A 144,179-nucleotide genomic window follows, 5' to 3' on the forward strand; every position below is an offset into this window, starting at 1 on the left:
GAATAGGAAGAACACCAGATTTGAGTTAAGAAAAAAACTGGAATTCTAGAATTCAAATTCTCCTAACTCTCAGGATTGTGACCCTGGGTTAGTCTCTTAGTTCCAGTTCTTTGTTTACTCAAAGATGCCACCTGTCAGCTGGTAGCTACTGATTTTCAGACTTTGTTGTATAGACTTAGTTGTGTGCAAGAGACACAGAGAGACAATTTTTCTGCTCCTTTTGGTGCTTACAATCACAATGACAAGAAAGACATTTCAGAAATATAATAACATGATCAAAGTGTAGCAATGTAAGAAATCCAGTGTAACATTTTTAGAAGGGAGGTAAACAGACCTGAATGAAGTAAAGATGGAGATATCTGGGGGAAGAATAATTTAGAATTTCCAGGAATAGAGAAGAGTAGAAATACATCAGGAGAAGGCAATGGCACCCCACTCCAATATTTTTGCCTGGAAAATCCCTTGGACGGAGGAGCCTGGTGGGCTGTAGTCCATGGGGTCCCTAGAGTTGGACACGACTGAGCGACTTCACTTTCACTTCACTTTCATGCATTGGAGAAGGAAATGGCAACCCACTCCAGTGTTCTTGCCTGGAGAATCCCAGGGATGGGGAAGCCTGGTGGGCTGCCGTCTCTGGGGTCTCACAGAGTCGGACACAACTGAAGCGACTTAGCAGCAGCAGCAGCAGCAGAAATACATCAAGGCTTCTCAGGTGCCGCTAGTGATAAAGAACCTGCCTGCCAATGCAGGAGACATAAGAGATGCGGCTTCCATCCCTGGCTGGGAAAGATCTCCTGGAGAAGGGCATGGCAACCCACTCCAGTATTCTTGCCTGGAGAATCCCATGGACAGAGAAAAGCCTGGCAGGCTGCAGTCCATAGGCTGCAAAGAGTTGGACACAACTGAAGTGACCTGAGTGCACACAGGGAGAAATGCCTCCATATTTAAGGAAAAATGGGAAGTTCCATGTAGCAAGGTAGAATGAAGAGGGGAGGTGTAGACAGGAGCTTGGAGGGCGGGTCTAGCATGAATCACATGGTGCCTGGAGACTAAGGGAGGGATTTGGGTTTCATTCCAAGTAGGATGAGTGCCACTGGAGAGACCTGAGTGAGTAGCATTCCTACTTTGGGCTGTGTGTGGAGAATGGTTCTCCATACAGAGTGTAGAGAATGGTTCTGGAGGATAAAGATTTGTTACAAAACATGAAAATCCCATGCACACTTTGTGTTGATCATGAAGTCTGTAAGCACTGATAGTGAATAAGCTGAAGCAAGGAATGGTTTCTTTGCCAATGAACTGGGCTGTCATCAAACACTTGTCTATTTTCTCCAGTGATGCTGTCCCAGGACCTTTCGATCCTTGGGTCTCAGCTGTTTATCCAAGGACAGTGTTAAATACCTTCTGAAGGTTGTTCTTATTATCTTGGTCATGCTCCACCCCATCCCTACCAGAAGATGACTCTAATTGACTTTCATAAGTTAGTATCATCCCTGGGAATTTCGCATTCTGCTGCTCACTGGGCTTTATCTTCTCACCCATCAGAACTCCCCTAACACTAAAGTGTGGCATATAGCAGAACCAGAAAGAATAGTTTTGTTAAGACACAACATCATAAAAGAAACTGCATGCTCAGCCATTAAAAAGAATATAGTTGAATCAGTTCTAATGAGGTGGATGAAACTGGAGCCTATTATACAGAGTGAAGTAAGCCAGAAAGAAAAACACCAATACAGTATACTAACGCATATATATGAAATTTAGACAGATGGTAACGTTAACCCTGTATGCGAGATAGCAAAAGAGACACAGATGTATAGAACAGTCTTTTGGACACTGTGGGCGAAGGAGAGGGTGGGATGATTTGGGAGAATGGCATTGAAACACGTACAATATCATATATGAAACGAATTGCCAGTCCAGGTTTGATGTAGGATACAGGATGCTTGGGGCTCGTGCACTGGGATGACCCAGAGGGATGGTACGGGGAGGGAGGAGGGAGGGGGGTTCAGGATGGGGAACACATGTACACCCGTGGAAGATTCATGTTGATATATAGCAAAACCAATACAATATTGTAAAGTAATTAGGCTCCAATTAAAATAAATAAATTTATATTAAATATATATATATATATCTTTAAGGACAGGGTAAACTAATCTGCAAATAGCCAAAACCATAGCTGGTTGCCTAGAAATTGTAATGTCCAGTAGTTGTTCTCCTTATTTGCCAGTATACATTTATTTGTTCTCATTTTGAGTAAAACACTAGTTTGTGATTTTTGTTTCATAAAAGAGGTTTATATCCTTTTTTCTTTTTCTGAAAAGAGACAACTGGTGTTTCAACTTTAATAGATAAAGAAATACATATGTACTAAAAATAATATTTTTACTTCTCTATTTATTTATTTCAGATAATCTGAATTTATATGATATAAAAGAAAATTTTGATATGCTAAGTGTTTTCCAATACATTTTTAATGATCTTTTATTTGATCATAATTTTTCTGCATAAGTTAAAAATATAAAATAGAAATTTATAATTCAGAATTTAAAAAAAAGAAACTGCATAATATTTTGTCTATCTGCAACAGGTTCCCAGTGCTATGTTCCAGTTTGAGTTCATGCTGTCCAAGCTTAGAAAACATCCCCAAAAGGATTCATTTCGAAATTAATTTTAATTCCACAGGAAATACAGAAATAGCTTTTTCTTAATTAAATAAGAAAATTAAAATATAACAGGTTATACTAAGTTCCTTCTGATTACCTCCTCTAGTCTTCGTCTTTCTTCTGGGTCGACTGCAGATAAGAATTTGGTGTGTATCCTTTCAGATCTCTTCCAACACATATATTTTTCTGGTATATATCATGTCATAGGTATAATTTCATGTTCGTTTTTCTTTTTATTTACATGTGTGACACCCTTTTGTGAATTCTCTTTCTTTTGCATATATATAAATATATACTACATTTAAAAATAGTACTCTGTGTCATGCTACAAATTGCACTGTGCTTCTAATACATCTGGTAGAAATTTCTAGGAGTAAATGTTTGTCTTATTCCTTTTAACTGCTGCAATGCATTCTACAATATGAATATACCATAAATTGTTCAGCCCTTTTCATTTTTACCAGATTTCTCTTATATTTTCTATTATGACTCAGGCTGCAATCCACATTCTCATAAATGATTACTTGTTCATGTGAAAACATCATGTGTATTATTCTAGAATAACTGCTGAAAGCAAAATGGCTAGTCATCTGCTATCTGCACTTAAATTGGATAGAATTGAATTGATCACAAAGTAGAACTAATTTATAATTTTATCAGTAGAGTATTTACCTATGCATTGGCCAAGACTCTGACTGATTGATTGATTGACTGAGTTAGTTAGTTATTGCCATTCTAGCAAGTGAAAAGGGCTAGCTCAGTTTTGGTTTAAATGGTTTCCCTTATTCCTAGAAAACATGACTACCTTTCCACATTCTTACTGAATTCCATGTTTGTCAGATATCTGTTTAATTCTTTAACACTTTGTTTTATCGTGTTTTTTCTTATATACTTGTGGAAGTTATTTATATGTTTTAAATATTAATTATTTGTCTATTATATATTCAGATAATATTTTCTCCTGGTTTATTTTTCTTTCAACAGTTTTAGCATGTCTTTTGTTAAATAAAAGCTTGTAATTCTGGTTTAAAGAAACAAATTTTTCTTTTTCATTTATGGTTCTTCCTTTACGGCTTCCCTCATAGCTCAGTTGGTAAAGAATCCTCCTGCAATGCAAGAGACCCTGGTTTGATTCCTGGGTTGGGAAGATCTGCTGGAGAAGGGATAGGCTACCCACTTCAATATTCTGGCTTGGAGAATTCCATGGACTGTATAGTCCATGGGGTTGCAAAAAGTTGGACACAACTGAGTTACTTTCACTTCATTTCATTATAAGTTTGTTTATAGTTTAAGCCATCCCTATCCCAATTAACATGTACATATTTCCATGTTTGTTTATGGGATATATCTGTCAGCTTAGTCATTTACTACTAATAATATTAATTCATTTATTAATCTATCTTGTATTTATATTCAGATATTAAGAAATTTTCAATGCATTTTTACTGAGTAAAAATCTAAAAATAATTTTCTAAATGGAAAACTGTCTCAAATTGCTTTTATAGAATTGTTCACCCTTTCTACTCAGATTTTAAAACTGTAACCTTGCCTATATACTAGATTTACACATGGATCTATTTTCATATTTAATTTGTCCATTGATGTAATTACCATATAGTCTTCCTTTCCCAGCTTTCTTGAGATTCATGTATACCACCCTGTTAATATGCTTTGGCTTGTGAGTAGCGGAAAACTCAATTGAAATAGATAAATTAGAGGAGTTATTGGGAAGTCCATTAAATTGAAAAATCACTGAAAAAGTCCAGAAGTAGACGTTAGAGTCATTCCACACCTAGCCTAGTGCCTCATGTGATGTGATAAGGAAGCAGTTTCTTAGCTGCAAAACAACTTCTCTTCTCTACAATTTGCAGCTTCACTTCGCTAGTGTTGACTCCAACCTTGGCAGCACCCTTGCCATGGTACAGAAAGCTGAGAATGAAAAATCTATATCCAGAACTTTTAGAAAAATTCTCTGAAGTATACTATTACTGAATCCTTGAATTAAACTCCACCATCAGGAAGGTAGGGCAAGTCTGAAGGAAGGCTACAAATGGGACAAGGCTAGGTATTCATCTCAACTCAGAGATTTTTCGCTGGTGCAGCTGGGTGGAATGATTGCACCATTTTCTGATATGAGGAAGACTGCAGGAAGAAAGTGTTGGAGTTGGGGGCAGTGAAAGATGGAGTTTATCTCTCAAATAAGATGGAGTTTATCTTATTTATTAAAGAGTTTATCTTAGATGAGTTCATGTGAAATGCTTGTGAGATATCTAAATGGATATTATTAAGTAGGCAGCTTGACATGTGAGTCAAGCTTGGGGGAAAGTTTTGGGCTAGAGATATAAATATGAGATTCACCCTGGATTTATATTTTACAGATGAAATATAAGCTATGGAAATAGATAAAATCTAGGAAGATAATTTAGAGAGAAATCAGAAGGCAGCCTAGGACTTACCTTTGGGGAACTAAAGACTTCAGAAATTAGAGAAAGAAAGGCATGCTATAAAAGAGCCTGAGAAGGACTTCTTGGTGGTCCAGTGGCTCAGACTCCACGGTCCCAAAGCAGATGACCCAGGTTTGATCCCTAATCGTGGAACTTTATTCCACATGCTGCAACTAAGACCCAGTGCAGTCATTTTGTTTTTTAAAGTCCTATTGGTATAACTTAAAGAAATAATTAAAAAAAAAAAAAGAGCCTGAGAACGTGTCTTCAGTGAATCAGAAGTTAAACTAAGAATGCGAGGCCAGAGTCTAGGAGTATCTCAATACATAAGGCAAGTAATCTAAAATATGGGCACAGAATCATGAGCCTCCAAACAAGAGGGGCAAATAATAATTAACTAATTCCTATGTGGCTATGGTTTTTCCAGTGGTCATGTATGGGTGTGAGAGTTGGACTGTGAAGAAAGCTGAGTGCCGAAGAATTGATGCTTTTGAACTGTGGTGTTGGAGAAGACTTTTGAGAGTCCCTTGGACCGCAAGGAGGTCCAACCAGTCCATCCTAAAGGAGATCAGTCCTGGGTGTTCATTGGAAGGACTGATGCTAAAGCTGAACTCCAGTACTTTGGCCACCTCATGCGAAGAGTTGACTTGTTGGAAAAGACACTGATGCTGGGAGGGATTGGGGGCAGGAGGAGAAGGGGATGACAGAGGATGAGATGGCTGGATGGCATCACCAACTCAATGGACATGAGTTTGAGTGAACTCTGGGAGTTGGTGATGGACAGGGAGGCCTGGCGTGCTGGGATTCATGGGGGTGCAAAAAGTCGGACACAACTGAGCGACTCAACTGAACTGAACTGATGTGGATATTGATATATATTCCTTTAAAGCTTATGATAAAAGTATGTTAGAGGGCACACAGATGCACTTAATGAAGGAGCATAGTTTTGGAAGCAGAGAGACCAGTGACTGTCTACCTTGGCTCAATATCTTGAAGTCCTCACTCTATAATGTGCTAAATGCAACCCATCTACTTCATAGGGTTCCTATGAGAATGGATTGTAAGACATATGTGAATCCCTCATAGGTGTTTTACTTTCTTCTCCTCATTAGGAAAAGGAAATAAAAGTGTGGGGATGCACTGGGGAAAGCAGCTCTACATATCAATGTCTAGATGTGGTTTGATGGAGAGATTGTGTGCGTGCATGCGTGCTAAGTCACTTCAGTCATGTCCAACTCTTTGTGACGCTATGAACCATAGCCCTCCAGGCTCCTCTGTCCATGGGATTCTTTAGGCAAGAACACTGGAATGAGTTGCTGTGTTCTGCATTCTCCTCCACTAATCTGGGACTTCCCTGGAGGTCCAGTAGTTAAGACTCAGTGCTTCCACTGCACGGGGTGTGGGTTTGATCCCTGGTCAGGGAACTTAGATCCTACATGTCTCATAGTGCAGCCAAAAAAATAAGTTCTCTAATCCCCACAGTAGGGCTTCATTGAGGACGGGACTTGTCAGATGCTGTTTACATGGCAGAAGGACATGACCTGGGAATTCCTCACACACACAAATAGCTATGGAAGTCACTTCACATTTCAGAGTGATTTCTCATCATTTTCATCACCTCTGAACGACTTAGCAGCAGCAGCAGCAGCTGAAGGAACTACAATGTCTATCCTTAGGGAATATCTTCTATATATTGAGTGCATATCTAAGTTGCTATTGACTCTGGGTCATTCATTTAGACATTCATTGCCTTGTCCCATTCCATACTCTGCTGCAGCAGTATTTTATATTTCTTATTCTAATAATGACTTTTCTCAGCGACTTACTCAGGCATTAGTAGACTTTGAGGGCATAGATGGTGCTTTGAGAAATAACCTAATCTCCCTTCACTTTGATTTACTTTCCAACTCCAGGGTAACAAGATATTTTTGCTTGGACTTAGTCTTTTAGAATATCTTGACATTGCAAAAGACTGAAGAGTATATTGTACCAAACAATGCTGTCCTCAGTGCAGAGATCAACCAAATGACCTAATGTGTCCTGCCAGTTTCTAACTTCTATGATATCTTACAGTATGGAATCTATTCATAGCATAATAGTCTTTTATATGAAGAAATGAATATATCATCCAATTCTTTATTTGCATTTTGAACCACAATGTAACTTCTGATTAAACCACACATTTAAGTTAGAAAACAGATGAATATTCTCCAGTATCTGCTACAGTACTTTGATTAAAAAGTAGAATCAAAATTGAGGAGGTTTATACATTTTATACTTATCTGAATTTTTCTTGTAGGGGGAAGTAAAAAGAGAACAGAACATAGCCTTCTCCCCTTCTAAGTCACATTTATCTTTCATCAAAACCTTTTGGCTGGTTTAAAATCAGATCTAAAATCAATGAATCATCTGATCTTGTTTCAGTACGTCGGTCCAGTAGTTGCACTAGATCTAGTATATGAATAATGTGCTGCTTTATCATTATTAAGATTTAATTATACCAAGCACTTTAGATCCTCAAAGATATTTATCACTGTCAATTACAGTGATATAATTAGAAACAACAGAATTTGACTGATCTGGAGGAACTTTCTCACCACACTACACTAAGTTAAACACTACACAGTTTAACTTTGTAGTGTTTTCTAAGCAGTTTAAGAAATTCTTCATTCATATTTTGAAGTAAAAATACATAGACTTACTTGGTTTGCTGTTCTACACATTAACAGCAAGAAAAAAATTAATTCCATTCATTGCTAAATGGTATAGCCGATCTACGAAGAGTGCCCATTTGTCTTTTATGTACCACATAAGACAAATGCTCATCTTAAAATCTGATTCCCAGGACAGCTCCTGACAGATGGTGATATGGTTATATATACCTCCTTGAACAGTAGTTATTTACTGGCTGGTTTCCATCAAAGTCATAAAAAGAAAATTATCACAGATGATTAAAATGCTATCATGGTATGTTAATAATTTTAATAGACTTTACTTTTTAAAGCAGTCTTAGGGTCACAGGAAAATTGAGTGGCAGGCATAGAGATTTCCCATTAATAACTTCTTACACCATCTGAGACTAGAATGTCAAAAGTGTAAAAGCAAGGCTGCCTTTCTAAGTGAATTACAATTAGTAAATTTATTCAAGGGCAAGGAAAGAAGTTCAAGTAGATATAATTCTTCTGCACCAGCTGGAGGCCCCCTTGTTTTCTTGCACAGCTGAGATGGGTTAACCCTGTTTAGCAGGTGGAATATATCCAGTGATCAGCCTAGTCCTTGGGCAGTGGCTGATTTACTGGGAGGAAGGGTGAGAAGGAAGGGTAGCCCAACAAAGTGAAGAGGAACAAAGGGAGGTCTTCAGGGGCTATGAGAACCCAATACAGAATCATAAGATCTCCAGACCATTCCAGCCAAGGATATTTTACATAAAGTTTTTATGAGTCATTCTGAAGTTTTGATCTATGCAGATGCTCCAACCACCTTGCAGATAGAGGGCTTCCTAGCCACCTGAATAAAGTACCTCAAGTCTTTACTTCTAACCTCCTTAGGACATTGAACTTGAGAGCAGATCCACTCAATATTGCTCAGTAAGACTCACGTGACCCAGGGATCCCTTCTCACTTCAACAGTATCAGATTTGCCCAAAGAGGAAAGTCAGTGGAAGTGCCCGTGGGATCATCATAACCTTCCTTGGGAAATCAGAGGAATTCAGTGTTTCAGTGACTACCACAGTAGGTGTTGGACTTCCCAGGTGGTGCTAGTACCCTAAAGAACCTACCTGCCAGTGCAGGAGACATGAGCAGCACATGTTTGATCCCTGGGTTGGGAAGATCCCCTGCAGGAGGGCATGGCAAGCCACTCCAGTATCCTTGCCCGGAGAATCCCAAGGACAGAGGAGCCTGCAGACTACAGTCCGTAGGGTTGCAAAGTATCGTATGCAAATGAAGCAGCTTAGCATGCATGCACAGTAGGTGTTTACATGAGTAAGATGTTTACATTTTATGACTTTTTTCTTTCATATTACCACAATTCAATGTCTAGTATTTTCTTATCTTTGACTTAAATTTTACTGAGAGTTGATTAGTAGTCTAATTTTTCTTGCTATTTTACCTATATAAGAGAAAACTTCTCCCCATTTCTCACTCAATTTCCAGGGCATGTGAAGATGCTCAAGAAAAAGGCAAATCTGAATGCCAAAAGCCCATCTTCACATGATCTTGATTCATACATGCTTCAGAAAAATGAACAACTTATCAAAGCAAGGAACTGCTCTTTAAGTTGTTCTCTCTTAAAACCACTTAAGCAGTAATCCAGAGATTAATTTCAAATCCCTTAATTTTTAAAAAAGCACAAGTTATGGATCACTATAAATAATTGTATGATACATCCTAGTAAATAAATTACATTAGCGTACCACCAAGGCCTGAATGTTCTTTGCATTTATACTGATTTAGCACACTTTCTCATGACTGCATCATATTACTACTCATAAATCATGGAGTATCTATCAAAATCTATCATGCGTATCTATCATGAGTTAGTCTGAATGTACCATCATCTTCCTAAAACACAAAAAGGTATTTCTAAGATGCAAGTTTCATTATGTTAATCTTCTGCATAAAAATCTTCTGTGACTTTTCTCAATGCCTAGAGTATTATACTAAATTTTAACATGATTTTTCCAGCTATAATTGAAACCCATTCTACCTCTCTGGCTTTTATAGTTGTCTTCCTACAGTCCACATGTCCTAGACAGCTGACAACTGTTTCTTTTTCAGACTTGTGCAGGCCTGTTCAAACTCGCTGGTTTGGCTCAAACTCTTCCTTCTGACTTATAATAATTTCTTTCCCATTGCTGTGCCTCCCATTATCAATATCCTTACTCACCATCAGTGTTTTTCAAAATCTACCAATGCTTTCAGGTTCAATTCAAGTATCATCTCTTTCAAAAACTCCCTTCCAGTGACTGTCCCATCAGAAGTAATGTTACTAAGTCCAAGTTCATACTACTCACTGCATGACAGGCCAATATATTGAAGAACGTGTTGTTGGGGCAAGGGAGAGCGACTTTATTCAGAAAGCCACTTAACTGAGAAGATGATGGAGTAGTGTCCCAAAGGAACATCTTGCCCGGCTTTGGATGCTAGTCTCTTTTATAGAACAAAGGTGGGGATGTGAGGAGATAAAGTTGAAAAAAGCAGTAAGTTATTGCAAACATTTTCTAGTTCCAGCCAGACTCTGCAGAGGTTGTGTTAATTTCTTCTTTCCTATAGCCATTCACAGGTGGGCCTGGTCAGGAATTTTCCTGTGAGTTAAACAAAAGTATTTTAGCTTAACATTCAGACATGGGTGGCATGTCTGGAAAGGGGTCATTATGTGTACTTTAAGCCATAGACAGCATCCCTTTAGTGATTAACTTGTAGCAAAGGCAATATAATACAGAGGCTAAAGTAAAAGACGGAGAAGGCAATGGCACCCCACTCCAGTACTCTTGCCTGGAAAATCCCATGGACAGAGGAGCCTGGAAGGCTGCAGTCCATGGGATTGCTGAGGGTCGGACACGACTGAGCAACTTCACTTTCACTTTTCACTTTCATGTATTGGAGAAGGAAATGGCAACCCACTCCAATGTTCTTGCCTGGAGAATCCCAGGGACAGGGGAGCCTGGTGGGCTGCCGTCTATGGGGTCGCACAGAGTTGGACACGACTGAAGCGACTTAGCAGTAGCAACGCAAAAGAAACAGATCCGATATGGAATCAGACTTCTTCCCAGTTACAGTAATACTGTCATCCTTTGGGTTGCTATTGCAGTTATTTCTGTATCTCTGATATCATGCATTACTATGTGAGTGCATGCGAAGTCACTTCCATTGTGTCCAACTCTTGGTGACCCCAAGGACTGTAGACCCCAGACTCCTCTGTCCATGGAATTCTTCTGGCAAGAATACTGGAGTGGGTTGCCATGCCCTCCTCCAGGGAATCTTCCCAACCGAAGGATCAAACCCGGGTCTCCTATGTCTCCTGCATTGCAGCAAGATTCTTTACTGCTGAGCCACCAGGGAAGCCCCTGATCACTCTGCAGAGTTTTTAGTTATTTGTGTGCATACTAATTCATCTTCACAGTATGTAGCCCCCATCTCATCGAGCATGGCATCCACAGTAGGCCTTAGCTAAACTTGTATTGAATTTAACAGACAGTATAATTAAGAATGAAAGCTCTCAGTCTGTATATTAACATTCTAAAAGACCTTGGTCCGATGTTAAACTATTATTTTTTATAAACATATTTGAATTTTGTCATACTTGGTAGTGACAAAGAGAATCTATCATTAGGGCCAAATTTGAAGACAAAGAAGCCTGAAAACAACAACAAAAAAGACTAATTACAGAGTTTAATAAGAAACACTCCCTGAAAATTAAAATAAAATTTTAATTTTATTTATTATTAAATTATTATTTAATTTTATTATTTATTTAATTTATTTAATTTTATTTAATGTAAAAAGCATTACAAAGTTTACAGTCAGTGAGTAAAGGGAAAATAAAATGTGTACAAGGACCCCTCAAGTGCCAGCAGTCTGTTAGGCTGGCTCTTCCCACTGTATCTGCCCTGGTTTCCTGAGGAAACACTTCCAATAGGAACCGCCCTAATGCTATCTGGCCGTATCAGAGGTTGGGAGGCATTGTGAAAATTTCAAATGCTCCTAATCAATATCTGGGTTGCAATTACACTGAAGCACACTGCTAGAACCTCTACATCTGGAATGTCTTTAAAAATTACACAGCACCTTCCACGTGGATGTTGATTCCTCCCTTTCATTTGGCTACACCAAAAGCAGTATGCCAGTTCTGCATACATGAATTGAACCAACTGCAGATATAAAAAGTTCAAAAACTCCAGAAAGCTCCAAAAGGCAAAAATCAAATCTTCCACATACTGAGAACTATTTACATAGCATTTACATTGTATTAGTTATTATAAGTAATCTAGAGGTGACTTAAAGGGCATGGGAGAAATTTAATAACACCTGCCACCTAGAAAGCTATGTAAAACAGTTGCTTTGGGGATTAATTTTTAGTTTTCATTGTTTCTCTTTTCTCAATGAAAAGGAACACTCCTTTTCTGTTTTCTGCCCTTATAAAAAAATTAATTAAAAAAAATAGAGTGTATGAGAGGATGTGTGTAGGTTATATATAAATACTACACCATTTTACATAAGGGACTTCAGCATCCATGGATTTTGGTACTGGCGGAGGAGACTGGAAAGAATCTCCCCTCAGTTCAGTCGCTCAGTCATGTCCGACTCTTTGTGACCCCATGGACTGCAGCTCCCCTCACCCCATACCAAAAGACAACTGTATTAAGTAGTACTAAGTAAGGCTGGAAGTATGGAGAAATCCCCACTGTCATTAAAAGCATTCTGACCTATACTTAAGCCTGGAGACATTTTACCTCCCAATAGTATTCTTGCCTGGAGAATCCCATGGACAGAGGAGCCTGGCCAGCTGCAGTCCACAGAGTAGCAAGGAGCTGGGCAGGACTAAGCGCCTTAGCACGCACACTAAGCTTGCCCTGCCCCTACATTTTCCTCCTCTACCTTTTTGGAAGTACAATGACTAGTGTTTATTTTTCCCAGCCTTGAAGCCCAGGATCCATCTCAGAAATATTAAGGAGATAAGAGTACCTATAAAAGCTCTAGAGATACTCTTAAAATTACAGCAAACAATGGACTATTTACTTGCCTTATCTGAGGATGGGTGTTCCCTTTAGTTCATTAGTAAGAAGCCTGGGGCAGAGGAAATTTACAAAAGGGGCTCTGGGCCTCCCAGATCTCCTAGGAAGTGGCCAGACATCCAGGGCATCACACCCTCTGACCTCTGCCAGTCCAGCCAGATTCTAAACATGACATATTGTTTCAGATAAACCCTCCTTTCTTTCTACTGAAATCACAAATACTGTTATAACTGAAACAAGACAGGGCTTCTTTGGTGGCTCAGATGGTAAAGAACCTGAAACAGGTAGATGCAATGACACTGTTGCACCATTCAGATGTGGAAATAAAGAGTACTCAGACCGAACAAGCAGAGGCTGTTTATTTGGAGGTTGTTATAGGGAGGGAGTCAGTCACCATCACTCCCATCAGGCAGACTCAGAGGTAGGCAGGCAGGGGAGAGGGAAAGTTTTCTCATAAAACAAGGAAGCCTTCAGGTATACTCTTTAAGTTTTTGAAATGGGGGTGCTGGAAATGGTCTCACTAGAAGTGGGGCATCCAATGTGGTGAGCATGGAGAACATATTTGGCTTTTTCTGATTGACCTTGAGATGGAAGCAGAGACAAAAATTAAGTAAGCTGGCCTTTATTGAGCACATCCTGGCTGTTGGGGACCAACTGATATAGAAGTTGTAATTTGGTTTCCCGAGATGGCTATTTTAGAGACTGTGGGTCAGAGCTCTGTTCCATACGTGGGGCCTGGCCATTGTCTGCTTGTATATTCAGTCTCTCATGGGACTTTTGCTATTGTTAACTTTTAAATCATTTAAAAATAAAATAGTATCTAAGAAATCATCAAAAACTGAAGAGTAGAAACAAACCATAAACTTGCATCTGGATATTAACTCTAGAACAAAGCATAGCCTCAGCCCTCAGGATGCTGTTCTCATTTATTCTCAATAAGATATTTGCCTTGATGGCCCAGTGGTTAGGACCCTGCACTTCCACTGCAGGGGGCATGGGTTCAATCCCTGGTCAGGGAACTAAGGTCCTGCATGGTGTGTGGCATGCCATAATAATCATCATAATAATCATAATAATTGGCTTTAAAGATGAAATAAATGCTTGCCCTAAAAAGAAATTTAAAAATCACTAGCAAGTTGTCATTAAAAACTAGAAGTTGCCAATGGTCTTAAAGTTAAAAGTAATCCATAGTAGTCATTATTGTATGTGTGCTTAGTCACTCGGTAGTGTTCAACTCTATGTGACCCTATGGACTGTAGCCCTCCAGGCTCCTCTGTCCATGAGGATTCTCCCAGCAAGAATACTGCAGTGGATTGCCATGCCCTCCTCCAGGGGATCTTCCAAACACAGGGATCAAACTCAGGTCTCCTATATTGCAGGCAGATGCTTTACTATCTGAGCCACCAGGGGAGTCCCATTGTTAGTATATTCCTCCTCTTTTACCATGAATTTGCTCTGTGGTCACTGGTAATTGGATAATTTTCTTTCTGTATAAACATTAATGAGTGAATGGAACAATTTTCTCCCTGAGTGTAGTATTAACCTATCTTGTCCATTGGCCCTGCCCTGTAAATTCCAGTTTATTATTCCAGTATCACCCCAGTAAAGATGTGCCCAGACAGCATTCCTTCTAATCCCAATAAGGCAAATTCATTAGGTTCAATCTCTATGTTACCAATTTCAATGTATATTTCTAACATTTTATATATATATAACTTTATAGATATAAGCTATTCTGTCTTAATTGCCTCCATATTATTGCCTATGTCCAAGTCATCTTTGTGCTCCTAATATTTGGCAGAGTACATGGAGCATGTTGAATAAATGATTAAGTGAATCCAGAAACTCAAGCACACTTTGTAGTTTGAATTCTGGTAGTCAACCTTGAGGTAGATTGCAATGAAGCTTTGGGGAACATATCTCAAGATACCAATACAATATCATGCAAAGTGTGAAGCAAGGATTTTGCATTATTTATTTATTTATTCACAAAATATTATTAAGATCAATTTCATGCTAGCTAGAACTGGGAAAATGTTAGTAAACAAAATACAGGTGAATTTTACCTGGAAAATCTCTTCTTGAAAAGGTGTACTTTCTATCTCCATCTACAGAGTTCCATTTCTATGAATTTGATCATGAACCAAGACCAGGTAGATGACAACAGGTTGAAATTCCCATATTCTATTTTTTCTCTTCTTTCACACTTATAGTGTGTAGACACGAACACAATGAACATTCAGTTAGTGTGGCCTGAACTGGATTTCTATCACTGTCAAGTGACTCCAAGGTCATGACTATTCAAGGCCTAAAAGATAGCCTGCTTCTCTCCTTCCTTAGCTCCCAACAGTTCAAGTGCAAGCAATTGTTGTAGTTTTCCTGGTATGCAATATTGTGAGTATAGGAAATGTGGTGTGAAATCTATTGGGTGAAATCAAGAGGGGAGACCCCAATCCTCTCAAAATGATAACACTAAAAAATTCTGCAGAAGTGAAGGCTGCATTTTCCACTTATGAAGCAGTCTGATATCAGAGATATGATGTCTAATTTTAAAAGCAGGGTTATAGTTCTTACCTCTCTTTATTACACAATAATGTGATCTTTTGACAAGACAGTTCTGCTTCCTGGGTCTTAATTTCCTCATATGTAGCAGGCAAGGATTATAAAGATTAATTCAAAGTCAGTGTTATTGTTCTAGGCAAAAATCTGACCAAAGTATTTAAACCATCTCAGTTTTGTAGGCCTGATAGTTATCCTAGTGTTATTGTCTTCTCAAGGCAGTCCTAATTTACACATGTTCCCAAAGCGGGTGCTAATGAGCAATAAGAGTATTTTTCCTGGGATCCACATGGTCAAGATGCTGTCCATATTGTTTTCTCCACCCTGGATAGTTCTCATAATTTACTTTCTTCCTCCACCTCCCATCCAGAAAGAAATGAGAAAAGAGAATGAGTATAAATATGTAGCAATATGGAACTTTGTCTGAAGTAGATGGTGTTCCTTTTTCACTCAAAGAAAAAGGCTCTCTTAATTCAGTCTTTCATGGTCCTCTACCTGTCACTAACTTATTTTCCCTAAATTTCAAGGGTAGTTTCACTTTTACATATGAAAGGTTTAGTCTCTAAATCCAAGACTATTGACTTAAATGAATGATAACCTAACTTCTACAGGCTTAAGGGCTTCCCTATGGCTCAGCTGGTAAAGAATCCACCTGCAATGTGGAAGACCAGGGTTTGATCCCTGGGTTGGGAAGATCCCCTGGAGAAGGGAATGGCCACCCACTCCAGCATTCTGGCCTGGAGAATTCCATGGACTGTATAGTCCATGGATTCACAAAGAGTAGGACACAAACAGGTTTAAGCATATGATCTGTCCAGATGCCCCAAAGTCTCAAATATACACATATATCTCCTAATTCTTTTCCCACTATTATGTGTGTGTATGTGTGTGTGTGTATATATATATATATATATATATATATATATATTCCCACTATTTTATATATATATATATATATATAGAGAGAGAGAGAGAGAGAGAGAGAGAGAGACTTCCCTGGTGGCTCAGATGGTAAAGAATCTGCCTTCTAATGCAGGAGATATGGGTTTGATCCCTGGGTTGGGAAGATCCCCTAGAGAAACAAATGGTAATAATACACTCCAGTATTCTTGCCTGGAGAATCCCACGGACAGAGGAGCCTGGTGGGCTACTGTCCATGGGGTTGCAAAGAGTTGAACACAACTGAGTGACTAATACACACACACACACACACACACACATATGGTCTTTAAAAAAATTTTTAAGAATTTAAATTTTGGATTTAAATGAATATTTAAGGATTTTTCCTTAAAATAAGAAAAGAAGGACTTTGCTGATGGTACAGTGGTTAAGAATCCACCTGCCAATGCAGGGAACATGGGTTCTATCCCAGGTCTGGGAAGACTCCACATGCTGCGGAGTTACTAAGCCACAACTATTGAGCCCATGTGTTGCAACTACTGGAGGCTGTGTGCCTAGAACCCATACTCAGCGACAAGGGAAGCCACTGCAATGAAAAGCCTGTTCACCACAACAACGAGTAGCCCCTGCTCACTGCAAGTAGAGAAAGCCCATGTGCAACAGCAAAGAGCTAGAGCAATGAAAAATAAATAAACAAATAAAAACAATCAATAAAGAAAGAAAGGAGGATCATTTCTTTACTTCTTATATGGCCCACACTTCTTCTTACCTCCATATTGTCTAGTAAAAATCCCTCTCATAGCACATGCCATAATGCCTAGCTCCCCTAACAGACTATAAGCTTTATAGGGTAGGCTCTGTGTCTTTGAGATGTTACATTCATCATCTATCATATAATTTGAGTTGTTGAATAAGCAACTGAATGGATGGATGAATATGTGAGTCTACCTAACAACTAGGGCTTATAAGAATATTTATATAATTGGTCTGCCACAGCAAACTCATATCCATCTATGAATGATGGGACCCTCTGGCAACTTGGAATTTAAAACAGAATTGTTGTGAAACTTTTCTTTGGATTCAACAGAAAGTGCTAGGAACTGAGAGAAAGCAACAGATATCTTTTCCCATCATCATCAGAGCAATACAAACCTCAGTTTAGTTCACTATAAAATGGCAGAAAGGTTGCCTTTAGTCATGACCTCAATTGCCTGGCTTTAGAATAATCTCAGAATGATAGAGAAATATGAATCTCAGTTAACATTCAGAGTCTCTAAAGAGAGTAATCAAAAGAAAGTTAACATTTATTCAATGTCTACTATAGGCATGCTACCAGATTTGTTGACCTTTCACATATGAACTTGTATTTAACTTAATCTTTACAGCAATACCCTGAGGGGCAAAATTAGTTAATATAATTATTTTACATGAAAAGCTAATGAAAGCTATATTTTAATATCTCTTCAAGAAGCTAATAATATTCTAATCCCATCCACAACTTTATACTTTGAACTGTGTAGGAGATGGGGACAACAGACAGCTATGATATTTTTCTTCCAACTTTGATACTAAAGCTACAGAAATAAAATTTATCTTTTTGTATAGGGAGTGATATGGCTTAGAATCTTTAAAGTAGTTTTAAATGTACCAAAAGGCTTTAGAGTTAATACAGTAAGAATTGTTATTTATGCTAGCTTTGTCCTTAATTTCATTATCTATCCACAAAAAATCTTTTAATAGTGTTTTTTTTCATCTATAAAATAAGAATGATAGAATAAATTGAAGGATTTCAAATAAACACTAAGTTTTCTTGCCATTGTTTTCAGCATTGGTTATAAGTAGAATCCAAACAATAAAGAAAAGAATCTCATGAAAAAGACTCAAAAGCAATCAGAAATCCTCCAAAATGGACAGCAGTAGGAAATCTGTGAACCCTCTCTCCAGTGAAACAAGCAAATGCAGTGAACAGTATTTTAAGATCAAAAACAAACAAACAACAAAACTCAGTTTCTGAAAATTGTCCTAATGGCATACAGCAAATTAAGAAATATTTGTTCGAGAAAAGCTACTAAAACTCAGAACACTGAGAGTCTACACATTAGAGCCATGGCCTGCTCTCTCCATCTCCACCCCCAGCTCAGCCTGACAGAAACTTCAAACCAGGTAAATGTAGCCAAGAAATGGGTTCTCCCTCCCTTCAGCTTCCAGTCAAGGGCTACCATATTTCACTGAGAGAGGCAAGTCAGAAGAATTTCTCGCGCCCCCCAACTCCAAGTAGAAGAGGATAAATTCCATGTATTCCTAGAGGTCAGTGTTGCTGAGAGGTTCACCCAGCTTCACTTAAATCCTGGAAGGTCTACTCCAGCCATGGATGGCAGGAATGTTGTTGTTGAGTCATTAAGTCATTCCAACTTTTTGCGACTCCATGGACTGCAGCTCACAAGGATCCTCTGTCCTCCACTGTCTCCTGGAGTTTGCTCAATGGGGTCCTACCACTCTGACATCAATTCAGGCACAGAACAGAAGTTCCACCCCAGGAGACTCAGGCAAAAAAACAGAGGTGCTAAGTCACTTCAGTCGTGTTCGACTTTTTGCCACCTTATGGACGGTAGCCCTCCAGGTTTCTCTGTCCATGGGTTTCTCCAGGCAAGAATACTAGCATGGGTTGCCGTGCCCTCCTCCAGGGGATCTTCTCAACCCAGGGATTGAACTCAGGTCTCTTATGTCTGCCTCCTGCATTGGCAGGCAGGTTCTTTACCACTAGAGCCACATGGGAAGCCCCAGAGGGCCAGAGGCTAACTGCTCCAGCTCCTCCTAGAATAGGACTCAGACATTTTACCCAGTTTGAGAGGCAGTTTATAAAGAGATCTCTGAAGCTTTTCCCAAAGGAAATAATGAAGTCATTATTCAAAATCAAGTTTGATGAAGTTCAAGCCTGTGTTCCTAAAAACAACAGCTCTTCTTAAATAGAAGTAAAAAGCTGAACTACAGACCAGCTAGTTCACCAGAGAGAAAAAGAGAAAGAGATAACTAAGAAGTACCCTCCTGAGTACAAAAGATAAAGACCATGCTCAAAAAGAAGTACTCCTGTCTGAATTTGATTAAATCAGACTACAGAGCTATTTATGCCTTGGGGCACTGTGCAAAACAATAGAGTAATCAGCTGGTAATTAGTGTGCCTAACAAGTCAGTATGATAGCAAATGAAGCCAAATCATCAGGAAAGGAGACATTCAAAGAGAACCCTGCTAAAGATGCTGTCATCCCAGATACCTGGGTACACGTTCATGGCTCTCTCAGATGGCCAAGGTTTCACACTTCAGGAGAGTTAAACTTCACTAAAATAAGCTAGCTTGCAAAAGAAGAAAGGAAAAGCCTCAGAGCCGGGGAAGGGAATCATTAGTGCTTGCCTAGAGCTGGGGTAAGAATATTGGAAGGTGATGGCTCAGGGATGAGGGGTTTCTTCTTAGGATGTTCTCAAGTTGATTGTGGTCATGGTTGCACAACTCTGAAAAAGCCATGGGGATTATATTGTATTTCAATATGGATGTTTTTTTAAAAGCCTTAACAGTATTTTTTAGGCATGGGAAGTGACAGCCCACCCTCAAACACTCTGAAGTTATTTAGACAGCCAAGTGAAAGAAATATTTTTCAGCCAAAGCAAAAATTATAAACTTGCCTGGATTCATCAAATTCTTTGGCAATTTGATGTTGCAGACTTCTGATTTTTTGCATATGCAGTTTGCTTTTCTTTCTCTCAACTAAAGGAAAAGAACGTGCCAAGTTTTTGTATTCAGAGGACCTGTGGGAATTGGGTTCCAGGCTGATGTTCAGCCAGCTTTTCCAGTAACCAGTAACGATAATATCAGGGTAGCTCTGATATTTGTCATGTTTGTTACAGGTTGACGTCAACACTCCTGCCTATGGGCCATGCACTGGACATATAACGTCTTCCCAAGTAGGCTGTATTACAAATTCTACAGCCCTGTGTATCTTATCATTCATCTCATGTTGATCTTATGCCTGTGAGCATCAGGCCACTACGGAAAGCGAAAGATTTTAGATAAGTGAATCTAATTAGAAATGTCTACTTCCCTGTCCTTCTATTTATTTTAAAAGCTTATGATTTTCAGATGAGGCTCAGTTTTTGGTGACAAGTTTTGAGCTTGTTACCTAGACATTTTCTTTAACTCTGAATTGATTTGCTTCCTCAAAATGGAAACCTCTTGTCTGACTCCTAACTTTGGCAAGGCTGAGTCAAATGACCTTGGTGACGTTCGTTCTAACTTGAATGGGAGTTTCTTTGTAGTTAGTTTCTGTTATTTATTTAGCATTGACTGAGAAAAGCCATTCCTCTGCAAAGAAGGTGATATTATGTGACTTTCAATGTGGCACGGGAAGAATACTTAGCAGGAGATGGTTCTCGACTTAGTCAAGTCAGTAACAGTCATTCATTCGATCATCCAATATCACTAATCCAACATGTACCAGGCACAGTGCTAGGAGTTAGGGGCATGGCAATGCCTGAAACAGACATAGGTGTACGCACTCTCAGGAAATGCGCCATCCATTGTCTTTGTCTCTGTATCCATTCAATGCTCACAGATGAGATGTCTGTGCTGCAGACTTTTCATTTTTTGCATGTGTAGTTTGCTTTTCTTTCTCTCAACTAAAGGGAAAGAACATCCCAAGTTTTTGTATTCAGAGGAATATTCACCCTCATTTCTCTGTATGTCTGCCCAAAAGAGACTAGGAAAATGAAGTAGTGGATTATAGGTATTTATGCAATCGTGACAAACAGCATACATTCTGATGCAAAATTACCAACATCTTTGCTGCCCTTAACTTTCTGTTCTCTGTGATATTGAAATATACTTACAAAACATTTTCCTTATATACCACTTACAAATACTCAAAATACTTGCACAGTTACTCATGAAAGAATAAATAAAATTGATTTATTTTAAAAATATTGACAAGACATTGCAATTATTAAAAGGATTTCAGGAAGACAAGTGTTTCAGATACATGTGTCAGTTCAGTTCAGTCGCTCAGTCGTGTCCGACTCTTTGAGACCCCATGAATTGCAGCATGTCAGGCCTCCCTGTCTGCCGGGGTCCAGCCCCGGCTGATCCAGGGTATTCGAAGCAGGGATGGCGTTGGCAACCTATTTATCTATTTATTCATCAAAGATATAAAGAATAATAGAATGAGGATAGCTCAGCAGGAAAATTCAGTGGAGAAAAGAGGCTGAGTAGCTTGGTTTACGCGGGAGACCAATAAAACTTCAAGACAAGAAGTTTGCACCACTTACATAGGCCGCAGGCGTCCTTCCGTTCTCCCGAAGGAGAGGAGGCACTGAGGTCTCCCTGGTCGGATCTTAGAAGCCCAGGCATAATTAGTAAGCATGGTAGGTTCCACGCTCCAGATGGAGACTCAGCCAGAGTGAGAGAGAGAGAGACATGGGGAGACCAGTCTTTCGAGGAACTGATCCCAATTCTTTATTTTCCAGAGTCTGTTTTTATACACTGAGATGTTATACAAAAGTCACGCGGGGACAGCAGTCCTGACTTTTATTAAAGTCAGGCACTTCATACAAATGTATACAGAGGTCTTAGGGGTGTTACATCATCTTCTGGCCAGGGGGGCCTGCTGACAATTTATGACCCTCTCCTTGTGACAGTGGTCAGTCAACCAGAACACTTATTTCTCCAGGGGTGATTATTCTTAAACAGACACCACCCAAATAAAGTTACATTCCTATAGGGTGAGGGTGTAGTGGGTTTTAATCAAGGAAAAAATTTGCTTAGCCTAAGGTCTAACATGATTAATATCAAAGGTTAATACTTATATCTTCTATATATTCATTAATGTGTATAAGGGCAGGGGATGTGGAGACTTAGCAGTAAACATTGGCTCAACAAATGAAAAACCCTTCACCAATACAATTTCTAATCAGCCCACTATACTTATACTAATGGTTTCTAACTTTTCTAAGGAACCTGTTTTTAGAAGGTTTAAAGCATCTCGTGCCTCTCACGGTTGGGAGGCTGTGAACAATCAATCACATGTGGCCGGACAAGCCTGTCAGGCAGGCTAGAGAAACTTCAGAGGAGTTTGTAGGTTGAAACACTCCTATCATGCCCAGGAATTATTATTAACTCGAGCTCTAAGTTAACTTCTTCTCCAAAAGAGGTGGTGGGGGACAGCCCCCTGTAAAGTCAGAGGTGTAGGTGAGAGCACAAGTAGTAAAGTAGGCAGGCTCTGGTTATGGGGGTAGATGCTCGAAAATTTCCAGGGGGACTTCTGAGGCTCAATCCCGCTTTTGCGTATGTCAAGCCTCCTTCCTCATTACCTTTGCCATGGGCGGACTGCCTTACGCAGGCCCCCAACATCTGTCCATCACCAACTTCCAGAGTTTACCCAAACTCATGTCCATCGACTCAGTGATGGAATCCAGCATCTCAACCTCGTTCATCCCCTTCTCCTCTTGCCCCCAATCCCTCCCAGCATCAGGATCTTTTCAAATGAGTCAGGTCTTTGCATCAGCTGGCCAAAGTACTGGAGTTTCAGCTTCAACATCAGTCCTTCCAATGAACAACCAGGACTGATCTCCTTTAGGATGGACTGGTTGGATCTCCTTGCAGTCCAAGGGACTCTCAAGAGTCTTCTCCAACACCACAGTTCAAAAGCATCAATTCTTTGGTGCTCAGCGTTCTTCACAGGCCAACCCTCACATCCATACATGACCACTGGAAAAAACATAGCCTTGACTAGATGGACCTTTGTTGGCAAAGTAATGTCTCTGCTTTTGAATATGCTACCTAGGTTGGTCATAACTTTCCTTCCAAGGAGTAAACGTCTTTTAATTTCATGGCTGCAATCACTATCTGCAGTGATTCTGGAGCCCCCCCCCCAAAAAAAATAAAGTCAGCCACTGTTTTCACTCTTTCCCCATCTATTTCCCATGAAATAATGGGACCAGATGCCATGATCTTCGTTTTCTGAATGTTGTTAGGCCAACTTTTTCACTCTCCTCTTTCACTTTCATCAAGAGGCTTTTTAGTTCCTCTTCACTTTCTGCCATAAGGGTGGTGTCATCTGCATATCTGAGGTAATTGATATTTCTCCCGGCAATCTTGATTCCATCTTGTGCTTCATCCAACCCAGCGTTTCTCATGATGTACTCTGCATAGAAGTTAAATAAGCAGGGTGACAATATACAGCCTTGATGTACTCCTTTTCCTATTTGGAACCAGTCTGTTGTTCCATGTCCAGTTCTAACTGTTGCTTCCTGACCTGCATACAGGTTTCTCAAGAGGCAGGTCAGGTGGTCTGGTATTCTCATGTCTTTCAGAATTTTCCACAGTTTCTTGTGATCCACACAGTCAAAGGCTTTGGCATAGTCAATAAAGCAGAAATAGATGTTTTTCTGGAACTCTCTTGCTTTTTCCATGATCCAGCAGATGTTGGCAATTTGATCTCTGGTCCTTTGCTTTTTCGAAAACCAGCTTGAACATCTGGAAGTTCACAGTTCACGTATTGCTGAAGCCTGGCTTGGAGAATTTTGAGCATTACTTTACTGGTGTGTGAGATGAGTGCAATTGTGTGGTAGTTTGAGCATTCTTTGGCATTGCCTTTCTTTGGGATTAGAATGAAAACTGACCTTGTCCGACTCTTTGCGACCCCATGAACCACAGCATGCCAGGCCTCCCTGTCCATCACCAACTCCCAGAGTTTACCCAAACTCATGTCCATTGAGTCGGTGATGCCATCTCATCCTGTGTCATCCCCTTCTCCTCCTGCCCTCAATCTTTCCCAGCATCAGGGGCTTTTCAAATGAGTCAGCTCTTCACATCAGGTGGCCCAAGTATTGGAATTTCAGGTTCAACATCAGTCCTTCCAATGAACACCCAGGACTGATCTCTTTTAGGAAGGACTGGTTGAATTTCCTTGCAGTCCAAGGGATTCTCAAGAGTCTTCTCCATCAACACAGTTCAAAAGCATCAATTCTTCAGTGCTCAGCTTTCTTTATAGTCCAACTCTCACATCCATACATGACCACTGGAAAAAACATAGCCTTGACTAGACAGACCTTTGTTGACAAAGTAATGTCTCTGCTTTTTAATATGCTGTCTAGGTTGGTCATAACTTTCTTTCCAAGGAGTAAGCGTCTTTTAATTTCATGCCTGCAATCACCATCTGCAGTGATTTTGGAGCCCAGAAAAATAAAGTCTGACACTGTTTCCACTGGTTCCCCATCTATTTCCCATGAAGTGCTGGGACCAGATGCCATGATCTTAGTTTTCTGAATGTTGAGCTTTAAGCCAACTTTTTCACTCTCCTCTTTCACTTTCATCAAGAGGTTCCTTATTTCTTCTTCACATTCCGCCATAAGGGTGGTGTCATCTGCATATCTGAAGTTATTGATATTTCTCCTGGCAATCTTGATTCCAGCTTGTGCTTCCAGTGTTTCTCATGATGTACTCTGCATATAAGTTAAATAAGCAGGGTGACAATATACAGCCTTGATGTACTCCTTTCCCTATTTGGAACCAGTCTGTTGTTCCATGTCCAGTTCTAACTGTTGCCTCCTGACCTGCATACAGGTTTCTCAAGAGGCAGGTCAGGTGGTCATGGCCATATTAAGGATTTATTCATCAATTCTAAGTTATTGTGTGCTTTAGGAAAAAAAAAAAAAAACATGATGCTGTTGTTCAGTCACTCAGTAGTGTCCAATTCTTCGTGATGCTGTGGCATGCCAGAGTTTCCTGACCTTCACTATCTCCCAGAGTTTGCTCAAATTCATGTCCATTGAGTAGATGATGTCCTCCAATATCTCATCTTCTGCCACCCCATCTCCTCCTGCCTTCAATCTTTTCAGCATCAAGGTTTTTTCCGATGAGTCAGCTCTTAGCATCAGGTGGCCGAAGTTTTGGAGCCTCAGCTTCAGCATCGGTCCTTCCAATGTACATTCAGTTCTGATTTCCTTTAGGACTGATAGATGTTGAATTTTGTCCAATGCCTTTCTTACCTCTATGAAAAACAGACATGCCCATAAGATATTTTTTTTTAAATCATCACTCTGTTAAGGTGTTAGATTTTATCCATGGATTTTCAAATATTTAACCAGTCTTTAATTCCTAAAATAACTCTTACTTGGTAAGAATTTTTAAACATTGATGAATTCTATTTGCTAGTAATTCATCTTAAGATTTTTACTTAACTATTAATAGGTAGAACTGGTCTGCAGTTTTCTCTTTTTGGTGAAATCTGTCAAGTTTTGGGGGAAAAGATCTCTTACTAACTTCAAAAATAAACTTAAAAGTTTTGCCTCTTTATCCCTGAATAGAATAATTATGGAACATTGAGATGATGTGATTTTTAAACTGTACTTCTGAAAATAAAGTAAGTATGCTGTAAAGCCATCAAGTTCTTGTGCTTTTTTAAATCTACTTTCCATTTTATTCTGTGGCAACTGGTGTCTTTAGCTTTTAATTTTACTGAGGTCAGTTTGAGTCAGAACTGTTTTTCTATAAAATGAAAAATCTGTTTTAAAAACAGAGACATAACTTTGCCAACAAAGGTCCATATAGTCAAAGCCATGGTTTTTCCAGTAGTCATGTATGGATGTGCGAGTTGGACCATACAGAAGGCTGAACACTAAAGAATTGATGCTTTAAAACTGTTGTGATGGAGAAGAGTCTTGAGAGTCCCTTAGACTGCAAGAAGATCAAACCAGTCAATACTAAAGGAGATCAATCCTGAATATTCATTGGAAGGACTGATGCTGAAGCTGAAACTCCAATAGTCTGGCCACCTGATGAGAAGAGCTGACTTATTGGAAAAAACTCTGGTGCTGGGAAAGATTGAAGGCAGGAGGAGAAGGGGACTACAGAGGACGAGATGGTTGGGTGGCATCACTGACTCAATGGACATGAGTTTGATAATCCCCAGGAGTTGGTAAAGGACAGGGCAGCCTGGCATGCTTGCAAGTCCATAGGGTGGCAAAGAGTCAGACATGACTGAGCAACTGAAAAACCACAACAAAGCTTTAAAAGAAATCTGCCTGGAGATTTTTTTATTTTAAATCATACTCTAAACAACACTGAGCATGACACAGCTTTTACTCTTGATAGTGTACCACCAGGGCTGTAATAATCTCAGCATAGCGTATTTTTTTTAACTATTGGTTTTCTAGTCTTAGCTATAATATATCACACTTTAAATTTTACTACTTTATGGATAGTTAAATTTGCTTAGAAACTTGCCATTATGCCAGCTTACAGATGAATTTGCTTTCTACTTCTGAACAATTTTTATTGTAAAGAGATACTAGAACACCTGCTAGAAATATTTTCTACCTTTTTCAATGAAGTGTACTTTTGCATATGAAGTGAGAGAAGACATGGTTGACAAACAAATTTCAGCATCTCTCTTTTTCAGTTCCAAGTTACATTGAAATATTGCCTTCCAGCCTTGATAAGTCTTTCTGACAATACTTACAGAATTTATACTCCTGGTGTTTCCTCCTTTATACCTTTGTCTGAACCTTCATACCTTCATCTCTTTTTGTCTTTCATATGAAAATGACCTGCCTTTATTGTCTACCTTCTAAGAAAAGATTCCCAGCATTTTCATTTTAAAGTCTCTTTATCTCTCTTCTATATATCTCAAGATGCTGTATTTATTGTGTATTAAAGTTACATTTTATCTATGGGTCTTTATGATTATAGATCTAAGGAAAGAATCTTTTAGGATTAATAATGACATATTATTAATACATTTCTATTTCATTTGTTAATATCTTTTAAATGTTCCTTTGTAATTTGAAGGCTGCAGATCCAGCAATTCTATGCTGGGAATCCCCATGGTAAAACATCCCCTTTCCAAGTCATCTCAACAGGAGTAAAACAGGAACTTGAAGAAGCACTTTCCAGAGAATGTGGAAATAGCATATTTCATTATGTAAATAGATTTTTCCTGCACTGGTCTGCATTATGACCCGACGTCTGCTAATTATACCAGAGGGCAAGACTACAAAGGCCAATTTACATTCTGTTTATGGTGTCCTTGTTTCTAAATCTGTTTCTATCTTGAGAACTAAAACAAGATAAGAGGTTACAAAGTATTTCATTACCAACAGTCGCTGCTTTGCCTTTGGCCAGTGGACGTCAGGGTCTGCGGCTCCCGCAGTACAGTACTGGCCACTCTGGGAAGGCCTTCTAGGATCCCCTTAGCATCGACACAGGATGCCTTGAGAACAGACGTGGGGCTTAGGTTTCTTCCTGAGCCATGGATGGGCACAGTACTCAATATACTGGGGAATCAAATGAAACCAGCTGGTGGACTCCTTTGGGTTAACAACTGCCTCCTCCTTGTCTTCTGTCCACAGCTTCCGTCATGTTTATATAACTACTTCTCTTCCCTGAAATTCATTCTTAGTGAGATTATTCTCGTTGCGTATCCAGAGTTCTCTCTCATTGTGTGTATTTGTGTGTGTGTGTGTGACTTATCTACAGACGTCATTAAAACTCAGTTTTCAAGGGACAGGAGGTTGCATCTTGGATCAAGACCCAGGGGACCTGAATTCTGCTTCTACATTTGGTTCTTATTATATGAGTGGCCTCAAACAACCTCTGTTCCTTTCTCCTCATAATTTAAAAAATCAGGTTAACAATGGATATTTTACAAGAATATTGTAATAAATAGTATACATAGAAATATTCATTAAAAATCTAAAATAACCCCGTGAAGATAAAATGCAAATATCTCCATAGCTCTTGCGTATTTAACACTTATATATGTGCCAGGAAACGTGTATATTTTAAGCATATTAAAATTTTTAATATTTACCAGTCCTTGAAAGAAGTATTATTATCCTCATTTTATATACAAGAAAATGAAGCACAGAGAGGTTAAATAACTTGCTGCGGGTCACAAGCAGGTCTGTCTACAGAGCTTTTAATCACAATACTGTACTCCCATATATACAGTGCCTTGGTCATAGCAGACCCTCAAAAAGGAGAAAAGGGTAATAATTAAACTTGGAAAATTATATTTAGTGAAAGACAGTTGTTTAAAAGATTTCAGTACTGTTCTTTGACAAATCCGCATCCTTGCCCATTAAAATAAGCCCATCAAATTTCCAGTTAACAGAGTCTAATCTTACTAGTTATTTCATATTCATTTTCAAATGTATTTACAAATGACGAAACTATGAGCTTTTGTGGATACTCATTTTGTAGCTGCACATTTGTCATGCTTTGTTTTTTGTTGTGAGGAGAGTTTGGACTTTATTTTTCATTGCAAATTTATTTGGCAATGTACAATAAATTTTGTAAAACTGCATCATTTAAAGAATTATTTCAGACAAAAATTTCATGCAAGCAGTCATGAGTGCTGATTTTTTAAAATCTATATTTATTAGAAAATTCACTGGTTATCTCAAAGTCATTTCATGTCTAATGTAAAAATCTTTATTTTTGAGTCATGAAATTTATTTTGAAATCTTTCCCATTTAGGGCAGGAGAACACTTCAATTTTCTTCTAATTCCAATTTAAACAATATAATCCCCTTCTTATCTCCAAAGAAAGTCTATTAATTGTTTCTCCTCTCATATTTTTGGTTGCTGTTGGTACATTTGAATATTTATGAAATCGATCTGTTGCTTTTCAGGCTAACCTTACCTAACAGCAGTTTAGGACTAGGACACCCTACATCTGCTCATTTGCACTCATGGTGACCCACATAGCCTGTGGCTTGATCTATTCTGATTTCATCTTCCAAAGAGTGTATTTCAGATGCCCCAAGTTGGGACATCTTTCTCTTCTCTTGTTTCATAGACTGAATGAAATGTTTAATCTGTCAATATAAGCTTTTGACATTTTCTTATCACTTAATGTATGAGATTGAAGGACAGCTTCTGAGGCAAAGCACACCAACTTTCTTTTTTGGGGGGGTGGTTAGATTGTGTTTAGACCTAGTAGCACCTTGTGGCATTAGCTGGGGGAAGAAAGTGAAGGATCTGCCTGTAATCTCCAACTGACTCCCTCCCCACAATCTTTTGGATAGGTAATTGATACTTTATATTGTATGAAAAAAGTGACATATAAAAACATTTTTGAGCCCTGCTTTTCAGAAATTGTGGAGCAGTCACTGTGTTTAGGAGGCCTGGATTCCCAGGCTCTCTTTTTCTGGTGCCTCTGTCCCCTGGTCTGACAACTCTCCCCTAACTAACAGTATAGGTGGGGAGCTGTGGGCATGTTTGGATTGTCCTCATCATCTTCTTTGGAGAAGGAAATGGCAACCCACTCCAGTATTCTTGTCTAGAGAATCCTGTGGACAGAGGAGCCTGGTGGGCTGCCATCTATGGGGTCACACAGAGTTGGACACGACTGAAGCGACTTAGCATGCATGCATGGAGAAGGAAATGGCACAGTATTCTTGCCTGAAGAATCCCAGGGACAGGGGAGCCTGGTGGGCTGCCATCTATGGGGTCACACAGAGTCGGACATCACTGCAGCGACTTAGTAGCAGCAGCAGCAGCACCTTTTTTCGTGAGCACCTAAAGTTTGGGCTTACTGAACCCCAAAAGTCTTCTAATCTAACTCAGTCACAGTTTTGGTACATCTTGCCTCTCCAAATATCTACTCATGAACTATTTTCCCCATGGTTTTGTTGCTAAAAATTCAGGACAATGATGAGAGCTGTTTTACAATTTGAATTTCTGTTTAAAGATGGCTTATATGCAGTGTAAAATGTAATTGTCAACTTGCGAGACACAGGGGATATTCTAAAATAAGTTGCTCTGGATGGAGTATGTTTGCAACCATTCTACTTCTCATCCCTCTTTGGAGAACAATCTAAACCATGGTCCTTAGTTTTCCATTAGAAACATGTCCTCAGTTATGCTGTTCTCACATTAGGAGCTGAAGGACAACTGCTCATATTGCATTTATATACTTCCAGCAGGGAGGTTGGGGGGAGCAAAGTAAACCTTAAAAATGTGTAAAACCTCTATTTCTGGGACCAACTTACTATAATAATCATCATCTGACAGTAATGAAAACTCTTTCTTCCTAAGGAAAGAACGCTCTGCATGTTATCCAAGGGTGGGGCATGGGAAATGGGTCTTGTGGTTAAGTTATCTCTGGTTCCCGGACATCTATAATTCCTTTTCTGACAAGTTCATTTGTAATGTACAATGCACATGGATAAGCTATCGGTCACGTGAACATTTGAAGGAAGACCAAAAAAAACCCTGTTGAATGAAAGATCATTAATCTTTTATAACAAGGTTCCAAAGCATACTCGAGGCATAGTTTGTCCTGCTCCCTGAATATTACATTGAGAACATCTAGTCTTTGCCGGGGAATGATGTATTAAGCCCAGTTCTCCAATAAATAAAATGAAATAGAATACTATTAAACTCAGTAGACAAATATTTGGATTGAGTATGATATATACAATGCACTTTATTTCAAAAAGTAACTAGTCTGTCCTATTTTTCTTTTGTAGAGAATTACACAAAACTCTATTTCATTGCCTATCCAAGGGCCACAGAACCGTTTGTCTAAATAAGACCATCTGTGATATTCAGGACAAAAAAAAAATTAATTTAAAATTTTTTTTAAGTTTTTTTAATTTAACTTCAAAAATTAAACTTTTAAAAATCACTTTATAAAAATTAAATAAATCTGCCATTTTCATCTTGTCATATCATCAGCAGTATTAAGTTCACAAATGTATACCCAACTCCTGTATGAATTTTAACTGAAAAAAGTAAAAAGAAGTTGGAAAGTTAAAACCACTCTCAAAGACAAGATGTACAATTTCTTGATCATATATGGAAAAGAAACAGAAAGCAGTAGGTGGAATTCACTGTTTCCAAAATTGAAAACAGATAGAGACTGCTGACAATTTGGGCTCCAGTAATAAAAACTAAAAGTGTTACATACAACATGAGACTGTGCCAGAATTCACAGCCTAAAACTTGGAGTTTTGGAGTGTTCGCCTTGCCATGAGCTGAAGCTCAGAACAGGGGTGCTCACCATTTATGTGAACCAATGGTTAGAGCTTTTATAAAACTGCATCACTAGAGAAACAAGAGGAAGTAAGTAGGGTCTAGAAATCAAGGCAAAGACTACACCACAAGTTTGGCGTCTGGTTTTGCACTATTTACAATATCACCATGTAACAGACATCCTAAGATACACTGCAGGACATGACAGACTTCCACTCAAGATGAGCCTGGAAATCAATATCTCAAAATTCATGATGAAAAACCAATGTAGGAACGACAGCCATGAGATGAATTCAATCTGATAAAATGAAAAAATAATCAAGCAATATGAAAATCCATTTAAAGTGTATATGCTGAGTATCTTCAAAGAGATATAAGAAGGCATTAGTCCATTGGACAAAAAGGAAGGATATACAATAAGAACAAATGAGAGAAATGAGAAAAAAATGAGAAATAGTGAAATAAAAATAGTACAATAATACAGTAATTGAAATTAAAAAAAAAAAAAGCAGAAAATCTCTACACTGGATCCAGAAATAGAGACAATTAGTGAATAAGGAAAAAACAGAGATGATCTGCCAAATCACTGTACAGGATAAAGAGATTGAAAGTATAAAAACGAAGTTAATAGTGATGGAAAATGTTTTGAGAGAACTCAAACATATACTAAACAGGCCTGTAAAACAAAAGAGGGAATGGCAGAAAAACAATGGAGAGCAAGTGAAAAGTGAAAGTGTTAGTCGCTTGGTCATGTCGGACTCTTTGCAAAGCCATAGACTATAGCCTGCCAGGCTCCTCTGTCCATGGAATTCTCCAGGCAAGAATACTGGAGTGTGTTACATCCCCTTCTCCAGGGAATCTTCCCTACCCAGGAACTGAACTGGGGTCTCCTGCACTGCAGGTGGATTAGCTAATAATTTTAACCATTTTTAGAAAGATTTCAGTATTCAGACCATGAACACGGAGTGCTAAGCAGGTCAAATAAAAATAAAGTCATGTTTAAATTCACCATGGCTAAAATGCAGGTTACCAAAGATGAAGAGAGAAATCTCTTCAAGTAATACAGATAAATTACATTCAAAAAATACACCAACCAGATGGAGGCAGATAGGGAACAGGAGGGAGATTCAATGTAGTACCTGTCTCATTGAAGAAGAAGCAAGAGATAGAGAAAGAATTTGAGTTAGCGAAAACTATAGTCAAATGAATATGTGAAAACAGAGTAGAAACAGAATCTATAGCTTCCAAACTAGCAAGAGGAATATATTACCAGTCCAACAGAAAGCAGAAAGAAGAGCGTGCGTGTGTGCTAAGTCACTTCAGTCGTGACCGACTCTTTGTGACCCTGCGAACTATAGCCAGCCAGGCTCCTCTGTCCCTGGGGTTCTCTAGGCAAGAATACTGGAATGGATTGCCATGCCCTCCTCCAGGGGATCTTCCTGATACAGGGACTGAACCTGAGTCTCTTGTGTCTCCTTCATTGGTAGTCAGGTTCTTTACCATTGAGCCACCTGGGAAGACCAGAAAGAAGAAAGGAAGCATCTAAAAAAAAAAAAAAAAAAATAGAGAAGTCAAAGAGAAAAGTGAAAAATTAGAAGGTAGCTAGGATTCCAAATAAATGAATAATCAAAATAAAAATTAGTGTATTATCTGATTAAAAGACATATGATCAGACTATTAAAAAATGAACACCCTTCTAAAATGAAATGACTCAAAAAGTTGAACATATAAAAGAACACATCTGACAAATACCAAGAAACAAAAATTGAATTATCAGTATTAATATCATAAACAGCATCTAAAATATTTCCTTCTAACAATGAGACACTAACTTTCCACATCCAATTACAGATGCTGATTTCATGGTGTTTTCTTCACTACCAACTGACATGTGTGGCTTTGAGTTCAGTTCAACATACTTTGACCTGTTTTTAAAAATCTTTTATTCTCCCAGAGCTTTTCACTGATGAGTGCTAATAAAAGGCTGTCAGTCTTTGGTTTCAACCATAATTTAACATAAAAATAATTTAACATCCAAATAGAATTTAAGAAAACCAAAACACAAATCAAGGAACATAAAATTTGTAATTTCTATATTAAATAAAATAGAATTTAAAATTTCCTCTTTTCATAGAATTCAACTCAGTACTAGAAAAATAACAATGGAATAAATCCAAATGAAGTAGAAATAAAAGAAATGGAAAGCACAAAAAATACGTCTTTTGAGATATTAACTAGAACTAAAAGTTAGTTATTTGAATAAATAATAAATTAATAAAAATAGATTATTACAATGCAGGTAAAATGATTCAGTTAGTGAGTTAAGCATTAAGATATAATATTTTCCACCTTCTTATCTTGATATATACACAATCCCTAAGTAATAGTTCTTATGTATCAATGACTATATATATTCTGATAGTTGTAAAATTTTTATTTCCAGAAAACACTCCTAAGATTTAGATCTATAATTTTGTTTGCCTCTTACTGGCCAACTATAACTGAGCAACAGTATCTTAAAACCCACATATTATTCCAACTCTACTCTTTTTTCCAGTGATCATTTCTTGAACTTTCAATTTGAGTTCCAGTCTGGGTTAGTGAAAAGGCCACCTGTCCAGATACCAATAGGTGAAGCCTTGACTGACTCGTCTCACTCCCACTCTACCAACTTGGCCATTTGGTTCTGTGGATTCTTCCATTAGCTATCATCAAGAAAAAATACTTAGTACTTAAAAAACCATATTACACAAAATATGTATTGACAAGATAAGAAATTTCTTAATGATGGCCTTAAATTTCTTTATGTTTTATTCAGCTCAGTTCAGTGCAGTCACTAAGTCATGCCTGACTCTTTGCGACTCCATGGACTGCAGCACACCAGGCTTCCCTGTCCGTCACCGTCTCCCGGAGCTTGCTCAAACTCATGTCCATCGAGTCAGTGATGCCATCCAACTTTTCCTCCTGTCATCCCCTTTTCCTCCTGCCTTCAATCTTTCCCAGCATCAGGGTCTTTTCCAATGAGTCACTTTTTTGTATTAGGTGGCCAAAGTATTAGAGTAGATATATAGATTTGATCCGATTTTCATTTTGCAAAAATGCATCATTTTGTTTTCAAAGACATGAATGGTATATTAAAAACTAAACAATGCCAAGTCTATGCTTTATTGACTTAAAAATTTGCAATTATCCTTGCATAGATTATTCATGACATTAAATATTCCTCCTATGTTGCCAGAATATGGCAACTGAAAAACAATATTGAACCACTTTAAATAAATTCAGAGGAGCAGTGAATTTATGAGAAAAGGATTTCTTATTTTCCATTTATTAATAGACTTTTTTTCCCCATTCAAAGTCAGTGAATATTATGTTTTAGGTATTAACTTAGTGGCGGTTACATCTGTGAGGTAATAAAACATATATATATATATATATACATACACACACACACACACATATCATCTCCCCACAGTTCTTGGCAGAGAGCTCTTAAAACTCTTGCAATTTCCTAAGTGATAAGAACAGTAGAAGCATCTTTTGTTTTAATATTTGGTCTTTGACCCTGGTTCCCAACACTGAGCTCCTGAATCCCTTGGAATTTCCTGGGTGATAGGAATGTCTTTTCTTCTAACGAGGTGACTCTTGCTGGGCCTGTCACCAAGAAGACCAAGCCATGATTAGAAGTTTGGGACATTCAACACCTGCCTTCTTCTCTGAAGTGGGCCTTGAAACTGAATTAATGATTGAGCATGCCTACATGATGGAGTCTCCATAAAAATCCCCAAAGCATTAGAGAAGGATTTAGAAAGCTTCCAAGTTGGTGAACCTATGGAGGAGGGGAGAGGAGCAAGCTTAGAGAGGGCATGGAAGCCCTGCGCCCCTGCCCACACAACATGTCCTATGAGTGAGTCTCGTCCATCTGGTTGTTTCTGAGTTGTATCCTTTATAATAAACTGCTAATCTAGTAATGAAACCATTTTCCTGACTTCTGTGAGCAGCTCCAAAAAACTAATCAAAACTGACAAAGGGGACTTCCCCGGTGGTCCAGTCTTAAGACTCCACCTTCCAATGCAGGGGGTGCAGGTTTGATCCCTGGTGGAGGAATTAAGATCCCACAGGAGGGTGGGGGTAGGGCTGAGGAGGGCGGGTCAGTGGGAACCTCCAAATCGTAGCCAGTTGTCAGAAGCCCAGGTGACAACCTCAACGTGCATTCAGTGTTTGATGTAGGAGGGGAGGAGGCAGCAGTCTTATAGATCTGAGCCCTTAACTCATGGGATCCAAACTTATCTCCAGGTAGATAGTGTCAGAATCAAATTAAATTCTAAGACACCTTTTAGGGTCAAAGAGAACTGCTTGGTGTGGGAAAAACTCCCCCTACATTTGGTGACCAGAAGTATCTGAAGTGTTCTATGTGAGCACTAAAGAAGAGACACACAGAAGTAAGCTTTTTTATCTATCCAGCATCTTAGTGCTAGGAGACAAATATATGAGCACATGTACAATATATCTGGTGAGGATAAGTGCAATGGACCAAAATGAAACAAGGTAAGAAGGCAAACTCTGACACAAGTACTATATATAAGATGGTTTGGGAAGTCTTTCTAATCAGGGACTATTTTAAGTCAAAGCTTGAAAGGAGTGAGGGAGCCAACTATGTGGATATTGGAGGAAACAGCAACTCAGATGGTGAGAATAGCAAGTGCAAGAGCCATCCAGGTTTGGCTTGTTTGAGAAAAAGAAAGGCAGTCATTGTAGCCAAGAAAAAGGAGGAAGGGGGCGAGGTAGAAGATAAGACTGGACAGACATTCTGAAAGCTGTCTTTTCACCTTGTTTATAGTTTCTTTTGTTGTGCAGAAGCTTTTAATTTTAATTAGATCTCATTTGTTTATTTTTGCTTTTTTTTTTCCTTTTTTAAATTTTATTTTATTTTAAAACTTTACAATATTGTATTAGTTTTGCCAAATATCGAAATGAATCTGCCACAGGTATACCTGTGTTCCCCATCCTGAACCCTCCTCCCTCCTCCCTCCCTATACCCTCCCTCTAGGTCATCCCAGTGCACCAGTCCCAAGCATCCAGTATCGAGCATCGAACCTGGACTGGCAACTCGTTTCATACATGATATTTTACATGTTTCAATGCCATTCTCCCAAATCTTCCCACCCTCTCCCTCTCCCACAGAGTCCATAAGACTGATCTATACATCAGTGTCTCTTTTGCTGTCTTGTACACAGGGTTATTGTTACCATCTTTCTAAATTCCATATATATGTGTTAGTATACTGTATTGGTGTTTTTCTTTCTGGCTTACTTCACTCTGTATAATAGGCTCCAGTTTCATCCACCTCATTAGAACTGATTCAAATGTATTCTTTTTAATGGCTGAATAATACTCCATTGTGTATATGTACCACAGCTTTCTTATCCATTCCTCTGCTGATGGACATCTAGGTTGCTTCCATGTCCTGGCTATTATAAACAGTGCTGCGATGAACATTGGGGTACACGTGTCTCTTTCCCTTCTGGTTTCCTCAGTGTGTATGCCCAGCAGTGGGATTGCTGGATCATAAGGCAGTTCTATTTCCAGTTTTTTAAGGAATCTCCACGCTGTTCTCCATAGTGGCTGTACTAGTTTGCATTCCCACCAACAGTGTAAGAGGGTTCCCTTTTCTCCACACCCTCTCCAGCATTTATTGCTTGTAGACTTTTGGATCGCAGCCATTCTGACTGGCGTGAAATGGTACCTCATAGTGGGTTTTGATTTGCATTTCTCTGATAATGAGTGATGTTGAGCATCTTTTCATGTGTTTGTTAGCCATCTGTATGTCTTCTTTGGAGAAATGTCTGTTTAGTTCTTTGGTCCACTTTTTGATTGGGTCATTTATTTTTCTGAAGTTGAGCTGTAGGAGTTGCTTGTATATTTTTGAGATTAGTTGTTTGTCAGTTGCTTCATTTGCTATTATTTTCTCCCATTCTGAAGGCTGCCTTTTCACCTTGCTAATACTTTCCTTTGTTGTGCAGAAGCTTTTAAGGTTAATTAGGTCCCATTGTTTATTTTTGCTTTTATTTCCAATATTCTGGGAGGTGGGTCATAGAGGATCCTGCTGTGATGTATGTCGGAGAGCGTTTTGCCTATGTTCTCCTCTAGGAGTTTTATAGTTTCTGGTCTTACTTTGAGATCTTTAATCCATTTTGAGTTTATTTTTGTGTATGGCGTTAGAAAGTGCTCTAGTTTCATTCTTTTACAAGTGGTTGGCCAGTTTTCCCAGCACCACTTGTTAAAGAGATTGTCTTTAATCTATTGTATGTTCTTGCCTCCTTTGTCAAAGATAAGGTGTCCATATGTGAGTGGATTTATCTCTGGGCTTTCTATTTTGTTCCATTGATCAATATTTCTGTCTTTGTGCCAGTACCATACTGTCTTGATAACTGTGGCTTTGTAATAGAGCCTGAAGTCAGGTAGGTTGATTCCTCCAGTTCTCTTCTTCTTTCTCAAGATAGCTTTGGCTATTGGAGGTTTTTTGTATTTCCATACAAATTATGAAATTATTTGTTCTAGCTCTGTGAATAATACCGTTGGTAGCTTGATAGGGATTGCATTGAATCTATAAATTGCTTTGGGTAGTATACTCATTTTCACTATATTGATTCTTCCAATCCATGAACATGGTATATTTCTCCATCTATTAGTGTCCTCTTTGATTTCTTTCACCAGTGTTTTATAGTTTTCTATATATAGGTCTTTTGTTTCTTTAGGTAGATATATTCCTAAGTATTTTATTCTTTCCGTTGCAATGGTGAATGGAATTGTTTCCTTAATTTCTCTTTCTGTTTTCTCATTATTAGTGTATAGGAATGCAAGGGATTTCTGTGTGTTGATTTTATATCCTGCAACTTTACTATAATCATTGATTAGTTCTAGTAATTTTCTGGTGGAGTCTTTAGGGTTTTCTATGTAGAGGATCATGTCATCTGCAAATAGTGAGAGTTTTACTTCTTCTTTTCCAATTTGGATTCCTTTTATTTCTTTTTCTGCTCTGATTGCTGTGGCCAAAACTTCCAAAACTATGTTGAATAGTAATGGTGAAAGTGGGCACCCTTGTCTTGTTCCTGACTTTAGAGGAAATGCTTTCAATTTTTCACCATTGAGGATAATGTTTGCTGTGGGTTTGTCATATATAGGTTTAATTATGTTGAGATATGTTCCTTCTATTCCTGCTTTCTGGAGAGTTTTTATCATAAATGGATGTTGAATTTTGTCAAAGGCTTTCTCTGCATCTATTGAGATAATCATATGGTTTTTATTTTTCAATTTGTTAATGTGGTGTATTACATTGATTGATTTGCAGATATTGAAGAATCCTTGCATCCCTGGGATAAAGCCCACTTGGTCATGGTGTATGATCTTTTTAATGTGTTGTTGGATTCTGATTGCTAGAATTTTGTTAAGGATTTTTGCATCTATGTTCATCAGTGATATTGGCCTGTAGTTTTCTTTTTTTGTGGGATCTTTGTCAGGTTTTGGTATTAGGGTGATGGTGGCTTCATAGAATGAGTTTGGAAGTTTACCATCCTCTGCAATTTTCTGGAAGAGTTTGAGCAGGATAGGTGTTAGTTCTTCTTTAAATTTTTGGTAGAATTCAGCTGTGAAGCTGTCTGGACCTGGGCTTTTGTTTGCTGGAAGATTTTTGATTAAAGTTTCAATTTCCATGCTTGTGATGGGCCTGTTAAGATTTTCTATTTCTTCCTGGTCCAGTTTTGGAAAGTTGTACTTTTCTAAGAATTTGTCCATTTCTTCCATGTTGTCCATTTTATTGGCATATAATTGTTGATAGCAGTCTCTTATGGTCCTTTGTATTTCTGTGTTGTCTGTTGTGATCTCTCCATTTTCATTTCTAATTTTATTGATTTGATTTTTCTCCCTTTGTTTCTTGATGAGTCTGGCTAATGGTTTGTCAATGTTATTTATCCTTTCAAAGAACCAGCTTTTGGCTTTGTTGATTTTTGCTATGGTCTCTTTTGTTTCTTTTGCATTTATTTCTGTCCTAATTTTTAAGATTTCTTTCCTTCTACTAACCCTGGGGTTCTTCATTTCTTCCTTTTCTAATTGCTTTAGGTTTAAGGTTAGGTTATTTATTTGACTTTTTTCTTGTTTCTTGAGGTATGCCTGTATTGCTATGAACTTCCCCCTTAGGACTGATTTTAAAGTGTCCCACAGGTTTTGGGTTGTTGTGTTTTCATTTTCATTAGTTTCTATGCAAATTTTGATTTCTTTTTTGATTTCTTCTGTGATTTGTTGGTTATTCAGCAGCGTGTTGTTCAGCCTCCATATGTTGGAATTTTTAATAGTTTTTCTCCTGTAATTGAGATCTAATCTTACTGCATTGTGGTCAGAAAAGATGCTTGGAATGATTTCTATTTTTTTGAATTTACCAAGGCTAGATTTATGGCCCAGGATGTGATCTATCCTGGAGAAGGTTCCATGTGCACTTGAGAAAAAGGTGAAATCCATTGTTTTGGGATGAAATGTCCTATAGACATCAATTAGGTCTAACTGGTCTATTGTATCATTTAAAGTTTGTGTTTCCTTGTTAATTTTCTGTTTAGTTGATCTATCCATAGGTGTGAGTGGGGTATTAAAGTCTCCCACTATTATTGTGTTATTGTTGATTTCTCCTTTCATACTTGTTAGCATTTGTCTTACATATTGCTGTGCTCCCGTGTTGGGTGCATATATATTTATAATTGTTATATCTTCTTCTTGGATTGATCCTTTGATCATTATGTAGTGACCATCTTTGTCTCTTTTCACAGCCTTTGTTTTAAAGTCTATTTTATCTGATATAAGTATTGCTACTCCTGCTTTCTTTTGGTCCCGATTTGCATGGAAAATCTTTTTCCAGCCCTTCACTTTCAGTCTGTATGTGTCCCCTATTTTGAGGTGGGTCTCTTGTAGACAACATATGTAGGGGTCTTGTTTTTGTATCCATTCAGCCAGTCTCTGTCTTTTGGTTGGGGCATTCAACCCATTTACGTTTAAGGTAATTACTGATAAGTATGACCCCGGTGCCATTTACTTTATTGTTTTGGGTTTGATTTTATACACAGTTTTTGTGTTTCCTGTCTAGAGAATATCCTTTAGTATTTGTTGGAGAGCTGGTTTGGTGGTGCTGAATTCTCTCAGCTTTTGCTTGTCTGAGAAGCTTTTGATTTTTCCTTCATATTTGAATGAGATCCTTGCTGGGTACAATAATCTGGGCTGTAGGTTATTTTCTTTCATCACATTAAGTATGTCTTGCCATTCCCTCCTGGCTTGAAGAGTTTCTATTGAAAGATCAGCTGTTATCCTTAAGGGAATTCCCTTGTGTGTTATTTGTTGTTTTTCCCTTGCTGCTTTTAATATTTGTTCTTTGTGTTTGATCTTTGTTAATTTGATTAATATGTGTCTTGGGGTGTTTCGCCTTGGGTTTATCCTGTTTGGGACTCTCTGGGTTTCTTGGCCTTGGGTGATTATTTCTTTCCCCATTTTAGGGAAGTTTTCAACTATTATCTCTTCAGGTATTTTCTCATGGTCTTTCTTTTTGTCTTCTTCTTCTGGGACCCCTATGATTCGAATGTTGTAGCGTTTAATATTTTCCTGGAGGTCTCTGAGATTGTCCTCATTTCTTTTAATTCGTTTTTCTTTTATCCTCTCTGATTCATTTATTTCTACCATTCTATCTTCTAATTCACTAATTCTATCTTCTGCCTCTGTTACTCTACTATTTGTTGCCTCCAGAGTGTTTTTAATTTCATTTATTGCATTATTCATTATATATTGACTCTCTTGTATTTCTTCTAGGTCCTTATTAAACCTTTCTTGCATCTTCTCAATCTTTGTCTCCAGGCTATTTATCTGTGATTCCATTTTGATTTCAAGATTTTGGATCAATTTCACTATCAGTATTCAGAATTCTTTATCAGGTAGATTCCCTATCTTTTCCTCTTTTGTTTGGTTTGGTGGGCATTTATCCTGTTCCTTTATCTGTTGGGTATTCCTCTGTCTCTTCATCTTGTTTAAATTGCTGAGTTTGGGGTGTCCTTTCTGTATTCTGGCAGTTTGTGGAGTTCTCTTTATTGTGGCATTTCCTCGCTCTGTGTAGGTTTGTACAGGTGGCTTGTCAAGGTTTCTTGGTTAGGGAAGCTTGTGTTGGTGTTCTGGTGGGTGGATCTGGATTTCTTCTCTCTGGAGTGCAATGAAATGTCCAGTAATGAATTATGGGGTGTCTATGGTTTTGGGGTGACTTTGGGCTGCCTGTATCTTGGAGCTCAGGGCTGTGTTCCTTGATGCTGGAAAATTTGCTTGGTATGTCTTGCCCTGGAACTTCTTGGCCCTTGTGTGGTGCTTGGTTTCAGTGCATGTATGGAGGTATTTGATGAGCTCCTGTCAATTAATGTTCCTTGGAGTCAGGAGCTCCCTGGAGTCAGGGTTTGGACTTAAGCCTCCTTCTTCCAGTTATCAGTCTTATTTTTACAGTAGTTTCAAAGCTTCTCCTTCTATACAGCACCATTGATAAAATATCTACATTAAAAATGAAAAGTTTCTCTACCTTGAGGGTCACCCAGAGAGGTTCACAGCGTTATATGGAGAAGAGAAGAGGGAGGAGGGAGTTAGAGGTGACCCGAATGAGATGAGGTGGAATCAATAGAGGAGACAGTGGGCTATTCAGTAATCTCTTCTTTATGTGCACTCCGCAACTGGACTGCTAGAGTTGTTCACGGAGTTATATAGAGAAGAGAAGAAGGAGGAAGGTGACAGAGGTGGCCAGGAGGATAAAAGGGGGGAATGAAAAGGAGGGAGACAGATCCAGCCAGTAATCAGTTCCCTAAGTGTTCTCCACCATCTGGAACACACAGAAATTCACAGAGTTGGGTAGAGTAGAGAGAGGTTAGGGAGGAGACACAGGCGACCTGGTGAAGAAAAAGGAGAGTCCAAAGGGAGAGAGAGCAGTTAAGCCAGTAATCTCGCTCCCTAGTGATAAATGGGTACTGAAGATTGGGTTCTTAAAGGTACAAAATTGGTAACAAATACATAAAAGCAAAAATTAAAAATCTAGAGTAGAGTTTGGAATTTCAAAAATATGATGTTAAAGAAAAGAAGAAGGAAAAGAAAGGGAGAAAAAACGAACAAACAAAAACAAACAAGGTCGCAAAAATTATAAAGAAAATATAGGTACAAAATTGATAACTAATACCAAAAAGCAAAAGTTAAAAATCTAGCGTTTGGAATTTCAAAAATACAATGTTAAAAAAAGAAGAAGAAAAAGAAAGAGAGAGAGAGAAAAAAAAAACAAACAAGAACAAACTAAGTCACATAAATTATAAAAAAAAATACAGGTACAAAATTGATAACAAATACCAAAAAGCATAAATTAAAAATCTAGAGTAGAGTTTGGAATTTCAGATATACAATGTTATTTAAAAGAAGAAGAGAAAGAAACAAAGAAAAAGAAAAAGAAAAAAGAAAAAAGGGTCACAGAAATTATAAAAAAAAAAAAACAACTATAAATTATAGGTACAAAATTGATAACAAATACCAAAAAGCTAAAATTAAAAATCTAGAGTAGAGTTTGGAATTTCAAAAATACAATGTTAAGGAAAAGAAGAAAAAAAAAAACAAGGTCAAAAAAATTATAAAATATATATATATGAAGTTTGCTTTAAAAAAAAAAAAACAACTCGGGTCTTTTTTTTTTTTTTTTTTTTTTTGCAAAGTAATCAGTTATAAAAGTGAAAATTAAAGGAATAATAGAGGACTTAAAATTTTTTTTAATTAAAAAATAATTTAAAAAAAAAAGAAAGAAAGAAAGAAAGAATGATCGTAAAAATAGTAAAAATATATCTAGGACTTTCTCCGGTTTTGTTGTGAGTATTGTGGGTTCAGGTCATTTTTGGCTAGTTCCTTGGTCCGGCTTATATTTCTCAAGATCTATAGGCCCCTTCCTATGTAGCTGGTAGTAACCACAGGGTTTTAATCTATTGCCTGTAGCTTCTAAGGCGGTTCCCTCTGTTATAGCTTCTTCTGTTTGCTGGTCTCTTCAGTGTCTGGTTTCAGCCCTGACACAAAGGGGACGGTGGAGGACACTTTTTTTTTTTTTTTTTTTTTAGGCTCACTTGTTCAGTCACGCTGAGGGGAGGTAGGGAGGGATGCTGCAAAGAAATAACACTGGCGTGTGCTCGCAGTGCCTCAGCCACACTGGGTCTGCCCCCCGTTCACGGCGCGTGTAGCCTCCCTGCCCACGCTGCTCAGGCTCTAGGTTGCTCCACTGGGAACCATCCGTGGCTGGCCCTGGGCTGCCTGCACTTCCCAGGTCCAAGCCGCTCAGGTTCAGGCACTCAGATAGTCCTCAAAGGCGCAGACTCTCGGTTGGGCCTGCGTTTTGTGCCCTTCCCAGATCCGAGCAGCTCAGGTGATGAGGTGTTTGGCGCGCACGATTACTGTGACTTATCGCCTCCCTGCCGCTCGGTTATCTAGGTATGCAACCAGCACACCTTCTCAGGCAGATGTTGACCGTCCAGACCCCCAAGAAATTTTAGTTAGCAAAGAAGCCTGCTTACAGTTTTATAGATAGTGTCTCTCTGGGGCTGCGACTGTCCCCTTTCGGCTCTGGCTGTCACCAGAGGGGGATGGTCTGCCACCAGCTATCTCTGTTCAGTCCTTTGTTCCGTGGGCGGGCCTGGCGGTGTCTTAGGTTAGGGCTGGCTTTTCGCGTGGTAGATATCCCACAGTCTGGTTTGCTAGCCCAAATTGTTTCGCTCAGATAGCACTCAGGGTATTCAGGCCAGATCCTTGCGATGCAGCCCGCGCCATGCCTCCCTGCCCAGCCCCCGCTTGCTAATGGCAGATGCAGGCATCTGCGCTGCTTCTCCACTGGGGGAGTTACCGTAGGGCTCGGAATGTGAGGGTTTTAATTGTTTATTTATTTTTCCTCCCTGTTATGTTGCCCTCTGTGCTTCCAAGGCTCGGCACAGATTCGGCAGTGAGAAGGTTTCCTGGTGTTTGGAAACTTCTCCCTTCCCGGGACAGAACTCTGTCCCTCCCTCTTTTGTCTCTTTTTTTGTCTTTTATATTTTTTCCTACCTCCTTTCGAAGACTTGGGTTGCTTTTCTGGGTGTCTGATGTCCTCTGCCGGCATTCAGAAGTCGTTTTGTGGAGTTTACTCGGCGTTTAAATGTTCTTTTGGTGAATTTGTGGGGGAGAAAGTGTTCTCCCCATCCTACTCCTCCACCATCTTAGCTCCTCCTGTATTTTTGCTTTTATTTCCAATATTCTGGGAGGTGGGTCATAGAGGATCCTGCTGTGATGTATGTACAGCCACTATGGAGAACAGTGTGGAGATTCCTTAAAAAATTGGAAATAGACCTGCCATATGACCCAGCAATCCCACTGCTGGGCATACACACTGAGGAAACCAGAAGGGAAAGAGACACATGTACCCCAATGTTCATTGCAGCACTGTTTATAATAGCCAGGACATGGAAGCAACCTAGATGTCCATCAGCAGAGGAATGGATAAGAAAGCTGTGGTACATATACACAATGGAGTATTACTCAGCCATTAAAAAGAATACATTTGAATCAGTTCTAATGAGGTGGATGAAACTGGAGCCTTTTATACAGAGTGAAGTAAGCCACAAAGAAAAACACCAGTATAGTATACTAACACATATATATGGAATTTAGAAAGATGGTAATGACAACCCTGTATGTGAGATAGCAAAAAAGACACAGATGTATAGAACAGTCTTTTGGACTCTGTGGGAGAGGGAGGGGGAGATGATTTGGAAGAATGGCATTAAAACATGTATAATATCATATAAGAAATGAATCGCCAGTCCAGGTTTGATGCAGGATACAGGAAGCTTGGGGCTGGTGCACTGGGATAACCCAGAGGGATGGTATGGGGAGGGAGAAGGGAGGGGGGTTCAGGATGGGGAACACGTGTACACCTGTGGCAGATGCATGTTGATGTATGGCAAAACCAATATAATATTGTAAAGTAAAAAAAAAAAAAGAAAAGAAAAGACTGGACAGACAATGGGTAACAGGTAGGCTGGGATGTCTAGGTCAGTCATGTGAATCTGTCCAATTGTTCAGTTGCTCAGTTGTATCTGACTCTTTGTGACCCCATGGACTGCAGCATGCCAGGCTTCCCTGTCAGAGTTTGCTCAAACTGATGCCCATTGAGTCAGTGATGTCATCCAACTATCCTATTCTCTATCATCCCCTTCTCCTCCTGCCCTCAATCTCTCCCAGCATCAGGGTCTTTTCCAATCTATCTAGAGCCAGATGTAATTATTTAGTGCATGTTCTAGTGACTTATCAGAATGAAACCATATACTTAAACACTCTTGGTATTTAGTGTTTCAGACTAAATTTAAAATTACATGTATTGATTGACTATTAAAAACTAGAAAAAGCCATTCTACAATGCAAACGTAACATTCAAAATAACAAACTATCACAAGGGTTCTTAATGATCATAGGAAAGTGCTGAACAAACTTCTTGATTTAGGATCAAACTGGCGTTTCCTGCATTGCAGACAGGTTCTTTACCAGCTGAGCTACCAGTAAAGCCCTGATTTAGGGTAGCCAGCCCATTAAAGCAACCAAATATTTACTTCCAAAAGGAACACACACTTTATGAGAAACATAAAAGTTGAACAAGACCATAAATATTACACTTATGAAAAGAAGTATTTTAACAATATGGTGGGACTATATATTGCCTCACATTAGACAAGTTCATATAAATTCAAAATAATGCATTTGGCCAAAGTGATCTGCATTGATGGTACAGTAAGACTTTAACTTTAACTTTAACTTAAACCAGACAGCAAAGAAGCTGAGTTTATGACAATGTAGCCCCAGAGGATGAACGAAAGGACTTGAATAAAAGTTATAACACAATAGTAATACTTTATAATTAAAAATATAAAATATTTCTCAACCTACTTCTCACATATATCAAATACTGGGAGATCCAATGCAAAATTAAGTATTGGGAAGCTCTACTCTTAAATAATTCTTGATTTAATTTTTTTCTTATAAACTAATTCCTTATCTATTTTATTTCAATAATCTCTTTGACCATCACTGGTCTCCGACTCTTCACCAGAATTTACTCAGCGGCAGTGAAATGTAGTGTTTAGGAATGAGGGAGTTTAGTTCAAACTGCCCTGGTATGAATCCCTGCTTTGTTACTTAATAGACAAATGGCCTTAGGCTTTGTTACTTAATAGATGAAAGGCCTTAGACAAGTCCCCTCAACATTTATTTGTAAAAAGTGGATAAGATAATATTTCTTTGTAGTGTGATTTTTCAGGATTAACTATTAATATAATAATGTATTTAAAGCAAGCATGCAGTCAATAACTTGATGATGATCTCCTAAAATATGGTCAATAACAAAATGACCTAAATGATCTTCAAAATGATCTTCTAAAATATGAATCTAGTTTTACTCCCTCCTTGCTTAAAAAAATCCTTCAATGTCCCTCTGTCACTAAGAGATGAACAAATCCCACAGCAGACAGGCACTCTCATAATTGATTTGTGTCTTCTTTTTAAGCCTCATTTCTACTGTTCTCTATTATTAATAATCACATATTCAGGCCATCAGTTCAGTTCAGTTCAGTCGCTCAGTCCTGTCCAACTCTTTGTGACCCCATGAGTCACAGCAAACCAGGCCTCCCTGTCCATCACCAGCTCCCGGAGTTCACTCAGACTCACGTCCATTGAGTCAGTGATGCCATCGAGCCATCTCATCCTCTGTCATCCCCTTCTCCTCTTGCCCCCAATCCCTCCCACCATCAGAGTCTTTTCCAATGAGTCAACTCTTCACATGAGGTGGCCAAAGTACTGGAGTTTCAGCTTTAGCATCAGTCCTTCCAATGAACACCCAGGACTGATCTGCTTTAGGATGGACTGGTTGGACCTCCTTGCAGTCCAAGTGACTCTCAAGAGTTTTCTCCAACACCACAGTTCAAAAGCATCAATTCTTTGGTGCTCAGCTTTCTACATAGTCCAACTCTCATATCCATACATGACCACTGGAAAAACCATAGCCTTGACTAGATGGACCTTAGTTGGAAAAGTAATGTCTCTGCTTTTCAATATGCTACCTAGGTTGGTGATAACTTTCCTTCCAAGGAGTAAGCATCTTTTAATGTCATGGCTGCAATCACCATCTGCAGTGATTTTGGAGCCCCCAAAAATAAAGTCTGACACTGTTTTCACTGTTTCCCCATCTATTTCCCATGAAGTGATGGGACCAGATGCCATGATCTTCGTTTTCTGAATGTTGAGCTTTAAGCCAACTTTTTCACTCTCCTCTTTCACTTTCATCAAGAGGTTTTTTAGTTCCTCTTCACTTTCTATCATAAGGGTGGAGTCATCTGCATATCTGAGGTTATTGATATTTCTTCTGGCAATCTTGATTCCAGCTGTGCTTGTTCCAGCCCAACGTTTCTCATGATGTACTCTGCATATAAGTTAAATAAACAGGGTGACAATATACAGCCTTGATGTACTCCTTTTCCTATTTGGAACCAGTCTGTTGTTCCATGTCCAGTTCTAACTGTTGCTTCCTGACCTCCTGAGAAACCTATAGGTTTCTCAAGAGGCAGATCAGGTGGTCTGGTATTCCCATCTCTTTCAGAATTTCCCACAGTTTATTGTGATCCACACAGTCAAACGCTTTGGCATAGTCAGTAAAGCAGAAATAGATGTTTTTATGGAACTCTCGTGCTTTTTCCATGATCCAGAGGATATTGGCAATTTGATCTCTGGTTCCTCTGCCTTTTCTAAAACCAGCTTGAACTTCTGGAAGTTCTCAGTTCACGTACTGCTGAAGCCTGGCTTGGAGAATTTTGAGCATTACTTTACTAGCATGTGAGATGAGTGCAATTGTGTGGTAGTTTGAGCATTCTTTGGCATTGCCTTTCTTTGGGATTGGAATGAAAACTAACCTTTTCCAGCCCTGTGGCCACTGCTGAGTTTTCCAAATTTGCTGGCATCTTGAGTGCAGCACTTTCACAGTATCATCTTTCAGGATTTGAAATAGCTCAACTGGAATTCCATCACCTCCACTAGCTTTGTTCATAGTGATGCTTTCTAAGGCCCACTTGACTTCACATTCCAGGATGTCTGGCTCTAGGTCAGTGATCACGCCATCGTGATTATCTTGGTCATGAAGATATTTTGTGTACAGTTCTTCTGTGTATTCTTGCCACCTCTTCTTAATATCTTCTGCTTCTGTTAGGTCCATACCTTTTCTGTCCTTTATTGAGCCCATCTTTGCATGAAATGTTCCCTTGATATCTCTAATTTTCTTGAAGAGATCTCTAATCTTTCCTGTTCTCTTGTTTTCCTCTATTTCTTTGCATTGATCGCTGAGGAAGGCTTTCTTATTTCTCCTTGCTATTCTTTGGAACTCTGCATTCAGATGCTTATATCTTTCCTTTTCTCCTTTGCTTTTCGCGTCTCTTCTTTTCACAGCTATTTGTAAGGCCTCCCCATACAGCCATTTTGCTTTTTTGCATTTCTTTTCCATGGGGATGGCCTTGATCCCTGTCTCCTCTACAATGTCACGAACCTCTGTCCATAGTTCATCAGGCACTCGGTCTATCAGATCTAGTCCCTTAAATCTATACTCACATCCACTGTATAATCATAAGGGATTTGATTTAGGTCATACCTGAATCGTCTAGTGGTTTTCCCTACTGTCTTCAATTTAAGTCTGAATTTGGCAATAAGTAGGTCGTGATCTGAGCCACAGTCAGCTCCTGGTCTTGTTTTTGTTGACTGTATAGAGCTTCTCCATCTTTGGCTGCAAAGGATATAATCAATCTGATTTCGGTGTTGACCATCTGATGATGTCCATGTGTAGAGTCTTCTCTTGTGTTGTTGGAAGAGGGTGTTTTATATGACCAGTGCATTTTCTTGGCAAAACTCTATTAGCTTTTGCCCTGCTTCATTCCATATTCCAGGGCCAAATTTGCCTGTTACCCCAGGTGTTTCTTGACTTCCTACTTTTGCATTCCAGTCCGCTATAATGAAAAGGACATCTTTTTTGGGTGTTAGTTCTAAAAGGTCTTGTAGGTCTTCACAGAACCATTAAACTCAGCTTCTTCAGTGTTACTGGTTGGGGCACAGGCTTGGATTACAGTGATATTGAATGATTTGCCTGGGCAACGAACAGAGATCATTCTGTCATTTTTGAGATTGTATCCAAGTACTGCATTTTGGACTCTTTTGTTGACCTTGATGGCCACTCCATTTCTTCTAAGGGATTCCTGCCCACAGTAGTAGACATAATGGTCATCTGAGTTAAATTCACCCATTCCAGTCCATTTTAGTTCACTGATTCCTAGAATGTTGACATTCACTCTTGCCATCTCCTGTTTGACCACTTCCAATTTGCCTTGATTCATGGACCTAACATTCCAGGTTCCTATGCAATATTGCTTTTTATACATCAGACCTTGCTTCTATCACCAGTCCCATCCACAACCGGGTATTGTTTTTGCTTTGGCTCCATCCCTTCATTTTTCTGTAGTTATTTCTCCACTGATCTCCAGTAGCATATTGGGCAACTACTGACCTGGGGAGTTCCTCTTTCAGTATCCTATCATTTTGCCTTTTCATACTGTTCATGGGGTTCTCAAGGCAAGAATACTGAAGTGGTTTGCCATTTCCTTCTCCAGTGGACCACATTCTGTCAGACGGCGGCTGAGAGGAGCAACCCCACGTCCAAGGAGCAGTGGCTGAGCGAGTGCAGGAGGGCCGAGAGGAGCTACTCCACGTTCAAGGTCAGGAGAGGTGGCTGTGAGAGGATATCCCTTGTCCAAGGTAAGGAGCAGCAGCTGTGCTTTGCTGGAGCAGCCGTGAAGAGATACCCCACATCCAAGGTAAGAGAAACCCAAGTAAGACGGTAGGTGTTGTGAGAGGGCATCAAAGGGCAGACACACTGAAATCATACTCACAGAAAATTAGCCAATCTGATCGCACTGACCACAGCCTTGTCTAATTCAGTGAAATTAAGCCATGCCGTGGGGGGCCAACCAAGATGGATTCAGGCCATACAGAACTACAATTCTTATACTTCATCAATCCCTACTACTTTTCATTTGGAATACCGTCTCCCCACTCTTCCTTTTCTACATGACAAACCTAGGTTTAAACATTTAGCTCACATTGTTGGATATGCTTTCCTGCTCTATTCAGTAGCCTTTTGTCATATGTCTCATGACAGATACGTGTCATATGCTACACAGGCGGAAATTTAGATGCAAGTTTTCTTACATTTGCTTCTCTGTTTTGAGTACTAAACATGCAACCTTTTTGTAATAATAACTAAATCTAAATGTCCAAATAGTATACTTGAAGTCTGTGCATTAGAAAATATTTACATCTACAGAAACTAGATATCTGCAGCCAAGAATTAAGATTAGGTCAAATCTTCTCATTCACTCATCACTAGATTATTATTGCAGCCTATACAAATGTTGGTGTATATTTAAGGGCGGTACCACTCTTACTCCCAGGCAACCTTGCCTGTGCAGCAGGCAGCCAGGTGGGAGGAAGCTGTCTTCCAGGAAAACATCTAAACCTCCTGCTGGGGCCTGGGAATTACCTATGCAGAAACACCAGGGGTCTCATGCCAGTTCTCACCTACTAGAGGTCATACTCCAACTCTTAGTCAGTTTGGCAAATAGCAATCCAGAGGTTAGGAGGAGTCCCAGTGAGGTCATTCAGAGACCCAGTGTTCTGATCAGATTCCAGGAGGACGACCTAGCTAGGGGATTCTTTTTCTGACCAGTGTGGTATTTCCTTCAAATTATTTCTTGAGTTTGAGCCACCAGAATGATGCTGACATGTAGGTCTGGGGTCACTCAAAAATTGTTTATAGAAAGACCCCCACCTTACTACACACAATCACACACTTTCGGCCTCTACATTTAAAGACTGAGTAAGTTCATATATGGGGCTTCTCTGGTGGCTCAGATAGAAAAAGAATCTGCCTATAATGCAGGAGACCTGGGTTCCATCCCTGGGTGGGGAAGATCCCCTGGAGAAGGGAATGGCTACCCACTCCAGTATTCTTGCCTGGAGAATTCCATGGACAGAGGAACCTGACGGGCTACAGTCCCTGGGAGTCACAGAGTCAGACATATTCATATTACTGACCAGTCAGTCCCCTGGAAGATCCTAAAGCCCCAGTGCACACTCTCCGGCTTGCTGCCTTGGGGTCCCGGTTGGACCACTCTGGGAGGATGAGGAGTCATGTGATATCCAGATCACCAATCAGAAGCGAAGATGCAACCAGAGTCCACCCACCTTCCTACCTCCGCTAACCATGGCTCCATAAGAAGGCTTTTGCATCGGAGGGCCTCTTTCCAAGAACTTGGTGATATGATCACCTAGTGAGGCTAGGAGGAGGAGAGAAGGAACAGCAGTCTGAATTCATGTGCGGTGAGGCAGCCAGTGGGACTAAGAACAAGGTTTCCCCTGCTGCTATGGATACCAGCCGTGTTGGCACCCCTTGGGCTTGGGTTCAGACTGCTGCCCAAAGGACCCCAGTTTTCTGGCACCACTGAGCTCCTCACAGCTTGAACGCTTCCTCTAGAACCTCCCTGGTGGTCCAGTGAGTAAGACTCCATGGCTCCCAATGCAGAGGGCCCACCAATGCAAGGGGGCCAGAGTTGGATCTCTGGTCAGGGAACTAGATTCCAAATTATGACTAGTTAAACTGCTGCTGCTGCTGCTGCTGCTAAGTCGCTTCAGTCGTGTCCAACTCTTTGGGACCCCATAGACGGCAGCCCACCAGGCTCCCCCATCCCTGGGATTCTCCAGGCAAGAACACTGGAGTGGGTTTCCATTTCCTTCTCCAATGCATGAAAGTGAAAAGTAAAAGTGAAGTCGCTCAGTCGTGTCCGACTCTTAGCGACCCCATGGACTGCAGCCTACCAGGCTCGTCCATCCATGGGATTTTTCCAGGCAAGAGTACTGGAGTGGGGTGCCATTGCCTTCTCCGAAGAGTTCAACTAGAGATCCCCTGTTTCGCAAGTAACTAAGACCCAAATGCAGCCATATAGATAAATTAACTAAATTGAATATTAGAATAATAAAGCTTCCTCCATCACAACCTTCATTTTCATTATTTTTGGGGACCCTGACCTGCCCTCTGTAAACTGGGCAGGTTCTGACCCTGGAGGGAGAGGGAGTTCTCACTGAGACCTCAGAGGACAGTGGTCCCTAAGGCCCAGAACTGATACTGTGCTCCCAAGAGCAAGGCCTCATGGGGATAGCTCACAGGGGCCACTGGTCAGTAGACACAGTCAGACTGTGGTTCAGGGGAAACCGTGCCAACAAGCAGCACCACCAGGAAGATCTGGCCAGACACAGACTCTTCCAACGTCCCATGTGTTTCCTAGAGCTTTCAGGATTCAGGGGTCTGAGCTTTTGCTGACGTTTACTCCAAAGTCTCAGCCCAGCAGCAGACACCATGCTGAAGCATCTCTCTGGACTGTGACATCCCAGCCAGGCTCTGCTTTTTGCAGCCACGACCCCTCACTGTGCCCGAACATCCCCAGCTGCCACACGGGTAAGAAGGGTACTTCACTGCCATCCTTTTCCATCCCCTGCTGGGGGCTGGCCTGAGTCCTGTTTCTCCCACTAGACTGACCTTAGGAGGTCTTGTCTTGTGCTGTGCCCTGCCTTCCAGCCTGGTGGTAATACCATCTTCCTTGGCTCCTCCTCACCTTTTCTCTTGGTGCATTTTCCTTTCGCTGTACTGTGCAGTATGTTGAGAGCATCTCCTTTGTCACATTTCTTGGCCTGAGCCTCTCACCTCTTCCATTGGGCTTTCTGTTCCAAGGGTCTCCCTCCTACCATGAGGATGATTATTTATTTTGCCCTAAGGCATGCTGCAATTCATGGGGTCGCAAAGAGTTGGACACGACTGAGTGACTGAACTGAACTGAATGTATATCTGCTAATCCCATCTCCTAATTTATCCCTCCCACCTTCCTCCATCAGTAACCATAAGTTTGTTTTCCATGATTGTGAGAATTTATGAAAGAATATATAATATAATAATATATATGAATTACTTTGCTGAACACCAGAAACTACCATGGGCATTGTAAATCAACTAGACTTTAATAAAATATAAAAAATAATTTTTAAAAATTTAAATATAGCTCAGTTTATTATATCCCTTTTCATTGAGGTGCTTTCCCCTGAATAGGGGTTCCCCCCACCTCACTACCACCCCCTACTTTGTCTCATACCCCCCGGCCTCCCGTCTTTTTCCTCTCTTTGGTCCCTATGGATCTTTGCACATATCACTAATCATGACATTTATTTAATTTGATGTTAACTGTAGACTTCTCTGATCCTCTTCACTGTCATCACCATCAGAGGGTGACCTTCTGGCCCCTGAAGACTGTGTTTCTCATCTCTGCATTCTCATTGCCTAGTAGAGAGTCAAGTTTATACGACAGTCCTGATAATTGTCTGTTGAATGAATTTAGGCTTCAAACATGACTTTCTTCTTCTTCTTTTTTTTTTTTTGAAGAGAAGTTTCTCCTACAAACTGCTATTAAAACTCAGAGCAATTTTAAAGGTGTGTTAAGTTTCACTAACCACTGTGATGCCTATGATGATAGAAGCAACAAAACAGTAACAGCAAGCGTACTTATTCTAAGAACCTTGACAAATAATGGGCAGATTCCATATAGGCCTGTTTTTAAACAATGACCATTTCTCAAACAAAAGTTTGTAAAAAAAAAAATTCTTAAACCATGTTATGGCTTTGATGAGAATCATAAAAATAAAATATAAATTGAATGATAATAATATGCATAAGCTCCAGGAGTTGGTGATAGACAGGGAATCCTGGTGTGCTGCAGTCCATGGGGTCACAAAGAGTTGGACATGACTGAGCAACTGAACTGAACTAGCTATGGATAATTAAATAGTATAGCCACAATTGCTATTTTTATTGTGGTATAACTAATATGTAACACTTTAGTTTCAAGTGCTCAACATAATGATTTGATATTCATCTATTGTGACTAAATTTTTCTGTTAGTTTCAGCAGTTACTTAGACTTTAAAGAACAAGCTTGATATGCTATTCTTATATAGCATCAACTTGTAGTCTCAAAAAAATCAAAACAAAATTTTAATATCAGAATTGGTTCTTTTTCCTGCAGAATAGTGAAATTCAGGAGCAGTCTATTTAAAGACTGAAAGAGCTTATGAAGAAAATAAATTCAATTTTAACTGTTTGGCTGGTTATTTATAAAGTTTCATGAAAGCATATTTATTTGAAATAATTCCTTAAAGTTTTCAATACACCGCCTTGGTCTAGTCACATCAAAATTTGGGGCACATGATGCCTGAAATTTTTAGATCATATACCTGGACAAAGGCTGAATTATATAGAGTTCAGAGGTGAAATACGCTCTAGTGTTTATTATGTATCAGATCAGATCAGTTGCTTAGTCGCATCCAACTCTGCGACCCCATGAATCGCAGCATGCCAGGCCTCCCTGTCCATCACCAACTCCCAGAGTTCACTCAGACTCACGTCCATCGAGTCAGTGATGCCATCCAGCCATCTCATCCTCTGTCGTCCCCTTCTCCTCCTGCCCTCAATCCCTCCCAGCGTCAGAGTCTTTTCCAAAGAGTCAACTCTTTGCATGAGGTGGCCAAAGTACTGGAGTTTCAGCTTTAGCATCATTCCTTCCAAAGAAATCCCAAGGCTGATCTCCTTCAGAATGGACTGGTTAGATCTCCTTGCAGTCCAAGAGACTCTCAAGAGTCTTCTCCAACACCACAGTTCAAAAGCATCAATTCTTTGGCGCTCAGCCTTCTTCACAGTCCAACTCTCACATCCATACATGACCACAGGAAAAACCATAGCCTTGACTAGACGAACCTTTGTTGGCAAAGTAATGTCTCTGCTTTTGAATATGCTATCTAGGTTGGTCATAACTTTCCTTCCAAGGAGTAAGCGTCTTTTAATGTCATGGCTGCAGTCACCATCTGTAGTGATTTTGGAGCCCAGAAAAATAAAATCTGACACTGTTTCCACTGTTTCCCCATCTATTTCCCATGAAGTGGTGGGACCGGATGCCATGATCTTCGTTTTCTGAATGTTGAGCTTTAAGCCAACTTTTTCACTCTCACTTTCACTTTCATCAAGAGGCTTTTGAGTTCCTCTTCACTTTCTGCCTTAAGGGTGGTGTCATCTGCATATCTGAGGTTATTGATATTTCTCCCAGCAATCTTGATTCCAGCTTGTGTTTCTTCCAGTCTAGCATTTCTCATGATGTATATAAGTTAATATACATCTAATATATACATCTCTGAATATAAGTTAAATAAACAGGATGACAATATACAGCCTTGACGTACTCCTTTTCCTATTTGGAACCAGTCTGTTGTTCCATGTCCAATTCTAACTGTTGCTTCCTGACCTGTATACAAATTTCTCAAGAGGCAGATCAGGTGGTCTGGTATTCCCATCTCTTTCAGAATTTTCCACAGTTTATTGTGATCCACACAGTCAAAGGCTTTGGCATAGTCAATAAAGCAGAAATAGATGTTTTTCTGGAACTCTCTTGCTTTTTCTATGATCCAGCAGATGTTGGCAATTTGATCTCTGGTTCCTCTGCCTTTTCGAAACCTAGCTTGAACATCAGGAAGTTCACGGTTCACCTATTGCTGAAGCCTGGCTTGGAGAATTTTGAGCATTACTTTACTAGCCTGTGAGATGAGTGCAATTGTGCGGTAGCTTGAGCATTCTTTGGCATTGCCTTTCTTTGGGATTGGAATGAAAACTGACCTTTTCCAGTATTATGTATAGCAAGTATTTTTATAGTGTCTTTACTGCACAGAAGACAAGGTAACAGGATTCTTGTTCCTCATAGATTTCCTAAAGCATAGAAATCCGTCCTGCTATGAGTGCAATCGTGTGGAACATCATATAGAAGCTCTTTGCCCCCATGGCCTGCCTGAGAGTACATTTACCCAGCCAAGCTGCAGTCTGCAATGAGATTTCTCTTCTTCAGAGTGCAGCTGTGGGAGTGGTGGGCTCTTGATGTGGGAGCCAACTCCCGGCTCTGGCAGCATCCTTCGGCTTCCTTAAATCTCAGGAAACGTGAAGTGAGATCCATCAGCATGGACCTCAATCTTAACCTCACCTCTCAAACTTCTCTGCATCTGCAATGCACAAAATATTGTGTAGAATGAGGCAATGGGGAACTGTATTCAGTTAAAGGGAGTTATACCTTCTAGTCTATCATAATGAATGTGTCCTGGGAAGTCTCACTGTGGAGATGCTGTCCTGGTAGGTGACAGACAAACAAGAAACCACAGGAATGCATGTTCATATACCAAATGTAAATTAATCCCTTAGTTAATCCCTGTTCCTCATCTGAGATATGACAATATATTGTGCCTATGTGGACACTGCTGTTCTCTAGTCAGTGATTTATGTATTGGTCTTAAATCGAGTCAATTTTAGCCTAGTTAAAGATTTTAAGTATACATATATATAGATAGATATAGATATAGATATTCTCCTGGGAGAAAGAGATATTTCATGTTTTTCTTGATGATATTGACATTAAAAAATATATTTTTTGATGCAAAGCTAGTCCTTTATTTTATTAACATTTTCTACATTGGTTAAAATAGCTGCTTTGAATCAAAGAAAACGCTTGAATTTCACAGACAGTTCAATTTCATGATCTTACATTTAACAATGAGTGCATGCATGCTGTCCTGCAGTCATGTCTGACTCCGCCACCTGTGAACTGTAGCCCACTAGGCTCCTCTGAACTTGGTATTCCACAGGCAAAAATACTGGAGTGAGTTGCTATGCCCTCCTCTTAACAGTGAGTATGAGGACCCTATTAAAGTTCTCTTCGAGCAATCAAAATACAGATAACAGACATGGAGCTTGCTGTGGGTTGGGACTACGCGTAAATGCTTCTCTGACAGAACCCTCTTCTCTTCTGGTGTTTTAGGTAAGTGTTCTAGAAAATGTCTTTATTGACTGGGAACACAGCCGCTATCTACATACACATAAATGTCTGCTTTGTACACAATTTACAAAATAAAATCTATTCATAGTCCTCAGATAAACAAGGTCTCTTCGTAAACAATTTTGTCAATGTTTCTTGGGACTCACAGTCTGTCATCACAGTCCTCTCTGTTCTGTGTCTCTTCCCTGTTTCCCTTCACCTTCCTGCTCTGATGGAGCCCTGGCTTTCCCTGAAAATCCTCTGCCCCTCATCCCTCTCCTGGGGAGCTTTTTTCTCCACAGCCTCCTTGTCTTCGGATCTGGAGATAATTCTCTGCATACCTTACTCCTCCTTGGCACTGCCAGATGCTTGCCCTTCCTGACTTCTTGTAAAAGCCTCATTTTTGAAGCTCTTGTCATTATTAGAAAATTAGTCACTGTGCTTTTGTTAAACATATCTACAAATCCCTGAGCTATTCCTATAACTCCTTATAAGTTGTGTGTGCATGTTTTTAAGCAGATCTCTGTCATTCTACCTTATACAATTGTCATCATTTCTAATAATTTCAACATCTAAATGTTTATCATTTTAAGAAGCTGCCCATACAATTTCCGAGACAGATGTGTTCCAGTTTCTCCATATCCTTACAAATACTTGATATGGTCAATTTTTTTAGATGTTAGTCATCCTTATAGATGTGTAGTGGTATGTCATTGTGGTTTTATTGCATTTTCTTAATGATTAATATTGAGCATCTTTGCGTGTGTTTATCTATCATCTGTGTATCTTTTTTTGGTGAAGTGGCTATTTGAATACTTTCCCCCTTTTTTTTTTTAAATGGGTAGTTTGGTTTTTTATTGAATTTTAGGAGTTCTATTAATATATTCTATATGTCAGTCCATTATCAGATACATGAGTTGCAAATATTTTCTCCCAGTTTGTGGCTTGGCTTTTCATTATCTTACTGGTGTCTTTTAAAGAGTCAAAGCCTTTAATACTGATTAAGTCCAATTTATTCTTTTATAGATTGTGCTTTATAGTTTGTAGCTAAGAATTTTTTGCTTAACTCATAAAGGTTTTTCTTCTGTTTTCCTTTACTAGATTTATAGTTTTGTGCCTTATATTTAGTTTATGACTCATTTTGAGTTTTGTATTTGGTGTGAGGTCTGGATCAAAGTTCTTCCTTTTCTTCTCTCCTTCTTCCCTCCTCCCTGCATTACTTTCTATCTTAATTGCACATGGATATCCAGTTGTTATTGCACCACTTGTTGAAAGGACTGTTCTCTATCCACTGAGTTGCCTTTGCGCCTGCATCAAAATCTGTTTCCCATATATGCGTGGGTCTATTTCTGGACTCTGTGTCATGTTTAATTGGGCTGTTTTTCTATTGTGATACAATGCTGTCCTGATTTGAGTAGACATAACTCTTGAAATCAGGTATTGTTAGTTTCTCTTTTAAAAAATTATTTAGGCTTTCCTAGGGTCTTTGCATTTCCATATTAAGTTTTAAATAATTTTGTCATCTTTTACAAAGTAGCCTGTTAGGAATTCTATTTGGATTATATTGAATCTAGAGATCAGTTTAGGAAGAATTAACATTAACAGTATTCAGTTTTGGACTCATGTACATGAGGCAGAGGCATTTATTTAGTGACTGTCAATATGGTTAAGCTCAAATCTTTCTTCTTCCTAAGTGTTTTCTCTTTGTCCCAATCTGTTCTTTGTTCTCTTTTCTGTCTTTTTTTTCTATCTTCTTTTAGATTAATTAAATATTTTAAAGTATTTATTTTTTCTTGGTTTTATCTTAGTGTTTCTTTAGGGTTGGTATAACATACATCTTTTTAGACTCTAGTTTACCTGTAAGTAATATTATGCTACTGAACATATAAGAAACATGTGATAGTATTTTTAATTTTTTTCTCTTACTGACCTCTATGCTTTTTACATACGATGTAAAACCTATACAGCATTGTCATTATCTTGTCTAACCTGTCAATTATCTTTTAAAGATATTTAAATAATAAGACAGATTTGGATTTATGTTTAACTTTGTAATTCCCATTTCCTGTACTCTTCACTCCTTTGTGTAGCTCTACAGATCCTTGTGGTATCGTTTTCTTTTTGTCTTAAGAACTCTTCTTAATAGCTCTTATAGTGAGACTCTGTTGGCAGTGAGTTCTCTCAGTTTTTTATATCTGAAAAAAATTTAATCTTCATATTTGAAAGATATTTTGATTTGGTGTAGAAGTCTAGGGTGCCAGGCTTTTTTTTTTTTCTTTAAGTATTTAAAATATTACTCCACTGTCTTCTCATTTGCAATGTTTCTAACTACACTCTAGTTATCTTTGTTTCTCTACATGTAATATGTTTTTCTCTTTGCCTACTTATAAGACTTTTCTTAATGGCTAATTTTGAGCACTTTTATTATGATATGTATTGATGTAGTGTTTTTATATTTCTTATGCTGGGCTTTATTGTGGTCCTTGGATCTATAAATTTATAATTACTATCAAGTTTGGGAAATTTTTGGCTATTACTTCTGTAAATATTCTTTCTGTCTCCTGCTCTACACTTTTCTTAAGAGATTCCTTATGTGTATATTAAGCCATTTGAAGTTGTCCTACAGCTAATAAGGCTCTGTGTGTTGTTTTGTTTTGTTCTAATTCTCTCTTCTCCCTGGGTTTCATTTTGGATAGTTTATGTTACTCTGTCTTCAAGTTTACTCATATTTTTTTACAGTGTCAAATAGCTATTAATCCTGTCTGATTTATTTTTTAACACTGTAAGTTTCATCTCTGGAAGTTTGATGTACATCCTTTTTATTCTCTACTTTTTAAACATATGAAACACAGTTATAATAATTGTTTTTAAGTTTTTTCTTTGCTAACTCAAATGCCTGTGTCATTTCTGGGTTGGTTTCAACTGATTGATTTGTCTCCTCATTGTGAGTGGAATTTACTAGGCATGCTTATTTGCATGCCTGGTAAATTTTCATTTGATTCAGGGCACTTGGACTTATGCTTTATTTAATGTTGAGTATTTTGTGTTCCTGAAAATATTTATGAGCTCTCTCTGGGCTGTAATTAGGTTACTTGAAAACAGTTTGATCATTTTTGGTCTCATTTTTTTAAATTGTTGGGTAAAACTGTAACAGTGTCAATCCCAGGCTATTTATTCCACATTACTAAGGCTAGATTCTTCTCTATACTTTGCTGAATGTCCTTTAAATTTTGATCCCACTGCTGGGCACACACACTGAGGAAACCAAAATTGAAAGAGACACGTGTACCCCAATGTTCATCACAGCACTGTTTATAATAGCCAGGACATGGAAGCAACCTAGATGTCCATAAGCAGATGAATGGATAAGAAAGCTATGGTACATATATGCAATGGAGTATTACTCAGCCATTAAAAAGAATACATTTGTATCAGTTCTAATGAGATGGGTGAAACTGGAGCCTATTATACAGAGTGAAGTAAGCCAGAAAGAAAAACACCAATACAGTATACTAACACATATACATGGAATTTAGAAAGATGGTAATGATAACCCTGTAAGCGAGACAGCAAGAGACATAGATGTATAGAACAGTCTTATGGACTCTGTGGGAGAGGGAGAGGGTGGGATGATTAGGGAGAATGGCATTGAAACATGCATAATATCATATATGAAACAAATCACCAGTCCAGGTTCAATGCATGATACTGGATGCTTGGGGCTGGTGCACTGGGATGACCCAGAGGGATGGTACAGGGAGGGAGGTGGGAGGGGGATTTAGGATGGGGAACACGAGTATACGTGTGGCAGATTCATGTTGATGTATGGCAAAACCAATACAATATTGTAAAGTAATTAACTTCCAATTAAAATAAATAAATTTATATTAAAAATAATAATAAATTTTTAAAAAGGTCAAAAAAAATAAATTTTGAGACTTTTCAGTTAGCTTCATGGGACAGACACTATTCTCAGTCCTCCTAAGCATCAGGCACTGTTACTTCTCATCCTTCTGAGTGATTCAAGAGCTCCAGACTCCAGGATTTTCCCCACATGCATAGGCAGAATTCTGCTAAATACCTGAGGGCCCCTCTGCAGAATTCCAGAGTTCTGTCTCTGCATCTCTCTCCTGCAGTGCCTAGCCACCTCGGTCTCCCAGGACTATCAGTTCGACCTTCTGAACTCAAGGAGCCTGCTAGGTTCTGGCTGGGTTCCTCCACCCTGCACCATGGCTTGGAAACTCTCTCTAGATGATAATCTCAGGAAATTATAGGATTCACCTTACTTGTTTCTTATCTCACCTATATCAATGTCCCCTGATATCTGGTACCTGGTGTCTTGAAAACCATCGTGTCTCATATTGTTTTTCATTTTTAAAAGTTAGTTCGGGTGGGATGTTATATATATATTCCCTGTTATTCCATCTTGGCTGAAAGTGGAAGTCTAATAGTCTCACTAAGCTTTTTATTCCAATTATAACTCCCCCCACCCTTAAGTATCTACTGGCTAATTTTCAAATAGTTATGATTCTTTTCTTTCTTCAGATTTTATTTCTTGATCATTTTAATATTTTCTCATTAAACATTTCAAACACTCTAATTTTATATTCTAATAAATCACTTTTTTGATGTTACCAAAGCGCCATTTCTCTTTTAGCTGTTCCAGTTGCTTCTCTAGTATGGTAGCTTCTTTTCTTATGTATATTGCAATTTTTCTAAAAAATTAATTGACCTTATTTTTTAGAAAAGTTTTAGACTTATAAAAAAAATAAGTACAGTGAAGTCCCATATCCCTCTTCCCCCCACATATACACAGAGTTTTCCCTGTTGTTCACATTATACATCAGTGTGGTGCTTTTGCTATAATTGATTTAAAAAACAATGTAGATACATTGTTGTTGTCTGGTCACCAAGTCGTGTCCAACTCTTTGCTGCCCCACAGACTGCAATACACCTGGATCCCCTCACCATCTCCCAGAATTTGCCCAAGTTCATGTCAATTGAATTGGTAATGCCATCCAACCATCTCATCCTCTGTTGCCCTCTTCTCTTTCTGCCTTCAATCTTTTCCAGCATCAGAGTCTTTTCCAATGAGTCAGCTGTTTGCATCAGGTGGCCAAAGTATTGGAATTTCAACTTCAGCACCAGTCCTTCCAAAGAGTATTCAGGGTTGATTTCCATTACGATTGTCTGGTTTGACCTCTTTACTTTCCAAGGGACTCTCACGAGTCTTCTCTAGCACCACAGTCCAAAAGCATCAATTCTTCAGAGCTCTGCCTTCTTTATTGTCCAGCTCTCACATCCCTATATGACTACCGAAAAGACCATAGCCTTGACTATTTGGACCTTTGTCGGCAAAGTAATGTCTTTGCTTTTTGACACAACTGTCTAGGTTTGTCATAGCTTTCCTGCCAAGAAGCAATCAATAGTCTTCTAACTTCACAGCTGCAGTCACTATCTACAGTGATTTTAGAGCCCAAGAAGAGGAAATCTGTCACTGCTTCCACCTTTTCGCCTTCTCTTTGCCATGAAGTGATGGGACCAGATGCCATGATCTTAATTTTTTTCAATATTGAGTTTTAAACAGGCTTTCCCACTCTCCTCCTTCACCCTCATTAACAAGCTCTTTAGTTCCTCCTCATTTCCAGTATACTAGCTGTGAGAACCCCATGAACTGTATAAAAACACTATTTATATGTCTAAGTGTAAATATACCCTTAAAACAAGGTTTATTTCTAGGCTGAGAGGTTGAGTTTTTTGTAGTAATTAGAAGTGCAGCCTTCAAATACATTTGAACATTTCTATTTGGGGAAGAGCTTGTGAGGCTCAGGAACAATGTTATATATTAATTCTCTGGGATGGCTCGATATACAACTACCATACAGGTGTTTCCTGTTGAGATTCCAAGTTCCCATACGAGAACTCAGAGGCCAGCTGAGAACAAAACTTAGCCCACTTAATTATATTTGCCCAGTATGCTGCATAGAGAGTCATTGACCAAAAATAACATGTTTAAGTAATGTTCAAGTTGAGATACAAACCAGAAGCCGTCCGGAAATTCAAAATTAAATCTGATCTCCACCCTTCACTTGTCTCATTGTGCCCGGGCAGCACCAAGGTCAGAAATAAATTGGGGACACAACAAAACACACAGCCTGCAATATTTCAGCTGAGGTCACAAGAAAAACTTAGTTAAGGCCTTATTAGAGGAGTTTATAGGACCACATGACTGGGAATATGGAATTAGAATCTTGCCTTGATGTATCACCTACTCACAGTGATTTGTTGGGAATATTTTCAAAATGTAAGTGAACATAATTAAGCTTCTGTTTTGTGGGAGTCTGGTCATCTGTCTCCAGGTGCACTTGTCTCTGTAGGTCTGACACTGCAAATGCCCAGAATATAATGAGACACATTTCAGTCACTCAGTTTTAAGTTCCTATTTGGACATTTGTGAATTAAAAAAGGCCCTTAGAATTGACAGTACAGGTCCAATTAACATTTTTATCCATACCTTTTCTTCTGCATAAGCATAGATATAAGATAAAATTTCAAGGATAATATCACCATGAAAATTAGTCATATACTGCATGTTCCATATTCTATCCTTCAGTGAAACCCTTGGACACCCCCCCCACCCCCCCACCCCCCCCACCCCCCCACCCCTCCCCGCCCGGCAAAAAAGCCAGACTCAGCTAGGATTATAAATGCCTACTTGATCACTAAAAATAAGTGGAGGGAAGTATTTTCTTGACTTTAGACTATTCCTTGTTGTTGTTTAGCTGCTAAGTCGTGTCTGACTCTTTTGCAAACCCATGGACTATGGCCCACATGGCTCCTCTGTCCATGTGATTCCCCAGGCAAGAATACTGAAATAGGTAGCCATTTCCTTCTCCAGGGGGAGCTTCCCTACCCAGGGACTGAACCCACATCTTTGGCATTGGCAGGCAGATCCTTTACCACTGAGCCACCAGGGAAGCCTAGACTTTTCTTGAGGTGTTTGTATTTGCACTCTTTAGTTCCAGGACAAACTCATTAATTTCTTCCAGTTTTATTAGAGACACTGCTGCTTAATGTTAATTAAGCTATTTTCTTTAAATAAAAATATTTTATCTTTTTAAAAGATTAAGGAAAACAGTAAAATAGAAATGGCTATAGAAAATCAGGTAGTACCAGAAATTTGAGGGTTTTTTTTCATTTAATGCTTAACCATCTATGGTGTTCTAATTGAAGAATATAATTTAATTTATACTAAAGATTCCAATCATATATGCCAAGATTGGAACCAAAGGTAAATATGTCATTAACTCAGGTTAACTACTATTTCCTCAACTGATTTGCTTTTTTATTATATAATTTAGAGAAAATTATTTTGAATTTGGACTATATTTATTTACATTTAAGTACTATACCCCCACATTGTTCCAAAAATAGATTTATGGAACTTTTTAAAAAGTCATATTGACAGAGTTACAATGTCTCTTTCAAAGTAACATTAAACATTTCCAACCCATTCTGCTCCAATTTGCAACTATTCAAGGGTATTGCAGCTGCCTATATTTCTTGGTATAGAAGAAATAAAATAACCAGAAAAAAAGTACAATAACTCAAATGTTACACTAAGAGTGACATGATGTAAAAAAAAATATGTTTAATCACTCCACATATTTTAAAATTTAAAAACTAAATCTAAACATCTGTTAGCATCTATAAGTTTACTTTTTAAATTGCATGTATGGGTTTCAATTTCTGGGTCACTGAGTTTGTTCTTTTCTCAAGAGATCTGGGAGAATGACACATTGTGAGGCTGTGCTGCGTTGCCAGGCACACGGGTTCAGTATTCAGACATTCCAGTTCAGTTCTCTGACTTTTCTATTTAATTTTTGTCAATTGCCTTCTAAGCATCCAAACAGCAGACAAGAACATAATGATAAACTCTGTTGAAATGACTGGTTCCCTCACTACCAGGGAGTTGCCTAAGAACAATTCTGTATTCATCCTTTTCAGGCACAAAGGAAGAAACGCACCCGAAACGTGACCTGCTGCACAAAATACCTTTTGTTATCAATGCAAGGGCTCTTCTGAATCCTCAAACCACCCGTTGATAGATATTTTTTCCCACATACATAATTTATGTCACCTAATTAATTTTTCATAAGTTAAACAACTGTTAATATTAGGTCCTGGCCATCATCAATGGCAAAAATTAGCTTTTTTTCCAATTCCACTTGAGAAGCATTCTCTTCTTTCTTCAAAACTGTACAGAGCAGAGACTTAAAATGTCTATATCCTTCAGTGGAGGAGCAATCGCCAGAGTCCTTGTTCAGACAAAAGCTTCCACACTGTGAGCAAGTCTTAGCAGAAGATTGCTTAAGGGGAAATCCTATACCACATGATATATCACTGACCTTTCTCCTCTGTCCTGTTGCATGGAGAACAGAACCACTCCTCTGTCTCCATTTATAAAGTATCTGACAATGACTGATAGTTTTATTTTTTCATAGCTGTCATGGCTTGAAAATGTGGTTGCTGTTACATGGAGTAATGGAGACTACAGAGTGAGTCTGAAAGGAGCGGGGAAAAAATCTTCACAAATCCTTCATCTGTTAGGATCCATTAAGATCTACTTTCTCCAATTATGAGTGACTTTTAAACTCCTGATACATAACAAAAATGAAGGACGATTATACACTGAAACAAACAGATTTTTGAAATGCAAACTTGGACTCCTCTGGCCCCTGAATGGAAGGGGAAGATTACATGTGGGTCAGCACCAAGAGGCTTGGATGATTTTTCTCTTTGCCTTTATGTAGCTCAGAGATGGGCTTCCCAGGCTGCACTAGTGGTAAAGAACCCGCCGGCCAATGCAGGAGACACCAGAGACGCAAGTTCAATTCCTGGGTCAAGAAGTTCCCCGGAGGAGGGCATGGCAACCCACTCCAGTATTCTTGCCTGGAAAATCCCATGGACAGAGGAGCCTGGTGGGCTACAGCCCTTAGGGTCACAAACAGTCAGACACACCTGAAGCTTCTTAGCATGCACTCCTGCACACGTCAGAGATAAGACTAGAATTCCCAATTTGGGATCACATAAGGGACTAGCATTAAAAATAAGGGCCTGATCTTGAGTGAAATAGAAACCCACTCAGTCTTGAAAAACATGATTATAAAGCACAAAAAGACCTCCACTCCCACCTCTTTTTTTAAAGTCAAAAAATCCAATTGATATCCTTTTTAAGTCTCTAGAACTTGTCCACTTCCCAGTGCCCTAGTTTCACCATTCTTATCTCTTCCTAGCTTCCTTCCACCACTTGCAACCAGACAGCCAACCTCCACTTTCCATACTTACAGCAGGAGTCATCATCCCATCACACAAGACAAAATGTGTTGCTTTCCTGCTTAAAATCCTTTCTTAGCTCCCCATTATTCCTGGGATGAAGTCTAAAGTTCTTAACAAGGCATGTGAGGTCCATGGCTTATAAGGTACCTGACTTCTGCTTACATCTCCAGCTCTGACGCCCTGCATTATACCTGAAACCTCTGCTGTACTGTCCTCTGGAAAGCTTCCTGAACTCTGCTTGGCCAGCTCTTCATCAGTGCTTGGAGCTCCAATAGGTTTTGGGGGATACGTTCTCACCTCCTCTCTGACTTGACTGCCTCTGTCATTTGTGTTTCCTTATCCTTTTTGCTCTCTATCTTAGGGTGCAGCGCCCTGCATTATAATTGTCACTTTGTTGCTACTTGTCTGTTTTATTCACCAGACCTAATGTTCTTTGTGGTCAGGGATCATGTTCACAGTACAATACCTGTGTTTGGCAGGGCAGCCTAGAGAAATCAAAATCAAATCTTATTAAGGAGATACATACGCTTTCAGAGAAGACTCAAATGAATCAGGAAATAAAACCCAAAGGAAAATCAAATAATAGTATAATATTGTTATTATCAGTCTTATCATTAACATATTTATCTAATAAAATACATGTGAATTTATCAAACATCAAGCTTCACTTTTCCTGGTTCCTAAATTTCTCTTACAATAAAAATCTTATGCTATATTCAATATCTTGTAATAAATCATAGTGGAAACAAACATGAAAAAGAATGTATATATATATTTATTATTTATATTTGACTATAACATTTATATGTTATATTGATGCTTTCTAACTGTGGTTTGAAACTTTCGAACTGTGGTTATATATTAATGGTTTCGAACTGAGATTTGAAGAATTGATGCTTTCGAATGTGGTACTGGAGAAGATTATTGAGAGTCCCTTGGACAACAAGATGAAATCAGTCAACCCTAAAGGAAATCAACCCTGAATACTCATTGGAAGGACTGCTGCTGAAGCTCCAATACTTTGGCCGCCCAATGTGAACAGCCGATTCATTGGAAAATACCTTGATGCTGAGAAAAATTGAGGGCCAAAGGAGAAAAAGGCTTAAGAAGATAAGATGGTTGGATAGCATCACTGATTTAATGGACATGAACTTGGGCAAACTCCAAGAGATGGTGAGGGACAGGGAAGCCTGGCATGCTACAGTTCATAGGGTGGCAAAGAGTTAGACACGATTTGGCAACTGAACATAACATCTTATATAAATGTATTTGACATATTTGAATATATAATATTTATGTAATGTATAATTATATATCTACATATATATTTAAATATAGAAAATACATTCATATATTTGAATGACTGTGCTGTACATCTGAAACTAGGACAACATTGTAAATCAACTATACTTCAATGAAATAAATCTTAAAAACATATGTATATAATCTTGTGAATTCTCCTAAAAGTTTATGTCCTTCAGTATTGTGTGGTATATGGGAAAGAGGTGGCATTTAGTAAGAAAATGTATTTCATTTTAGGTTAATTTACTATTAAAGATTTATTGCAGGGTTTATTTATAGCCTTTAATAGTATCTGTTACTCTATAACTAAAGAAAATTATTTTTTACATTTAAGCAATGCTTGTTATTGATTTACTTTAAATTAATTATGCAAAGAGAAAATACTACCTGTTAACTACAGATTTTGTTTATACTTGCTACATCATGTTTGTTTGGGGGAAACAAATACTTACTAAAGTAGATGGAAATTTAGCTGTTATATGGTCAATATGAACAGCAGCAGCAGCAGCATTCTTTACACATACACACACACACTCACAAACACACTTCTTCACTGTCAGCTCAGTGGTAAAGAATCTGCCTTCAATGAGGAGACACAGAAAACACAGATTCGATTCCTCGGTCATGAAGATCCACTGGAGAAGGAAGTGGCAACCCACTCCAGCGTTCTTGCCTGGCAAATCCCATGGACAGAGGAGCCTGGTGGGCTACAGTCCATGCGGTCACAAAGAGTCGGAAACTACTGAGCAGCTAAACAGCAGCAACAGCGTTCTTTACACACACACACACACTAACACACACACTTCTTAGTCTAACACAGTGAAATTTACTTAACACTTACTAGTCCACGGCAGGTGTCCCTCATCAGCCTGCTACCTTCCATGCAGTGATACAGGGGCTCAGGTTGTTTCTACCTTGTGGCTCCACCATCTATTCATGTTCATATTTTCACACAGAGAAGAGAGCCAAAATACTATATATAGATGATAGTGTACTTATTTTGTGCTTATAGTAGACTTTGAACTTTTTTAATAACAATTTTAAGCAAAGGTTAATATTATTCATCTTACAACATTCCAGATTAAGTCAGTGATTCCATTTCAGTACAATGAAGTTTAAGTGCTGTATGTCAGTTCATTGTGTAACTTTCAAGTGTGGATTGTTTGAGTGCAGGAATGAGAGGAAGAAGGAACGGGAGTTTGTGGCATCTTGTTTTCACACAGAAGAGAAGATGTGGCTGAACTCTCAAGACACGATCTAGTTTCATCTCCTCTCTTTCCATAAATAATTGACTGGACCATCCTAGGCCTGCACCCTAAAAGCAGGGTTTATGCACAGGTTTAGCAGTCTATCACAGTGTCCAGCATAGCATAGGCATACCAGAGAGACTCTTGACGAGAGTGAAACAGGAGAGTGAAAAAGCTGGTTTAAAAACTCAACATTCAATAAATGAAGATTATGGCATCCAGTTCCATCACATCATGGCAAATAGATGCGGCAAAAGAGGAAGCAGTGACAGATTTCATTTTCTTTGGCTCCAAAATCACTGCAGATGGTGACTGCAGCCACAAAATTAAAAGCTTGCTCCTTGGGAGAAAAGCTATGACCAACCTAGATAGCATATTAAAAAGCAGAGACATTACTTTGCCACAAAGGTCCATCTAGTCAAGGGTATGGTTTTTCCAGTAGTCATGTATGGATGTGAGAGTTGGACTATAAAGAAAGCTGAGCACTGAAGAATTGATGCTTTTGAGCTGTGGTGTTGGAGAAGACTCTTGAGAGTCTTTTGGACAGCAAGGAGATCCAACCAGTCCATCCTAAAAGAAATTAACCCTGAATATTCACTGGAAGGAGAAGGCAATGGCACCCCACTCCAGAAGTCTTGCCTGGAAAATCCCATGGACGGAGGAGCCTGGTAGGCTGCAGTCCATGGGGTCGCTAAGAGTTGGACGCAACTGAGCAACTTCCCTTTCACTTTTCACTTTCATGCGTTGGAGAAGGAAATGGCAACCCACTCCAGTGTTCTTGCCTGGAGAATCCCAAGGATGGGGGAGCCTGGCAGGCTGCCGTCTATGGGGTCACACAGAGTCGGATACAACTGAAGTGGCTTAGCAGTAGCAGTGGCATTCACTGGAAAGACTGATGCTAAAGCTGAAGCTCCAATACTTTGGCCACCTGATGGGAAGAGCCCACTCATTGGAAAAGACCCTGATGCTGGGAAAGATTGAGGGCAGGAAGAGAAGGGGCCGACAGAGGATGAGATGGTTGGACAGCATCACTGACTCAATGGACACGAATTTGAGCAAACTCAGGGAGACAGTGAAGGACAGAGAAGCCTGGTGTGCTGCAGTTCATGGGACTGCAGAAAGTCAGACACAGCTTAGCATTTGAACAACAACACTGAGTAACAAATTACAAGTTTGGTGATTTGCAGCACTGTCCATCATCCAGTCATTACCTCACAGTTACGGAGGTCAGAAGGCCAGGTAGGCTCAACTGGATTCTATCCTTAGAGGAGCAAAAAAGCAAAATCGAGGTATCAACCCTGTTATCTGAAGGCTCTAGGGAACACACTTCCAGGCTCATTCAGGCTGTTGGCAGAATTCAGTCTCTGTGATTTTCAGGTAGAGGTTTCTCTTTCCTTGGGGACCCATATTCCTTGCCATGTGGTCTCTTCAACCTTCAAGCCAGCAATACTTTTTCAAATCCTTCTCACACTTAGAATCTCTCTCACTTCTTTTCTGCCAGCAGGAGAAAACTTTCTGCTTTTAAAGGGTTCCCGTGATTAGGTTAGGCTCACTCAGTAATCTCTCCACTGTAAGGTGAACCGATTAGAAACCTTAACTGTGTCTGCTGAATGCCTTTCACCACATAGCATAATCACAGGTGTATAGCAAGTGCAAAGGGCGGGATGGCCATGTTAGAATTCTGCTTAGCGCAATAGGGATGTGGTTTATAATTCCTCCCACTGTAGTGCTTTCCAGTGGCTATTGCCTTGTGGACAAACAGATTCTTCTTGATGTCAAGTCTTAGGTGTATGCCCCGAGGGCTTGTTCTGCCTTTTGTGGGTTAGTGCTACCAAGCAAGCCTAAACTAGCATGCTTCCCCTCTGGGGCAAAGGGGACATCCTTTTCTCCAGTTTATATGGGTGAACATAGAGAGATCTTCTGAGAGAGGTTAACTTTTCTCTTCAACTCTCAACATGATTCTACTTAGGGATTAATTGCTCAGCATTTCTTAAGTCTTCAAAAAATTTTTTCTTCTCCTTCTACATGCTTCCCCCTTGGTAATCATAATCTTTAAACAGCAGTGTTAAGTAAGACTATGCTACACAGTTCTGATCACTTTTCTAAGCTCCAGACTGCCTTCCTTACACATACACTTCAATTTTCTTAAGGTACGTAATCCTCACTTTTCATTCTTCCATACTCCAAACTTCTCTCCACCTTCCCCAAGTCAGTAATTGGCAAAATACTGCAAAGTTAACTTTTTAAGCCAAAAGCCTATGGGTCATCCCCAATCCCTCTCTTCCTCTCTCTGTTATCAAAATTCCATCAACAATCTTGTCCACATTATCTTTAATTTTTAAAACAATCTACTTCTGAATAATAGAATTATATTACCACTGTTTTGCACCACCAATTAACTAAGGTGTCTGAACAAAGATTATCAGCAATTGCTAGCATCAAAAGACAAGCAGATATTATATGCCTCCTGATGGAAATGTAACTTCCTAAGAAAAGAAATCAAACTTTGATTCAATTAACAAAATTCTCTGTATGCCAATTTTCAGAAGATACAGGGGATAGAGGAACATATTAATATAAAATGACACCATTATAATGCCATTAAGAAAACCCAAACTGATGAATACTCTTCAGGAAGTGACTCAACAAATAAATTACAGGGAAAAGAAAAGATATTAGGTCTAGCCACCCTGAGGTTCTTTTTGTCCCTCAAATATGTCATGCTTGTCCCTGTCTCATGGTCTTTGTCTCAGCAATCCTCTCTGCACGAGAGGCTCTTTCTCTTGCCCTCTTTCAGACTGGCTTCATATTCTGGTTTTAGGAAGGGTTTCTCGCTGTATGCTCAGTCACTTCAGTTGTGTCTGACTCTGTCCATGGGATTCTCCAGGTAAGAACAGTGGAGTGAGCTTCATGCCCTCTTCCAAGGGATCCTCCTGACCCAGGGATGGAACCTGATTCTCCTGCACTGGAGGCAGATTCTTGACTGCTGAGCCACCGGGGAAGCCCCAGCCTTTCTCACTACCACTGAACAAAAGGAGCCATTCCACTCTTGCTTATTACAAGACCTTGTTTTTATCAGTGATATCTAGGTAGCTGGTTTGCTAATCTATCACCATTTTCATCCACTAAAAAGCTTTATCAGAAGAGGTTTCAATATTGTATCCCCTGGGTCTAGAACAGTCATGCAAATTTTACTTGAATGAATGAATTAATTTACATAGGATCTAAGTTTCCACTCCAATTGTACATTCTTATGAATCTTGTTTCAATGAATTATGTGACCAGAAAGATTCAACATGGAAGAGTTAATCTCTCACACTGTAAGTGTTCAGCTTTGGAAATTAACATCTCCAAGCCTCTGTCTGCTCTTCTGTAAAATGAGGATCCTACCAGGTTGTGAGCATGGTGTGAATTATTATTCCCTGTCTTTCTCATGATGAGCCAAGCCACTGACTCCTTAACTAGTTTGTTTGTTCCAACCCATCCCTCACACTGGAGCCAGGGTTATCTTAAGAAAAATTAGATCATGTTCTATCAGTACTTGAAAGCCTTCAACAGCTTCCTGTTGCTTTTTAACATACACTCTAGGCCCTGTGTGACCTGGCTTCGTTCCACATCCCCAGTCATCTTTGCGGAATTCTTCCAGATACCTCCCTGGCTCTCACATCCTCCAAGAACCATTCTCTGTCCAGAGTACCCATTCTCTCCTCTTTTCCATCTCTTTCTGCTCATCCTTCACATTGCAGCACTTTCTTAGAGCAGGTCAGGACACCAGATCTCCTAGTGTCCTTTTCTATTGTTAAGAGTTCTTATCACATCTTTTAATTCTATATGTATTTATATTTGGACTTCCCAGGTGGCTCAGTGGTAGGGAATCTGTTTGCAGTGCACGAGACACAGGTTCGATCCCTGCGTCATTGGGAAGATCCCCAACGAAGGAAATGGCAATGCACCCCAATATTCTTGCCTGGGAAACCCCATGGACAAAGAAGCCTGGTGGGCTACCGTTCATGGGGTTGCAAAGAGTCAGATAGGACTTAGGTAGGACAACAGTAACAACAGTTATATTTATTTAGGTTATACAGCATATGGTTACTATCTGTCTCATCCTTGTTGTGAGATCAAAGATCATGTTTTACTCACCACTGCATCCTAATGCTATCACAGTTCCAGGCACATTCTAGGCTCGATACATATCTACAGAATAAAGGAATGAATGACAAGTGAATCCCTATCCTATGTCCCACCACATAGTAAGTCCTCAATAAAGGAAACTTTTATTGTAAAGATGGAAATATGTAATGGTGGTAGTTTTCAACATTAACCAGAAGGGTCAGGTGAAGGAGGTCATACAACCAGATCTTTGGAATTATCTCTGTCTCATATACCCCTGTTGCAGGCAAAGAACTGGATGGGGGCTTCCCACACACTCACTGTGACCCTGGTGCCCACACCTCTGGTTTGACAGCCTGAGTCTTCATTTCCTCTCTGACCCTGCCGTGGCCATCTAACTTAGCTTGCCTTAGGTTTCTTACTGCTCTCACTTCCTGTTTGCTTACTCAGGGTTATACCACATCCTGATTTCTATGTTTGCACCTCAGCCTGGTAAACCTAAAAATGACTTCTCTGGTGACCTCCCGGCTTTCTAGGGTTTAAAATCCTGCTCTAACCTCTGACTAAATGAGGGTACTACAGCTCCCTGACACGAATAATGAGATGAAATCATATAAATGAAATACAATATTCTTTTTTTGTAAAATAGAAATAGTAGGAATGCTTCCTGCTAACACATTTACTAAATTATGATATCACATCAGCATATTTCATAAAAGTATTTTATTCATAAACTCTTATTGAACAAAATTTCTTGGGTTATTTCCCACCCCTTATCATATGTGTGTTTAAACTCTATTGTCTCCCATCTACCTGAATGTCTTCCTTTTTAGATTAAACAATTTCTCAAGGTCATCTTATATTGTATTCTGACTTCTGAAACAATAACTTAGTAATAATTGTTGCTTAGTTTAGTCTTAACTGAAAACTTGATCAGGAAATTGTTGACTATACTTTCTATCAGATTTATTCATTGAAGATCACCACGAGTCCAATCATTATATCTGTTTAAAGTTTTTAAAATATCAATTATGTGAAATATTTAAAATGGGATTGGAGAGTCTTTAGTAATATTAAAACATTCTTTCTCTAGAAGTATATTTGAATTTGCAGCCCCTCAGAGACAAATCTCCACTAGAGAGAACATAAGAAATGCTGTTTAAGGATTATTCTTTTATCACCTATAAGATTAGGTAAACTGACATATGATGTGCTTTTTTTTTTTTTTCTTACATTGTGATTTATTGATCCTTTATTTACAGAATCTATAGGATTTTCAGTCTGAATACAATTCATTTTTTTGCATCCAAGTTATTTTCCTATTTGATACATAACAGTTTCTCTCCTAATATAGCCTCTTGATTTAGGATTCTTTTTAAATATCATTTTAAAATCTTCAGTGTATGAAGGAAAATAGATGTCATATTTTAATGGTGGCTAGGTACAGCTTCCACTTGAAATTTATATGGAAAGCACAAGAAAAGAGCTCCTTTCACTTCAGAATGGTTGTCATGTCTTTCGTAAGAAAGCAAGAAATCAGACGGCATCTTGGGATGTTGTGTCTTGAAAACAGTCCATATTTTCATGCCAAGAGTCATCTGCAGAGACACAGAGGCAGCTGCAGACCCGTCCCACAGCTGAGAAGAGACTTCCCAAGAATCCTGATGAGGCTGCTGCCTGCAGTCCGTGGGGTCATGGCTGACCTCTGACCCCGCCTGACAGCCGGCACTCTTGTCATCCTGCCGGGCAACAAGTCAAATGAGGCTCTAATTATGCTGCAGACAACAGGCTGCAATTATACATTCAAGGCCAGGAGTCTGGAAGGAGGGTGATGACTGTGGCTGGAAAAGGATGAGGAGAAGTCAAAAAGTCACAAGACAGACCGCTTTTTGATACTTTTCTCTAAAAAAGCATGACTGTAATGTGTGCTCCCTGAGGAGGAGGATCAAACCACAGTGCAGAGCAACTGTTCTCTGATTTAAAACACCACGAAAACATGACTTTTTGCAGATGGCGATACACCAAAGGCCATGTGACTGTCTAATAAATCAAAGAAACAACAATGGTTCCCAGAAGTTCCTGTGAAAATGGTGTTTACTGATTCTAATTCATTTTAATGAAACAAACAAAAATAGATTAAGAAGAAGAATGGCGCAGACTAGGACTGGGAGGCATACGACCAGAGTTTTCTTTACTTCAAAGTTTTTTTTTAAATTGAAGTATAGTTAATTTACAATGTTGTGTTAGTCACAAGTATACAGAAAAGTGATTCAGAGATAGATACTCTCTTCCAGATTCTTTTCCATTATAGGTTATTATAAGGTATTGAGTATAGTTCCCCGTGCAGAACTGTGTGTGTGTACTGTGTTTGTGACCCCATGGGCTGTAGTCCATCAGGCTTTGCTGCCCTCGGAATTTTCCAGGCAAGAATACTGGAGCAGATTGCCATTTCCTACTCCAGAGAATCTTCCTGACCCAGAAATCAAACCCATGTCTCTTGTGTCTCCTGCACTGGGGGCAGGATTCTTTATCACTGCATCACCTGGGAAGCCCTGTGCTATACAGTAAGTCCTTGTTATTTACATGTTTTGTATGTAGTAGTGTTTATATATTAATCCCAAACCACCCCCATCCCCTTTGGTAACCATAAGTTTGTTTTCTATGTCTATTAGTCTGATCCTGTTTTGTAGATATGTATTTTAGATTCCACATGTCATATGATATTACATATCATATAAGTTATATATGATATATGGCACACATAGTTTTCAGTATGTTTTACCAGATTGACTAGTTTGTTTTTTCTATTACATTTCTAAAAATTCTTTCATGTCCAACTCTTTGCAACAGCATGAACTGTAGCCTGCCAGACTCCTCTGTCCATGGAATTCTCCAAGCAAGAATACTGGAGTGGGTTGCCATTTCCTCCTCCAGGGGATCTTCCAAACCCAGGAATTGAATTTGGGTGTCCTATACTGCAGGCAGATTCTTTACCATTTGAGCCACCAGAGAAACCACTATAAAGTCCAGGAACTCTCTATTAGCACAAGCCACAGTTATTCTGGACAAATATTTCTAATGATCTATTTTTAAATATTTTGCACCAGAAAATTAAGTAGATTGAACAGCATAGATATACCAATAGAAATAGGTCTGTCCTGGCTGCCTTTGAGACTATCTAAAACATTATTTGGCATCTTCAACCCTTTGGATCTGAAATTATAGATTTACCACATAATTTAGAGTTTTCTCAGGGAGGAGGTAATTTGTATTTGTTGATCAGTTTTCTGATATTTGCTGTTCTGTGTGTGCTTGAATGTAGGGCTAAATAGCTACCTCCTAATGTAAGCAGCCCATGCCATCCTGAAATGGCATTATCAAAAATGTCTTCCTCCTGTTAAAACAAAATGCACTGATTTAATTATCATCCACAGGCCCACCCTTTCCTTTGTATACCAGTCTCTGGCCACATTACACTTGGAAAATCTCTGAATATTTAAAGATAGCTATAATTCTATTCTCTCCCACAAAAACATTCATTTTCTCTTTGACAAGATTTCAACCCTTTTAGCAATTCATGTGGACATACATGGGCTTCCCAGGTGGTGCTGGTGGTAAAGAACCCACCTGCCAATGCAGGAGATGCAGGTTCAATCCCTGGGTCGGGAAGATCCCCTGGAGGAGGGCATGGCAATCCACTACAGTATTCTTGTCTGGAGAATCCTATGGACAGAGGGGCCAGGCGGGCTACAGTCCATAGGGACATAAAGAGTTGGACACGACTGAGTGACTTAGCACACACTCACGCACACACGGACTTACATAACCATAGGCTCTATAGCACCTAGAATTTAAAATTTCAAAGGCGTTCAACGCAGTCAGTGGAAAACACCCTGTCACTAATCCCCTTCATTGTTCTAATAATACTCTTATGATCACAGAAGTTCTCTGAGCTCCCACATCAAAGGGTTGCCTCTCTTGAAGCTGACTATAAACCAAATTCCCAAAGTTTTTTCACACATGCTCCAGTGTGTGTGTGTGTGTATGTGTGTTTTCCCCCACACCATAAGCCCTTAGCTCTGATCAAGTAATTAATTCTGACACTATCTACCTGGCAATAGCCTCAGATCCCACAAAGTACCGATTCAGTCCCACAAGACTGTCCCCACTTCAGGCACCAAAAGAAGGCCAGTTTATCACCTATGCTTCTGATTGGCTGTAAATCAGAGGTTCCCATAACCCCCCTCTTCAGGTTGAGTAATTGCTTAAGTGATTCACAGAACTCAGAAAAAATGCTAGATAAACAGCTTATTATAAAAGGACATCAGAGAAGAATAGCCAGATGGAAAAATGCACAGAGAGCGATGTATGTAAGAAGGGGCGCTGTGTTTCCATGCCCTCTCCCAGCAGGAAACTCTCCCAGAATCTCTTCATATTCACCCATTGGAAGCTTTATGGACTTGTCCTTTTGCGGTTTTATGAGGGTATTATTACAGAGGAGTGGGTAGCCATTCCCTTCTCCAGAGGATCTTCTGCACTCAGGCATTGAACCTGTGTCTCCTGCAGGCAGATTCTTTACCCTCTGAACCACCAGGGAAGCCCAATTACGTAGCCATGATTGATTAAATCTCTGGTCCCTGGCAACTGATACAATCTCCAACCTCTCTCCCCTCCCTGGAATTCAAGGGAATAGAACTGAGAGTTTCAACCCTCTAATCACTTCCTTGATTCCCCTGGCAACCATCTCCCTAGTTGAAGGTTACCTAGAAACTGCCAAAAGTTACCTTGTTAACATAACAAAAGACATGTTGATTACTTTCACTGCTTCAGAAATTCCAAGGGTTTTAGGAGCTCTGTGCCAGGGACAAAAGGCAAATATATATTTTTATTATAAATCACAATTTCAGGTATGCTAAGCCACATACGGCAACCCACTCCAGTGTTCTTGCCTGGAGAATCCCAGGGACGGGGAAGCCTGGTGGGCTACCGTCTATGGTGTCGCACAGAGTCGGACACGACTGAAGCGACTTAGCAGCAGCAGCAAGCCACATACATTCTCTCGGGTATTCTTACTTTGCTTTCTTGAACCCAAGAGCCAGTTCTTACATTTATGTTTGTTAAATTGTATCTTGTTCATTTCAACCTCATAGTACCAATTTTCAATATCATTCTAGACATTATTATTTAAAACATAAGTGCCCAATCAAATGTTATTAGTGAAATAAATTAAGCAAAGATACCAAAAATACAAATATATGATTTATAGTTTTATATCAATACACTAAAAATGATATGACATTATAATTACATCATTGGGGTATGCCCTCCATAGTTCATTCAAGAAGGATTATTTAACTGAACTGAACTAGGCTCTTTCACTAATATTATGTTAATCTAGTAGTAGGGAGTAAGGTCTTGGAGACAAACAGCTGATATTCATACATTGGCATCTCTTTTTGCTTGTTGAGTAGCTTTGGAAACATTTACTTACTCTCTAACCTGCAGTTTCCTTGCCTGTAAAATCAGAATATAGTTCTCCTGAAAAGTGAAAAAGTGAAAGTGTTAGCTACACAGTTATGTCTGACTCTGAGATCCCATGCACTGTAGCCCACCAGGCTACTCTGTCCATGGAATTCTCCAGGAATTCTCCATGGAGTGGGTAGCCATTCTCTTCTCCAGGGTATCTTCCCAACCCAGGGACTGATGAATTCTTTACCATTTGAGCCACCAGGAAAGCCCATATATCTCTCATAGACTACATTAAATATTAAATGAGATAACACGTATATTTAGTACAATGCCTGGCACATACTAAGTACTCAATAAATGATAGCTATAAGATTTTTACTAGTTGAACAATATTGAGTGATTTTGTTCAACTCTTTCCAAATCTCTTTAACTGTTTTAAATCCAGTCTATACTTTCCAATCTCTTCCACTAAAATCACATAATCAAACTTATCAATGCTTTGCCAATGCTTCTAAACATTTGTCATCTATTGGTTACATATCCTTGACTATTCAATAAGGTAAGCACATCAAAGAGGAACATGAGTTTAGTTGAATAGGACTTCTTCCAAATACCTTAAGGAATTCATGAGATATCCTAGTAGTTATTCCATAAATATTCATAGTCTTTTAAATATCTATTCAATATTTTGCCTGGAATGAATGTCAAATTCATATTTTTGAAATAAATATCCTTACAATAAGTTTAAATTGGGTTAAATTTTTTTCTAAATATTTATTTTCACATATTTTTCTTTACCCAAAAATAACTTTATTCATAATTACAGAAGGCAGGAAAGGAAAGTGAAAGTGAAGTCACTCAATCGTGTCCAGCTCTTTGGGGCCCCGTGGACTGTAGCCTACCAAGCTCCTCTCTCCATGGGATTCTCCAGGCAAGAATACTGGAGTGGGTTGCCATTTCCTTCTCCAGGGGATCTTCCCGACCCAGGGATCAAACCCGGGTCTCTCACGTTGTGGGCAGATGCTTTAGCCTCTGAGCCATCAGGGAAGCCTGCAGGAAAGGAAGATTACATGCAAAAATTCTCTGGGCTTCTCAGTTGGCACTAGTGGTAAAAACCTGCCTGCTAATCCAGGAGACATTAAGAGATGCAAGTTCAATCCCTGGGTCAAGAAGATCCTGCTCTAGAATTCTTGCCTGGAGAATCCTATGGGCAGAGGAGCTTGATGGGCTTCAGCCCACAGGGTAACACAAAGCCTTCGCACAAAATTTTTTTTCAACCAAATTTCTTCTTCTAGAAACCAGAGTAAGTGCCCAACATATATGAATACTCCAACTAGCAGAATTAATTTATGTTTTCAGAGCAATGAATTCATCCCTAAAGAACAAATTCCAAGACTAAAGGATATTTAATGTTATACACTCAGGTAAACATAGAAATATTCATACTAGTCATCACCAGTATTCATGAAAAAGTCTGAGCAAATGTTATTTTCATGTACAGGGGAAGGCATTGCATCAGAAGATCTGAGTTTAGTCACTAACTTTCAATTAACTTTAATGTTATTTCATCATGAAGCTTTGTATTTCTCCTGTATAAAATGAAATGTTTGCATAAGATGGAATTAAAACAAGTATTAATATTCATGACAAAATTAATAATTATTATGTAATTACTAAAACTCTTTAAGTTCTAGAATTTTGTCTTTGATTTTGTGGTTTTCATGAACAAAATGACTCAGAATTCATTAAACGCAAGTTAGCAGACAATGTTCATCTTGTCTAACACAGATGTATCAGTGTTAACGTAGCTTTCCCTGACCACTTAGCAAACATATCAATGTATAAAGATAGATGATTGCAGTAACTATCGGAGAGCAGAGGAAAAGTGAAAAAAAAAATGATTTCTTAATTGCAAAATGTCCCTTCATTAATCTCTATTGCTCTTCTCTAATGATTCTTTATATTTCAAGAAGTAGAATTCAGTACTATCCTCTCCTCCCCAACCTTGTCTACCTTCCCTCCCATTCCCTACAGCTACTATTTCCTCCGCTAGGTGCAGAAAAATCAGTATTTGTGGAAGGTAGCACAGTATGATTCAATGAAGATCAGGATCAAAGTGAAAATGGATGGATAGTCATGACTATGATTTATTCAACCAAAAAGAAAAGGGGAGGAGGGGGCATGTTGTTGCAGAATCTTTAATTCTGGTTATTACTGACCAAATCCTCTAAGGAAGATAATGACCTCTCATTCTAGAGAAAATCTCATCCATTCATCTGATCTACAACAAACTCCATCTGAGGTATCTATGAAAACTTGCAAGGTAGCAAAAAGCCATGAACATTACAGTAACTCAGAGGGTTCTTTGTTTTTCAGGACCTTTATACACGTCTGGACTGAAAGTTGAATGAGAACACAAGCTTCCCCTTGTGTGTGATTTAATGACATCAACACTTTAAAGCTAGGCTGGCACAAGTCAATTGTACAAAAATGTAAAGAAACAAGTACAAAAATACAAAAACAATCCATAGATATCAAAAATAATTGGGTAAATCACAAAATGGTTGGTGCAGCTATACCAAATTTTCATTTGATTCCCTCTGTTCACTTAATTAAGCTCAACTAGACTTTATTTTTTGAGGCTCCAAAATCACTGCAGATGGTGACTGCAGCCATGAAATTAAAAGACGCTTACTCCTTGGAAGGAAAGTTATGACCAACCTAGATAGCATATTCAAAAGCAGAGACATTACTTTGCCAACAAAGGTTCGTCTAGTCAAGGCTATGGTTTTTCCAGTGGTCATGTATAGATGTGAGAGTTGGACTGTGAAGAAAGCTGAGCGCTGAAGAATTGATGCTTTTGAACTGTGGTGTTGGAGAAGACTCTTGAGAGTCCCTTGGACTGCAAGGAGATCCAACCAGTCCATTCTAAAGGAGATCAGTCCTGGGTGTTCTTTGGAAGGAATGATGCTAAAGCTGAAACTCCAGTACTTTGGCCACCTCATGCGAAGAGTTGACTCATTGGAAAAGACTCTGATGCTGGGAGGGATTGGGGGCAGGAGGAGAAAGGGACGACAGAGGATGAGATGGCTGGATGACATCACCGACTCGATGGATGTGAATCTGAGTGAACTCTGGGAGTTGGTGATGGACAGGGAGGCCTGGCGTGCTGTGATTCATGGGGTCGAAAAGAGTCGGACACAACTGAGCGACTAAACTGAATTGAACTGAGGGGGAGTGCTTCCTCTATATTACATACTGTGCTATCATCTGTGAATAATTCAAAGATAAGGGTCCTGTCCTTAAAAGCATACAGTCAAAGAGCTTAGTGTCTCCTACAGAATACCACTTGCAAAATTGACATTTACACATTACTACAAATTAGAAAAAGTCTATGACTTAGGCAAAGCTTTTTTGGTGACATGAAACAGAAATTCACACAATAAGTAGAAAGTACTATAAAAACTCGGTGGACTTCTGAGACAGACCAGAAGCAGGAACACAGCCAGGGTGGCCCAAGAACTAGAGTTTGAACTGGGAAGCTTTTAGGAACAAAGGCTGCTCTCCAGAATTGAAAATACAGCTATCTTTTTCCTGTTCTCTCTACTTATCCTGCTTGGTGCCAAAGACCAGGTCTCTGTGCTTCTCTTTCAGAGTGTGTTGTCCCAAAGTCATTGCCCAAAGGCTGCCTCAGCCCCAGAACACTACATTTGCATGTCCTTCAATATCTAGCATGCACAGTTGGCCCACAGTGCTGTGTTCCAACTCCAAAATCAGGAGGAAAGAATATAATTGGCCCAGCTGAGCACTTGTTTCCCTATGATCCAGTCATCCATAGTGAGCGATCAAGTTACACGGTTTTTAAATGCAGCTTTAGAGATGCACCCGTGTGCATGACAGTTTTCCTGCAAGAAATAAGAACTGGACAGGCACCAGAAATTGTCTGAATATCATGTCCAATCTACAACTTCTAGCAGATATCTTCTTATATGCAACTCAAGGTAGGCTACAAGGAATAAATAGAAGGTATAAATCATTTGAAACAAAGTATATTTTATTTCCTCAGCACATACTTTCCAGGCTGCTCCCCAAGCTGGAAGTCATCTAAAGATGAAATCATGTATGTTATAAATTACTAATGGAAACAGACTTCCCTTGAAACATTAGATTAGATTTAGGAATAAGATTAACAACTAATGAAGAAGATTAAAGTGTTTATGCCTGTTTCAAACTCAAAATCTGTTCATAGGTTCTGTGATAAAGAGATTTTTTTTTCTATTCTTGAACACTTTAATGACATAGGCTGGCATACTTTGTATCCCTGTGTTGACCTATTGAATACCTAAGTGAAACCCTCTTGGGTGGGGGTTCAAAACTCCAATGCTACTGAGATAATTATATTACAATGTGGACAAGGTTACTAGTGGACAACTTGAGACCTTCCCTCTGCACATGTGTTGGGCTGGGAAATCTCCTTGACCACAAAAACGAGGGGGTTGAGGTGGGTTGCTTTGTCTTTCACCCAGTCAGAGCCCATCCTCCCAACGGTAGTTGATCTCAAATGGTCAGTAGGAAACTGGTTGCAGCAGGTCAAGCCAATGCATATCAATCTCCTGGGCTTCCCTGGTGGCTCAGTGGTAAAGAATTCACCTGCAAAGCAGGAGATGCAGGAGACATGGGTTTGATCCCTGGGGCAGGAAGATCCCCTGGAGGAGGAAATGGCAACCTACTCCAGTATTCTTGCTGGAAAATCCCATGGACAGAGGACCCTGGTGGGCTACAGTCAATGGGGTTGCAAAGAATCAGACACTACTGAGCAGAGCACAAGCCATATCTATCTCCTAACTCAAAGCACATGCTCCTTGGTTAACATGGTTAGAGTTTCTTGCTCAGATGCTACAAAGTCTCTGTCTTAGATGCCAATCCTGCCTGCACATGGCCTCATTAGGTGCAAAACAAGGAGGTGGCTTTGCCTTCTGCCTACTGCCTATGCAGCATGAGGCTATCCTTGGGCCCAGCCATGCCTTTCCTGCCTCAGTGGTATTTCTTCCCTGTTTTACTTATTACACCTTAGTATTATGATTCAAATAATCAGCCTTTTCAGATATTTGAACTGTATTTAAACCCATTCTGGGTTACAGCCAGGCACTGAACAAGTTGTAAGTATAGGCAAGAACAACAAAAATGGGGAATGGAGACTCTATATTTGAAAATTGATTTAAAACATCAAAATTAGATTTTTAAGTTTTAATCAGATTTCAAGTTAAAATTATTGCTAACGAATAAAAATAGCTTTACTTTTGATATTTTACTCTTCAATATATCATACCAGGGCTTCCCAGGAAACTCAGTGGGTAAAGAATCCACCTGGGATGAAGAAGATGCATGTTCGATCCCTGAGTTGGGAAGATCCCCTGGAGAAGGTGTGGCAACCCACTCTAGTATTCTTGCCTGGAGAATCCTATGGACAGAGGACCCAGGTGGGTTACAGTCCATAGGATCATCAAGAGTAGGACATGACTGAAGAAATTCACACACACACATGCATATCATACCAACTATAAAATCTTAGCAATAAAAATAAATTATTTGAGAAATAGGTTTGTTGCATTGGTATCTGAGTGAAAGACTCAGCTGTAAATTAATAAGCCACCAGTTAATGAATAAGAGGCTAGTTCCCACTTTCAACAACAATAACTTCTTCTCTAAGGAGACAGGCAGTTTTCTTTTTTGAACTAATCTGTTCTAAATTTAAAAACTGGAAATGGAAAATAGGAAGAGGAATATCAAGTTAATCACTGAATATTTTAATTTTCTTGTATAGTGAAAGGGGATTCCCTCATGGTTCAGACGGTAAAGTGTGTTGCCTACAATGTGGGAGACCCGGGTTCGATCCCTGGGTCAGGAAGATACCCTGGAGAAGGAACTGGCAACCCATTCCAGTACTCTTGCCTGGAAAATCCCATGGACAGAGGAGCCTGGTAGGCTACAGTCCATAGGGTCTCAAAGAGTCAGACACTGAGTGACTTGTCAAAATAGAGAAAGATAAATTTGTATTTTAAATACTATTTACAATTTAATTATGTAGAATTGGGGGGAAAGCAAAGAATATAAATAACTAGAATGGAATTTTATTTTGTTCCATTCTTTTACAAGAAGAACACAAATTAAATTAAGCTGACATAAGGATCATGTTAAGAAAATAACACATAAGAGAAGTAATGTCATACTCTGTATTTCTTCTCTTCTGTCAGGAAAGGACTGTATAATGACAAGTATTATACAAAGGGCATAGAAAACTCCAAAGTGCCTTTTAAATAAAAGACATTAAATTAAACTCAGTAGAGTTTTTTTTCCAATATGTGGCTCCATTATGAAAATATGGAAATAATACAAGAAACGTGGCTGAAAATGTATATACTTTAGTCTTACTGTGTGTGTGTGTGTGTGTGTTATTCACTCAGTTGTGTCCAACTCTTTGTGACTCCATGGACTGTAGCCCACCAGGTTCCTCTGTCCTTGAAATTCTCCAGGCAAGCATACTGGAGTGGGTTGCCATTCCCTTTTCCAGGTTAGTCTTACTACTTCTTGATAATTATAGTTAATTTTTTTCAATCTGCTTTTTCTAGCTATTCTTTTTAAAAAAAAAAAAAGAAGAAGAACTAATTTTAGGGATCTTACATAAAGTATTTTGTGTCCAGACTTCAGTGTGCTCCCCTTTTTTCACTTAACATTATATCATGTTTTTCATTCTATTCAAAAACATTTTTAATTGCTACATGTTATTTGTTCAAGTGTAAAGACAACAAATTTCTTAATTCTGCCTCTATATTTTGACTTACAGTATGTTTCCTGTAACAAAATAACTGTTTGTTATTATAAGTAATATGTGATAAATATCTTTAGACACAATTTTTTAAAATTTCCTAATGATACATTCTCAAAAGTGAAATGTTGGGGTCACAGAGATGTTTTAAGTGTTTATGTATTGAAAGTAACTTAGCATAGTAAGATGAATATACATCTTAATTGGAATACGAGACGTGAGCTCTAATCCCAACATTTTTTTCTAAATTAGTTGGTAACGTTGCTCAAATGAGATAACTTTTCTGGTCCTCAGTTTCCTTACTTGTAGTATAAAATGACTGAACTAAATTATTTTAGAGTTTTAGGGTTCCTACTGTGGTTATCTATGACTGCATAATAAATTATCTCAAAATCTAGTGCCCTAAAACAACAATCACTACTGTTTCTCTTGATTCTATGGGTTGACTGGGACTCAGCTGTATGGTTCTTCTTCTGGTCTTGCTTGTAGTTCCTTAAGCAACTTCGGTCAGACGGTGGCTCCATATTCCATGTCAAAGATGGAATGTCCAGAATGGCTTCAACTAATGTGCCTGGCAACGGAGAAGGCAATGGCAACCCACTCCAGTGTTCTTGCCTGGAGAATCCCAGGGACGGGGGAGCCTGGTGGGCTGCCGTCTATGGGGTCGCACAGAGTCGGAAGTGACTGAAGCGACTTAGCAGCAATGTGCCTGGCAGAGACAGCTGGGCTTAGCTGAGATGCTGGGGAAGCTGCATGTTTTTCTTTCCCTCTCCCTCTCTATAATTTTTATCTCTATCTCTATTTCTCTATTTCCACACAGACTCAGTGTGTCTCCTCTTCATATATGCTATCTAAATAGTATCTTCATGTGGTCTCTCCTTCAGAGAAATATGACCTGTTACACGATCACTCAGACTTTCAGAAGTGCAAACACTTCTTCACTTCCACTGCATTCTATTGAAAAAGCAAGTCTATCAGCCTAGCCTCAATATGAAGGGGACGGTATGAGGTCATACATATTTGGAAGCATAGTTCATTAGAGGCCATCTTTGGTGAGTGAATGCCACGCAGAATGTGATGGGAACAGTGTCCTCAGAGCTCTCAGATATTAATTGTATGAAAATTTGTAATCCATAGATAGCAAGTACTACGACAGTCTATGGATAACATTAAAGACTGTGTGGTGGTCTGTATTGCCAAGGATGCTCATTTCACCAGAACACTCAATTCTCAACCCTTCCGGGAGTGGGGGGAGTACACTCTGTAATTTTCTCCAAATAATTGCACTATGTTCTTTGTGCTGACAGCTCACATGTCAGCCCTCAGAGGCACAGAAGATATAAACAGACCGAAGCTCCCAGTACCCTCCCCCAAGGAGAGTACCTGGGAGGAGTTTCAGCCTGTCTGAGAGTAACTGTTTCCTCATGTGGAGTTTACAGGAAGGTAAATCTGACTGGATTTTACTGATACTCCACATTATTGGGGAAATCAGAAAGAGATTAACCAAAAATGAGTCCCCAGAGTAATGGAAAATGAATCAGCTTTGCTTGGCCTCTCCTAATAAAAGATAATAATCCTTTCAATAGATTGATTTTGTTACGGGATAGCTAACTATGTACACTCAGTTCAATAGAATTAAGACTGCCAGACTGTGATAAAACCAAATAACCATTATCATAAACAGAGAGCAGAGCCAGACTCAATAGTATTTTATTAATCTTTGATGCCAAATTACACATGCTAGAGGAGAATATGCTTTTTCTCCCATACTATGGAAAATGGCAGCTATTTATTAAGTCTATCTCTTAAAACTTAAACATTTGCTCTTTCTCCCCACTGCCTAACAGTGAGAGCTAAAGCTTCTGGAGCATTTTATTTATTTACATAGCATTTGTCTTGATGTTTCCTCAGTAATAATACATAGTAACAGAGACAGATGAGAGTTCTGTATCATCCTTTCCCTCAGGGCAAACCAGGCACAAATAGACCTCTAAAAAAAAAAATCCACGGATAAGGACAATAAATAATGGGGCATAAAATGGGGGAAATTGTTTCCAAGTACAATCTTTAAAAAATACAGAAGAGAACACTATTCTACCCAGAAAGAAGTGAAGCCTCTTCAACTTTCACATTTTAGAGTAGGTTTTAGCTTCATTACTAGATCCTGCCCCACTCACCAGGTTCTAAATCTTTTTTTTTTTTTAAGTTTCATGAAATTCAAGGACTTCTATGGTGCTTGATTAATAAAATGGTACTTGTTCCTAAGTAGTAGCTGAATTATACAGAGATTTTTAAACAAAATACAAATATGATTGTTCAAGCCATGCTTATTTCCTAACAATAAATTAAACATTTATTCAACAAATATCTTAGGAATGTCAGCTCTATGCCAGACACCATGCTAGGTCATAGGATGACATGAGGGAGCAAGATACTGTTTCTTCCTTGAGGAAACTTCACTGTAGTGAAGGCAATAGACCACTAAGCTGGCTAGAGTCCAAATACGTGGTATCTAGTCCCTCTAAGGGCTTCCCAGGTGGCCCTAGGGGTAAAGAACCAGCCTGACAATGCAGGAGCTGCAGGAGACTTAGGTTCAATCCCTGGGTCGGGAAGATCCCCTGGAGGAGGTCATGGCAACCCACTCCAGCATTCTTGCCTGGAGAATCCCATGGACAGAGGAGCCTGGCAGGGTAGAGTCCACAGGTTCATCAAGAGTAGAACATGACTGAAGTGACTTAGCATGCACACACGCAGTCCATCTAAAGATTCAGGGAAGAATATTCAGAGATAAAATTTAGGCTGAGATAAGAAATATGAAGAGAAGTTGGTGAAGGAAAGAGCAGGGGTTGTATAATAGGATTCTATAGAAAAAGAACATTATATTAAGTGGGCAAAAAATTTCATTTGATTCTTCCCTAAGATGACAGTAATAGCATTTAGTTGTCTTTAACTTCACCCAAAATAATTTTGTTAGATTGTATTAGGATAGCTATCATCAGATCAGATCAGATCAGTTGCTCAGTCATGTCCAACTCTTTGCAACCCCATGAATCGCAGCACGCCAGGCCTCCCTGTGCATCACCAACTCCCGGAGTTCACCCAGACTCACGTCCATCGAGTCAGTGATGCCATCCAGCCATCTCATCCTCTGTCGTCCCCTTCTCCTCTTGACCCCAATCCCTCCCAGCGTCAGAGTCTTTTCCAATGAGTCAACTCCTCCCATGAGGTGGCCAAAGTGCTGGAGTTTCAGCTTTAGCATCATTCCTTCCAAAGAAATCCCAGGGCTGATCTCCTTCAGAATGGACTGGTTGGATCTCCTTGCAGTCCAAGGGACTCCCAAGAGTCTTCTCCAACACCACAGTTCAAAAGCATCAATTCTTCGGCGCTCAGCCTTCTTCACAGTCCAACTCTCACATCCATACATGACCACAGGAAAAACCATAGCCTTGACTAGACAAACCTTTGTTGGCAAAGTAATGTCTCTGCTTTTGAATATGCTATCTAGGTTGGTCATAACTTTCCTTCCAAGGAGTAAGCGTCTTTTAATGTCATGGCTGCAGTCACCATCTGCAGTGATTTTGGAGCCCAGAAAAATAAAGTCTGACCCTGTTTCCACTGTTTCCCCATCTATTTCCCATATCAGCATGCATTAAAAAACTTGTCAAAATTGGTTCATTTTTGTGTAGCCATTTTAATATTGAAGATGGAAGAAAAAAGCAATATTTTTGGCATATTACATTTTATTATTTCAACAAAGATAAAACCACAGCTGTAACACACAAAAAAGATTTGTGCAGTGTATGGAGAAGGAGCTGTGACTGATTAAAGTGTCAAAAGTGGCTTTTGAAGTTTTGTGCTGGAAATTTCTTGCTGGACAATGCTCCCAGGTCAGATATACCAGTTGAAGTTGATAAAATTCAAATCAAGACATTAATTGAAAATAATCAGTGTTATACCATGCAGGAGATAATTTTTTTTTGCAGTCATAGATAACCATACAAACACATATCTTAGTGTATATAGATATTTACTATAAGGAACTAACTCATATGATTTTAGAGGTAGACAAGTCACAAAATCTGAAGTTGGTGGTTGGAGACCCAAGAACCAATAATGTAGTTCCAGTCCATGTCTAAGGGGCCTAAGAACCAGGAGAGCCAATCTACATTCCAGTTAGGAAGCTAGCAGGCTCTAGACCCAAAAGGAATGGATATTTCAGTTTGAGTCTAGAAGTAGGAAAGGACTAGTGTCTCATCTCAACAAATCAGGCAAGAGGAGTGGCCTCTTCCTTGAAACAGAGCCATTTTGTGGGTTCAGACTTCAACTGATTGGATGAGGCCTACCCACATTAGGGAAAACAATCTGCTTTACTCACAACTCAAATGTTAATCTCATCTAAAAACACCCTCCCAGACACATGCAGAATAGTACTTGGCCAAATATCTGGGCATCTCGTGACCCAGTCAAGTTGACACGTAAAATGAACCATCAGCGAGGTATTATGGTAGAGCAAAACAAGGAGGCTGGGTCGGGGGGTGGGACTGGTCCTCAGGGAGGAGGTTTTTAAGAAAAGGAGCAGCACGTGTAAATGCCTTAAGGGCCAAAGGTGGTACTAGAAGGCCTCTAGACTGGGCATTCAGAAGCTAACACTTAGCAGTTTATAAATACTTCAGAATATTCAATTCTATGCTAAGACTGAGAAAAGAAATCACACATGCTGCAAAAGCCCTAAACATCTTACTCCTGTGTGCATGTCCTTCAGCTTTTGCATCCTGTAAGTGTGACTTGTATTTTACCAGCTTGTCCCCTACCTGCTCCTGAAGGGCCTTTAGTTTTTCATAAAGTCCACCCAGTATAGTTATTTCCGAAAATCCTTAGAGGAGATTAAAACTGTCTACATAGATTGGTGTTCCTAACCAGGGATGATTTTGTTCCCCAGGGGACATTAGGCTACCTAGCTAATAAGACATTCAGTTTTCCCACTTGGAGGAAGTGCTACTAGCATTAGAAGCCAGGGATGCAGCTAAATTCTCTTCAATATATAGGATGCCCCAATCCCAGAAAACTGTCTAATCCTCAAGATTCAATAGAAAAGTGCTATTGGTCATCACTAGTATTTCTGGGTGATAAGCCAAGTCTAGACATGGAGCCTCTTCTTATCTAATACCCCACCTATAAGATTGTTTGGAACTGCTCCACAAGTGCCCAGGACTACAGGTCCTCATGTGCTTTGGGGTTGACTTTAACAGAAGAGTTGCAGAAGCATTCATCACTAAGACTTTTATGCCATTGTACTCTTCTTGCCTTGACTTCCTCCAACAGAGTCCATAGCCTTTGCCGCAGCAGAGGTGCTTGCCCTGAGTACCTGCAACCCCACCAGCAGTGTCTCCAGTGTACACGAAGATGTATAATAATAATAATTAGCCCTTCAAGGACATCCTTAGAAGATTCTGTTCTAAATACTTTATAGACATGATTTCATTTGTTCCTAAAGCAAACAAGTAAGTTTTCAAATAAACCTATTAACACTGAGAAAAGTCAAGAAACTTTCCCAACTTGTACTGCCAACTGAAAAAAAAAAAAAAATCTGGAATTTTAGTTAAAACCAGTTCTATCTGACTCCTAATCTGTGTTTTCATAAATGAACTAAACTGCATGAAGATCAGACAGGTGACCAACCTCCACTCTTGACTGTGGCTTTGCCCTGTGTCCATAATGAGACCCTTCTCACATTCTCTGTTTTCTCACCCTAAAAGAGATCCAGCTTAACAAAACATGAGCAAATAGTGTGACTTTTGGGGAAAACAGGGAAATTTTTTCAGTGTAAAATTTTTTAAATTTCATTTAATCCACATGTATTCTTTCCTCAAGACCCCTTTCCAATCCAAGTTTCTCTCCATCTCCTCAATTCTACTTCCATCTGCCAAGACACATACACACAATATTTTTTTTTAATTTTTTATTAATTTTATTTTATTTTTAAACTTTACATAACTGTATTAGTTTTGCCAAATATCAAAACATACACACAATATTATTTCTTGTTGTACTAAACAACTCGGCTTTCACTCTTGGTTTGGGAACCCCAACAAGTTACCAAAAAAGAAAAGGAAAGGAAATCAGAAGTTAGCTGTTCTTTTCCACCTTAAAAGTTATGTTATCTATCGTTTCTTAAGACTGCGTCTTGGGAGTTTCTAAGAACTTGTATCAAAACTATCATTGAAAAAAAAAGAAAAATCCCAGCCTAGATTTGAGGGAATAGGGTTCTATTGCTAAGAAAATAAAAATTCTCTGTCATTAAAACATTCATAATTTAACCAGCCTTTGAATTATCCTGTAAGATTCCCTCTACTTAGGTAAAAGAGCCTTAAGTAATAATGGTAGTCATGTGAACTAGTCCTCAGTTGTGTCAGGCATTAAGGTAATTCATTCATTTAATAAAGTGGTCAACAAAGTACAGTCCAGCAGCCAAATCTGGTCCATTGCATGTATGGCCCACAAGCCATATATATAAGAATGAATTTTAAATGTTTAAATATTTTCATTTTAAATAGTTAAATAAATATTTTCATTTAAATAGTTATGCCATTATCCACATACCATCCTCAATTCTGCCTCTTGGCCAGTACCTGATGTAAGTCAACCATTGTGTGAAGTAGAAACTGTCACTATTCCCATTTTGTGGATAAGAATACTAAGGCTTGGGGTGATTTATTAAGTGGAGGTTAAGTGATTTATCAGTGGTCACATATAAGGAAAGTGGCAAATCCAGGATTCCAATGTACATCTTTTCATTCCAAAGCCACCACTTCTAACCACCATACTAATCCAATGTCCCGGAGCCAAGAGCCTGTCTATTTTAGTAAAGTGAAACATAATTTGAAGCAAGAGGTTGTCCTTGCTGAAGCTCTGATTGGGCAGCCCACCGTCATCCCAGGGCAGCACCACCAATGTGATCGTCTGCAGGTACCCACAGTAGCACGCGCCAGACTCATCATCCTGTCACATGGGTTTCTGCACCCAGCAGAGAGAGAACCTCATTCCCAGAAATCAAGAAGAACCAAAGAAGCATTCTCATGCTCTGGTCTCACAAACTTCCTACCGAAACAACCCCACCTCCCTTGTTGAATGTGGACTTGGCTGCATGAGCACCTGAGTCAGGAGATAAATGGATGAAGCCAGATTGCCTGCTGAATTTGGAATTGTCCCTCTCCACTGAAAGCCAAAGTTTTTTTTTTTTTTTAACTAAGTATCTTGTCCACCTGTGGGGAGTCCTTTCTCAGGAAGTTCTCCAGCCCCTCTACCAGGTTCATATAAAAAACACAGCACAGGGCTGGGCTGAAAGAGCCAAGCTTGGATCCCACTATATATATATATATTTGCTTTTTTGTTTGTTTAATATATATTTATGTAAGAACTAAGGAAACATCAGGGAAGTGTGGCAAATCAGCACGTATATCGGAGACCATAATGATAGACTCCAGCCCATTATTTTTGTTTTTTGCCTTTCCCTATGAGTCTGGGTGAACTCCGGGAGTTGGTGATGGACAGGGAGGCCTGGCGTGCTGTGATTCATGGGGTCACAAAGAGTCGGACACAACTGAGCGACTGAACTGAACTGAACTTATAGAGTTAAATAGAAAAACACATTTCTGTTCACTTCAGAGGACGCTCTTTATGAAATAAGACTCATCCTCAAATAGTCCTTTCTCCATAGTCACAAGGTTGTCCCAAAGATGTGACATAAAATACTGCTTCTGACCATGATTCTGTACTGCTTGAAAGTTCAAACCCTAGCTCTGTGGTTCTGAAACAATTCAACCCTTCTGTCTCCTTTTGTGTAAAGTGGGACAGTAACAGTGCCTGCCTTACTGGTCATTGTGATGATTATAAATGCAAAACACTCAGAATTGGAAATATAGGGCACTAACTACGCCAATAAATGCATCAAATATACCATACAGCTTCCACATTTCAGGACAAAAATGAGACTTTCCCACAATTTTCATTTAGTGTTCAATTTCCATTATATTCAATTATGTTTTTCTGAGACAGAGAAGTATACTACATTCTGTAAAATATATAATAATGTTCAGTATGAGCTCTGAAAGGACATTAAAGCAAAAGTGCTTAAAAAGAAGTCTTTAGAAAGCGTATTTTGAAAAGAATCTGCTGTTACAATGATATAAAGCTATGTGAGATGCACTGTAATTTTCCATCTTCAGAAATTTCAAAGCACATTATATTTTGACACAAGCTTGGTAAAGCTTTGTCTCCTCTCCCATGCTTTTTTCCAAGTAATTATGGACTCCAACTTCTTTTCTATTAGTATAATTTAAAATATCAAGCTATAAAACAAAAATAATAGGATTGAGTTTCTTTGTATCCTCTGAACTTTTTCATTAAAGATGGGTAATAAGACAAAAGAATTACAAAGATATAAAATCACTGACTGAGAAAAGCCTGAATGTGCTGGAGTGATTCAGTGGTGGCTCAGTGGGTAAAGAAACTGCCTGCAATGCAGGAGACCTGACTTTGACCTTGGTCAGGAAGATCCCCTGGAGAAGGGAATGGCTACCCACTTCAATATTCTTGCCTGAAAAATTCCATGGACAGAGGAGCCTGTCGGGCTACAGTTCATGCAGTTGCAAAGAGTCAGACATAGCTGAGCAACTAAGCACTACTCAGACCAGGCTGAAAGGAGCAAGAAAGGAAAGAAAGAAGGAAAGAGGTGCTTTTGTCCTTCTGAGACTCTTTCTGTCTGCATGTTCTCTCTGAAGCCCTTCTCAGTGGAACAGTACCTAGGCCTTTGGCTTTTAACTCAAGTATAGTTGATTTTCAATGTTATATTAGTTTCTGATGTACAGCAGAATGATATATATGTGTGTGTATCTGAATCACTTTTCAGTTTTTTTCTGTTATAGTCCATTACAAGATATTGAATATAGTTTCCTGTGCTCTACAGCAGGACAATGTTGTTGTGGTTTTCAATATATAGTAGTCTGTATCTGCTAATTCCAAACTCTTCCTTTCTCCCTCTCCCTGCTTTCCCCTTTGATAACCATGAATTTGTTTTCTATGTCTGTTTTGTACATAGGTTCATTTGTATCATCTGGGTCTTCTTTCCCTTTGTGTTTCAGCTCTATTGCTTAGCCAACTTAAAGTCCCTCTGTCTTACATTTTAGGACCTCAAGGTACTAGCAATAAAAAAAATAATAATATAATTATTTTAGCTTATTCTTGGAAATAGAGAGTTTTACATATGCCCCTCTCAATGAATGTCCAGTGGTAGGACTGTGGTGCGTGGCAGGCACTGGGAAGGCTGTTTTAGGGAAGGGACACTCCTCAGATCATCGTGATGACAGATCGTTGTGTTCTGGTGAACACGTCACCGGGCTGGTTACAGCACCTGGGTCCTGAGACAATGAGGCAGTAGGAGAGAAAAGAAAATAAGAGAGGAAGAAAACTTTACTTTTTGCTTCCTACACATAAAATGTTTCTCTCTCCTCTAATGGGAGGTTTGAGAAGAGGGTGTGCTTCATCCATGCAATGACTAGGGATGAGCCAGAGTGGGGAGGGGGAGTTGATTACCATCTAGTATGATTTTAGGTTCATTTTATCGTGAAGAACTTTGCCTCTACTACATCAAAAAGTGAAAGAGAAATGTATGTATTTTCTCTCTTTCCAGTTGTTGTAGCTAGATAATAATCACATAATTTTTACCTTAAATTTTAATTTTTGATTTGTTCTTCTAGTCTATTTAACATGGCCAGATTTTTCAAAACAAAACTATAACCCATCAAGTGCCCTTTCAAGGATTCTACTTAAGGAAGAATACAAACCTTAATGTATTTTTAAAACTTTAATATACATTAAAATATAGATTTAAAAAAATATACATGTATAAAGCTGACAGTGTGTCTATGGCTAAGAATGTTTTAGGGGAAACAAACTTATTTCAAAGTCACTGAACATTAGATTAGGAAGATAAGGGGATGACAAGATGAGATGTTTGGATGGCATCACCAACTCAATGGACGTGAGTTTGAGCAAGCTTTGGGAATTGGTGATGGACAGAGAAGACTGGTGTGCTGCAATCCATGGGGTTACAAAGAGCTGGACATGACTGAGCGACTAAACTGACTGAACTCAACATTAGATACTTTATTCTTACAAATTCTTGAGGCACTCAACTTTCCCTCTTAACAAGAGATGGGTAAAATAAAGTGACATACTTTAAATACTGTGACATTATGCATCAAGACATTCAAAGCCATAGTTAGATAGATAGCTCATGACTTTGAATCTGCTGAGTAAGGTAAAGCTTTCAAAACATTTTTATCTAGCATTATGTTAATTGCATTTCCCTAAAATACAAAAGTATGTGTGGTGTTGGAGAACAAGTTGGCGGAGGAGTAGGTGGACATGGAGTACATCTCTCTCCATGAATACATCAGGAATACAGCTTCAGACACAGAAGTACATGCAGAACACCAGCTGAGAGTGGACAGGAATACCTGACCAGCAAAAAAGAATATATGGATGCACCACAAAACTCAGTAGGATGAAGGAACTAGGGGGAAAACAGGAATGTTAGTAGGACTGGACCTCCCTCAGTGGGTGGGGGAACTGAAGGAGGGGTCTGATCTCCACATCGTGGCACTTGTCTACTCAGATCTGTGAGTAGACAGATCTGTGCCACAGACTTAAACAGTTGATCTGTGGGAGCCTAAATGGAAGGAGAATCAGACAGTCCTTGCTGCAGCCATACATACCCCAAATGGCGCAGTGGCCAGGAGCTGGAGTTTAGGAATTGTGGAGCAATCCCCAGGTGAGGGCTGCTGTTGAGTGTGGGGAGACTGATAGACGGGATGTGAGGGAAGAGATTGTGGTGAGAAATACCTATGGAGGAAAGCCGGGCAGCCACGGAAGCAAGCCAGTACTGCTGAGTCACTCTTAGAGGGTGAAGCATAGCCTCTCTCTCCATCCACACACCACTATCGACAGCTGAACAATAGAGAAGCTGGCCCATCAAAAGCCTAAGGCACCGAACAACAGAGCAGGACCCCACCCAGGGTGCCCCTTTAAGTGCCTGACACGCGGATCTACAGAGTAAGACCCCAGCTGAGGGGCGAAGGGAGGAGGTGGTGAGGGGGCACTTATGTGCCTGACGTGCTGAACAACGGAGAAGGACCCCAGGCAAGGGAGCCCTCTAAGTGCCTGAACGAGCAGAGCTACGGAGAAAGACTGGCCAAAGAGGCCTTCTGATGGCCAGCTACACGAGGCTCAAAAAAAGACTCTGATAGAGGAGAGGCAGAGGCAGTCCGTGTCCCTGCACACTTGGCGCTGCCAGAGTCCCTGCAAGCCAAGCAGCTGCGCCACCTTCACACTCAACTCTCACTGGGGCAGAGCTGCCACAGGCAAAAGAGTCTTGCGCCTATGCGCGTAGGGTCATTTCGGTAGCGTCTGACTCTTTGCGACCCTGTAGTCTGTGGCCTGCCAGGCTTCTCTGTCAGGGAGGGGGAGTTCTCCAGGCAAGGATACTGGAGCATATTGGCCAATACTGGTTGCCATACCCTTCTAGAGCACTATATTCCTACTGCCCTAGCCACCAATCCCCTTGAGTACCTGATGCTCCTTCTGGTGCTGCCAGAACCCCTGCGACCCAAGCAGCTGCACCACGTCCACACCTGGCCCTCACAGGGGCAAATCCAAGTCCTCCAGAGCAGCCTCAGGAGCAAACCCCAGTGGACGACCCACATGGAGAGGTGGAAATAAAACCACAATTGAAACACAGAAGCAGTGTGGCTAAGGAAGAAGACCCAAAACCACCAGCTGTACAAACTGCAAATTAAATCCACAGGATCAACTAGGCAGACTCTGTGTCTATGGAATATATAAAAGGTCACTGAGAGCTCCCACAAACACACACACACACACACACACACACACTAGTTCTGATAGCTGTGGACATTGGAGGCACAAATACAGAGGAGTAGGACCAGATTAGAATCTGAGCTGCCCCCACAGCAGGTTCAGAGATCTGCACAGTGTTAGAGGGCATCCTAGGGAGGTGGGGTGAGCTGTGACTCCCAGCAAGGGAAAGGACTCTGACAGCAGTGACTCAAGAAAAACATTTATTATTCTTAAATTTTGATTCTTCTGTAGATTCTTTTGGATTTTTTTCTTTTTTTTTTCCTTTTTCCCCCCTTTGTTGTAGTTGTCAATTTTATTGGCACTATGAAATTTAATTAAGCTTTTGATCTTTTTTTTTTTTTCTTTTTTTTCTCACTCACATTTTTTATTGTTGTTATAAATCTCTGCCTCTGTGTTGGACTTTTGCAGTTCTGGGGAGTCTTTTTGTTGCTTGCTTTTTTTTTCTTTTCCCTTTTTTAATTTTAATTTTTAATTTTTTAAACCAATTATTGTTTTTTCTACACTTATTCCTTTGTTTGATGCTCCTACTTGCAGTTAATCTTTAATGTATGTAAATCTTCTTTATCTACTTCTCTTTAACTTTGTATATCTATTCTTTCTTTTCTTTTTTTCCTTTCCTATCAACATATTTCTTAGTTTTATTTGCATTGCTTTATTTCCCAACAGTCACCTTGCTTTACTTTTGTTTTCCAGTTGGTGCTTTAGTTAGTTTTGTTCTGGTAGACATAATCTTTGGTTCACTTTGTTCACCGGGTCAATCTAGTGTACTTCTTTTTTGTTGGACTGTTTTGATTTTGCTTATGGGTGTATACTTATATGTGTATATTCAGTCACACTTTTTATTGCTGTTATAAACTTCTGCCTCTATGTTGGGCCTTTGCAGTTCTCTGTAGTTTTCCTTTTTTTTTTTTTTTTCTCTCATTTTGTCTATTTTCTTCCATTTTCTCTTCTTTTTTCTTTTTTATAATTCTAACTTTTAATTTTTTTAACCTATTATATTTTTTGTACATTTACTCTTTGTTTGCTTTCTACTGCTTTTTTCCACTTGCAGTTAATCTTTAATGTATGTAAATCTTCATCTACCTCTATTTAACTTTGCATATCTATTCTTTATTCCTTTTCTTTCCTTCCTTTCCTCTCAACATATTTGTTAGTTTTACTTTCATTGCTTTATTCCCCACTTGGCACCTTGCTTTAGTTTTCTTTTCCAGTTTGTGCTTTAGTTAATTTCGTTCTTAACTGGTAAATATAATTTTTTATTTCCTTTGTTTGCTGGGTCAATCTATTGTACTTTATTTTTGTTGGACTGTTTTGACTTTGCTCATGGGTGTATATGTGTATGTGTATATTCCATTATTTTAATTATTATTTGCCTGATTTTGTAATTTCCATTTGTCTGGGGTTCTCTTTAGTTTCTCATTTTTTGATATTTGCTTTAATCTTACTTAATGCCATAACAAGCCACTTGTGGAATCTTCCTTCCTGACCAGAGATCAAGCCCTGAGCCTTTGGAGTGGGAGTACTGACTCCAAGAACCTAGACTACCAGAGAACTAATCCTATGTGGTATCAAATAGTGAGAACTCACACAAAAGAAACCACTGGAATACAAGACCCAGTGTCACCCAACCACCAATTGTACCCTGTGCAGGATGCCTTATCTAAACAACAAACAAAATAAAAATACAAACTCAATCATCAGCAGGCAGGATTACCACCTCATTCAGCCTTGCCCATCAGAGGAAAAACAAGCAAACAAACAAACAAAAACTCAGCACAAATCTCACCCTTTAAGAAGTTTACACAAACCACTGGACCTGCCTTAGAAGGGCAGAAACCAAAAGGAAGAAAAAATTCAACCTTGAAGCCTGGGAAATGGAGACCTCAAACACAGTAAGTTAAAAACAATAACAATAATGAAAAGGCAGAGAAAAACTACACAAATGAAGGAACAAACTAGAAACATAGAAGTCTAAATAAATGAAGAGGAAATAGGTAAACTACCTGAAAAAGAATTCAGAAAAATGATAGTAAACATGATCAAAAATCTTGAAAGCAAAATGGAGAAAATGCAAGAATCAATTAACAAAGACCTAGAAGAATTAAAGAATAAACATACAGAGACAAGCAACACAATTACTGAAATTAAAACTACTCCAGAAGGAATCAACAAAAGAATATCTGAAGCAGAAGAACTCATCAGTGAGCTGGAAGATAAAACAGTAGAAATAACTTCTGAAGAGCAGAATAAAGTAAAAGAATGAAAAGAACTGAGGATAGTCTCAGGACCTCTGGGACAATGTCAAATGCAACAACATTTGCATTATAGGGGTCCCAGAGGAAGAAGAGAAAAAGAAAGGCTATGAGAAAATTTTTGAAGAGATTATGGTTGATAATTTCCCTAACATGGAAAAAGAAATAGTCAATCAAGTCCAAGAGGCATAAAGAGTCCCATATAGGATAAACCCAAGGAGAAACATGCCAAGACACATACTGATCAAACTAACAAAGAAAGAATATTAAAAGCAGCAGGGGAGAAGCAACAAGTAACATACAAGGGAAACCCCATATGCTTAACAGCTGATCTTTCAGCAGAAACTCTGCAGGCCAGAAGGGAATGGCAGGATATATTTAAAGTACTGAAAGGGAAAAATCTACAACCATGATTACTGTACCTGTCAAGGATCTCATTCCAGATTGGTGGAGAAATAAAAAGCTTTTCAGATAAGCAAAAGTTAAGAGAATTCAGTACCACCAAACCAGCTTTATAACAAATGTTAAACAGGCTTACATAGTCAAGAAATACAAGATGAGAAATAAGATCTACAAAATCAACCCCAAACAATTAAGAAAATGGCAACAGGAACATATATATCAATAATTACTTTAAATGTAAATGGATTAAATGCTCCAACTAAAAGACACAGAATGGCTGAATGGATGCAAAAGAAACCCACTTGAAACCTAAAGTCACATATAAACTGAAAGTGAGAGGATGGAAAAATATATTCCATGCTAATGGGAAGCAAAAGAAAACTGGAGTAGCAACCCTCATATAAGACAAAATAGACCTTAAAATAAAGATTACAAGCGATAAGGAAGGACACTACATAATGATCAAGGGATCAATTCAAGAGGAAGACATAATGATTATAAATATCTATGCACAACATTGAAAAATTGAGGGAGGGAGGAGATGGGGACGACAGAGGATGAGGTGGTTAGAAGGCATCACTGACTCAATGGACATGAGTTTGGGTAAACTCCAGGAGTTGGTGATGGATGGGGAGGCCTGGCGTGCTGCAGTCCATGGGGTCGCAAAGAGTCAGACACGACTGAGCAACTGAAATGAACTGATGCACAACATAGGTGCACCTCAATATATAAGAAAAACACTGACAGACATAAAAGGAGAAATAACAGTAACACAATAATAGTAGAAGACTTTAACACCCCACTCACACCAATGGACAGATCATCAAAACAGAAAATTAATAAGGAAGCACAAAACTTAAATTATACATTAGATGAGATGGATCTCATTGATATCTTCAGGACATTCCATCCAATTGCAGAAGAATACCCCTGCTTCTCAAGTGCACATGGAACATTCTCCAGGATAGACCACATCTTGGGTCAAAAATCAAACCTCAGTAAATTTAAGAAAATTGAAATCACATCAAGCATCTTCTCCAACCAGAATGCTATGAGACTAGATATCAATTACAGGGGGGGAAAAAACTGTAAGAAACACAAACAAATGGAGATTAAACAACATGTTTCTAAATAACCAACAGGTTACTGAAGAAATGAAAAGGGAAATAAAAAAATTTCTAGAAACAAATGACAACGAAAACATGACAACTCAAAAACCTATGGGATGCAGAAAAAGCAATTCTAAGTGGGAAGTTTTAGCAATACAATCCTGCCTCAAGAAACAAGAAAAACATCGAATAGACAACCTTACTTTACACCTAAAACAACTGGAAAAAGAACAAAAAGAACCCCAAAATTAGTAGAAGAAAATAAACCATAAAGGTCCAAGCAGAAATCAATGAAAAAGAAATGAAAGAAACAATAATAACTATTAATAAAATTAAACACTGGTTCTTTGAGAAGATAAACAAAATTGACAAACCTTGGGCCAGACTCATCAAGGGAAAAAGAGAGAAGAATCAAATCAGCAAAATTAGAAATGAAAAGGAGAGGTTACAACAGACAATGCAGAAATACAAAGGATCATAAGAGACTATTATGAACAACTATGTGGCATTAAAATGGATAAACTGGAAGAAATGGACAGATTATTAGAAAAGTTCAAACTTCCAAGACTGAACCAGGAAGAAATAGAAATTATGAGCAACCCAATTACAAGCACTCAAATTGAAGCTGTGATCAAAAATCTCCCAAAAAACAAAAGCCCAGGACCAGATGACTTCACAGGAGAATTCTATCAAACATTTATAGAAGAGCTAATGTCTATCCTTCTAAAACTCTTTCAAAAAATTGCAGAGGAAGGAACACTTCCAAACTCATTTTATGAGGCCACCATCTCCCTGATACCAAAACCAGACAAAGACAACACACAAAAAAAGAAAACTACAGGCCAATATCAATAATGAACATTATTGATATGTTCAAAAATATATAGGTGCAAAATACTCAACAAAATTTTAGCAAACAGAATTCAGCAACACATCAAAAAGCTCATACACTGTGATCAAGTTGGATTTATTCCAGGGATGCAAGGACTCTTCAATATGTGAAAATCAATCAATGTGATGCATCATATTAACAAATTGAAAGATAAAAACCATATGATAATCTCAACAGATGCAGAAAAAGCCTTTGACAAAATTCAGCACCCATTTATGATGAAAACTTTTTAAAAAATGGCATAAAAGGAACCTACCTCAACATAGGAAAGGCCATATATGATAAACCTACAGCAACCATTACTCTCAATGGTGAAAAACTGAAAGATTTCCCCCTAAGATCAGGAATAAGACAAGGGTGTCCACTTTCACCACTAGGGTTCAACATAGTTCTGGAAGTCCTAGCTACAGCAATCAGAGAAGAAAAAGAAATAAAAGGAATCCAGATCCAAAAAGAAGAAGTAAAACTCTCAGTGTTTGCAGATGACATGATACTGTACATAGAAAACCCTAAAGATAGTATCAGAAAACTACTAGAGCTAATCAGTGAATTTAGTAAGGTTGCAGGATACAAAATTAATGCACAGAAATCACTTGCATTTCTATATACTAACAATGAAAAATCAGAAAGAGATATTAAAGAGTCAATCCCATTCACCATTGCAACAAAAATAATTAAATATCTAGGAATAAACATACCTAAGGCAATAAAAGAACTGTACCCAGAAAATTATAAGACACTGATGAAAGAAATCAAATATGACAGGAACAGATGGAGAAATATTCCATGTTCCTGGGTAGAAAGAATGAATATTGTGAAAATGACTATTGTACCAAATGCAATCTACAGATTTAATGCAATCCCTATCAAATTACCAATGGCATTTTTCACAGAACTAGAACAAAAAATTTCATAATTCATATGGAAACACAAAAGACCCTGAATAGCCAAAGTAGTTTTGAGAAAGAATAATGGAGCTGGAGATTATACTACAAAGCTACAGTCATCAAGACAGTATGGTACTGGCACAAAGATGGAAATATAGATCAATGGAACAAACAGAAAGCCCAGGGATAAATCCATGCACCTATGGACACCTTATATTTGATAAAGGAGGCAAAAATAATCAATGGCGAAAAGACAATCTCTTTAACAAGTGGTGCTGGGAAAACAGGTCAACCACCTGTAAAAAAATGAAACTAGAACAGTAACACCATCAGATCAGATCAGATCAGTCGCTCAGTGATGTCCGACTCTTTGCAACCCCATGAATCGCAGCATGCCAGGCCTCCCTGTCCATCACCAGCTCCCGGAGTTCACTGAGACTCATGTCCATCCAGTCAGTGATGCCATCCAGCCATCTCATCCTCTGTCATCCCCTTCTCCTCTTGACCCCAATCCCTCCCAGCATCAGAGTCTTTTCCAATGAGTCAACTCTTCACATGAGGTGGCCAAAATACCGGAGTTTCAGCTTTAGCATCATTCCTTCCAAAGAAATCCCAGGGTTGATCTCCTTCAGAATGGACTGGTTGGATCTCCTTGGAGTCCAAGGGACTCTCAAGAGTCTTCTCCGACACCACAGTTCAAAGCATCAATTCTTCGGTGCTCAGCCTTCTTCACAGTCCAACTCTCACATCCATACATGACCACAGGAAAAACCATAGCCTTGACTAGATGGACCTTTGTTGGCAAAGTAATGTCTCTGCTCTTGAATATGCTATCTAGGTTGGTCATAACTTTCCTTCCAAGGAGTAAGCGTCTTTTAATTTCATGGCTGCAGTCACCATCTGCAGTGATTTTGGAGCCCAGAAAAATAAAGTCTGACACTGTTTCCACTGTTTCCCCATCTATTTCCCATGAAGTAAGTGATGGGACCAGATGCCATGATCTTCGTTTTCTGAATGTTGAGCTTTAAGCCAACTTTTTCACTCTCCACTTTCACTTTCATCAAGAGGCTTTTGAGTCCCTCTTCACTTTCTGCCATAAGGGTGATGTTATCTGCATATCTGAGATTATTGATATTTCCCCCGGCAATCTTGATTCCAGCTTGTGTTTCTTCCAGTCCAGTGTTTCTCATGATGTACTCTGCACATAAGTTAAATAAACAGGGTGACAATATATAGCCTTCACATACTCCTTTTCCTATTTGGAACCCGTCTGTTGTTCCATGTCCAGTTCTAACTGTTGCTTCATGACCTGCATACAAATTTCTCAAGAGGAAGATCAGGTGGTCTGGTATTCCCATGTCTTTCAGAATTTTCCACAGTTTCTTGTGATCCACACAGTCAAAGGCTTTGGCATAGTCAATAAAGCAGAAATAGATGTTTTTCTGGAACTCTCTTGCTTTTTCCATGATCCAGTGGATGTTGGCAATTTGATCTCTGGTTCCTCTGCCTTTTCAAAAACCAGCTTTAACATCTGGAGGTTCACGGTTCACATATTGCTGAAGCCTGGCTTGGAGAATTTTGAGCATTACTTTACTAGCATGTGAGATGAGTGCAATTGTGCGGTAGTTTGAGCATTCTTTGGCATCTAACACCATACACAAAGATAAACTCAAGATGGATTAAAGACTTAAATATAAGACCAGAAACTACGAAACTCTTAGAAGAAAATATAGGCAGAACACTTGATGACATAAATCAAAGTAAGATCCTCTATGACCCACCTCCTAGAGTAATGGAAATAAAAACAAAAGTAAACGAGTGGAACCTGATTAAGCTTAAAAGCTTTTGCACAGCAAAGGAAGCTATAAACAAGGTGAAAAGATAACCCTCAGAATGGGAGAAAATAATAACAAAGGAGACAACTGACAAAGGAATAATTTCCAAAATATACAAGCAACTCATACAACTCAGTTCTAGAAACACAAACAACCCAATCAAAAAGTGGAAAAAAGACCTGAACAGACATTTCTCCAAAGTAGACATACAGATGGCTAACAAACACATGAAAAGATGCTCAACATCGGTCATTATTAGAGAAATACAAATCAAAACTACAATGAGATATCACCTCACCCCAGACAGAATTACTGCTAAGTCGCTTCAGTCATGTCCAACTCTGTGTGGCTCCATAGATGGCATCCCACCAGGCTCCCCAGTCCCTGACATTCTCCAGGCAAAAACACTGGAGTGGGTTGCCATTTCCTCCTCCAATGCATGAAAGTGGAAAGTGAAAGTGAAATAGCTCAGTCGTGTCCGACTCTTAGCCACCCCATGGACTGCAGCCTACGGGCTCCTCCGTCCATGGGATTTTCCAGACAAGAGTACTGGAGTGGGGTGCCATGGCCATCATCAAAAAGTCTACAAACAATAAATGCTGGAGAAGGTGTGGAGAAAAGGGAATGCTCTTGTACTGTTGGTGGGAATGTAAATTGATACAGCCACTATGGAAGACGGTATGGAGATTCCTTAAAAAATAAAACCACCAAATGACCCAGCAATCCCACTCCTAGGCATATACCCTGAGGAAACCAAAATTGAAAAAGACACATGTATCCCATTTTCATTGCAGCACTATTTACAATAGGTACAACATGGAGGCAACCTAGATGTCCATCGACAGATAAATGGATAAAGAAGCTGTTGTACATATACACAATGTACTACTCAGCCATAAAAAGGAACACATTTGAGTCAGTTTTGATGAGGTGAATGAACCTAGAACCTATTATACAGAGTGAAGTGAGTCAGAAAGAGAAAGATAAATATCATATTCTATTGCACATATATGGAATATAGAAAAATGGTACTGAAGAATTTATTTACAGGGCAGCAATGGAGAAACAGACATAGAGAATAGACTTATGGACATGGGGAGAGGGGAGGAGAGGGTGAGATGTATGGAGAGAGTAACATGGAAACTTACATTACCATATGTGAAATGAATAGCCAATGGAAATTTGCTGTATGGCTCAGGAACTCAAACAGGGGCTCTGTGTCAACCTAGAGGGGTGGAATGGGGAGGGACATGGGAGGGAGGTTCAAAAGGGAGGGGATATATGTATACCTATGACTGATTCATGTTGAGGTTTGACAAAAAATAAGAAAATTCTGTAAAGAAATTATTCTTCAAAAAAAATAAATTAAGAAAGTAGTGGTGTATAAAATACATTATAATGCTCCATATGAGCTCTGGAAAGATATTCCTTTAAATCAATCAGACAATACAGAGTGTACCTGCAGGACTAGCATCACCTGGCCTGTACTCAAGGTTCCCGTTCTCCCAAAGCCAATGCCTAGGGAGCTAGGAGGGCAGTCATCAGCCAGATGGAGGTCTCTCAGAAGAAGGGACTCAGCCTGTATGGTGTGATTTGCGGATGAGCCTTCAGGACCCTTTTAGGTAGGAGTGAATTTGGCAAAAGCAAGGAGTGACCCTGCAGGTAAACAGAGGTATTAGGATGCTGAATATTAGTAACAAGTTCAGTTCAATTCAGTTGCTCAGTCGTGTCCAACTCTTTGCAACCCCATGAACCACAGCAAGCCAGGCCTCCCTGTCCATCACCAACTCCTGGAGTCCACCCAACCCATGTCCATTGAGTCGGTGATGCCATCCAGCCATCTCATCCTCTGTCGTCCCCTTCTCTTCCTGCCCTCAATCTTTCCCAGCATCAGGGTCTTTTCCAATGAGTCAGCTTTTCGCATCAGGTGGCCAAAGTACTGGAGCTTCAGCTTCAACATCAGTCCTTCCAATGAACACCCAGGACTGATCTCCTTTAGGATGGACTGGTTGGATCTCCTTGCAGTCCAAGGGACTCTCAAGAGTCTTCTCCAACACCACAGTTCAAAAGCATCAATTCTTTGGTTCTCAGCTTTCTTTATAGCCCAACTCTCACATCCATACACGACCACTGGAATAACCATAGCTTTGACTAGATGGACCTTTGTTGGCAAAGTAATCTCTCTACTTTTTAATACGCTGTCTAGGTTGGTCATAACTTTCCTTCCAAGGAGTAAGCATCTTTTAATTTCATGGCTGCAATCACCATCTGCAGTGATTTTGGAGCCCAGAAAAATAAAGTCAGCCACTGTTTGCCATGAAGTGATGGGACCAGATGCCATGTTCTTAGTTTTCTGGATGTTGAGCTTTAAGCCAACTTTTTCACTCTCCTCTTTCACTTTCATCAAGAGGCTCTTTAGTTCTTCTTCACTTTCTGCCACAAGGGTGGTGTCATCTGCATATCTGAGGTTATTGATATTTCTTTCGGGAATCTTGATTCCAGCTTGTGCTTCCTCCAGCCCAGCGTTTCTCATGATGTACTCTGCATATAAGTTAAATAAGATTGGAACCTAATTTATATTAGTGGAAATTATGGTTCCCAGAAGGAGACAACAACCTCATTTCTAATACTGAGTCACAAAGTAATTTTGGATGACAATAAGGATGACCTTGGAGCCCAGACCTTCAACAAGTTTAAGGTTTTAGAAATGTAAATGGAGTTGGACTACAAGTAACAACTAGTGGCCTCAGTTACAGGAAGAGGCTGGGTCATGTTGAACACTGATTCAAGTCTGATAGTGAAAACTTAGGTGAAAGTGGAATTCTAATTCTCACTGGGGAATGGGAAAGATGTTGTTGAGTGGGGAGTTTTTCATGAAAGGATTCAAAGTAAAAAAGGAAGAGAGGGAAAAGACGTTCCAGGTGGAATGGTGAATAAGTTGAGTTGCTGTTGAGGAAGAACAAGTTGTATGATTTGATTCATAATAAAGGGTGAAAAGAGAAATGAATAATAGAAGGAACATGGGCCCAAATATTGATAGGCATAGAGTACCACTTTGAGGAACTTGAAAAAGTTGTATTTGAGCAATGATGAGTAAGTAAAGAGCTGAGGAGAAATTTGTGGATTCAGAATAGGCCCAAATATGACATGTTTTGCATACCACTTTGAGAAACTTAAATTGAAGAAAGTAGGGAAAACCGCTAGACCATTCAGGTATGACCTAAATCAAATCCCTTATGATTATACAGTGGAAGTGAGAAATAGATTTAAGGAACCAGGATCTGATAGATAGAGTGCCTGATGAACTATGGACGGAGGTTTGTGACATTGTACAGGAGACAGGGATCAAGACCATCCCCATGGAAAAGAAATGCAAAAAAGCAAAATGGCTGTCTGGGGAGGCCTTACAAATAGCTGTAAAAGAAGAGAAGCGAAAAGCAAAGGAGAAAAGGGAAGATATAAACATCTGAATGCAGAGTTCCAAAGAATAGCAAGAAGAGATAAGAAAGCCTTCCTCAGCAATCATGCATAGAAATAGAGGAAAACAACAGAATGGGAAAGACTAGAGATCTCTTCAAGAAAATTAGAGCTACCCAGGGAACATTTCATGCAAAGATGAGCTCGATAAAGGATAGAATGGTATGGACCTAAGAGAAGCAGAAGATATTAAGAAGAGGTGGCAAGAATACACAGAAGAACTGTACAAAAAAGATCTTCATGACCAAGATAATCACGATGGCGTGATCACTGACCTAGAGCCAGACATCCTGGAATGTGAAGTCAAGTGGGCCTTAGAAAGCATCAGTACGAACAAAGCTAGTGGAGGTGATGGAATTCCAGTTGAGCTATTTCAAATCCTGAAAGATGATGCTGTGAAAGTGCTGCACTCAATATGCCAGCGCATTTGGAAAACTCAGCAGGGGCCACAGGACTGGAAAAGGTCAGCTTTTATTCTAATCTCAAAGAAAGGCAATGCCAAAGAATGCTCAAACTACCACAAAATTGCACTCATCTCACACACTAGTAAAGTAATGCTTAAAATTCTCCAAGCCAGGCTTCAGCAATACGTGAACCGTGAACTTCCAGAGTTCAAGCTTCTTTTAGAAAAGGCAGAGGAACCAGAGATCAAATTGTCAACATGCTCTGGATGATGGAAAAAGCAAAAGAGTTCCAGAAAAACATCTATTTCTGCTTTATTGACTAGGCCAAAGCCTTTGACTGTGTGGATCACAAGAAACTGTGGAAAATTCTGAAAGAGATGGGAATACCAGACCACCTGACCTGCCTCTTGAGAAATCTGTATGCAGGTCAAGAAGCAACAATTCGAACTGGACATGGAACAACAAATTGGTTCCAAATAGGAAAAGGAGTATGTCAGGGCTGTATATTGTCACCCTGCTTATTTAACTTATATGCAGAGTACATCATGGGACACTCTGGACTGGAAGAAACACAAGCTGGAATCAAGATTGCCGGGAGAAATATCAATAACCTCAGATACGCAGATGACACCACCCTTATGGCAGAAAGTGAAGAGGAACTAAAAAGCCTCTTGATGAAAGTGAAAGAGGAGAGTGAAAAAGTTGGCTTAAAGCTCAACATTCAGAAAACGAAGATCATGGCATCTGGCCCCATCACTTCATGGGAAATAGATGAAGAAACAGTGGAAACAGGGTCAGACTTTATTTTTCTGGGCTCCAAAATCACTGCAGATGGTGATTGCAGCCATGAAATTAAAAGACACTTATTCCTTGGAAGGAAAGTTATGACCAACCTAGATAGCATATTCAAAAGCAGAGACATTACTTTGCCAACAAAGGTCTGTCTAGTCAAGGCTATGGTTTTTCCTGTGGTCATGTATGGATGTGAGAGTTGGACTGTGAAGAAAGCTGAGCACCGAAGAATTGATGCTTTTGAACTGTGGTGTTGGAGAAAACTCTTGGGAGTCCCTTGGACTGCAAGGAGATCCGACAAGTCCATTCTAAAGGAGATCAGTCCTGGGTGTTCTTTAGAAGGAATGATGCTAAAGCTGAAACTCCAATACTTTGGCCACCTTATGCGAAGAGTTGACTCATTGGAGAAGACTCTTATGCTGGGAGGGATTGTGGGCAGGAGGAGAAGGGTGGATGGCATCACTGACTCGATGGACGTGAGTTTGAGTGAAGTCCAGGAGTTGGTGATGGACAGGGAGGCCCGGGGTGTTGCAATTCAAGGGGTCGCAAATAGTTGGACACAACTGAGTGACTGAACTGAATTGGCATTAAATACTCAAGAGGGGATTAACTGGACTGAACTTTTCTTTTTTTTTTTTTTTTTGAAAGGTAATTTTGGAGATGGTGTGAGGAATTTGCATTCTAGTATAGGCAAGAAGTAATAAGCTCTCAATCTAAGGGTGTGGTAGCATAAATTATTTGAAGAAACACAGCTTTCAGAAAATATGCATCATTTAGTGAAGGTTTGAATATGGAGATAAATCAGAACAGTTAAAATTCAGGAAGAAAAAATCTGTTCCTGAATTGTGCCCCAGAACTTCCCAGATTTCAGATGTACTACCAATTTAGATTAGTAGCTCCTGGGAGGGGCTTGAGCATTTCCATGTTGAACAATGGTTTAGGAACAGTAAATCCATACATCTTCCAGGGTCTGACAAATCACGTAGATATAAAAGGTACAGGGAGCCATTTCTTGACCTAGGTAGAGGTTACATTGCTGTGTTCTACTTGTGTTAATTATTGAAACTTTTACTTACTATTTATACACTTTTCTATATGTATTTTGTTTCAATTAACTTAAAAAATATAAAATGGGTAGACTTTTAAATAGCAGAATGAGTTTAAATTAACATTTAATTTAATATAAAAATGTTAACTTATTTGATTCTATTAATAAAAGGAAAACTATTGATATGGATTATATCTTACAAATATTTAGAACTCATTTCCTTTTCTAGTATCATTTGAGCATTTTCAAGCATTAATTTTATATTAAGCCACAATGAAACTATCAATAATCCTTCCAAACAAGAAAATATGAAAAACATATTCTTTCCTGCAATAGAAAATAAAATGAGAAATTAATAACAAAAGTAAACATATAATTCTGAATGGTATTGTTTTTAAAAATGAAATGTTAACGACTTAAGTGTTCAATGCAATAAGTTTCAAAAAGAAAAAAAAAAAATAAAGAGTAAGCAAAGGGTTGAGAGGAAAATTGTGGAATGAGAATGGGCCTAAAGAATGACATGTTTTGGATGCCATTTTGAGAAACTTAAAGAGAAGATCAGATCAGTTGCTCAGTTGTGTCCAACTCTTTGCGACCCCATGAATCACAGCACGCCAGGCCTCCCTGTCCATCACCAACACCCAGAGTTCACCGAGACTCACGTCCATCGAGTCAGTGATGTCATCCAGCCATCTCAACCTCTGTCATCCCCTCCTCCTCCTGCCCCCAATCCCTCCCAGCATCAGAGTCTTTTCCAATGAGTCAACTCTTCGCATGAGGTGGCCAAAGTACTGGAGTTTCAGCTTTAGCATCATTCCTTCCAAAGAAATCCCAGGGCTGATCTCCTTCAGAATGGACTGGCTGGATCTCCTTGCAGTCCAAGGGACTCTCAAGAGTCTTCTCCAACACCACAGTTCAAAAGCATCAATTCTTTGGCGCTCAGCCTTCTTCACAGTCCAACTCTCACATCCATACATGACCACAGGAAAAACCATAGCCTTGACTAGACAGACCTTTGTTGGCAAAGTAATGTCTCTGCTTTTGAATATGCTATCTAGGTTGGTCATAACTTTCCTTCCAAGGAGTAAGCGTCTTTTAATTTCATGGCTGCAGTCACCATCTGCAGTGATTTTGGAGCCCAGAAAAATAAAGTCTGACCCTGTTTCCACTGTTTCCCCATCTATTTCCCATGAAGTGGTGAGGCCAGATGCCATGATCTTCGTTTTCTGAATGTTGAGCTTTAAGCCAACTTTTTCACTCTCCACTTTCACTTTCATCAAGAGGCTTTTGAGTTCCTCTCCACTTTCTGCCATAAGGGTGGTGTCATCTGCGTATTTGAGGTTATTGATATTTCTCCCAGCAATCTTGATTCCAGCTTGTGTTTCTTCCAGTCCAGTGTTTCTCATGATGTACTCTGCATATAAGTTAAATAAACAGGGTGACAATATACAGCCTTGACGTACTCCTTTTCCTATTTGGAACCAGTCTGTTGTTCCATGTCCAGTTCTAACTCTTGCTTCCTGACCTGCATACAAATTTCTCAAGAGGCAGGTCAGGTGGTCTGGTATTCCCATGTCTTTCAGAATTTTCCACAGTTTCTTGTGATCCACACAGTCAAAGGCTTTGGCCTAGTCAATAAAGCAGAAATAGATGTTTTTCTGGAACTCTCTTGCTTTTTCCATGATCCAGTGGATGTTAAAGAGAAGATAGTTATCAGTAAATTTGGAAACATAAAAAAAGAAGGAAGAAAGATCTAAGTAAATGAAATAGTGCTTTTGTAGTTATCTATTTCTGCATTAACAAAAATGTCTTGACAGAGTTTCATTAAAGCATGTAGACGCCTAAGAATGTACAACACTGAGTTGAACCCTATGGTAAGGTGTAGACTCTGGGTGGTCATGAGACATAAATGTAGGTTCATCACTTGTGAAAAATGTATAAAAATTTGAAAATATTAAATTTACTTGGAACTCACAGAATTAAATATCTGGGTGCCATATTAAGCACTTCACTGAGTCAGGCATTCACTCCCCAGAGCACTTGAAATGAATGTGAGTAAAAGAGGCCCATGTGCCGACAGGTTGGAAAAGAAAGGCTTTGACTATTTCATGGAAAGACATAGCAAATAGTGGTGCAGAGCGGCACAAGGGCAATTGGGGTGGTGATAAAAAATCTTCTGTATCCTGATTGTGCTGGCAGTTACACAACTGCATCAGATCAGATCAGATCAGATCAGTCGCTCAGTCGTGTCCAACCCTTTGTGACCCCATGAATCGCAGCATGCCAGGCCTCCCTGTCCATCACCAACTCCCAGAGTTCACTCAGACTCATGTCCATCGAGTCAGTGATGCCATCCAGCCATCTCATCCTCTGTTGTCCCCTTCTCCTCCTGCCCCCAATCCCTCCCAGCATCAGAGTCTTTTCCAGTGAGTCAACTCTTCGCATGAGGTGGCCAAAATACTGGAGTTTCAGCTTTAGCATCATTCCTTCCAAAGAAATCCCAGGGCTGATCTCCTTCAGAATGGACTGGTTGGATCTCCTTGCAGTCCAAGGGACTCTCAAGAGTCTTCTCCAACACCACAGTTCAAAAGCATCAATTCTTTGGTGCTCAGCCTTCTTCACAGTCCAACTCTCACATCCATACATGACCACAGGAAAAACCATAGCCTTGACTAGACGGACCTTTGTTGGCAAAGTAATGTCTCTGCTTTTGAATATGCTATCTAGGTTGGTCATAACCTCCCTTCCAAGGAGTAAGGGTCTTTTAATTTCATGGCTGCAGTCACCATCTGCAGTGATTTTGAAGCCCAGAAAAATAAAGTCTGACACTGTTTCCACTGTTTCCCCATCTATTTCCCATGAAGTGATGGGACCGATGCCATGATCTTCGTTTTCTGAATGTTGAGCTTTAAGCCAACTCTTTCACTCTTCCACTTTTACTTTCATCAGGAGGCTTTTTAGTTCCTCTCCACTTTCTGCCATAAGGGTGGTGTCATCTGCATATCTGAGGTTATTGATATTTCTCCCAGCAATCTTGATTCCAGCTTGTGTTTCTTCCAGCCCAGAGTGTCTCATGATGTACTCTGCATATAAGTTAAATAAGCAGGGTGACAATATACAGCCTTGACATACTCCTTTTCCTATTTGGAACCAGTTTGTTGTTCCATGTCCAGTTCTACTTGCTGCTTCTTGACCTGCATACAGGTTTCTCAAGAGGCAGGTCAGGTGATCTGTTATTCCCATGTCTTTCAGAATTTTCCACAGTTTCTTGTGATCCACACAGTCAAAGGCTTTGGCATAGTCAGTAAAGCAGAAATAGATGTTTTTCTGGAACTCTCTTGCTTTTTCCATGATCCAGAGCATGTTGACAATTTGATCTCTGGTTCCTCTGCCTTTTCTAAAACCAGCCTGAACACCAGGAAGTTCTCGGTTCACGTTTTGCTGAAGCCTGGCTTGGAGAATTTTAAGCATTACTTTACTAGTGTGTGAGATGAGTGCAATTGTGTGGTAGTTTGAGCAGTCTTTGGCATTGTCTTTCTTTTGGATTGGAATGAAAACAGACCTTTTCCAGTCCTGTGGCCACTGCTGAGTTTTCCAAATGCGCTGGCATCTTGAGTGCAGCACTTTCACAGTATCATCTTTCAGGATTTGGAATAGCTCAACTGGAATTCTATCACCTCCACTAGCTTTGTTCATACTGATACTTTCTAAGGCCCACTTGACTTCACATTCCAGGATGTCTGGCTCTAGGTCATTGATCACACCATTGTGATTATCTGGGTGGTGAAGATATTTTTTGTACAGTTCTGTGTATTCTTGCCATCTCTTCTTAATATCTTCTGCTTCTGTTAGGTCCATACCATTTCTGTCCTTTATCGAGCCCATCTTTGCATGAAATGTTTCTTTGGTATCTCTGATTTTCTTGAAGAGATCTCTAGTCTTTCACATTCTGTTGTTTTCCTCTATTTCTTTGCATTGATCACTGAAGAAGGCTTTCTTATCTCTTCTTGCTATTCTTTGGAACTCTGCATTCAGATGTTTATATCTTCCCTTTTCTCCTTTGCTTTTCGCTTCTTTTCTTTTCACAGCTATTTGTAAGACCTTCCCAGACAGCCATTTTGCTTTTTTGCATTTCTCTTCCGTGGGGATGGTCTTGATCCCTGTCTCCTGTACAATGTCACGAACCTCATTCCATATTCCATAGCTCATCATGCACTCCATCTATCAGATCTAGACCCTTAAATCTATTTCTCACTTCCACTGTATAATCATAAGGGATTTGATTTAGGTCATACCTGAATGGTCCAGTGGTTTTCCCTACTTTCTTCAATTTAAGTCTGAATTTGGCAATAAGGAGTTCATAGTCTGAGCCACAGTCAGCTCCCAGTCTTATTTTTGCTGACTGTATAGAGCTTCTCCATCTTTGGCTGCGAAGAATATAATCAGTCTGATTTCAGTGTTGACCATCTAATGATGTCCATGTATAGAGTCTTCTCTTGTGTGGTTGAAAGAGGGTGTTTGTTATGACCAGTGCATTTTCTTGGCAAAACTCTAGTAGTCTTTGCCCTGCTTCATTCCATATTCCATGGCCTAATTTGCCTGTTACTTCAGGTGTTTCTTGACTTCCTACTTTTGCATTCCAGTCCCCTATAATGAAAAGGACATCTTTTTTGGGTGTTAGTTCTAAAAGGTCTTGTAGGTCTTCATAGAACCGTTCAACTTCAGCTTCTTCAGCGTTACTGGTTGGGGCATAGACTTGGATTACTGTGATACTGAATGGTTTGCCTTGGAAACGAACAGAGATCATTCTGTCGTTTTTGAGATTGCATCCAAGTACTGCATTTCGGACTCTTTTGTTGACCATGATGGCTACTCAATTTCTTCTGAGGGATTCCTGCCCACAGTAGTAGATGTAATGGTCATCTGAGTTAAATTCACCCATTCCAGTCCATTTCAGTTCGCTGATTCCTAGAATGTCGACATTCACTCTTGCCATCTCTTGTTTGACCACTTCCAGTTTGCCTTGATTCATGGACCTGACATTCCAGGTTCCTATGCAATATTGCTCTTTACAGCATCACACCTTGCTTCTATCACCAGTCACATCCATAGCTGGGTATTCTTTTTACTTTGGCTCCATCCCTTCATTCTTTCTGGAGTTATTTCTCCACTGATCTCCAGTAGCATATTGGGCACCTACTGACCTAGAGAGTTCCTCTTTCAGTATCCTATCATTTTGCCTTTTCATACTGTTCATGGGGTTCTCATACATACTGCATACATTTGTCAAAACTCCTCAAATGTGCACTTAAAATGGGTAAATCTCATTCAATATGAATTGTTCCTCATAAAACTAAATTTTATATATCTACTTAAAATGAGAGTTTCTATAACAATGGATTTCTCCTATATGCCAAATAGCTAAATAAATTATATCCTTTTGTCACTGAAACTTAATCAGCCCAAACTGAAAGGTTTTTTTGACAATTTTAGTTGGAAAGGTTAAAAAACAAAATAGTGCCTATATAACATGATCCCACTTTTTAAGGAAAAAAATCAAGCATATATATGCGTTTATGTGTCCATGCGTATGTATGTATACACACATACACACATATATATTTGAAGGAGTGAAGAACAAAAGCAGCATGAAAAGTTCTTGCTCAGTGTGACAGTATAAATATTATTATAATTTTTCATTTGTTTTTCTGTCTTTCCAACTTTATATAATGTACTTGTAGTATTATTTTAAGCAGAAATAAAGGAACACAATTATTAAAAAGTAGAGAACAAATGTACAGACACCAAGGGGGAAATTGGGATCGACATATATACACTACAATGTATAAAAGACATGATAGCTAATGAGAACCTACTATATAGCACATGGAATTCTACTCTGTGGTGACAAAAATTGGATATATGACATATAGCTGATTTACTTTGCTCTATAGAAGCAACTAACACAACAAAGTAAAGCAACCATACTGCAATAAGAATTTTTTTTAATTTAAAAAGGCTTTTAGAGAACCTCTAGCTTATAAAATGAAAGCGAAATTCTTTAGAATGCCATACAAGTCCCTCCACCCACCAATCCTAGCCTTTGGTCTCCATCTCACGCCCTCAAAAGTTGTGACCCTTCCCTATAGACTGAACTCTCTCAGACTCCCAAGCCATCGTGTGTGCACTTTGTTCTGTAGAGGAAAAGCTTATTTTCACACCTTATCCATCTCAGGCTTTCTGTTCCCCTTTTAAGAACCACCTCAAATGTTCCCTCTGTGTTTCTTAGAGTTTTCTACTTCCAACTATTAGCTACACTGTTGCGCTACACCATCAGTTCAATTCAATTCAGTTCAGTCGCTCAGTCGTGTCCGACTCTTTGCGACCCCATGAATCGCAGCACGCCAGGCCTCCCTGTCCATCACCAACTCCCGGAGTTCACTCAAACTCATGTCCATCGAGGCAGTGATGCCATCCAGCCATCTCATCCTCTGTCGTCCCCTTCTCCTCCTGCCCCCAATCCCTCCCAGCATCAGAGTCTTTTCCAATGAGTCAACTCTTTGCATGAGGTGGCCAAAGTACTGGAGTTTCAGCTTCAACATCAGTCCTTCCAAAGAACACTCAGGGCTGATCTCCTTCAGAATGGACTGGTTGGATTTCCTTGCAGTCCAAGGGACTCTCAAGAGTCTTCTCCAACACCATAGTTCAAAAGCATCAATTCTTCGGCGTTCAGCTTTCTTTATAGTCCAACTCTCACATCCATACATGACCACTGGAAAAATCATAGCCTTGACTAAACAGACCTTTGTTGGCAAAGGAATGTCTCTGCTTTTGAATATGCTATCTAGGTGGGTCATAACTTTCCTTCCAAGGAGTAAGCGTCTTTTATTGTCATGGCTGCAATCACCATCTGCAGTGATTTTGGAGCCCCCAAAAACGAAGTCTGACACTGTTTCCACTGTTTCCCCATCTATTTCCCATGAAGTGATGGGACCAGATGCCATGATCTTCGTTTTCTGAATGTTGAGCTTTAAGCCAACTTTTTCACTCTCCTCTTTCAGTATCATGAAGAGGCTTTTTAGTTCCTCTTCACTTTCTGCCATAAGGGTGGTGTCATCTGCACATCTGAAGTTATTGATATTTCTCCCGGCAATCTTGATTCAAGCTTGTGCTTCTTCCAGCCCAGCATTTCTCATGATGTACTCTGCATATAAGTTAAGTAAGCGGGTGATAATATACAGCCTTGATGTACTCCTTTTCCTATTTGGAACCATAGAGGACTACATAAACCTTTTTCTGTATTAGTTACAGTCAAACAGGCTGTATCTGATAATTACAAAAAAAAAAAAAAAAAAATCTCAAATCTCAACAGTTCAACACAGCAAAAAATCTTGCTTCTCCTACATTTCATGTCCCATACACATTTTCAGGAAGCTCGGTTACATAGTCTCTCAGGAACTCAGGCTGGAAGTCCACAGTCTTGTAGTTGTACCTAATGGCACAAGTAAAAGTTACCCACAAGTTACCACAATCCAGAAGTGGCACATTTCACGACTGCCCACATTTCCTAACCTATACGGTAACTGGAAACCTTGAGAAAATAACACAGTGAACTTTACTGTCTCTACAACAATCCCCCATCCTCTATGAATTCTCAAAAAATAGGGACTACTCTATGTTCAACTTTGTATTTCCTACACAGAATGCAAGGCCTGGGTTTTGGTAGATTAGTAGATCCTTGATAACCCCTTGAGGAATGAATTTATGAAGAAGTGTAGAATTTGGACAAAAGGTAAAAGGAAAATTTGGAGGAGGGAGTAATTGAATAGGTAAAGAGAAAAAGGTAACAATGATCATAGTAAACCTATGTTTCAACAGGAAATGACTATGGCATGCCAAATAATGACACGCCCCTCCTCAGACAAAGATGTCCACTTCCTAATTCCCAAAACCCGCAAATGTGTGCTCTAGAGACCCCCTATTAAAATGTAGAGCAGCTGTTCAGCTAATAGAGGTTTAACCAATATAAGCCAACACCTCAGAAAAGCATTACTTCCCACTAGAATCAGCCACTTAACAGTGTTAGGATAGAGAAAGAAGCTTCTGAGAAATTGGGGTACGAATTGTGAAGGAAACCCGAAAAGGAAATGGGAAGGTGAAGAAAGCAAGCCAAAGTAATTTCTTAATTCTGCCTAGGATAAGTCATGCTCTTAATTATAATAATACCAGGTAATCTTTTCAGAATTTCTATGCTAACTACTACTCTGGTTTATTTTATTCAATATTTAGTTCTACTCAGACTGTGGACTATATCGTTCAAAAGGAATGACTTCTTGAGCTCTTTAAGACGTGCAGAGAGGGACTTCCCAGGTGGTCTAATGGCTAAGACCCTACCTTCTCATTGCAGGGGGCCTGGGTTCCATCCCTGGTCAGGGAACTGGATCCTACATGCCACAACTGAGAGTTTGCATGCTGCAACTAAAGATCCTGCATGCAGCAACTAAGAGCTGGTGAAGCCAAATACATGAATAAATCAGATATATATATATATATATATATATAAATAAAAAGATGTACAGAGAATTTGAGTTCCTTCCATCTTGGAAGTGGATTTGGGGTTCAGCCGTGCTTGCTGCTTGAAAATAAGAGAAGTCACCATGTGTGTCTCAGCCCCTTCGTATACCTTGTATACATCACTGCAACACTTGTTACACTCTGCCACACATGCATAGGGAACCAGGCTCACTTATGGAAGCTAAGATTCTGACTGCACAACTGGTAGGTTTGAAGTCTGGACACAGTTGTTGAATTTCAGAGCCCCAGAAATACTTTCCCTCAGAGTGTGAGATTTTATTTTTCAAATTAGATGAGGTCCAGCTATAGAGAAAAAAATGAGAAATAAAAGACTAGACTACATTTCTAAGCCCACCAGCTTCTGCTATCTGGTCTAGCACATTATAAGTGCCTATTTCTTTGTTGACCTGAACAGGTAAACTCCTGCCAACTTGAAGCCCTTCCTTCCTAATTCTGCTATAAGAACATGGCAATAAAAATAGTTTGGTTAATGAAATCTTGAGCACAAATTCTCCTTCTGACAAAATCCACAGATTGATTCCTTCATAGTCTCTTATGACAGAGAAGGCAATGGCACCCCATTCCAGTACTCATGCCTGGAAAATCCCATGGACAGAGCAGCCTGGAAGGCTGCAGTCCAAGGGGTCGCTTAGGTTCAGACACGACTGACTGACTTCACTTTCACTTTTCACTTTCATGCATTGGAGAAGGAAATGGCAACCCACTCCAGTGTTCTTGCCTGGAGAATCCCAGGGATGGGGGAGCCTGGTGGGCTGCCGTCTATGGGGTCACACAGAGTCGAACACAACTGAAGCCACTTAGCAGCAGCAGCAGTCTCTTTTGAATCATGTATAAGAACACCTTGCTCTACAGATTATGTCACGAGAAGAAGGCCCATACCACCTCAGTTGACTTTGAGGATATGATTATTATTTTTGTTATCTGTAGAATTCAGAGAATATGTATGTATTTAGTGGGAAAAAAAATTTGCTCTTAGCTATAAGCAAGAGGAGAAGGGGACGACAGAGGATGAGATGGCTAGATGGCATCACTGACTCGATGGACATGAGTCTGAATGAACTCCGGGAGTTGGTGATGGACAGGGAGGCCTGGCATGCTGAGATTCATGGGGTCACAAAGAGTCGGACACGACTGAGTGACTGAACTGAACTGAACTGATAAGCAGTTTACAGCCTAAACTAGGAAAACAAAATATATCAAGCCCAAGATACAATACCACAGGAGTGGCTAAATGTCAGAGGTACAGGTCTAATTATTATTTATTTATTTTTCTGGCTCTGCTGTGGGAAACTTGGGTCTTGAGTCCTCTGAGTCTCAGAATCACAATCTTCAGGAAGGGATTCCAGCCACACCTCTCGTCCTAATCCCTAACTTAGCTCAGGAAACTAATAAGCTACAAAGGAACAGGCCAGGATGTTTTTCTAACCCTCAGCAGGGACTCAGAGGCAAGTGTGCCCCTTTTGACATCCTCCTTGGGATTAACACATCTGACAAGGTGTCAGTATATCCCCAGGAGAGGTCCATTCTTGTGGGGAATCAAATATGTTCTTTTTAATATGAAAATGATAATACTCTATGTCTGAATCAAAACAGAGACGTTTGATACTCACAGATGCTGGGGAAGAATTGGGAAGGATATTGTCAACAAAAGAGATGTAACATGCTTTAAGGAATCATAACAATTGAAAAGTGATTTTCTCTTAGGTAACATTTCTCAGTCAGAAAAAAAAAAAAAATGTTTAATTCCTGTGAAGAATTCAAGAAAGAACCCTAAAAGAACACCTAAAAATCTTCCTAGCAATGATCTTGAAGCCATAAAATAGACTTTGTTTCCCCAAGACTCTAGGAAAAGATTAGAATTTTTACTTCCTTATTAGTCATTTGAATAAGATTCTCTTTTTACAGTAATGAACCATTGACATTTGAATGTTGGCACAATGTGATAAAAATGTACCCTGAATATTTGAGAAAAAAAGACGGTTGACAAAGTTACATCTTCCCCTTAATGTAAAACATATGTGCTTTTAAAATAACCTTGTATTTTAATTTTTTTAATTTATTTCTACTTTGTCTAGATTTTGTTTTATGAATCATTTCACTTTTGCAATATTTTGAAACTCTTCTTTTTAAAAACCAGGTGGTCAACTGTTTTAGAATGAAAAATATGCAACTGAAAATTTCTAAATTTAAACCTCAGATCTATAGATTTTAGTAGACTTTTTGGCAGCTCAGTGGGTGTAGCATTATATGATATTCACCCTTCAAATTCCTAATTTTACAAAACTGTCTTAGTTGCACCAGATAATTGGATGAGGAAAACTGGAAATGGGTATAGATAAATAATAATGGGTCATGGGTTCAGTCAGTTCAGTTCGGTTCAGTCTTTCAGTCATTTCTGACTCTTTGCGACCCCATGGACTGCAGCACACCAGGCCTCCCTGTCCATCACCAACTCCCAGAGGCTACTCAAACTCATGTCCATTGAGTCGGTGATGCCATCCAACCATCTCATCCTCTGTCATCCCCTTCTCCTCCTTCCTTCAATCTATCCCAGCATCAGGGTCTTTTCCAATGAGTCAGTTATTCGCATCAGGTGGCCAAAGCATTGGAGTTTCAGCTGCAGCATCAGTCCTCCCAATAAATATTCAGGACTGATTTCCTTTAGGATGGACTGGTTGGATCTCCCTGCAGTCCAAGGGACTCTCAAGAGTCTTCTCCAACACCACAGTTCAAAAGCATCAATTCTTCGGTGCTCAACTTTCTTTATAGTCCAAATCTCACATCCATACATGACTACTAGAAAAACCATAGCTTTGACTAGATGGACCTTTGTTGGTAAAGTAATGTCTCTGCTTTTTAATATGCTGTCTAGGTTGGCCATAGCTTTTCTTCCAAGAAGCAAGCACCTTTTAATTTCATGGCTTTGGAGCCCAAGAAAATAAAGTCTGTCACTGTTTACATTGTTTCCCCATCTATTTGCCATGAAGTGATGGGACCGGATGCCATGAACTGAGTTTTCTGAATTTTGAGTTGTAAGAAAACTTTTTCACTCTCCTCTTTCACTTTCATCAGGAGGCTCTTTAGTTCTTCTTTGCTTTTCTGCCATAAGGGTGGTGTCACCTGCATATCTGAGGTTATTGATATTCCTCCCAGCAATCTTGATTCTAGCTTGTGCTTCTTCCAGCCCAGAGTTTCTCATGATGTACTCTGCATATAAGTTAAATAAGCAGGGTGACAATATACAGCCTTGATGTACTCCTTTCCCAATCTGGAACCAGTCTGTTGTTCCATGTCCAGTTCTAACTGTTGCTTCTTGACCTGCATACAGATTTCTCAGGAAGGAGGGTCATGGGTTAATAAGTAGTAGTAAATAACTAAGGAGAATATGATGATTTATTTTACTACTTTTTCTGTTTTGTATGTGTTTAAAATTTTCCATGGGCTTCCCTGGTAGCTCAGCTGGTAAAGAATCCTGCAATGCGGGAGAAAATGAAAGTGGAAGTAGCTCAGTTGTGTCAGACTTTTTGTGACCCCATGAACTATACAGTCCATGGAATTCTCCAGGCCAGAATACTGGAGTGGGTAGCCTTTCCCTTCTCCAGGGGATCTGCCCAAACCAGGGATTGAACCCAGGTTTCCCACATGACAGGGGGATTCTTTACCAGCTAAGCCACCAGGGAAGCCCAAGAATACTGGAATGGGTAGCCTATCCCTTCTCCAGTGGATCTTCCCAACCCAGGAATTGAACCAGGGTCTCCTGCATTGCAGGCAGATTCTTTACCAACTGAGCTATCAAGGAAGCCCAGGAGATCTCAGTTCAATTCCTGGGTCAGGAGGATCCCCTGGAGAAGGGATGGGATACCCACTCCAGTATTCTTGAGCTTCCTTGGTGGCTCACACAGTAAAGAATCTGCCTGCAATGAGGGAGACCTAGGGTTTGATGCCTGGTTTGGAAAGATCTCCTGGAGGAGGGCAGGGCATGGCAACCCACTCCAGTATTCTTGCCTGGAGAATCCCCACAGACAGAGGAGCTTGGCAGGCTATGGTCCATGGGGTCGCAAAAGACTCAGACTCGGCTGAGCAATTCAACACAGCAGCACATACCATAATATAACATTTTTAAATGAATCAAAATACTGAGTATCATGGTAATGTGATACCTCCAGTTATCCATTAGCAAAACAAACAAAATAAAAATTGACTTGCAAAAGAAAAAAGAAAGAATGGTGTTTTATTATATGATCCTATATGGTATCTCATACACACACACACACACACACACACACACACACACACAAGCATACTTAAGCATGCACCTCTCCAACATTTATTCTATTCTATGCAATTCAATCCTATTCTATATATATATTTTCAACTACTCTTACCTATACTCTAGATTTTCTTTCTGACAAATAACTTTAATAAAATCTTAGAAACTATGTAAAATAAGAGGGATATCGAGCTGTGATAAAAGTTGTTTTAGTCAAAGGGAGATTATCCAGAATTTTTTCTTTCCATCTGTATTATTAACCTGTAAATTTGCTAAATGTCTGTACATGAGCAAGAAATCTAGTTTTGGTCAAATGATTATTATTAAGTCAAAATTGTGTATTTGATAAGGGGAGAGATATTAAAAATAATATTCAAGAACAATGATTATTATTAAAATCTTTCTAATTTATGGCAAATCAGATTATATTTTGGCCAAAGTTTTGCTTAATAGATTTTATAAAATATTTCTTTCTTTACTTGTTTTTGTGTTCTATTTAAGAGAGAGAGAGCATATTGTTTTTATCCAAGATCTCACTGTATAAAGAAGTCAACAACTAACCATTAGTCAAGAAATCAAGGCAGCAAAGTAAACACAAACTTCTATTTTTAGTCACTAGGAGCTCATCCAAAATGTAGACAGAAATAAACATGTAATTTAAACATACTGATGTTACAGTCACAAAACAAATTAAATATTCTGGAAGGGATTGTCCATCTTTCAGTGTGTGTGATCATTTTTAGTAGAGATACAAATATTGTTCTGTATTGGCTGCAGAAAGAGAAACATGTGTTAGTAAAATAATAACAGCTTTTCATTTCTCCTTGTGAGAGAAGACTCTTAAGTGACTTCTGCCTGTTACTTTGGGTAATAAATGAACCCTGGAATGCTAGGGGGGAGAATGTAGCACAACATGTTAAGGAAATGTGGATGGGCACTGATGTTCCATCAGATGCACTAAAAATAGCTCCATGCTGGGAATTCCTTTTTTATCAGACAACACGGGGGCCAGTTTCTCATCCTATGAACACCGGTGGACTCTGTGGGAAACAGCCTGCCCTTTTTTATTTTTAAAGCCAATATTGTGTCTTATCTGGAAATCTGAACAAAAAGTTCTGCTAAGTTAAGTGATAGGCGGCCGCTTCTCTACTTGAAATAGAGAATATGGCTGTGATAATTATGATCTAACACACTTTGAAGAAAACCAAACAGTCACACAGGAAAAGTTTATTTATACTCTCCTGGAGGAAAGAGGAAATAATTTCAAAACTTAAATATTTTGCGTGAGAAACTAGTCACACATCTTATCACAGGTGATCTAGTGAGAATCTTCACTATTTCATGCACAGAGAAGATTATAATCATGACGTAGGTTAAAAGAAAACCAGGAGTGTTTTGTGATAAACTAAGATGAAATCTGATAAAACCTGATTTTATCTGACAAAACGTTTAGGGCAGGAAATTGGCTGCCTTATCAATCCTAAATGATAAAATAATGTTTCTCAAGTTGTAGACCATATAAGTAAGCAAAAATATTTTGCATGTAAGATTTCTAGACTTAGTCCCAATGCAGGCCTGTTGTGACTGACAGATTTATCAGTGATGAAATTAGATACACTAGAATTTCTTCCCATTAGTAACATTTGCAGTCATCCAGAATGGATTTTCTGAGTGCAACATTTCCACCTCCTGGGAGAAGGCAATGGCACCCCACTCCAGTACTCTTGCCTGGAAAATCCCATGGACGGAGGAGCCTGGTAGGCTGCTGTCCTTGGGGTCGCTAGGAGTCGTACACGACTGAGCGACTTCACTTTCACTTTTCACTTTCATACCTTGGAGAAGGAAATGGCAACCCACTCCAGTGTTCTTGCCTGGAGAATCCCAGGGACAAGGGAGCCTGGTGGGCTGCCGTCTCTGGGGTCGCACAGAGTCAGACACGACTGAAGTGACTTAGCAGCAGCAGCAGTGTGATAGCATCCACTTTCCAAATGATAGTACAAAACACAGAAACTTGTATGCTCCCTTATGGAGAAGGGTTTTAATCCTGAAATATACCTTATAATAATAGTCTAAGAGATTTACTAAATTTGGTTTCCAAATTGAAAAAGAAATTTATCATTCATTATTATTTAATGAAACTTTCAGAAACTAGTAATACAATTATTCTTCATTGTGGTCAATATTTATTTTAAAAATACTAGAAACTGAAGAAATGGACTTCCCTGGTAGCTCAGGAGGTAAAGCATCTGTCTACGATGCAGGAGACGCAGGTTCGATCAGAAACTGAAGAATAGTAACAATGACATGTAAGCTCATCATATACTACTATTCATTATGTATTATATTCTAGATTTTTCCTAGAATTCTAGGATTTTCCCTATTAGATTTTCCCTAGGATTTCCTATAATATTACATATTATATTCTAGGATTTTTCCTCAGTATTTCCTATTATTAACTCAGCAAGCCATGGCAAACTAGGTACAATGAGTATTGTCATTTGACAGGTAAGGAAACCATGGTGACTGTCCAAGATTATGGGAAGGGTTCTGTAGCAAAGTTAAGCTTTAGAACCAGAAACTTGGACTCTAGCATCCATGTGCCTGACAATTGTGCTGGTTTGACTATGACTTTTTAAGAAGGTAATGAACTCCTCATTTTTTAGCTTGCTGATGAGATCTTTTATTTGCTGTAAAGCAATAGTTGTCAATAGGGCTTCCCTGGTAGCTCAGCTCATAAAGAATCTGCCTGCAATGTTGGGAGACCTGGGTTCAATCCCTGGGTTGGAAAGATCTCCTGAAGAAGGGAACAGCTAGCCACTCCAGTATTCTGGCCTGGAGAATTCCGCGGACTATACAGTCCATGGGGTCACAAAGAGTCGGACAGGACTGAGCGACTTTCACTTTCAACAGCTGTCAACTGTCTTTTTGAAAATATTTCAGTTGCGTGCATATGCTGTGTTCCTATTCTTTTATTTTATGACTATTTGTGTTTTTTAATTGGATGAGATTTTAAAAATTGTATTTTCTTTTTTTTTTTTTAGCCATATCGCCTGGCTTGAGGGATCTTAGATCCCTGACCCAGGATCAAACCTGGGGCACTGGCACAGAGCGTGCCAAGTCCTAACCACTGGATTGCCAAAGAATTCCCTAAAAACTTGTATTTTTTAATCCAAAGAAAAAAAAGGTTATGGAATGAACCATTGGGATCACAAATTAATATTTGCATTATTTTTGATTTTTTGTAACATGGTTATCTTACTTTCATAATAGAATTTTAAAAGTTGTAAACCCAGAATTTTGTGCTAAAGAATGAGAAGAAAACTCAATTCCTTTCCAGTTTCAGTTTCCACAAGTCTATTTTTTATACTACTTATGCCTGTGCTAATCAGAATTTTTAAAGGAGTTTTGATTGATTACTTACAATTTGCAAAGGGGAGTCTTGAATTTTTCCTATTCCCTTAAAGGATTTCTTGGTGGGGACAAACAGGAAAAAATATAGTTTGTGGAAACTTGCCTAGGCTTGATGATGAGGAGACAGAGTTCTTAACTAAAGCTAGTAACTGTGGTTTCTCCAAAACTGTAAGAACCTTCTGTCAACAATCACAGTGGGCAGGTATCTAGTTAGACCACCATGGAAGATAGATGTGGGGGAAAAACTTTAAGATTTGACTTTAGCAGTATTTTGGGTACTTTGTAATCATTAAATTGTGTACAATTCAGTCATCTAAATTAGAGAATAATCCAGTAAAAATTATACATGTTATTGTTGCTTTTTCTGTTTCATATTTGTGTGAGAGAGAGAAGAAAAGAGAGAGGAATATGTTTGTGTTACATTATGAATGTAAAAGTGCTGCAAACAGATAAAATAGTTACAATAGTTTACCTGTTGAAAAGTTTCTTATTATTTTTTGGTGTTTGTTATTTAAATTCAACAGACAAGAGCTTTAGTAAGTATATAAATAGACAATGTCCCTTAGAGCATAACGTATGTGCTCAGTAGAGGATCTTTCTCTCTGAAGCTAATCTTCAACAACTGCAAAAAACAAATTTTCATGCATTCAATCCATTTGATAAATTTTAAATATCCCATTCCCTTATTCACCCATGACTGTTCCAAACTGTTGAAATCAATTTTATTATCATGTCATGTGAAACAACCTTTTAGGGAGAACACATAACAAGATCTTTAAATGTACCTGTTTTGTCAGAGTCATGTGCACCCATTACTGGGAGGTTCTGCATATTTGCTTCTGAGTCTACTACTGGAAGTTTGGATCATGTAGCAAACTGACGGAAGAGCGCGGTCCACTGTGGCCTTGAACAGACCCATTCTATTCCTTGTAGTCGAGTGTTCTCTAGGCTTCACGGGCGGCACTAGTGGCGGCAATAGAGGTAAAGAATCCACCTGCCGGAAGAGGTGAGTTTGATCCCTGGCTCGGGAAGACACCCTGAAGGAGGGAATAGCAACCTACTCCAGTATTCTTGCCTGGAAAATTCCTTGGGCAGAGGAACCTGGCAGGCCAAAGTCCCTGGGGTTTGCAGAGTCGGACGCGCCTGAGCACACACTGTTACTAGAGCATTCTCCAGCCCGAAGGGAGGGACTGGCATCCAGTCGACATGCATCCTTCCTGTCCTGCCTCGTCAGGGTGCGCAATACACTAGCGGCTGCAGCCGAGGGTTGCTGATTCCGTTCACGTGGACGCCTGTCTCAGGCATACCACGGGAGTCGGATGGCTTTTGGAAATTCCAAAATGTACCACAGTTGCTACTAAGGGAACAGAGGACTCTCCATCAACTTAGCAAAAGTTTGATGAAAGGGTGAAAATAGGCATGTACAGTTATGGTAGCTTCTTTGGGGCATCCTGAGGCAAACCATAAAAATGAGAAAAGATAAGCCCTGTGGGGGAAGTACATGGGAAACTTACTTTGGGATATTTCACATCGATTTTAAGGGTTCTGACTTTTAAGTTTACTTTTCCAAGGCTATCATTATTCCCAAGCTCAAAACTAACACTGAGAAGAAGGATTTGGGGATATTTCTTCGGGAAATGTGTATTAAGCTCTTCTATGTGATAGGCATTGGAGTAAGGAAGATAGAAAGACACTCCTGTCTAGGAAAGTACAGTTCTTGACTTGCCAGAAAATTAAACTGACTTAAAGAAAGCAAATCAAGGTTCTTGCTTAACAGTTGTGACTGTAATGTATGACCAAATGTAATAATCAATAAGAGATACAATTTTAGGTAATTTTTCAAACCCAGCTAGAAGTACACTGGTTAGTACACTAACCCAGGATTTAAATGAAGCCAAAGGCTAAGTAAAGAATCACTAACTTTTATTTTCTAATAATCTAATATTTCAGGGTTATAACTTTCTGATATTACTCAACATTAATCCTTAAAAGCACATTTTGTCTGGGAGTTAGTACTAGGCATGAATGAAAGAATGTTTATAAAGGGAAAGATGAGAAATCAAAATGCATATTATGATATATAATCATGTTCAGTTCAGTTCAGTCACTCAGTCGTGTCCGACTATTTGCAACCCATGGACTGCAACATGCCAGGTCTCCCTGTCCATCACCAACTCCCAGAGTTTACTCAAATTCATGCCCATTGAGTCATTGATGCCATCCAACCATTTCATCCTCTGTCGTCCCCTTCTCCTCCTGCCTTCAATCTTTCCTAGCATTAGGGTCTTTTCAAATGAGTCAGCTCTTCGCATCAGGTGGCCAAAGTATTGGAGTTCCAGCTTCAACATCAGTCCTTCCAGTGACTATTCAGGACTGATTTCCTTTAGGATGGACTGGTTGGATCTCCTTGCAGTCCAAGGGACTCTCAAGAGTCTTCTCCATCACCACAGTTCAAAAGCATCAGTTCTTCAGCACTCAGTTTTCTTTATAGTCCAACTCTTACATCCATACATGACTACTGGAAAAAGCATAGCCTTGACTAGATGAACCTTTGTTGGCAAAGTAATGTCTCTGCTTTTTAATATGCTGTCTAGGTTGGTTATAACTTTTCTTCCAATAAATAAACGTCTTTTTATTTCATGGTTGCAGTCACCATCTGCACTGATTTGGGAACTCAAAAAAATAAAGTCTGCCACTGTTTCCACTGTTTCTCCATCTTTTTGCCATGAAGTGATAGGACCATGTACATAAACACAATTTACAAATGTGTATATGAATGTATGTGAGCAATCATGAAGATGCTAGTGTGTCTAAGAAGATAATATTAGACAGATTCTTAGTTAATACGATTACATTGATTCTTCCAACAGCTCATGGCAATACTATCTTTTATTTTAAAAAGTATTATTTATGAATACATAGTTTCTGATGTTCAGTTTAAAATTACTTAAAAAAATTTTTTTTAATTAAAAAAAAATTACTTAAAAAAATACAACAAGGAAGACTTATCTACACAGGGTTGACATCATTCCACACACATTCATAAAGTACCACAAGCCTGATTTCTGAAGTGAGTCAGTGTTTGGGAAGACGTCTCTTCACTGTCACACTGCCTGTGTGTGAGCATGGGGTGTGTGGGGAGGAGAGCAAGGCTACCCAAAGTACAGGTCACACACACTCATTTCTGGGCCCGGCCACAAGGGACCCATTTGGGATACTCAGATCCAGTGTGGCGGCACTCCGGTCCAGTCAGCCTGCTGCCTCTATCATTGGTGCCCCGCCTCCCCACCTGAATACGAAGTGCCGGCTAAGTGCTGTTAAAGCACTTCTGCAAGTGGGTTGAGCCGGTGTCTGCCAAGCAACAGCTGTCAGCAGGCTGGTAGTATACCTGATTGGGATTTACGTGGATCATATTGAAACGTCCCGTGAGCGTCCACAGCCAAGGGTCGGTTGTGCCCTGCAGCATGTAGAAGTCCCCTGGGAATGACCCCCAATGTGTGCTGGTGTGCCAGCGGTCACCATGTGATCTCCAAGTGGCTTGTGGTCTGGTTTGCACACAGCACATGGAGACTGAAGATTTGGGGGCTAGAAACAGCTTAGGATCACAAGGCAGGACCAGGACAAAGGTAAGATCTCTGCATTCATCCCTCGGTTAATATTCACCATGACGAGAGACATCAGTCCCTCTTCTCAAACCACAGTTTCCCTTGGCACCTGATTTGGTAACATTTGTACCACACTTAGTATTTTACATTAAAATTGCTCAGCCCCATATAAAGGACTACTGAACAGAAAAAAAAATTTCAAAATGATGTAACTAATAAAGGGTTATATCCAATATATGTGTAAACAATTCATACAACTCAACAGCAAAACATAAATAATCTTATTAAAAAATGAGCAGAAGGCCTGAATAGACGTTTTTTCAAAGAAGACATTCAGCAGGCCAAAAGGCATGTGAAAAAATCCCCAACATTGTTAATCATCAGAGAAATCCAAACCACAATGAGATGTCACCTCACACCTGTCATAATGGCTGCCATCAAAAAGACCACAAATAGAGGCTTTCCTGGAGGCTCAGTGGTAAAGAATCCACCTGACAATGCAGTAGACACGGGTTCAATCCCTGATCTGGGAAGATCCCACATGCGTGGAGCAATTAAGCCAGTATGCCACAATTATTGAGCCTGTGCTCTAGAATCCAAGAGCCACAACTACCGAAGCCCCCACAAGCCCTAGAGTCCATCATCTGCAACAAGAAAAGCCCGCATTGCAACCAGAGAGTAGCCCCTGCTCACCACACCTAGAAAAAAAGCCCACACAGCAACAAAGACCCAGCATAGCCAAAATAAATAAATAAATAAATAAATTTTTTAAAGACTACAAATCACAAATGTTAGTGAGGTTGTGAAGAATAAAGAACCCTTGTACACACTTGGGAATGTAAATTGGTATAGCCACTGTGGAAAAAAAAAAAACAGAATGGAGTTTTTTCAAAGAACTAAAAATAGAAGTACCATATGACCCAGCAATTCCACTCTTGGGTATATAGCCAAAAAATAAAACACTAATTTGAAAAGATACATGCACCCCAGTGTTCGCTGAAGCATTATTTACAACAGCCAAGATATGGAAGCAACCCAAGTGTTCGTCAACAGATGAATGGATAAAGAAGATGTGGTATACATATACGATGGAATACTCCTCAGCCACAGAGAAGAATGAAATTCTGCCTTTTGTAACAACGTGGATAGACTTTGAGGGTAGGACAAAGAAAAACAAACATTGTATGATGTCACTTGTAGGTAGAATCTAAAAATATAAAACAAAATGAATATATAGCAAAACAGAAACAGACTGATAGGTAAGGAAAACAAACTAGTGATTAGCAGTCAGGAGAGGAAAGTAAGGAGGGGCAGCCTAGGGGTATGGGATTAAAAGATGCAAACTTTGTACAAAATAGATGAGCAGCAAGGTTATGTTGTACAATACAGGGAATTATAGACATTACTTTGTAATAACTTTTAATGGAGTATAATTTTTAAAAATATTGAATCACTGTGCTGTACACTTGAAATTAATATAAGGTTGTAAGTCAACTCGGAGAAGGCAATGGCACCCCACTCCAGTACTCTTGCCTGGAAAATCCCATGGACGGAGGAGCCTGGTAGGCTGCAATCCATGGGGTCGCTAAGAGTCAGATACGACTGAACGACTTCACTCTCACTTCTCACTTTCATGCATTGGAGAAGGAAATGGCAACCCACTCCAGTGTTCTTGCCTGGAGAATCCCAGGGACAGGGGAGCCTGGTGGGCTGCCGTCTCTGGGGTCGCACAGAGTCGGACATGACTGAAGTGACCTAGCAGCAGTAGCAGTAAGTCAACTATACTTCAATAAAAAATAAATTTATAAAAAAGAATCCTTGATCGACAGGAAGATTCAGATACGATACTATGAGCTGAAGGAGAAAGCAGTCAGCCAGTCTTCTGAGGCTATGCTGCAAGATCTCAATCCTAGGACTCTTTTATGTGGCCCCAAATGAAATTGAAGGGCCTCTGAGAACGCAAATTACTTCTGCAGATCCACTACAATAACATCTCTCATTTGATTAGGCTTTATTTTAGTGCTAATTAAGAACAGCAACAATAATAATAGTAAACACTTATCTAGTGTTTTTTATGTGCCTGGCCCTTTCTAAGAGTTCTCATTTAATCCTCACAGAAACATAATAAGGTATGGTTTCTGATTTACCCATTCTACAGATAAGAAAACTGAGACATTGAGAGGCCAACTAATTTGGCCATTTGTGGTAAATGTTGTGCCAGGATAGGTTCTCTTAACCATATGATTTGCTGATTCTTATTTATATTATAATTCTTAATGTGTTTGCTTATCTGCTTTATTGTCTCAATGCAGATTAGCTGAGGAACCAGGACAATAGTGTTGGGAGACAGATGGAGGTAGGTTTTCAGAGACAAGACGGAGAAGTCATACTGAAACAAAAGAGGCAGAAAAAAAGAAAAGCCAGAACTATATCACCACACTGGGTTCCCCTGGTGGCTCAGAGAGTAAAGCGTCTGCTTGCATTGCGGGAGACCTGGGTTCGATCCCTGGGTCAGGAAGATCCCCTGGAGATAGAAATGTCAACCCACTCCAGTACTCTTGCCTGGAAAATCCCATGGACAGAGAAGCCTGGTAGGCTACAGTCCATGAGGTCGCTAGGAGTCAGACATGATTGAGCGACTTCACTTTGACTCACTTTGATATCACCACACAGTACAGCTTGTTTTCTAAAATGATGCCATATTTGCAAGGTAAGTTTGTTTTATACTAAGTGAAGTCAGCCTGTCAGAGAAAGATAAATATCATAAGATGTTGCTTATATGCATAATCTAAAAAAAAAGATAATACAAATGAACTTATATATAAAACAGACCCACAGACACAGAAAACAAATTTATTATTACCAGTGGGCAAATGCAGGGGGATAAATTAGGCATTTGGAATTAACATATATATACTACTATATACAAAATAGATAACCAACAAGGACCTACTATATACCATAGGGAACTGTACTTGAAATTTTGTAATAACCTATAAGAGAAAAGATGAGATGGTTGGATGGCATCATGACTCAATGGACATGAGTTTGAGCTAATTCCAGGAGATAATGAAAGACAGGGAATCCTGGCATGCTGCAGTCTGTGGGGTCACAAAGAGTCAGACACGACTTAGTAACTGAACAATAGCAACAGAAGAGAAAAGAATCTGAAAAAAATAGATTTTTATGTTTGTATAATTGGATCACTTTGCTGTACACCTGAAACTAACACTACAAGTCAACTATACTTCAATTAAAAACAAAGAAAAGAAGGAAGTGAAAGAAAGAAACAAGCTTGTTTTAATGATATCATCTAGAAGGTAGAAGGCAGGGATTTGATTAAAATAGCTTAGATAAATTTTTATCCTAAGGGATAAAGATGAAGAAAAAAGATAACTGTTTGAACAGGTAAGAAATGTACTTCCTTATGAAAACAGAATAAATACTTTATAATCAGTATTATCTTTTTATATGTAAATGTCCCTAATAGAGCAGCTTTGGGGAAAAAAGCAGCTTTCTTATTAATCCTGAAGACTTTTTACCACTCCATCACTAAACTAGGAATAAAATAAATTCAGAAGCAAAGCTTTTTCTTGTTTGTACTTGGTCCTGAGTGTTTCTGCTGCCTCTCCATACTTCCCCCCACTTATCAATTCAGAATCTTGCATACCTGGGTGAACAGAATGAATGACAACCCTTGTTTTCATAATGTTGTACTGGGAGATCAGCATTCTTTGAATGTACATGCCAACATTGGAAAGTGTCTCTTGAACTGTCTAAGCAGTGTAGGCTCCTTAAAACTTTTCAGTAGAGCTTTATTTACTGGGCAAGATACGTCATGTCCTGTTGTGTAACTCCCCAAAAAGACCGTTTCCCAAAAAGTCCCCTTTTGCACGTCATAGCCCTCATCATTGTCTCTAGGGCATGTATCATAGTAGCATCAGCAAGAAGGTTATGATCTGGCTCTTCCCAAAGTCCCACAGGAAAAATACAACATCTTTTTGTTCTGACAAAGTACAAAAATGCACCTCTCTGAAGTGTCCCTAGACTCCCTTTTCCTCCACTCCCTCACAGTTAAACTCTTTGTCATCTCAGCTTCTATGGCATTTTATTTAAATTCTTCTATAGTGTAATATTGCCACTGTGTGCTAAAAGTTGCTTCAGTCTGTGTCCAGCTATTTGCGACCCTATGGACCGTAGCCCAGCAGGCTCCTCTGTCCATGGGATTCTCCAGGCAAGAAAACTGGAGTGGGTTGCCATGTCCTCCTCCAGGGGATCTTCTCAACCCAGGGATCAAACCCACGTCTCTTGTGTCTCCTGCGTTGGCAGGCAAGTTCTTTACAACTAGTGCCACCCGGAAAGCCCATAAATCATGGTGATTTTACTTTATAAATATTTATTAAGGATCTACTCTGAGCTAGACAATTGATATACAATGAATGTGGATGAGATAGATAAACAACAACTACTTATAAAGTACTTTGATCTAGTGAGAGAATCAAACAAATAATGGACAATACAACAGGTGAGAAATGTACCATAAAAGAATAAGAACAGGGAGTGATAGCCCCAGTCTTTCGAATTGAGGATCCAGAAAAGGAACAAGGACAGATGTGACTGAAAATGTTTGAGACCTGACTATGAACTCTTGCTTATCTACCTTCTACACACAATGGGGTTGCTCCTCCTGGCCTCCAAATCCTGAAAGATGATGCTGTGAAAGTGCTGCACTCAAGATGCCAGCAAATTTGGAAAACTCAGCAGTGGCCACAGGACTAGAAAAGGTCTGTTTTCATTCCAATCCCAAAGAAAGGCAATGCCAAAGAATGCTCAAACTACCGCACAATTGCACTCATCTCACACGCTAGTAAAGTAATGCTCAAAATTCTCCAAGACAGGCTTCAGCAATATGTAAACTGTGAACTTCCTGGTGTTCAAGCTGGTTTTAGAAGAGGCAGAGGAACCAGAGATCAAATTGCCAATATCCGCTAGATCATGGAAAAAGCAAGAGAGTTCCAGAAAAACATCTATTTCTGCTTTATTGACTAGGCCAAAGCCTTTGACTGTGTGGATCACAAGAAACTGTAGAAAATTCTGAAAGAGATGGGAACACCAGACCACCTGACCTGCCTCTTGAGAAATCTGTATGCAGGTCAGGAAGCAAGAGTTAGAACTGGACATGGAACAACAGACTGGTTCCAAATAGGAAAAGGAGTTTGTCAAGGCTGCATATTGTCACCTGCTTATTTAACTTATATGCAGAGTACATCATGAGAAACACTGGACTGGAAGAAACACAAGCTGGACTCAAGATTGCCGGGAGAAATATCAATAACCTCAGATATGCAGATGACACCACCCTTATGGCAGAAAGTGAAGAGGAACTCAAAAGCCTCTTGATGAAAGTGAAAGAGGAGAGTGGAAAAGTTGGCTTAAAGCTCAACATTCAGAAAACGAAGATCATGGCATCCGGTCCCATCACTTCATTGGAAATAGAATCAGACTTTATTTTTCTGGGCTCCAAAATCACTACAGATGGTGACTGCAGCCATGACATTAAAAGACGCTTACTCCTTGGAAGGAAAGTTATGACCAACCTAGATAGCATATTCAAAAGCAGAGACATTACTTTGCCAACAAAGGTCTGTCTAGTGAAGGCTATGGTTTTTCCTGTGGTCATGTATGGATGTGAGAGTTGAACTGTGAAAAAGGCTGAGCGCCGAAGAATTGATGCTTTTGATCTGTGGTGTTGGAGAAAACTCTTGAGAGTCCCTTGGACTGCAAAGAGATCCAACCAGTCCATTCAGAGGGAGATCAGCCCTGGGTGTTCCTTGGAAGGAATGATGCTAAAGCTGAAACTTCAATATTTTTGGCCACCTGATGTGAAGAGTTGAGTCATTGGTAAAGACTCTGATGCTGGGAGGGATTGGGGGCAAGAGGAGAAGGGGACGACAGAGGATGAGATGGCTGGATGGCATCACCCACTTGATGGACATGAGTTTGGGTAAACTCAGAGATTTGGTGATGGGCAGGGAGGCCTGGTGTGCTGCAATTCATGGGCCGTAAAGAGTTGGACACAGCTGAGTGACTGAACTGAACTGAACTTTCATCATATTGACTTTTACACAGAAAAGAAAACTATTGGCCCCTTAGCACAAATCAAGGCAGTGGAACAAAACTATTGTGATCATCGAATAGTTGACCTCCATCATTCATAGAGGGGCAAATGAAGTCAGTTAACTTAAGAATATTCTCAGTGAAGCAGTAAAATAATTATTTAAATTAAATCTCAGCATTTGAATTCATGTCTTTAAGATGTCCATGTAATGAAATGGGGTATTAAAAAGAAAGCAATTTTGCAGCCTACAAAAGTGTGAGGGTCTCAGATAAAGGCACTGGTGTGATTGTGAATTGCAAGGTGAACTAGCTACTTTTTTCATGGAACACCATTTTCACCTGAAAAACATTTTAACAGACAAACTATGGTTATTCAGATTTGGGTATTTGGCAGGCATTTTCTCGGCATGAACCAAGTAAATCTGTTGCTTCAAAAAATAAATGACAGTATTTGTTGACTGTAACTGAATTCACCCCAGTTTCCCAGGTGGCTCAGTGGTAAAGAATCCGAGTGCCAATGCGGGAGCTGCAGGAGACAAAGATTCGAGCCCTAGGTCAGGAAGATTCCCTAGAGAAGGAGATGGCAACCTACTCCAGTATTCCTTCCAGGATAATCCATGGACAGAGGAGCCTGGTGGGCTACAGTCTATGGGGTGTCACAAAGAGTCAGACATAATTGAGCATGCATGCTGCTACTGCTGCTGCTAAGTCACTTAAGTCGTGTCCAACTCTGTGCAACCCTATAGACGGCAGCCCACCAGGCTTGCCTGTCCCTGAGATTCTCCAGGCAAGAACACTGAGCATGCATACATGCAACTAAATTCAAGCTTTCAAGTGGAAAATAGAATTTCAGAAGATTCGTATCTATAACCTTGAGTTAGATGGCATTATAATACTTAAAAATTTTCTGATGAAATGGTAAGGATATTAACAAATATAATTTTTTAAATGTTTTATATGAAAATTTCCAACATTTGGCAAATCTTTAAAGCAGGCTTATAAATGATGTTACAAAATCATACGTGGGAAAAATTCATTCAAAGAGAAAGATGATCTAATGAATTTAATAGAAAGAACAAGAAAAGTTTGTTGATATGGGTTCAGATTTCATACTGTACCCAACCTTTAAGAGAGAAAGTTTTGAGTCAAAGAATATCCACAATTATCAAAAAAATCTATTAAAATACCCTTCCCTTTTCTAATACAAATCTGCAGAAGGCCTGATTTTCTTTATATATATTCAACCAAAACAACATATTTCAGCAGATTGAATGCGGAAACAGGTATGAGAATTCAGTCATCTTCATTAAAGCAGTGGTGAAAAAGATATACACAAATATAAAATAATGTCAATTATTAAAAAATAAATATTCTTAAAAATCATTCTCAGTTTTAATTCCTAATGTAACATACACCATGGGTACAACCCATACAAATAAAAGTTCTTTGGGGTCCCCAATATTTTGAGAGTGCAAAGCGGTCTTGAGATATAAACATTTGAAAACTGATGCTAAAATGATAGTCAATATGATGTCATTATATGAGTTTAACAATACCAGGAAAGTGATCTTAAACCACTGTCTCATATTTATATAATACCTTATCATTGACAAGAGCTCTCACATCACATCATTTGAGTTAGATAGGTCAGGAAGCTGAGAGTCAGAGGTTAATTAGCTTAAAAATATAACACTGCTAGTAAAGTATGAGAACTGAGACTAGCTGTGACTCCTCGTTCAATGCTCCTTCCACCATATCCATTTATCTCTGGTTTAGATTACACATATTTTCAGAACTCTCATGAGCTCAAAATCCTCACTGCTCAACGCTTTGCACTTTTATTTTCTTCCTTTCCTTGTTCTTACATTTGCTTAAATGTCTTGGCTTTGCCAACTTCAATGGGCAACCTAATTACCCTTAGATAATGTGTAATATGGACACATACTCTAAATCAAACTACACTTTATTCCTATCGGTCTACTTAAAAAAAAAAAAAAAAAAAGAAATCCAGTGCTATCTTTTATACAAACAACCAGAGCAGAAATTGTTTATAGTCCTTCTGGAAACAAAAGGATCCATACTTCCTACATAGGCCTCATAAATAAATAACAGAGCTGGGATGGTCTCAGTTCCCACCCTACAGCTTCCAGATAACTTCCTCCTGGTAACCTAAACAGGCTCTTTCTGGACCCCATCTGGAGGAGGTCATTGATTTTTAGGTTTATGGCTTCTATTCCTTGTAAACCTCTTAAATCTAGGTTATACTGATCACACAGAATGCCCAGGCTCCTACCTTCAGAGTGGAGTTTAACACCAACTTGATGTGACATGATTCCATGAGAACTTTTCATAGTTTTTACTTTATTTGCTGCAGTTGAAAGTTCAACATAATATTAACAAATTATTCTCTTTCACACCATCCTTCATTTTTCTCAAGTGTCCTAGTTTGCTTTTATTGTCTCCCTATGAAGTGATTTGGCTATGGTTTTTCCTGTGGTCATGTATGGATGTGAGAGTTGGACTGTGAAGAAGGCTGAGCACCGAAGAATTGATGCTTTTCAACTGTGGTGTCGGAGAAGACTCTTGAGAGTCCCTTGGACTGCAAGGAGATCCAACCAGTCCATTCTGAAGGAGATCAGCCCTGGGATTTCTTTGGAAAGAATGATGCTAAAGCTGAAATTCCAGTACTTTGGCCACCTCATGCAAAGAGTTGACTCATTGGATAAGACTCTGATGCTGGGAGGGATTGGGGGCAGGAGGAGAAGGGGACGACAGAGGATGAGATGGCTGGAAGGCATCCCTGACTTGATGGACATGAGTCTCAGTGAACTCCGGGAGTTGGTGATGGACAGGGAGGCCTGGTGTGCTGCGATTCATGGCGTCGCAAAGAGTCGGACACGACTGAGCGACTGATCTGATCTGATCTGATGAAGTGATTTAGCTATTTCTGATATTACTCCTCAGTATGGTTTCTGTGATTATTCTGATAATCCTTCAATATTCTTGTTTTCAAAGTAGTTTCCTTTCTTCAGTACTTCTATAATACTTTGTAACTCCCTATACACTCCAAGTATAGAGGAAGCATGCAAGAAACACTTACCCAATAAACAAATTCATGAAGGCATGAATGAAGACACTGTTTGATTATTTAATTTGCCTTGATCATCTTTGGATCAATATTATTCAAAATTCCCCAAATACCCATAATGTGGAGATATGAATGGAAATATCTTAAGTTAATACACTTGATTAATTTACAGTAACATCTTAAAAATCATAAAGCATCTGGGAATAAATCTAATAAAAAATGTGTAATACCCCCACATTGAAAACTATAGAAATCAAAGGTTTAAGTAAATAATGGGATGTACTTCCTGATGTTCAAGCTGGTTTTAGAAAAGGCAGAGGAACCAGAGATCAAATTGCCAACATCCACTGGATCATGGAAAAAGCAAGAGAGTTCCAGAAAAACATCTATTTCTGCTTTATTGACTAGGCCAAAGCCTTTGACTGTGTGGATCACAAGAAACTGTGGAAAATTCTGAAAGAGATGGGAATACCAGACCACCTGATCTGCCTCTTGAGAAATTTGTATACAGGTCAGGAAGCAACAGTTAGAACCGGACATGGAACAACAGACTGGTTGCAAATAGGAAAAGGAGTACTCAAGGCTGTATATTGTCAACCTGCTTATTTAACTTATATGCAGAGTACATCATGAGAAATGCTGGGCTGGAAGAAACACAAGCTGGAATCAAGATTGCCGGGAGAAATATCAATAACCTCAGATATGCAGATGACACCACCCTTATGGCAGAAAGTGAAGAGGAGCTAAAAAGCCTCTTGATGAAGGTCAAAGTGGAGAGTGAAAAAGTTGGCTTAAAGCTCAACATTCAGAAAACTAAGATCATGGTATCCAGTCCCATCACTTCCTGGGAAATAGATGGGGAAACAGTGGAAAAAGGGTCAGACTTTATTTTTCTGGGCTCCAAAATCACTGCAGATGGTGACTGCAGCCATGACATTAAAAGACGCTTACTCCTTGGAAGGAAAGTTATGACCAACCTAGATAGCATATTCAAAAGCAGAGACATTACTTTGCCAACAAAGGTCTGTCTAGTCAAGGCTATGGTTTTTCCTGATGTCATGTATGGATGTGAGAGTTGGACTGTGAAGAAGGCTGAGCGCCAAAGAATTGATGCTTTTGAACTGTGGTGTCGGAGAAGACTCTTGAGAGTCCCTTGGACTGCAAGGAGATCCAACCAGTCCATTCTGAAGGAGATCAGCCCTGGGATTTCTTTGGAAAGAATGATGCTAAAGCTGAAACTCCAGTACTTTGGCCACCTCATGCGAAGAGTTGACTCATTGGAAAAGACTCTGATGCTGGGAGGGATTGGGGGCAGGAGGGGAAGGGGACGACAGAGGATGAGATGGCTGGATGGCATCACTGACTCGATGGATGTGAGTCTGGTGAAGTCCGGGAGTTGGTGATGGACAGGGAGGCCTGGCATGCTGTGATTCATGGGGTTGCAAAGAGTAGGACATGACTTAGAGACTGAACTGAACTGAAGCATGCTCATCCTTGCTCCTTGGGAGGAAAGTTATGACCAACCTAGAGAGCATATTAAACAGAAGAGACATCACTTTGCTGACAAAGTCATGTATGGATGTAAGAGTTGGACCATAAAAAAGGCTGAGTGCTAAAGAATTGATGCTTTTGAATTGTGGTGCTGGAGAAGACTTTTGAGACTCCCTTGGACTGAAAGGAAATTTAGCCAGTCAATCCTAAAGTAAATCAGCCCTGACTATTCATTTGAAGGACTGATACTGAAGCTGAAACTCCAATACTTTGGCCACCTGATGCGAAGAGCCGATTCACTGGAGAAGACTCTGATACTGGCAAAGATTAAAAGCAAAAGGAGAAGGGCGCGGCAGACGATGAGAGAGTTAAAATCATTGACTCAATGGACATGAATTTGAGCAAACTCAGAGATATAGTGGAGGACAGAGGAGCCTGGAGTGCCACAGTTTATGGGGTTGCAAAGAGTCAGACACAGCTTCGCGACAACAACAGGAACAACCATGATCATGAGTTGAAAGTCTCCATATGTTTAAAATATTTGTTCTTTCTATATTGATCTTTATATTTATTGTAATTCAAACCAAAGTCCTAGCAGATGTTTTATGGAAATTGATAATACAATTCTAAAACGTGTTTGAAAATGTGAAGAACTATGACTGCTGCTGCTGCTGCTGCTGCTAAGTCGTTTCAGTTGTGTCCGACTCTGTGCGACCCCATAGACGGCAGCCCACCAGGCTCCCCCGTCCCTGGGATTCTCCAGGCAAGAGTACTGGAGTGGGGTGCCATTGCCTTCTCCAATGCATGCAAGGAAAAGTGAAAGTGAGGTCGCTCAGTCCTGTCTGACTCTAGCGACCGCATGGACTGCAGCCCACCAGGCTCCTCCGTCCATGGGATTTTCCAGGCAAAAGTACTGCAGTGGGGTGCCATTGCCTTCTCCAAAGAGCTATGACTAGCCCTTGGCAAAGAAGGTTACTTTAAGAAGTCGAGCCTTATTACAAAGGATTATTGTAGTATTTAAGACAGTGTGACATTGGCTCAAGGATATACAACCAGTGAAAAAGTAGCGCGCATGCAGGAACTGATCCATAATGAGTACTGTAACCTAGTTTATGACAGAGGTGACAATGCAGTGCAGTGGGGAAAGATGGGCTTTATAAATGAATGGCTTGGGGTCAGTTGAATATCTGTATGGATAAAGGTCAATCACGACTACATCCCCCAAACTCACAGAACACACAAAAATTAGTTTTAAATATTAAGGGGTTCTAAATGTGAAAAGCAAACAACGAAACTGTTGAAAGAAAATATCAGAATCTTCATTATCTGAAGTCTACGTAAAAACTACCAAAATAAGGAACAAAATGCACTAGCCAATAAAGAAAAAAATTACAACTTAAACTTCTCTGTGATAATTAAGAACTTACATTTATCAAACCATGATCAACACCTGAAAAGGCAGTACATAGAATGGCATAAGATTTTTGCTAGTCACGTATTCAATAAAGAACAGAATTCTAGGATAAGAACTCCTTCAACTCAATAAGAAAATGACAGATAGTAAAACTTTAAAATAGTCAAAAGTCTTAGACATTTTACAAATGAGAATATCCAATTGGCTAATAAACATATAAGAGACATTCAGCTTCAGTAACCATTCAGGAAATGCTAATTAAACTATAGTGAAATATCATTTACATACCCACCAGAATGGCTAAAATGAAAGACAATACTATAATTACTGAGATCATGAAGTGGCTGGAACCTTGGTATACTGCTGCTGGGGATGCAAATTAGTTCAACCAATTTGGAAAACTGTCAGTATTTACTAAATCTGAGCACTGCTGCTGCCGCTGCTAAGTCGCTTCAGTCGTGTCCGACTCTGTGCGACCCCACAGACAGCAGCCCACCAGGCTCCCCCGTCCCTGGGATTCTCCAGGCAAGAACACTGGAGTGGATTGCCATTTCCTTTTCCAGTGCAGGAAAGTAAAAAGTGAAAGTGAAGTCACTCAGTCGTTTCTGACTCTTAGTGACCCCATGGACTGCAGCCTACCAGGCTCGTCCATCCATGGGATTTTCCAGGCAAGAGTACTGGAGTGGGGTGTCATTGCCTTTTGTCCAAAGATCAATCATTTACTCCTAAGTATACAACCCACAGAAATGCTGTTATAGGCTGAATTATGTCCTCCCAAATTCATAGACTGAAGTCCCAATCACCAATGTTACTAGATATAGGGCCTGTGCTACTGCTGCTGCTGCTAAGTCGCTTCAGTCGTGTCCGACTCTGTGCCACCCCATAGACGGCAGCCCACCAGGCTCCCCCGTCCCTGGGATTCTCCAGGCAAGAACACTGGAGTGGGTTGCCATTTCCTTCTCCAATGCAGGAAAGTGAAAAGTGAAAGTGAAGTCATTCAGTCGTGTCCAACTCTTCGCAACCCCATGGACTGCAGCCCACCAGGCCCTTCCATCCATGGGATTTTCCAGGCAAGAGTACTGGAGTGGGGTGCCATTGCCTTCTCTGATAGGGCCTTTAAGTAAGCAATTAATGTTAAATGCTATCATAAGAGTGGGACCATGATCCAATAGGACTGATGTCATTATATGAGGTGGCCGTGTGAGGACATAACGAGGAAGCAGTTGTCCACAAGTCAAGGAGAGAGGCCTCTGGAGAAATCAAACTTACTGACACCTTGATCTCAGGCTTCCAATCTCCAGAACTGTGATAAAATAAACTTCTGTTGTTTAAGCCACCCTTCCTATGCTATTTTGTTATAGGAACTCTAGCAGACTAATACAAATACATTCAGATGTTCACAAAATTGAAAAACATGTACAAAAATATTCCCAGCAATACTGTGA

This window comes from Bubalus bubalis, chromosome 13, assembly GCF_019923935.1.
Source record: "Bubalus bubalis isolate 160015118507 breed Murrah chromosome 13, NDDB_SH_1, whole genome shotgun sequence".
In the NCBI taxonomy this organism is placed as follows: Eukaryota; Metazoa; Chordata; class Mammalia; order Artiodactyla; family Bovidae; genus Bubalus; species Bubalus bubalis.